The sequence below is a fragment of the Sorex fumeus genome, unplaced genomic scaffold, assembly GCF_029834395.1.
Source record: "Sorex fumeus unplaced genomic scaffold, SorFum_2.1 ptg000240l, whole genome shotgun sequence".
Taxonomy (NCBI): Eukaryota; Metazoa; Chordata; class Mammalia; order Eulipotyphla; family Soricidae; genus Sorex; species Sorex fumeus.
The window spans coordinates 3,886,301-4,030,479 of record NW_026606297.1 but is presented as its reverse complement, the minus strand read 5'-3'; the positions used below and the strand labels follow the sequence as shown (position 1 = coordinate 4,030,479).

The 144,179-nt window shown below is 38.9% G+C and overlaps 1 non-coding gene across 1 annotated transcript; it reads left to right on the top strand.

The window, feature by feature from the left end:
* The first annotated feature begins 122,154 nt into the window (after positions 1–122,154).
* Positions 122,155–122,261, top strand: LOC130018190 (U6 spliceosomal RNA). The gene has a single exon (XR_008791495.1). It is a non-coding gene; the product is annotated as a U6 spliceosomal RNA (small nuclear RNA).
* The last annotated feature ends 21,918 nt before the right edge of the window (positions 122,262–144,179 follow it).

Here is a 144,179-nt window from a genome sequence, read left to right as displayed (position 1 = left end):
GTGACCCAGCAATATGTTACATCCTCTTATTTTGAATCTGATTAATAGAGTGGAGAATTTTAATGAGCATGTGCTGTCTTTAAATTAACTCCAAGCAAATTGCTCTACTGGTCTTCGTAGTTGGCACGTTCCCATCTGCTATTGCCTATGGTAATTGAGATATATTTGCAAAATGACTTTGTCTTATAACATCATATCATTGCTTTTGATTTTCTTTATTTTTCACTCTAGAACACTGACTCAATCAATGTATTGTCTTGCTCTGTCAAAATTGTGATACATACACAAAACATTGGTATTGAGTGAAAACAGTTTGATCTACTGATTAGGATGAACACAACGACTTACAAAAATTTTGCAATCAGGCTGAATGAACTCACAATTAGTAAGGAAAGAAGAGATGCAGATAACCACCTCAAATATACAAACCTAGGGCCTTTTCACTTAGATGCCATTCTTGGATATCCCCTGTTTTGATTGCTTGGAAATATTTTAGTTGTTGATATTTTTTCTGGGCTGAAGCAATAGCATAGGGGGTAGGAAGTTTGCTTTGCATGGGGCTGACCAGGGTTCTATTTCTCCGCTCCTCTTGGAGAGCCTAGCAAGCTACCAAGAGTATTCTGCACTCACAGCAAAGTCTGGCAAGCTCCCTGTGATGTATTCAATATGCCAAACACAGTAACAACAAGTCTCACAATGGAGATGTTACTGGTGCTTGCTCTAGCAAATCGATGAACAACGGGAGGACAGTGACAGATATTTTTCTGATTTCAATTTCAGAGTCAATTAGTCTACTGATAACACTGATTTAATATATTTCATTCTTTGTTGTTTATATGTACATGCATCTATATTTAAATTTTACATACATAAAACATATGTATACATATATAAGCATATATTTATATGATCAGAGAAATATATTGCAATTTGAGCATCTACTAGCATGCAGATACCTCATGTTCAATCTAATCTAACTCATCCCATATGGTCCCCGTAGAATACTGCCAATAGTAATCTCTGAGTGCAGAGCCAAGAGTAAGCCCAATGCACCACGGGTGTGGCCTTAACATAAATATGTACATATATTTTCCACAGTATTTATATACTTATAAATATCCATATAACTATCTTCTTGAAAGTTCATACTGCAAGGGTTATTTTAATTTGTTGACAAAACTCTTCAATGCATCTTTATACAACCTTCTGATGAAAGGAATGGAGAATGAAATTCTCCTAGAAACTATTAAATTACACTAAGAAAATTATTTCAGTGCACCTAATTTCTATTTGAATGCTATTATTTTTTAAAGCATAACCATAAGCCAAATGAACTGAACTGATGTTTCAAATGAGAAACTGTTTATATGTATATATGCCTAATAATGTCTCCAACTTTGGGTGAAAATATCCACTTGGGAAAACTCATTTCCATCGCTGCCTCCTCATTGCAAGTTAATTATGTAACCAGGATGAGACCTTGCCAGCTGAGAATATTTACCTTTGTAAACACTGCATTTTATAAATATCTACACTTCTCTAATTTTATGTCATTTATGAGATACTATAAACTGCACACTACTTAGTGTTTCACTTGTGCTATTTAAAAATTGCATTCAAATACTCTTTGCTGCATTGGACAAAATCTGTAACTGCTTTTAAATGCATTTCTTACTCTTTGAATTTTAAAATCTTGCATAATTGTTAAGAATTTTCAAAATTCAGAATTTGTTGGAAATAAAATAGACAGCTTACTGTCTGTCACAGAAGTTATGATTTTATCATTATTGCCTGTGTAATCATGGATCAGTGATTTTCACTGTGATACTGTCTTGTAATGGATTCACTCAATCGATCATATGGAAAGTATCAGTAAAAAAACAATGAGATTAAATTATTTCATTTCCAGATGGACTGCAACTAGTGAATCACCTGAAATTGCAGAATTGGACTTCAGATCACTTTTATGGGAGCTTTTTCTGGCAGTCTTGGGTAAACAGAAAGAAGAAGAGAGCAAAAATGGAGAGTTTCCATTGGTTACTTTACCATAATTCACTGGGGTACACTGAGGCCAAAGGGTCACTACCCAGAAGTTAGAATGGTGTCCTTTTTGCTGGAAAGTTGTGATGGCTACAGCTTGCTTATTGTCCTGTCTAAACATTCTTGATGTCTTTGTTTCTTTGGTGACCCTTCTCCACTGCCCACCTAGGTGACAGTTGGTTTTCGGTCCTTCTGCCAGTTCTTGTCAGCTTTATGACGTAGATCCCATTCAAGTCTACACAGCTCCCAGAATGGACCATTCAGAACTCCGGCCTTCGGATCCTCTATGTACTTAGCGATCTGCTTATGTTTCTAACAGTCGCAATACCATAACAGGATGTCAAGATGAGACTTTTTTTAATTCCAATGGTACAGGCAGAGCAAGAACTGCAATCAAAACTTACACATCACAGTCTAGTCCTGCTCTCTCCCTTTTCCCTTCTCTTTTCCCCTTTTCTTTCTCTCACGGTATATAGATACTTTGATTTTTTTTCATTTGTTGTTTTTTTTCATTTGTTGTTTTTATTTTATTTATATATTTTTTATTTTTTATAAAATCCAACTCCCGGAACCACGGGGCCGCATTCGCGGCCATGCGACATCTTATCAGGACATCTTTTTATGACATCTTATTATCTCATTCCTACTTTGGATAAACTTGCAGGCTAACGAATGTAGCCTGCCCACAGGGCAGAGTCTGGCAAACTCCCCGTGGCGCACCAAATATGCCAAATACCAGTAACAATGATGGGTCTCATTCGCCTTGAATATAATCTCAGGGTTAGGATGAAAGAGACGTTACTGGGGCCTGATCGAGGCAATCGATGAATAACAGGATGATGAAATGAAATGAAATGAAAATTTTTTTTTTTATTTTTTGGTTTGGGGGCCATATCAGGTGGTATTCAGGGGTTACTCCTGGCTCTGCACTCAAGGATCACTTCTGGTGGTACTTGGCGGAACATCAGGGGTGCTGGTGATCTAATCCAGGTGGTCATGTACAAGGCAAGTGCACAAGCCCTGTATTAGTTCTTCTTAGGTGCTGCATTAAAAAACAAACAAACAAAAATGTCAATCAGTATAATAAATTCAGTGTTACCCATTTTGCGGGGGGGGGGGCCGCAAAACCACTCCCTGGCCGGCGGAGGTGGCCTTAGGATCCGTAGGTGCAGGGAAGGACCAACTGAATGAACACAAGACACAAGAGACAGAGTGCAGTTTAGAAACATAGAGAAAAAGGGACAGGACAGGATAGGACAGGACAGGCTTTATTCAGGGCAGCAGGGGTATTATACACTTTGCGACGCAGGAAACTACACTTACATCACAGAAGGCAATTACATCACTGCTCGAGCGGGCCCAGTAACGTCTCCATTGGAGACTTTGTTGTTACTGTGTCTGGCATATCGAATACTCTCGGTAGCTTGCCGGGCTCTCCGAGAGGGGCAGAGGAATCGAACTCCGGTCGGCCATGTTGGCCGCGTGCAAGGCAAATGCCCTACCCGCTATGCTATTGCTCCAGCCCTAGGTCATATCATATATTGTTAGGAAAGTTACAAAAACTACATGTTTCATGTGCTTGATTAGTCAGTGTCAGATACTTCTTATTCTTGGGCTAGATGTGACAAATGTTTTCTTTTAGATAACCATACATAGCTCATAGGCTGCGGTCAGAGCAGATGCAGTACCAGATTTGCGCTAGTCGGGACCCACTTGTTCAGGGTCATGTAGGCCAAGATAACCATGCATAGCACAGGCACATAGACCCTTGCTCAGTTAAAGGGCCAGCTTCCCACACCATTTGGATTTTTTTTGAGGGTTATTGGACCACAATTGGCAACACTTAGGTCTCACTCTTAGTTTTGTGCTGAGGGATCACCCCTGGTGGTGCTTAGGGGCCCATACACAGTGTCAAGGGTAGAAAAGGGCCACCAAGAGCCATAGTCACTATACTAGATGGCCAGCCTACTGTTTTCTTTATTAAAAATACAATAGATGCATGTGTGTGTGTTTGCTTAATATGTTTGTTTAACATATATAAACACATATAAATGCACCAATTAAAATGCTACTCATGAAAAACTATCTTGTTGTTTGAAGTCATAAATCAATTTGCTTGAGCGGGTTCAGTAACGTCTCCATCATGAGACTTCTTGTTACTGTGTCTGGCATATCGAATACGTCACGGGGAGCTTGCCAGGCTTTGCCGTGAGGGCGAGATACTCTCTGTAGCTTGCCGGGCTCTCCGAGAGGGGCGGAGGAATCGAACTCGGATCGGCCATGTTGGTTGCATGCAAGGCAAACGCCCTACCCGCTGTGCTATTGCTCTAGCCCAAAGTCATTAATTAGATGCTAAAATATAAATCTAAATGCGTTAACTACTAATAAATTTGATTTAAAAATAGAAATATCACACTAAAAATCCAGAAAAATAAGATGGCAAATAAAAATGTCCCACCCAAACTATAATGCTTCTCATCTTAGAGATATGCCATCACCATTTCCTTCAAAACTGAAAAGAGGTTTCTACAAACTCGCATTCACAACCTAGACCTGTGTTTGCTCATTCCCAAGGAAGGCTCACCTCCTGGCTGATATAGTCAAGGATTTTTTGGAAGCAGAAGTTAATTCCTGTCCCTTACCTTCTGCTGCTTAGTGGCTACACAGCTGCTCCCCTCAGCATACCTCACAATGTACACACTTTTTAAAAAAAATGTCCTTTGGGGTTTTGGGCACACCTGGCAATGCACAGGGGTTATTCCTGGTTCTGCACTGAGGAATAACTCCTGGCGGTGCTCAGGGGACCATATAGGGTGTCCTGGGGTTGATCCCAGGTCAACTGTGTGTAATGAAAGTGCTCTCCTGGTGTACTATTGCTCCACCCCCTCACCCTGTCACTTTGATAGCCCCTGCAACTGAGTGAGGACAAGCGACAAACAACAAACATAGTAGGAAATATTAACACTCATTCTCAACCCTCAGAGTCAAGGATAATGATCACCCTTAGAGCATAGCAGAAACAAGAGACTGTTAGAAGCTCTCCAGACTCAATGAGTAAGGATATTGGAAAGATCAGAAGATACCAGTGATCTAATTCTGGCTTCCTATCCCTTAGAACTATCTCTCCAGTTCTTAAAAATAATTTTTATCTTTTAATCTTTTTTTAACAGATTTTGTTTTTTCTCTTTCCTTGAAATGTATTAAATTTATCAGGTATCCTTTGTTTTGAATCACTATGAAATCATGCATTCTATCATTATACGAGCTGCAATTCTATTAATATGTGATAAGATTTCTACATTACCCAAGATCTATCTCTGCATTAAATTAAGGAAACTATCTACCGTTACCATATCCACTGTAACATCTCTCCACTCCTTCATCATTACTTTTAAAACCTATGTCTATTTGTTTGGGGCACATACCTGGCACTATTCAGGGGTTATTCCTGGCTCTGCACTCGGGAATCACTGCTGGCAGTGTTCCGGTGACCATTTGGGATGCCTAGATCCAAACTCAAACTTGAGTTGTCCAAATGTAAAGCAAGTGCCCTGCCCATTATACTATTGCTCTTACCCTACCATTACTTTCTTTAACTATTTTCTTTTTTCATACTTATCCTTACCGTTGGTTCTTTCCATGTAAATGAAAGAATTTTCAAGATAAATGTTAAATTAAAAACAACAACAACAACAACAACGGCACTATTTCTGGGTGATTTTAAGGGCTTACTCCTAATTCAGCACTCAAAGATAACTCCTGTGGCTCAAGGAGTCAGTTGGAATACCAAGGATTGAACCCAGCTTGGCCAGACGCAAACCAAGAGTCCTACATGCTCCACTGTTGCTCCAGCACTCACATGCTAATTTTTTTTTAATTTAAAACTCAGTATCAGAAGTGTAAGTAGGTTTCTTTCTTTTTTTCTTTTCTTTTTTGGTCACACCCAGCGATGCTCAGGAGTTACTCCTGACTCTGCACTCAGGAATTACTCCTGGCGGTGCTTGGGGGACCATATGGGATGCTGGGAATCGAACTCCTGTCGGCTGCATATGTGAGGCAAATGCCCTACCCGCTGTACTATAGTTCCAGAAGTAGTTCATTTTTCAAACTCGGTTTCAGAAGTGGCAGCAGTTCATAATCATTACGGTATACATCATTCTTTACACATTAGATTATTTGAGACCACGCACAACATGTTGAACATTACACAAGATGTGAATCAAGTCATAGGAGACACTGGGGATCATTGCAGAGGTTATCAGAAGACTATGAAACGATGTAAAATTTTCTCTGAAATCCATAACTCAGTCTCAGTTTCCATATGCAATAACAGTGGTTATTTTTCCAATATCTCATCAGAGCTTATAATATTATTATAGAAGAAAAATTATACTTCAAGTTGTACTACAAAATTTTATAGGTAGCAAGCAAATGCTGTTAGATAAATAATTCCTGTCATGTTTTTATTTGTTTTAAACAGATGCCATCTCTCAAAGGCTGAGGAAACTTTATTATTCTTTGTAAATATCAGATATTCACCAAGGTACTCTTGCATTCCTAAAAGTATTTGATTTTCTTAACATGATACCGTGCATTTTACTTGTGGTAGAATAATTTATTTAAATATCAAATATCTGTTCATCAAGTCTCAAGCCGCCACCTTCCATGTCCCCATTCACAGGAAGAAATCAAGGCACGGTGCTGAAGCTGCTTGAAGGTTACAGTTTTGACTTGAAAGAAACTGAATACATTGACTCAGGAAAGAGGTTTTATTTGAATTGAGGTAGTGCTATATTTCCAACAAAAAGAAATACATAAAGACTAAAGATAATGAATTTTGTTGGAGGGCTGATTCTAATGTAATCCGTTGAAGAAACAATAAATGAAAAATCATATAGAAGTAATTCTCATGAGGGCAAGGGGAGAGAAAAAAAACATGACCACGGATAGAGTAAATTCGTACCGTTGATCTTTGAGTGTGGACACGGAGTCTCTTCAACACGGTCATATTAGCAATAACATTGTTCTTTGTTTCAGCTATAATTTATAACAGTTTTATTTGAATAAAACAATGTGGAAATAAAGCCCTATAGTACATGCCATTAAAACTTCTGTTACAATGCTTGAGAATGCAGATAGACTGTAATTTAAATTTGGTTTTGTTATATGTTGTCTTTTTGACTGCAAAGAATTACAAGTAGTAATTTACCCATAAGTCATCTCAAATTATCTATGCAGAGATAAAGGCCATTATCTTCGTAAACTTTTAATAAAGTTGTCATTGTGATAAAATATCTGAAATAGCAAATATGCCATTTAAGTATAATTCCATCTTATGTTTATTCTTTTTTTTTTAATGTAGGAGTACTGATATTCAGCCACTGATTAGCTGATTGAATTGTGCATGAACTCCACCTTACTTTTTTTTTCATTTTTTATAATTTTACTTATTGAATCACTGTGAGACCAGTTACAAAGCTTTTGGGTTAATTCTCAATCATACAATGAAACACCCGTACCTTCACCAGTGCCCATTCTCCATCCCCAACAACCCCAGTATACCCCCATCCCTCACCCTCCCCCTACCTGTGGGGCAGATGATTTCCACATTACTCTCTCTCTACTTTGGTCACATTCAATATTTTGACACCAGACCCCCATTATTATTTGAGATTTTACCCCAATACTCAGATCTGCTGAAAAGGCAACAGTAGACAATTTGTTTTCTATTGTTGGTTATGAATAATATATGATGTCACGTGGCTGCAGTAGTGGCCGCATAATTTTGAAATTCCGAAATTTTAACACTTAAATCTAGAGGATCTGGATTTTATAGTCTCTGAGTCTTGGCCGCTGATGGGATTACACGGCGCCAGGGGGCCAGGTGGTGGGTGTGGTGGCGGGTTACGGCAGCCGGAGACCTCCAGGACCAGCCACCACCATGCTGAGACCACTCTCCGCACACCTGAAGGTACTGGCAGAGGGACAAAGCCACGCGGGTTCCGGGGCCGAGACCTCCAAGCCTACTCGAATTGGAGTCGAGCATCTTCCACCCAGATCCTCCAAATTCCAGTAGGCGGGGGTCACACCCACCACCTGGCCCCCTGGCGCCGTGTAATCCCATCAGCGGCCAAGACTCAGAGACTATAAAATCCAGATCCCGGACGAGAGCAGTGCAGTCTCTGCCCCCGCGTCTCGGTGTTCCTTCCCAGAGTCCCTTGGAGGGGAGCGGGTTGAGCTTTCCTCCCCGCCCCGGCCAGGGCTACGGCAGCCGGAGACCTCCAGGACCAGCCACCACCATGCTGAGACCACTCTCCGCACACCTGAAGGTACTGGCAGAGGGACAAAGCCACGCGGGTTCCGGGGCCGAGACCTCCAAGCCTACTCGAATTGGAGTCGAGCATCTTCCACCCAGATCCTCCAAATTCCAGTAGGCGGGGGTCACACCCACCACCTGGCCCCCTGGCGCCGTGTAATTCCATCAACGGCCAAGACTCAGAGACTATAAAATCCAGATCCCGGACGAGAGCAGTGCAGTCTCTGCCCCCGCGCATTCGCGGCCGCGCGACATCTTATCAGAACTTTTCTTTATGACATCTTATTATCTCATTCCTACTTTGGACAAACTTGCAGGCTTTCGAATGTAGCCTGCCCACAGGGCAGAGTCTGGTAAACTCCCCGTGGCCTACCAAATATGCCAAATACCAGTAACAATGATGGGTCTCATTCTCCTAAAGAGCCGTGAATATAATCTCAGGGCTAGGATGAAAGAGACGTTACTGGGGCCTGCTCGAGGCAATCGACGATTAACAGGATGATGAAATGAAAAAAAAAATGAAATCTAGAGGAATTTTTGCTAAAACCTGCTGGGTTCTGAGATTTGCTCCTGAGTCTCTGGGATCATGACTGTTAAGCAGCTTGATCAGGAGCCAGAAAGGCCATTCGTGGGTGATGACTTGGGGTCTCGTTGGGGTGGGGAGGACAGGACCGGCTCCACCCCCATCTCGTGAGGCCCAACAAGTCTCATCACTGCGGGCCCAAACCTGACTGTCCAATGGCCTCTGGAGGATGACGGCCACCAAGCTGCCAGGGGGAAGCAGGCAGAGGGACAACACCCTTTCTCCCCTGGGGTAGCCTGGTGACAGTAACCTATTGTGTAGTCCAGATGCATTTCTGCCAAAAGCCACTGGGTTTCGAGCTTTGTTTCTGAGTCTCTGGGATCATGGCCGTTAAGCAGCTTGATCAGGAGCCTGAGAGGCCATTTGTGGGCGATGTCTTGGGGTCTCGTTGGGGTGGGGAGGACAGGACCGGCTCCACCCCCATCTCGTGAGGCCCAACATGTCTCATCACTGCGGGCCCAAACCTGACTGTCCAGTGGCCTCTGAAGGATGATGGCCACCAAGCCACCAAGGGGGAGCAGCGGAGGGACAGCACTCTTACCCCCCTTGTGTGGCCTGGCAACAGTAACCTACTGCGGGATCTGGACACATTTCTGCCAAAAGCCACTGGGTTTTGAGATTTGTTTCTGAGTCTCTGGGATCATGACCATTAAGCAGTTTGATCAGGAGCCAGAGAGGAAGTTCATGTGCGATGACTTGGGGTCTCATTGGGGTGGGGAGGACAGGACCGGCTCCACCCTTATCCCTTGAGGCCTAACAAGTTTCGTCACTGCAGGCCCAAGCCTGACTGTCCAAAGGCCTCTGGAGGATAATGGCCACCGAGCTGCAAGGGGGAACAGGCCAAGGCATGAAACCTATTCCCACCTGGGTTGGCCCAGCACCGGTAACCTACTGCAGGGACCGAAAGCATTTCTGCCAAAAGCCGCTGGGTTTCGAAATTTGTTTCTGAGTCTCTGAGATCATGGCCGCTAAGCAGTTCAATCAGGAACCAGAGAGGCCATGCCTCCAATTATATAGCTGACCTGGAGGTGGTTTGTGGGTGTGTTTCCCACATACCTAGCTTTTGGCCATTTACTTTCTTGGTAAACTTTGCCCCAAGTTTTTGGGATCTGGCCAAAGACACAGCAGCAATTTTGGGGTATCTGGAAGTCTGAAGGTGCCATCAGGCTGCTGATGCACTGGTCTCACAGGTACAGATTGATCTGCTGGCAGCACCATACCCCCATCTTATGTTTATTCTTAACTGTGGGTATAATGAATACAAAATTATGAAGTAAATAATTCCAAAAATATTCTTCTAAAATGTTCTATTACCCAAATTTGATTAAGAAATCATTGTAATTTAAGTTTCCATTGCACGCAATCAGGAAAAAAACAGATGAGCAATTTGTACACATTGGAATACTACTCACCCATAAAAAGAATTCAACCATTTTTGGCATCATAGGTGAAGCTAGAAAATATTATGCTAAGTGAAATAATTTAAAGGGAGAAAGATGAAGGACGTATGGTTCAGCACATATGATATGAATAAAAAGTAAAAGAATAACTAATATAAAACAAGATGAACTATTTTGACTATAAAAACCAAACAGCACTTACTAAATGGGATGAAGAAAAGAGGCAAGGGAAAGCAGGTATAAAGCATCAATGTCCTGGAGCATTAGTAGTGAACTCACTAGAGTTTAAGCACATGATGATTTTTAATCTGCTCGCCTGCAATTACATAATGTTATAAAGTAATGCTACTTTTATAAACGGACAAGATAAATAGATAAGTCTGATGGATGACTGAAATCATAAGGAGTTGGATTACTTCCCTGCTGCTGTTGGAATTAACAACTAACTACCCATTTAGTGCTAGAGCCTGCATATCTCGCTGGGAAGAATTGCTCCTGTTTTCCTTTTTTTTTTTGAAGACTTTGGGACAGAAACTCTTCCCTGCCTTCAGTTTTGGAGTGTCACTATAGACCTAAAGCCTTTCTCCATTTCCCAGGAAGGTGAACTTTCTCCTCATGACACTCTGTTCTTTGTTTCCTATGGTCATCACTTGCCTGACTTCAACACATCAGCTTCCCTTCTCACTTTTTTTTTTCTTTTTGAGTCACACCCAGCAATGCACAGGAGTTACTGCTGGCTCTGCACTCAGGAATTACTTCTGACAGTGCTCGGGGAACCACATGGAATGCTGGGAATCGAAGCTGGGTTGGCCACATGCAAAGTAAATGCCCTAACTGCTGTGCTATCACTCCAGTCTCCCTCTTTACTCTTAAACATAACTTTGTTTGCAATAGGTCTTCTGGAAGAACCTATAATAATATCCTATCTTATTTAATTTTGTAATGACAAATAGAGTGTTATTAGTTAATATGCTAAATGACATAAAGCACTGAATCTTAGGACAGGACTACCTTATAAACATGAGTGAGCATACACTTAGGAAGTTTCTCCACTCACCCACATTACCTATAACTACTTAATTTAATCCTGAAGACCAAGGGACATATTCACCCCTTTTTTTTGTATATGCTTTTTTAATTTTTTTAAAATTTTATTGAATCACTATGAGATAGTTACACATTTTCATGTTTGGGTTACACACAATGATCAAACACTCATCCCTCCACTAGTGCACATTCCCCACCATCAAAATCTCTGGTATACACCCCCTTTCCCACCCTCCGCCTGCCTCCATGGCAGACATTATTCCCTATAATCTCTCTCTACTATTTGGGCATTATGGTTTGCAATACAGACACCGAGAGGTCATCATGGTTGGTCCTTTATCTACTACCTGCACACATCTTCCATCCTGACTGATTCCTCTAGCCATCATTTTCTTAGTGATCCCTTCTCTATTCCATCTGCCTTCTCCCCTTTGCTCATGAGGCAGGCTTCCAGCTATGGAGCAATCTACGTGTCCCGTGTATCTATTATCCTTAGGTGTCAGCCTCATGTTATGTTATTTTATACTCCACAAATGAGTGCAGTCCTCCTATGTACGTCCCTCTCTTTCTGACTCATTTCTTGTGATAGCCCATTGAATGCTCACTTCAGCTTATTGTTGATGCTCGCACCTTTCTCATCCGGCGGGAGATATATTTCATCAGAAAACCTAAAACAAGGAGTTTGGAACATGTCTGAGAGCTTGTTAGTAAAGGTGCTGACCTCACAGCTGTCTATCCAAGATGCAGATTCACTAATGACTCAGGGATAGACCAGTTTGGATGTGCAGGAAAAAGATTCCCAATGAAGGTTCTGCACTCAAGCAACCTGCCAGCATGGAGACCTGAGAGGAAGGAAGGGATAGAGTTTCCACAACAGAGAGAAAATTAGAGACATTGAATCTAAACTCATCACCTGGATAACCCAAGGTTGCCTTATCCCATCTTTTTAGGGGAGGTCTCAAGACTCTTGGGTTCTTTTCTCTGGGAGTCTCACCCACCAGATGCACTACCCTCAGTGGCCTAATATAAGGAAAAAAGAAGAGCAATGAATAATAGCAGCTAACATAATACCCCCAGAATTTCATTATATGACTTCTCCATGTTGCAAGCTAGGTGTTGTTATCACCCTCCCCATTTACAGTTAAAGTGGTTCAATACTTTGTCAAGGAGGATAAAGTTAACAAGCTCTAAATGCAGGACTTGAATCCCAATTAATCGGTTCCTGGATTTCTGCTCAATCAGCCTTGGGATTCAACGTGGTCAGCAGTTGAATCAATATGACGAAGTTTTGTCCAACCAGGAGCAAGAACTAGTTCTTGACCCACTTCCTCCTCATATATCCTAGGTTCTCGTTCTGAGTTGTGAAGGGACTGATCTTCCCGGAGCTACTCTCCTACCTGGGTCACCCTAAATATAAAGGCAGACTTTCTTTCACTCTCCCTACTTTGCCTGCCTTCTCCTGGAATCTACTTGTTCTTACTTTATATCAGCACTGAGCAGCACCAGAATTTGAAGTCCACAGATCAGGAGGCATGAACTGCCTCTTTCTGGAGGAGGTTTGCTTTTCCATTCCACCCATGCCTAGTCTTTTCTGCATTCTCACCTCCTATTTGCACTCTCACCTCCTATTGTGCATTCTCACCTCCCATTGACCCCAGGCAAACACAACAACTTTGTTCCTTGGCAGTTCCAACAGATCAACTTGCACTGTCTTTGTCCATCTCCTCCTGACTCCAGAACTCTAAGAGTGGGGTCCATTCTTTGCATCTGTAGGCCTGGCTCCAGCTACTGTGTGCAGTAGATGGTTCTGAGCCCACTTTCCTAGCTGTGCAGGCTGAGGGAAAGTGGTTGTACCCCTTTTTATTGCTTTTGCTTCGCAAATTCAGTAACATGAAATCTCCATGTTTTCATGTCAGCTGATGAAAAAACTCTGTGCGGCAACTTAACATAATGGCAGGATCTGAGCCTAACATTACCATTACCTTTGGTAATGGAAAAGGAGAATAACATTACCTACGCATGGAAAAAGAGGCAGTATTCCACCTGCCATCCAAATTTTAAGACAACTTGAAATCATCAGGTAAGCACTCACCAGATAGTCCAGTTTTTTCAAAATATATATACATCAATACTTAATTTATTTTGTTTTTAGATACATTTTTGACATTAACTATAAGACTTGAAAAGTGTGATAACTTTTTAAGGAATTCTGGAGGAAAGATAGGAATACATTGCATGTGACCCATTGTGCAAGTTCCAATTCACAGCAAAGTGAAAAATGAAGGGAAGGGGTTCACAGCAGCTAGGGTTAAGGCACTGGCCTTGCCCTGAAAAAACAGGAGTAAACCCTGAGCACCTCACGGTGTGGCCCCCAAACAAAACAAACAAGAAAGAGGTAATCAATCAGTCATGGTCACGGTCACGGTCCTCCCGTTGATCATCGATTTGCTCGAGTGGGCCCAGTAACGTCTCCAATGGAGACTTTGTTGTTACTGTGTCTGGCATATCGAATACGTCATGGGAGCTTGCTAGGCTCTGTCGGGTGGGCGAGATCCTCATGGTAGCTTGCCAGGTCTCCGAGAGGGACGGAGGAATCGAACTTGGGTCAACAGGAAATGATTATCAATTAATTAAAATTAAAAAGGAAGGCAGGATGGTGAATAATAAAAAAGTTAAAAAAATTCATGAACGATGTTACAAGGACTTTAGTAAATTATGATAAAAAATTGAATTTTGTGTATATGCCTAAGAGAGTGTGTGCCTGAATGTGTGGATGCGATGAGGGGGAAAAATCATGAGAAAGAGAGAAATTAGGAACAAGGTTAACATAGATAAAAGGGGGTGTGTGGAATAAAACAAATGATATTTGGCAAGATCTTTTTTATTTTGAAAAATGGTTTTTGTTTAAGATATTTATTTCTTTGAAATCTCTCTGAGCTTTCTTCGGGAGATATTTGTTTAGACATGCTATCTTTACACTATTCTTTAATGGGTAGTTTCTTTTTTATTTTTTTAAAAAGCCCCCTTAGAAAATTTCTAACTCAAGATAGTGGTGGCACTAAAAATACGATTCCCTTCTTTCTGATTGCATTTTATCCTCCAGTCTGAAACACCACCACACCATTGAACTAAAACCTATAATGTTCCTTTCTGAAAGTGCTTTTATTTTCCAAAGAAAATCAACAAGAACAAATTTCAAGTTCTCAAATTTCTCTTCAAAAATATTAAGTGTGAATTAATATCTTCCCCATAAATTAGGCAGATATATTTATATATGTAATAACATGCGTTACCACTATATTTCTAGCACGTGTTTGTAGTGGGTTCTGGCTTCAGAATACTGCTTTGCAGTAATCATAACAATCCTTTAAATGGAAAATCCAAGATTTAAGTCATTGTTAAAATTTTATAATGTTGACCTTTCTTATAAGACACTCCATCCACATATTTGTTCACCATGCCCTGACTTTTATCTCTTCACATCCCTTTCCTCTGTTTCATAAAAGTTGGTCTATTATTCATGGTCTCCTTCGAGCTGTAACTGGTGGCAATTCTTCTCTGAACTTAACCTGACACGACAGCTTTAATCATCCCTTGCCCTTTGTGTACATATACCCTCGACTTTCATGCTAAAGGAACTTGGTATGCTCTAAAATCTCTACATTATTAATAAATTCCCAGGGTCACTATTAATCAATGTCATTTTGATACTACTTCCAACTCCACAGTCTATGAACTCATATTTACTGTTTTCACCCTCGATGTGACAAGATTGAGCATTTCCTCGTGGAAAATCTTCTAGAGTCATTCAAGTTAGTTCTGATTCATTGCCTTGCTCTTGCATTTTATACAGGACTTACTAGGAGTTCAAGATGTGGGTACACGATGCGTGCAATTGTGGCCAAGAGCTGTCTCCCCAGTCCTCCCTAGCAGGGGAAAAAAGAGAGAGGGCGTCACAAATAGTTAGTAAAAATGACCCATTTAATATAGAGCTGTTAGCATCCTTATAGAACATCCTAGGGGGGTTGAAATATATGATTGCACATAGGTGTGATTGATCATTTACAGAGGTCAAGCGTTTCCATGAAGGCAATTCTCTAGGGGGTGATTAACTCAAGGAGACACTTGGTCTCCCAGGGACATCTATATTGCTGTCTTTTCCCTTTAGTTGTATTACATATTAAACAATTAAATTTACTTCTAATTAATGCTTTCAGTGTTTTGGATAAAAACGGTAAGAGAAAAAGATTCCAAAACTTATTTCTCTGGGCTTTGAGGGCAAGGGTGCTGGGCTTCTACCACAAATCCCAAACTAAATCCTCAGGTCAGTTCAGCTCTTCCTTCCCCATGGGGGGGGTCTTGTCTATTAAATCATAATGACTTGCATCAAGACTGTGTTGATGCCAGCATAGCTTTGTGACTTGTGCCAGGTCTCACGGAGGGACCCACTCCCCCTTTGTGGTGTGTTAGGAACTATGACAACCAAAGCCTGAGTCAAGTAATTATGACGGATGCCCCGGAGTAGATATGTTTCAGTCAAGCAACTTAAAAGTATTAGGGGAATAAGATTAACAGTCTTTCTGTGTTTAAATAAAGAACATTGCTCTATAGTAAAATATAAAAAGGCTAAGGAGAAATAGAAAAGCAAGGAATTCACTACAAATACAAAGTCCAGAATCACCAGGAGGTTCTGACTAATAACTAATATAAAGGAAGGTTAAAGATAAACTCAGGGGGGTAGGGGTGCTCACAGAGCACTGTAAGTTTCTCTAGAAGGAGGAAAAGGGGCAATTCACTGATGAAGTCTTTAGAATATTAACACTTTGGATTAATATCCAACACTTACCACGTTTAAAATTCTGTTTTTACAAAATGTTTATTAGCATATTTTCTTCCAAACCAGCTCACAGGAAGCCTATGTCTAGATTAACCTTGGAGTCAGATACTTACTCTAGCTGGTTGAAGTACAGAAAAGTTCAAAACACTTTCTTTTAAGGTTAAAAAAATGTATGACTGCTATTTCTTTTTGCATGGTAAATCAGGTTTTGAATAGGTACTTTGGAAGTAAAATCATAAAAAACCTTTCTGCGTTTATTGTTTATTTTCTGCACTCTGTTAGCCAGTGTTTCCACAAAAGGTATGTTGAAATAACACATACAAAAGTTCCAGTCCTATAAATTCAACATTATTTTATGCCACAGGAAGGTCAGGACGCTGAAAATCGTACCAGTCTTGAGCTCTGTAACATCTAAATTAGAATCCGTTTTCTCTATTAGGTGACATTCATTCACGTATACTTTTCATAGAATAATAATAATACTGTACGATTGAAAGTAAGAAGAAATTTCAAGTGGAGATGATAATTGTAGTAGATAGAAAATGGTGCTGCTACTAATACCTCAGAATTGTTTGATAACCTCATTCTTCTACTGAAGTCAGATAGATGGACAGTTTGATGTTTATATAAACACATCAGTTGCTCATAAAAATTATGGTGGCTAGACATAAGAACTTTATATTTTTATAATAGAAACTTTATAATAGAAACTTACTGAGTTTAGATATAATGTAATGTAGTAAAATCAAATGATGTTTGCAAAGATATAAGAAAATGTTGGCTTACATTTTTCTGAAAATTTATAAATTTGCTGTATATCCACAAAAGTAAGTAATGATTTTATTGGAGTCCTATTATCAGTTTATTATACCTGATTAACAGGAACGATTCTTCATGTTTCTAATCAATACTTATATCAAGTTTGTATAATTGCATTCTTCATGCTCTGTGCAAGATGTGTAAAATTATTTTCATTAATAAAGTGATATTATTTATTAAAAAAACTCAAATTTGTCCTATCCAGTTTTGTGATGCTTAATTTGATACTCAAACTTCTATGCCCGCAAATAAGATTCTGTTAAGCAAAAGGGTTATATTTTGTGGCAAATTTAGCAAAATATTATAGCGCATAGGTCACACTTCTAAACACTAGTATTTAAACCATTTAAACTTTTGTGTTTGATTGGATCCATAGATTGTGCTATTTAACTTACCAATTATATTTTTTCATACTAGCATCCTCTCATGTCCTTATTAGTACTTGTCATTTACCTCTTCACTAACGCATTTATTAAATGAGAAAAGTTACCTTATTTTTTCATTTGGGAGTCTATTTTGTGATGTAATGATAAAATAATTATGGGCAAATTTCATGAGTTATGTTATTTTTATATTTTTCGTCTTATGAATCCCTCCATAATCGTCTCTTTTACTTATTTATTTATTTATTGAATCACCATGAGAACAGTCACAAAGCCTTTCAGTTCAAGTCTCGGTCGGTCATACAATGATCAAACACCCGTCCCTTCACAAATGCACATTTTCCACCACAAAGAACCCCAGTATAACCCCCTCCTACCCACCCCCGCCTGTGTAGCAGATTTCCACTTTACTCTCTCTCTCTCTCTCTCTCTCTCTCTATTGATCACATTCAATATTATGACAAAAGACCCAAATTATTATTTGAAATTTTCCCCAACATTCAGACCTGCCACAAAGACATCATTAGAATTTTTTTTCTATTGCTCCATAATCATCTCTTAAACACTATTTTATATTGAAATATCTTGCTGTTACTATTCCTAAAACTTATCACAGGACTACTGCAACAGTGCTCCTAGGAGATCCTGCAGTCACCACATAGGTATGAAAGCCTGGCATGCGGAACCGCAGATATGGGGGATGTTCTTGTCAATTGTCTGTCTCTTTCCAATGATTCGCTCAGGAACTGCTTTAATCTGTCAAGTCAGATTTATCCTCTCAAACCTGTAACCCTCTGAGTTTCTCAATGACTAAGCATACAAAATTCAGCATTTAGTTTCTGGATTCAGATGTTAAAAAGTTGTAGGAGATGCCACTGCTCTTCACTGGTTTCATCATATTTAATCTCTGGGAAAATTTCTAATATTTAAATGCGTTTCCTATTCTTATCCTGTGTTTGTTGTGACAATAGCTGGTTGTGGTAGCAGGATACAGCATAATGATTGAATAAACAAGTCATTAAATATTTATTAGAACAATTTTTCCCCTAGCAATGTAGTACACAAAACAGATAAACTCATACTTGATCAAAAACACAAAAATAAAGAATACATTTCCCACCAAATAAATATATGTGTATATATATGTATATACACATATATATGTGTATGTGTCTGTGTGTGTGTCTCTGTGTGTATATGTGTGTGTCTGTGTGTGTATATGTGTGTGTGTATAACCTTATATATCAAAGAGTCTCGGTCCTTTAAATTTACCATACATCATTTCTTTCTGCAAAAACAGCAAGTCAATTCAGAAGACCATTACTCTATAATGGTCTTTATATCAAACTCTTCATATCTATTATTACTGCTGAGCACAAGCTCTCTTTTTGTCTTGGTGAACATGTTTGTACAAAGGTAAGGAAATATGTAAACATAACATAGATATCTCAAAGTAAGTAGACCATGGGGATCTACTAAATTGTTTTAAGGAAAAAAATATTGGTCAAATCTCATCATTTTGGGATACTGTGAAAAATAAGCTGGTTATTCTGTTAATATTTATGATTCCTTCTGGTGCCCACCTGTTTTGATGTATATAAAGGTTGATTTTCAGCATTAGCAGGGTAAAGCTGCACTCAAAGTCAGGGTCCTGATAGACTCTCAAACTGGAACAAAGTGGTTTATAAATCAGAACTGCCACTACTACGCTTGCCCGTTATAAAAATGGCATATGTAGCTTCTCTTGTGGCAATAAGAAAGGATGCATTTACAAATGCTCTAAGTTCAAAAGGGTGAGGAATGCTGAAGAATCTTCAAATGGTTTTGTTTAATTTTTTTCCTAATAAGAAATAAAATGCTGCACTTTGTTAGGCTTTTTGCAGAAGATATAGATATATAAAGATATAATAAAGATTATAGGTTTCTCCAAAATTGAAACTATAGCACTTAGTACTGCTTGATTGTCCTTCCAAAACACCATAACTCATAGCTAAAGTATTTGAAATGTTATTTCTATATTTATGTGTATTTATATATGTTTTGGTTTTGGGAGAAGAAAAAGAGTAACTGGCTATTTTTCTTTAGATAACAAGAATTACTATTTTAAGTATTCTAAAGACTATATTTCTTCATGGTTAGGAAATTACTTTTAAGAGGTGAGACAAACTCAAAATTAATTATTACACCTACACTGTTGAAAATCACATGCAAATCCTACCTGAATTTTTAAATAAACAACCATACTACATTCACGTGATGAAGACGTTCAGGAGTTTATTTGAAGGAAAAAAAAACTTGGAAAGGTTAAAATTTTAATTATGTGATAACCTATTAAGATGGTCTCAGAATTCCCTGTATTATTATTCAATTGATATTTATTAAGAAACGGTTATAAGCTAACTCCTGTGGCTGCACTTTAAATTATATGTTAGATTTTAATTGCAAAAAGGGATAGTTCAGAGATCTGCTCCCATATAAGTTTTCTTAATTGAGAATTAAAAATAACCAATAGAAGTTATTATGTCAGTTACACACTGATATAATAGTTTTCTTTTTTTCAGCATCCAAAATAAAGGGTTTTAAATTTAAAAGCGGCACCTGGGGCAGATTTGTTCATCCCTCCAGGCTTGTGTACTCAGTGATGGAGGTTGGGACCCTTCTCAGCATGGTCTGGGGCCAGCAAGACACCATCATAACTGAAAGGCAGGATGCCAGCTGTTTTCTCCATCATTTTTTTGGGGGGTCACACCCGGCGATGCACAGGTGTCACTCCTGGCTCATGCACTCAGGAATTACTCCTGGTGGTGCTTGGGGAAACATTTAGGATGCTGGGAATCGAACCTGGGTAGGCCGCATGCAAGGCAAACACCCTATCCACTGTGCTATCACTCCAGCCCCCTGTTTTCTCCAGCTTTATATAAAACCAAAAGGCTGGAGAACAGTTGACAGAGGCTTTCTAGGTGACTCTGTGTCCCTTGGCCTGACACTCAGCACTTTGCCAGTTTGATATGCATAAATTTTGATGGAATAAGAAAAGTAGTGGAGTCAGGGACAGAGTGATAGTACAATGGGGAGGGCGTTTGCCCTGCACACGGGCGACCCGGGTTCAATCTCTGCCATCCATATGATTCCACAAGCACCATCAAGAGTAATTTCTGAGTGAAGAGCCAGGAATAATCCCCTGAATGTCACTGGATGTGACCCCAAAAAGCAAAAAAAAAAAAAAACCAACAACAACAACAACCAAACCAGTAGTGAAGAAAACAGAAGTAGGAGACAGTGGGTTTTGCAGAAGAAAGATTTATTTTGTGTAGTCAAGGGATATTCAATAAGGTAACATGAGGACTGGAACATGAGTGTCAATAAAAAAAGTTAAAAAAAAAGAAGAAAATTTTTCTCCAGACAAAGGAAAATTTAACTAGAAGTCTTCAAATTAATAAACAAGTTAAGCCAGCATCAGAGGCAATGAGGATTATCTGAGGTTCGATTATTGCTAATTGGAAACTTTTCCCAATTAAACATTAGTTAATTTATGTGTTGCCTTGCTAGCACAGCCATAATCAGAAACCACAAACTGGGCAGCTTCCTTAATAGGCATTTATTATTCCAATGTTCTGGGGGGGGGGGGGGGGCTAAAAGCCTAAGAACAAGTCATGCCTGTTACTTCTTTCTAAAAAGATAAAGTAGATCCATTTTAATCTCTCTCCTGGCCTCTGGTATTTTTCTAGTGATCTTTTGAATTCTGTGGCTTGTAGAAAAATCAGAAATATTGTTGTCACTTTTACTTTCTTAATTTGCTCTTCTGTATGTAGATCTAGTATACCCTTTATAAAATAAAAATATAGAGAGATTTCCCTTGTCAAAGGATACTGTGGTATAGGAATCCACCTACAGCACTAAGAACTCAGCTTAAGAAAAGGTTCTATGAATACTTTATTTCCACATAATGTCATATTTTGAATGTTTGGGAATGGGGCCTCAATCTACATATTTTGTAATAAACTCTTCAACCCATCATAGATTTAATAGTATGCTATCACTGTAAAAGAATGCCCTCAAAATATAGTGCCCTGAAATCTGAAAGTTGAGTTCTACTGAACTACTAATCTATTTCAACTGACTACTTGCTAAGTCTCAAGGTTTCAATTTTGTTCCCCAGAGAGTAAACCCTTTCTGTTTACCAAATACTCAGTATTATCTTCTCATCACTAAAAGTAGACTGACTTGCTAATATGGAATTAAGTGCTATTTGAGTACATTTTTAGTTCCTTCACATAAATAAGAATGACTTAAATTTGATTAACCAAACTCATTCCCCTAGGATTTTCAATGGGAAATGCAAGATTCAATCCTAAAATAAGGAAATCACTTGATCACTTGACATTCCGTTAATCATCTATTTGCTTGAACGGGCGCCAGTAAATTCTCCATCTGTTCCTGTTGGATGCTAGTGTAGCCCAATGGCTTCTGCTCATTCTAGAAACACAAAGAGCCTCAAACTGATCATTCAGGGTCTTGATGAAATAGTCTGACCATCTCATAGGTGGGTGGCCACACGATCTTTTGACATCCGGTGGAATACAGCCAGTAACTGCTCTAGTCCAGTAGTCATCTCTAAATATCATTATGTGTCCAGCCCATCTAATTTTCGATGCCTTGGCAAACGAGACAGCATCCCTGATCCTTGACTGTTGACGGAGGTTGGAACTCCGGATTCTTTCTCTCATTTGAGTGAAACGTGATACTCCAAGCATAGCTTTTGATTCCTCTTTGGGAGACCCGAATATCGTTTTCATCCTATTTTAATAGGGCCCAGGTTTCTGAGGCGTATGTTAATGCAGGAAGAACAGTGGAATTGAAGAGATGTGCCTGGAGCCGGGGGTTCTTTGTCCTCTTAGCTATTTCTTCGATGCTCTTGAAGGCATTCCAAGCCTCTCTCTTCCTCCTGTGCAAATCAAATACCAGGTAATTGGTCATGTTGACTTCTCGACGCATGTACATATAAGAGTTGCATTTGGAGATGGTCATTCCTTTGAGAGCAAATGGAACGTCAGGAACAAGACCGTTTTTCATAAACATTGTCTTTATGAGATTTAGCAGTAATCTGACCTTACCTTACCACACTCATGGTCGAAGTCGGCCAGCATTTGTGCTGCATGGTTTATGTTTGGTGTTATTAGAACAACGTCATCAGCAAAGTAGGGGCGGTGTAGTTGCCGACCGTCTATCTTCACTCCCATTTCTTCCCATTCCAGTCATTACATGATGTTCTTGAGGGTGGCATTGAAGAGTTTCAGTGAAATGGTATCACCCTGCCAAACACCTCTCTTGACATGGATGATCACATCTTTATAGAATGGTGAGATCCTGGTAGTGAATCCATAATACAGCTCACAGAGGATCCTGATGTATTGAGTTTGAACACTCTGTTTGGCTAGTGCTTCAATGACCGCTTCTGTCTCAACAGAATCAAAGGCCTTCTTTAAATCAATGAACGTTAGACAGAGCAGCATCTTGAACTCCCTAGAAACCTCAATGAGTTTGATTATCATGTGGATATGGTCCATTGTGCTCAATACCTTGCTGAACACGGCTTGCTCGCATGGTTGTCCTTCATCTAGTGTTCCGCCAATCCTATTCGGGATGACTTGAGTGAACAGCTTGTAGATAACAGAAAATACGCAGATTGGGTGATAGTTGCCAATGTGGTGGATGACTCTCTTCTTATACAGTAGTACAGTCCTGCTGGTTTTTCCATTGGGATGGATCCTTGCATTAAGAAGGGTGGTGTGTGAAGAGCTGAGCCAGTGTATTGACAAGTAAGGACGGCAGATTCTTCAGGTATTTGGGTCTGACCTTGTCTGGGCCAGATGCTGTTCACTTCTTTACAGACAAAATGGCATGTTGGTTTTTGGAAGGGAGAACGTTGGGAAAGACATATTCATCCTGTGAAATTTGGTATGTGGGCAGGTGGACGTGGCTATCAAAGAGATCTGAGTAGAAGTCAAGTATGATAGTCTCCATTGCCCTTCTGGAAGATGTGATAGATCCATCATGACATCGGAGAGCAGTCATCTCTGTCTTGTAGTTGGCGAAGGACAGGCGGGTGTTGCGAATGCTTTTCCCAGCTTCTGCTTCATCTGCCAGCACTGCTGCTCGTCTCTCTTTGAGGTCTTCCTTTATTTCTTCTCCGCACTGCTTTGCGAGCTCAGACGTTCACTTGCGTTTGCCTGATGCTTGTGCAAGCAACGTTGGCGAATAAGCTTAAGAGTTTTCAAAGACAGGCATTTTTTTGTGGCTATCTATCTCTTGGCATTCCTCTTACAATCATGGATGTGCTGAACCAGTCGATCTTATTCCTCATCAATGTTGTCAATGACGGCATCTTCCCATGTTGCAGCAATAGTGCCAAAATCTCCCAGTTGGTGGTCGTTCTGGGAGTTCTCTTCTTTAACTTTGCAGCCCTTTCTCCCAGCTCCATGAAGTAGAAATTTGCACAAAGTAGATGGTGGTCTCATCCCGTTTGGCATTTTGGGACAATAGTGACATTGGTCAGGCAAGACTGTCGATTGAATATGATATGATGTGGTAAATTTCATTGTGGGACCATCCAGCGGGAGACTTCCAAGTCCAGTGTTTAGTTTCAGGCTTCTGCAACTGTGAGTTACCATGTATGGTCTTGGTCGACATGATGAACTCAGACAGTCTGTCACCCTGTTCTTTCGATTCTAGGCCCTGGGACCTGCTGTGGAGTTCTTTGACTGATCTTCTCGGTCCTATCTTTGCATTGAAATCACCAACAATGATCTTGTGGAAGATGTGGTCCTCTTTATAGAACTTCTCCAGCTCCATGTAGAACTTCTCAATTTCTCCTTCATATAATTGGATGTTGGTGCGTAGACAACAAAGATAGAAACTGCTGGCAGTGAGTCACATCTATTCAAGTATAGTCATACAAAACAAGGAAATAGAAGTTAATTATGCATGGGCCAGTTTTTGTTGTTGTTTTTGTTAGAAACTTGAGTAATATTTTTATGCATAATCCCCAAAACTGCCTAATGATGCCTTTTGATGATCTTGGCATTCCAGACCTCTATAATCCTGTTAAATACCAATTTTTACTTTTTATTTCTTTTTTGATTCAACACTGATTTGAGTCAAACCACCAGCATCCCCTTTCTTCCACCAATATCTCCAGGTTCCCTCCCTCTACCTGGCTAACCCTCAACCCCTCAACAGGCATATAGCAAATTTATTTAATATTACTTATGAATAAAATTTAAAGTAATGACAAATATAATGATCAACAAAAGTCAATTTCTGTGTTTAATTGCCATATGTTTTTAACTTTCCTTAATCTATTAACTAACAACCATGTGCACTTTTACTGTGCACCATACTCCAAAATGTTGCATGCTTGGAAGTTTCTCCTGCCCTTTTGAGGACCTCTTTAAATGCTCCTTGCAAAACTGGGATCAAGGTTATGAATCTGTTCCCTTGCCATGAAACTCTGAATAGTTCTTTCTTTCAAATCTAAACTATAACCTAGATGGATTAAAAATTCCTGTTGATAAACAAATAAACAAATTTAATTGTATATAGTATATCCTTTAATATTCCTCAGGATTATAGTGTCTCATTGGATAGACAGGTCTACCTCTATCATTTGTGTGTAAATTCCTTCTTTGGTCTTGCCACTTTCAATATTCTCTATCTTTAAACTTTGTAATTTTGAGTATAATCTCTGTTGAAGTATGAAAATTGGGTCTATTTTCATTGGGACCCTTTGGGTCTCTTGAGATCAGTGTTTATAATTCTCAACTCTGGAAAGTAGTTGTGAATGATTTCTCTAACTATTATTTCTTCATCATATTTGCCTTTCTGCTCTTCAGTGACTCCGGTGATTCTTATTTTGTTCCCCTTGAACTCATCCCTTAGTGCTCTTGTATGATGTTCATATCTTTTCAGACTATCTTCCACTTTCTGCTATTTTCTAGTAGTTTCCTCCTCATCTCAGTGTTCCTTAATCTTTTGATCACCTGCTATTATTATGTTGTTCAGATTTTCTATTGATTTCCTAATATCAACTATCATGCACTTCATTTGTCATTTCTGGCTGTTGTAGTTTTCATTTCTATTCTCATACTTGCTTTGGTGACTACCTGTACTATCATTATCTTGAACTCCTCGAATATCCCCATCACAGTGTCACTAAAGACATTGTCTGAGAAATTCTTAATGTTGTTTCTGTTGTTTATGTCTTCCATTGTATTGTTTTTCCTCACTGAGCTTGGTCGGCTTCTACGTGTTTTCCCCATTGGTTTTCTAGTATTCCTGCTATGCTGTAAATGAGTCTTTGTAGATAAATACTGGAAAATGCTGAAGAATTTAACTGGAGTTTGTTCTCTGACTTCTCTGTCCATACTCACAGAATGAAAGAAAGAATATATATGATCAGCATGTGATTTGTTTATGTCTGTCACAAAGCTGCATAAATGGCAATAAAGTTCAGGAGCTGTGGTGTGGGCCCTTAGTATGGCAAAAGTTGGATATAGAGGCAGCTAGGACCCCATAATAGGGAGGGCTCCTGCCTCCTTTCTGGAATTGGCCTAGTGACATCAGCTGAGACAAGCCTTATCGCTCACAGTGGAGCAGCAAGCAGAGGCTAGGAAGGAGTGTGGTGTGGAATCTTAATATAATGCTGATAGTTTTCTATCCACCCATTTTTCTATTCAAATTGGGCAAAGTGATGTTTCATTGTTCACAACTAAAAACCTGAAAATACAAAACACTCTATGAAACCAACGTCTCACCTAGGTTATGTTTCAGGTTTCCTGGATGCGCTTAGGGAATTTGCAAGCTTGAAACTGCTTTCATAAGCCGAAAAGTAAAGTTAAAGGGTGATTTTTATTTTTATTCATTTATTTATTCATTTTATTTTATTTGGGTCACATCTGGTGATGCACAGGGATTCCTCCTGGATCTGCACTCAAGAATTACTCCTGGCGATGCTCAGGGGACCATATGCGATGGGAATCGAACCTGGGTCAGCTGCATGCAAGGCAAATGCCCTACCCACGGTACTATCACTCCAGCCCCTAAAGGGGGCGTTTTTTAAAAGACAAGGCAGATCACCTCCACTGCTATGCAAATTCACTAACTGGCCTTGCTCATAAATAAATCTTCAGAGAAATCAAGTAGGTGCAAAATCTCTCAGATACCTGTTCCTAGCTGAGATCTTGGTGGTGCTGGGAATAGATCAGTGCCCAACCAAATAGAGCCTCAGGCAGCTCCAAGTTGCCACCATGCCTGTAGCCAGGCCCCAATGTCTTGGTACTGAACTCCAGAGAGAAATTAACCTGCTGAGAATGCAAGTATGTGAAGAGTCCCTGTGACTGAAATCTCCAGGCTTTCTCGGAGCCAGGGTATACTACCTTCACCAACTTACCTGTACTTCTGGAAGCCTCAGTAGTATTATCCCTATCCCAAAGCCACTGCCCAGTGAGAAATTTAATTCCCACTGTACTACACAATTAAATATAATGGATTTGCTCAAGCACATGGCTGCATTTCCTGCTTTATGAGATCTCCAAACTGCAACACTGATAATCCATAGGACCCACACAAGGTGTAAAATAGGTACCAACCAATCTGGAGTAACAAATTACTTTAAGATAGAAAATTTAATTTGTAACAGGATGTTAGTATTCCCTCATACACAGATTTAATGGTAGGATGTAACAATTTACACTAATTTTCTTCTACAGAAATATTTTTTGGTATTCCATTAGCAATTTATTGGTAGCAAACAAAATCAAATAAATTGTGGGCCTGCGATGGGGGCAGGTTAGAGGGGTGTTTGAGAAAACTGGAAAAAATTTTGGAGGGAAGGTGAGAGTGGTGGTGGTATTGCTGTTGAAATACTGAATATCTATAACAAATCATCATGAACAATTTTGCAGACTATGGTGTTTAAATTAGACATAGAGAGAAAAAATTACATATTTTATGTGAATACGTAGTTTATTTGCAAACAATTTGTAAACTCCAAAATATATTAGTACAGATTTTTTTCTGACTGTTAAGACGTAATTATTACCATAATGAGATTCATGTATAAAATAAAAACTAAAGAATATACTTTAGATTCCACACTTGAAAACTTAATTAGATAAATGAGAATGGGGATGTTATTATATTGAATGGCTCTAAGTTTCTTATTTACGAAGTAGAAAATCATACAGCAATCACAAATTGGCTTTAACTGATTTGTTTTCTGATTATTTTACCTGAAAGTTCTTTAAGTTTTGTTGGAGCAAGCAATATAAAGTAAATTTGTTATGTTACTAAGGAGGCAGATTGGGATTTGGGGAAAAAAACGGGTACATTGGTATAGGGAAGGTCTCACTGGTAGTGTTGGAACACTAAATGCATGACACAATTATATTATGAACAGCTTTATAAATCACAGTGTTTTAATAAAAGTTTTTTTTATTAAAGAAAAGGCAAGGCAATGTTCTGAGCACTTTGCCATCCATTATGACATTCAGGAACAAAAGATAGTCCAATGGATAACATATATGCTTTTCATGTGGAGACCTAGGTTCAGTCCCAGCAAAATGGGCATAAAATGAAAATCTGTTTAAGCTTGCTCTCCAAGCCTATGTTCTTCCTTAAGCATATATCTCACTTGCTTTTCTCTATTAACTTTGTTTTTTAAGTTAATGAACTATCTAGAACATGCATTCTTTTTTTTCTCTCCTTCTCCACATCTTTCTAAATTGAATTTACTAATATATATGTATATATATATACATATATATATTGCTTTATAAAAGTCTGTTTATTCTTAGCTGGATAAGGAATTGTATACCTTTTCAAAGTGAGTTAATATTTCATTTGTATTGAATGCTCTGTATTCAAGTGATTTTTACATCTATGTAAATGTTTATTATATTTTACTTATTAATGCAGATACTTAAGCAGTATAGATAATATAATATTGACTAACATAAAGTTAATATTCACTTTTAAAGATTAAACATACTTTTGTATTCTTATCAGCCTATTAAGATTGTCCCTTAAAATTTTCTTAATTATCCTCTTCTCTCACTAAATTGTTTATTTCTAGAATTTCATGTAAAATTTAAAATGTATCACTGGAGAAAGAATCATGCAATTGAATTTTAATTTTTATAGCCATGACAAAAATATAAATATATACTTTTTGGATTTTAAAAAATGTTGATTGACAATTTTGCAGAAATTCAGGTGCTTTGTTTGATTTGTGTAAGTGCCACCTGCCACCTAAAATTTAAAACAATCCTCTCATATGTGGATATAAAGATCCACAGTAAAAGAACGGCGAGTTGTCAAGGTTATCATAATTGTAGGTTTTGTCTATAGAACTGAGTGTGCATGTGAGTGGGAAGGTTGGGAAGGGCCCTTGGGACACTGATGAAGAACAAGATCTTTCTGGTAATAGATGTTGAAATATCGTATGCATAGAAAGCATAATTAAAATATTGTAAATTCCACTATCTCAATAAAAATTGATTAAAAATAAAATAGAATATTTATTTATTTATTCTGAATAATTATCCAAATTCAGTGTAGCATTCTCCCACCTGCATATGTTTTTTTAACTTGGGTGGCTTATATTGATATGAATATAAGCTTATATTGATATGAATATAATTCTCTTTTCCGTGCATCCCCAAAATTTGGGTTATCTTTTAAAACTTTCTTAAAACAGAAAAAAGTTACTCTACACATTTCCCAATACTTACACAATGTGAGAATTTAATGTAATAACCATTAGTCGAGTTCAGGTTAAGGATAAGATAAAACTCCTATTTTTATTTTATCTGTCAGATTTCACATCATTTATTTCAAGTAATTTAAAGTAAGTCAGTTCTGCATTCCTGGGCTCAGTTTTGAAGTTTTATTCTGAAAACATTAGTTTGAATATTGTTAATTTATTCTCTCTCTCATGTACTATGTTCCCGTAGGATTTTTACCTCTTCCTTATCATTTATATGATGCTATTATAAATATTAAATTACATATGGCTAATACCCAGCAGGCAAATTCTTTTTTAAAGAATGACGATCTTAAAAAGTGCAAAAAGTATAAAGCTAAACTTTATATGCAAAACATGTATTACTTGCATTATTGATTCTAGAAACAATTTGCAGTATATATTCATAAAAAATTAAAAGATTGAAGAATATGTAGTTTGAAAGTTTGTAGTAAAATTCAGAATGTTGGCTCTCATTTTCATATAATTCTAAAAGTACAACCTCTGGGTACTATGCCATATCTTAATGCAAGCTTAATTACTATCAATCTTTAGGTGTGCTTCAAGTATTTTGCTGTTTTATATCTACTATTAATTATTTATAATATGTAAATCCTTGATAAATATGCACAACCCAGATAGCTCTATATAGTAAGGTATATTTTTATTGTATTCAAGAATTACTCCAATTGTTATCTTTTCTCTTTTGTGTCACACTGGCAATGCTCAGGGTCTACTCCTAGCTCTGCACTGAGAAATTATCCTGGAGGTGCTCAGGGAATCATCTGGGATGGTGGAGATTGAGTCCAGGTCAGCCATGTGCAAAGCAAATGCCCCCTGTACTATTGATTCACTTGTGAAATGTTGTTGTTTTATTTTTTAAATAAGCATTCCAAAACTCAATTACAAAAGTATCTTTAAATGAGTTAAAAATGAGAGCAGTTTAAACAGCGATATATATCAGGGCTGGAGAGATAGTAGAGGGTAAGACACTTGCATTGCATGTGGCCAATTCTGGCATATTATATGATCTCTTGAGTACCACTATGAATGACTCCTGTGCACAGAACCAGGAGTAATTCATGAACACAGCTGTATGTAGGCAAAACAAAAACTAACAACAACAATTGTGATATATCTAAAAGAACCAACAGTTCAAATTTTTCCCATATTCATGGATGCATATCAAATTACACAGGGTGATAAATATGGTCATATATACTAGCAATATAGCAATATACTATTCATAGCTAACAATTTCTAGAGTACAAAATACACCCATTTTCCTTGTAGATGAAAAGATTTATATATAATCCTAGTATATTATGATTTTCATCAATATTTAACAAAAATATCATCTAAAAAATGTAGAAGAGGAGATACTCGTGCCAATTCAAGAACAAAACATAAATTTCTCACTGAATAAAATATTTCTCCCTTGTCATTTTGATTTTTTTCACTACTTATTTAATAATGCACGGAATATTTTACAATACATATTCAGATACTTATATATATTGTGACATCTTTCATTATTTCATGAAGAGGCGTATATCATGAGATAGACTCAATATAACCCTATGTGTACTAATAGAAGCAGAAAATTGTGTCCTATAATCCAAAAAAGTTATATTTCTCAAATCAAATCAATGCCTCTTTTTCTTTGTCCTCTGCCCTACCCTGGCACTCTAATTCTAGCAAATTTTTGGCTGGAAAATGCACCATATGGATTTTTAGATATTATTAAATAAATTTTGAATTTTTTAGAATGGATCCAAGGTGCTTAGGTGCTTGTCATTAATTTAGTGACACTATTCAAACACTCTGAGCCATGTAATAGCCCCATCCTACAGAAAATAGTTTTCCAAGAAAAAATATAAAATATAATTGATACTTGGAAAATTAGACCACTTATCCAGGTGGTTACGTGCATCTTAATATCTGAACATAGCGCTAATATAAATAAGAGTATCTTCCATCCTAAGTGGATTAGTAAGACTTCATATGGCCCATGTCTGAAACAGAAACTTTTTCAATGCACTCAAGTATATAATTTTTTTTATTCCCTTAATAATAAAAGAACACTTATTTTTTAAAAAATCTAATTAAAGGGCACAAGTAAAATGGATGAACAGAAGTCTTTCTCAATGAAGTTTAGGAATAAGCTAACTTTCTATGAAAAAATTTTAAAGAGGTTGGGATGTATTTCCATTCATGATAACAGTAGAGAAATATGCAGAACTACAAGGTCTTAGCCTATGAAGAAGAAAAATAAGTTCTCAACTGTGAATAAAGGTTTTGTTTATATTGTCTAACATTGTCTAACATTTTCAGCAGACAAATATACAATTTTTTACTTTAAATTAAAGAGAAACAGTAATATAAAAAAATGGAAGCATTATTTAACCAAAGTCTAAGATGATCATTTTAAGGACCAGCAGAAGTAAATGAGTATATCAGAGTAAGACTGTCATGAAAATTTGGGTCATTACTCCTTCCAAAACTTCAGGTTATCTATAATAATAATAAAATTAATAATAATAAATAATAATGAAATCACCTTGAATCAAAAACAATGTTAATTATATTATACTCAAGAAAATGGGTTTTTAGATATTATTAAATAAATTTTGAATTTTTTAGACACAGGTGTGAGAGGTAGTACAAAGGATATGGCGGTTGCCTTTTGAATGGTCAACCCAGATTTGATATCAATATCCCATAAGCCCCACTCCCAGCATTTCCAAGAGTAATTCCTAAATGCAGAGTCGGGAGATACCCCTGAGCATCATCAGCTGTTGCCCCCAAACAAAGAACAACAACTACAGAAGAATATATAACAAGTTTTCTATTTAAGATGTCATTAATGATATAGAAAACTCTCAGGGAAATATTTTCTGATTTTAGTTTATTACTTTCGAATGCCTAACAGCCCAAATCAGATAATTACACTTGAATAGATGTGGCTCACTGCCGGCAGTTTCTATCTTCGTTGTCTAAGCACCAACATCCAATTATGATGAAGGAGAAACTGAGAAGTTCTACATGGAGCTAGAGAAGTTCTATAAAGAAGACCACACCTTCTACAAGATCATTGTGGGTGATTTTAATGCCAAGATAGGACCGAGAAGATCAGCTGAAGAACTTCACATCGGGACCCATGGCCTAGAATGGAACGAACATGGTGACAGACTGTCTAAGTACATCATGTCGAGCAAGACCATCCATGGTAACTCACAGTTCCAGAAGGCCAAATCTAAATGTTGAGCATAGGAGTCTCCCGGTGGATGGTTCCACAATGAAATAGACCACATTGTATTCAATCGATGGTTTTGCCTGACGATGTCGCTGTTGTCCCAAAATTGCAAACGGGATCGGACCACCTTCTCCTTCGTGCAAAATTTTAATTCACAGAGCGGGGAGAAAGGGATGCAAAGTTTAAGAAGAGAACTCCCAGAACGACCACCAACTGGGAACTTTTGGCACTATTGCAGCAACATGGGAAGATGCCATTGTTGACAACATTGACGAGGGATATGATCGACTGGTTCAGAACCTCCATGATTGTGCGAGGAACACCAAGAGAGAGATAGCCACAAAAAAAAAAAAGCCTGTCTTCAAAAACTCTTGAGCTTACTCACCAACATGGTTTGGAGCATGCCTCAGGCAACCGCAAGTGAACATCCGAGCTCACAAAGCAGTACAGAGGTGCGATCAAGGAAGACCTCAAGAGAGAAGAGCAGAGGTGCTGGTAGATGTGGCAGAAGCCAGGAAAAGTATTTGTAACGCCCGCCTGTCCTTCGCCAACTACAAGACCAAGATGACTGCCCTCCGACGTCCTGATGAATCTATCACATCTTCCAGAAGGGCAATGACTTCTACTCAATATCCATGACTTCTACTCAAATCTCTTTGATATCCATGTCCACCTGCAGACATACCAAATTCCACAGGATGGATATGTCATTCCCAATGTTCTCTCTTCCAAAATCCAACATGCCATTTCTTCGGTAAAGAAACAATCAGCATCTGGCCCAGGCAAGGTCAGACCTGAACACTTGAAAAACCTGCCACCAGTACTCATCAATATGCTGGCTCAGCTTTTCACATGCTACCTGTCTGAATGCAAGGTTCCGTCCCAATGGAAAACCAACAGGACTGTACTACTGTACAAGAAGGGAGACCTCCACGACATTGACAACTATCGCCCATTATGTCTATTGTCTGTCATGTACAAGTTGTTCACTAGAGTCATCCTGAATAGGATTGGCAGAACACTAGATAAAGGACAACCATGCAAGCAAGCCAGGTTGCACAAACGATTCAGCACCATTGACCATGTCCACATGATAATCAAGCTCATTGAGGTTTCTCAGGAGTTCAAGATGCTGCTCTGTCTAACGTTCATTGATTTAAAAAAGACCTTTGATTCTGTTGAGAAAGAAGCAGTCACTGAAGCCCTAGCCAATCAGGGAATTCAAACTCAATACATCAGGATCCTCCGTGAGCTGTATTGCAGATTCACAACCAGGATCTCACCTTTCTACAAAGAAATAGTCATTGATGTCAAGAGAGGCGTTCGGCAGGGTGATACCATTTCACCAAAACTCTTCAGTTCCACTCTTGAGAACATCATGGGATGACTGGAATGGGAAGGAATGGGAGTGAAGATAGACAGTCGGCAACCACACCACCTCCGCTTTGCAGATGACATTGTTTTAATAACACCAAACATTAGCCAAGTGGCACAAATGCTGGCCGACTTTGACCGTGAGTGTGGAAAGGTCGGACTACAGCTGAATCATACGAAAACAATGTTTATGAGAAACAGCCTCATTCCTGATGCCCCATTCGCTCTCAACAGAATGAACATCTACGAACAGTTATGTGTACTTAGGTCGAGAAGTCAACATGACAAATGTCCTGGCACCTGAGCTGCGCAGGAGGAAGAGAGTGGCTTGGAACGCCTTCAAGAACATCGAAGAAATAGCTAAGAGGATGAAGAACCTCTGGCTCCGGGCATATCTCTTTGATTCCACTGTACTTCCTGCATTAACATATGCGTCAGAGACCTGGGCCCCACACAAATAGGAGGAGAACATTATTCGGGTCTCCCAAAGAGGAATTGAAAGAGCTATTCTTGGAGTATCACGTTTCAGTCAAATGAGAGAAAGAATCCGTAGTTTCGACCTCTATCAGCGATCAAAAATCAGGGACGCTGTCTCATTTGCCAAGGCATCAAAAATCAGATGGGCTGGTCACGTAATGAGATTTAGAGATGATCGCTGGACTAGAGCCGTTACCAACTGGATTCCACGGGATGTCAAAAGACTACATGGTCGCCTACCTTCCAGGTGGTGAGATTTCTTCATCAACATCATGAACGATCAGTTTGAGACTCTTCGTGTTCCTAGAGTGAACAGATGCCATTGGGCTACACTAGCACATGACAGGGACAAATAGAGACGCTACTGGCTCCTGCTCGAGCAAATCGAGGATTAACGGGAAGTCAAGTGATCAAGTGATCAAGTTTATTACTTGTTTGATTGTTCATTTAGTTTATTTATTTATTTAGTTAGTCAGTTTATTACTTAGTTTATTACTTGATTGCTGGAGCAATAGCACAGCAGTAGGGCGTTTGCCTTGCACGCAGCCAACATGGCCGACCCGACTTCGATTCCTCCGCCCCTCTCAGAGAGCCCGGCAAGCTACTGAGAGTATCTCGCCCGCATGGCAGAGCCTGGCAAGCTCCCCGTGACGTATTCGATATGCCAGACACAGTAACAACAAAGTCTCCAATGGAGATGTTACTGGGCCCGCTCGAGCAAATCGATGATCAAGGGGAGGGCCTTTACTTTACTTACTTTACTATAATATTGTGTTTTAATATTAAAACTGTACTTAATAATACAACATTGTTCACATGTTTATTTGTGATTTATATTCAGTCTATAACTCAGTCCAAAGTTGCTTTAGGTTATAGATAATTTAAGATACATAAAATTATGAAAAAAATCCCATACGTTTGCTTTCTAACATTCACAGAATATCAGCTTCAAAACTTTTCTCCAGGAATTAAAGTTATTTTACAATTATTTCTCACTTAGATTATTATATGATCATGTGGTAACATTCAAGAAACTTAATATTTCTTGTTGTTGGACTGGAGCAATAGCACTGGGTAGGGTGTTTGCCTGCATGTGGCCAACCTGGGTTCGATTCCTCCATCTTTCTCGAGAGCCCAACAAGCTACTAAGAGTATCCCACCCACATGGTAGAGCCTGGCAAGCTCCCCATGGCATATTCAATATGCAAAAACAGTAACAAAAAGTCTCACAATGGAGACGTTACTGGTGCCCACTTGAGCAAATGGATGAATAACAGAAAGACATGTTACAATGCTAATATTTCAGTGATCAGGTGACTGTCACTGTCACTGTCTTCCTGTTTTTCATCCATTTGCTCAAGTGGGCCCAGTAACGTCTCCATTGTGAGACTTGTTGTTACTGTGTTTGGCATATGAAATATGTCACAGGTAGCTTGCCAGGCTTTGCCATGTGGGTGAGGTAGCTTTCCGGGCTCTCTGAGAGGGGTGGAGGAATTGAACATGGCTCGGCCGGGCTGGCCTCACACAAGGCAAATGCCCTACCGCTGTGCTATCACTCCAGCCCTAGTGATCAGGTATATGGTAAAATGTGATTAGACCATTGAATATAAATACAAAATAAATTTGTCTAGATTCTCAAAAACATTGCTAACATTTTAACTGCATGATAACTCAGCATGATAAAGAAGAAATTGAAATGTGAGTTTTTCATTATTTTGAAGATATACTTTATGTGTAGACACATTATATATTCAATGTCTTTCCTAAATGTCCTCCACAGGAAATGAGAGTTCATTACATTTTATCTTGGTAGTTAATATTAATTCATAATTAGAGGGAGGGGAGAAACCTCTTAAATAGACATTTGAAAGGCTATAGATTGTACTTGTAGCAATTCTGCTGCAAAATATCTCTTCTGGTGTTAAAATCAATAAAACAGGCCCAAAATGCAGTTGTTTAAGATAAGCTCCATGTCACTAAACTGAGACTTCAGTTACTTCCAGCTTTGTGTGTCTGTGAAGTCAAATCTTAAAGCAGTCAATCAACAGGATTTAGTGCACTTGACTATTGACTCCAGACTTCTCCCAAAGGAAACTCTCTTTCCAAGAAAACGTTCCTCTTCCTCTTTCCTTCTCACTGCAACAGTTTTTTATTTGGTACCAAATCTATTAGGTAGGATTCTGACAGATTCCATGTATTTTTCTCAAATACTCTTAAACTTTTAATTGACCTCCATTTAACTTTCAGAACCATTTAAATAGGATTGCCCTAATTGCTATGATATCTTTCCATTGTTTATAGGAAGAAACATAACAAATCCATCAAACAGGAAGTGAAATGGAGGGGAATGGGGATAGAGAGGAAGGGCTTTTGATACATTGCTGTTACAGTTGCACAGAAAAATTAAAAAATTAAACACTCCTCTAACCAAGTTACCTAAATCCAAATTGTAGGATAACAATTGATTTGTCCTTTCTCCCTTACCACAAGGATCTTAGATTTATTAGTTTGTACCCATCACAGAACTCCTGAGTCACTCCCATTATTTTGTTTATCTGTAACCACTTCTCTATGCTCTCCTCCCCAACCAGTTAATCAGTTTTTTCCCCTAATTAGAATCTGTTAATTTGTAAGATCAGATCCTTCTAGGACACTGAACTTGTACTGTAAGTTAATATTGCCTTTCTCCTCTCCTTATGTCTTTTGAATAGTTTATTTTAATGCAATGTCCTTTTTGTATAGATACAGGAAGACCGTTAATATTATGCTTTGTAACTTAGGATTTAATTGGCTTTGAATGTCATTCATTCCCAGGCATCTGCTTTCTCAACTTAAGCCTTAGTTACCCTCACTTCATAGCGCCCCCAAAAGCATGGTCCTGATGAGGGACTGGATGGAACCAGGCAAGCAGGTAAGCTATGTGCTACCCTGGCATCGAGATGGGCCAGGTCAAGGTGCCATGATTCTTAACTATAAGTTAGGAGTTTGATCATAGACAAATGCTGTCATGATCCAAAAGTAACAGTGAGACTAGGACCCTGCTAGGGATAGAAAAGACTATCTGGCCTGAGCACTGTAGTCTGAGATCAAGATGGCCCTAGGAGAGCAAGTCTACAAGCTTAAAATATTTCTTACTGTGTCCATACAAAATGATTTATATTATGTATGCTTGTATGTTTGCTGGACAAGGAGAGAAGAAACACACCAAGGGGGTTTCATTCTAGGGTGGGTTGATCTGCTAAATGAGAATCTGTCCTAGAAGTGGCTTTCCTGTGTGCCCTGACTAATTTGGATCAAGCTGAACGTTTCTCCCCTTCAAACTGCCTTCAGTTCATAATTTCAGTTATTGTAAGAGGCAGTTTTCCTTTTCTCACAGAAACCTAGCTGGTCTTAGATACGCAGATCTCAGGTGCTAGCCAGCCCTGATCTTTGGGATGTAGATTCCAGGCCCTAGCAGACTAGTCTTTGGGATGCAAATCCATGTGCTCATAGATCAAGAAAGGTTTCAGTTTTGATTTTGTATCATCTTTATGGAGGCCAAAATTACTGGCCTGCAGATGTAAAGAAACAATGTATGTTTTGCTGCCTCAGTGTTCTTTCTGTAACTCCTTTTGATGACATCACTGCATTGTATACCCTTTAGAGGTACCATGATCTATATAAGGAGATTTCAGGGCTCTCTACAGGGGGACGGTCTGAGAGAATCTGGGAGACAGGTCTGAGAGAAGAGGAAAACACGTGCTTGAGAGAACTTGGAGGTGACGGTCTGAGAGAACCTGGGCCCTCCATAACATAAATTTCTTTTATGGTATAGACTTCCTTGTAATAAACTGCTACTTATACCAACCAGTCTGGCCCTTCTTTCACCTGCCCCTCACTATCGACCTCCCCGGGGTGAGGGAAACGGCCTGAGAGTACCGAACATGGGTGGCGGGAGAGATAGACCGCTGCCATCCTTTTGTGTTTGCACATCTGCCGTTCCTGTGCTTACACACCAAATTAAAAAAAAGATGATAAATTTAAAAATAAGCACATAAAGGGGTCAGAGAGACAGTACAGTGGGGTAAGGTGCTTGCTTGCATGCAATGGACACTGATTTAATCCCTGACACCATATGTAGTCCCCAAAACAGCCTCTGGTGTGATCCAATTCCAGAGAGCTGGAAATGAACCCTGAGTAATGCCAGGAAATAAAACAAAGACATCAATAAGCAAGAGCCACAACTTATTCAATATGAAATAATTTTTATTTTCTGTATATTTAGTTTTGAAGACAATGCAAATTTTACACAGCCTAAAATGAAGATATATTGCCAATGTATTTAATCAACACCACAATTACCACTACTGGGACAATTACTAGATATTTATTTTTTTAAAATATATGTTTAATTGCCGGAGGGAATTCTAGTGAATTTGAAAGTAAAACATTGAAATTAGAAACTCCAATAGAAATTAAAAGATAGTATTCTCTAAAGGGTGGCAGACAATCATTTTGAAATGCTTGGTTGAAGAGATATATATTCATTGAAATAATTAGGAAGGATCTCATGAGAAATTTATATTCAAGTGGGGCTTTTAAAAATCGACAATAGTAACATACAGACGAAAATAAAGTGAAAGAAATTCTGTGAATTTTGAGTTCCCCAATTGCAGGAATGAAACATTTTCTTTCCAAAGGATGAAAATGCCTCACAAAGGTGAATTACTTATTTTTCCTCCATTCACATCATCAATGACACCTACAGTCAGATTTAACTGTCACCAGAGGCTAGAAGCTATTAACATATTTTTATAAGGGAACACTCAATCAATGATTTAAAAATTCCTTTAAACCAATCACAGAAATACTGATTTTAACTCAATTCAATGTAAGAGTCTGACTTTCTCCACCAGGGCCCAACAGCTGAAGACCTTCGGGGCCCAGCCAAGGCCATGCTGGGACCACTCTCCACACACTTGGATGAGCCTCACGCATAAAAGAACTGGCAGAGGAACCCAGGTGTGTGGGACCCGGGTTTGAGAGCTCCAAGCCTGCACGGTTTGGGACTGGACCTGCCAGTAACTAGACAGTTACACCCACCAACTGCCGTGAAACTCCAACAACGGCCAGGATCCAGAGATCATCACACTCAGCTCCCGGGAGAGAACAAGGCAGAGTCTCCTACCCTGTGCCTGACTGTCTCCACCAGGGTCCAACAGCTGAAGACCTTCGGGGCCCAGCCAAGGCCATGCTGGGACCATTCTCCACACACTTGGATGAGCCTCACGCATAAAAGAACTGGCAGAGGAACCCAGGTGTGTGGGACCCGGGTTTGAGAGCTCCAAGCCTGCACGGTTTGGGACTGGACCTGCCAGTAACTAGACAGTTACACCCACCAACTGCCGTGTAACTCCAACAATGGCCAGGATCCAGAGAGTATCACACTCAGCTCCCGGGAGAGAACAAGGCAGAGTCTCCTACCCTGTGCCTGACTGTCTCCACCAGGGTCCAACAGCTGAAGACCTTCGGGGCCCAGCCAAGGCCATGCTGGGACCATTCTCCACACACTTGGATGAGCCTCACGCATAAAAGAACTGGCAGAGGAACCCAGGTGTGTGGGACCCGGGGCTGAGAGCTCCAAGCCTGCACGGTTTGAGACTGGACCTGCCAGTAACTAGACAGTTACACCCACCAACTGCCGTGTAACTCCAACAATGGCCAGGATTCAGAGATTATCACACTCAGCGTTCGCGGCCGTGTGACATCTTATCATCTCATTCCTAATTTGGTCAAACTGGCAGGCTACCAAATGTAACCTGCCCACACGGCAGAGTCTGGCAAATTCCCCGTGGTATACCGAATATGCCAAATACCAGTAACAATGATGGGTCTCATTCTCCTAACCCTGAAAAAGCCTTGAATATGGCACTTTTAAAAAAAATCTCAGGGCTAGATCGAAGAAGACGTTACTGGCACCTGCTCGAGGTAATCGACGAACAACAGGGTGGTCGTGATCGTGATCGTGATCAATGAAAGAGTAACCTCCAAAGGAGAGGTTGAGAATAGTAAAATAAATAGTAAAATATGATTTAGATGAACTGTACTTAACACCTTAAACATGAAACAGAGATAATCAATATAACTACCTTAAATTAGTTGAGAAATTTATAAACTTTTAAAATTAAAAGAAAATTATTGTGGGGCTGGAGCAAGAGCACAGTGGGTAGGGCGTTTGCCTTGAATGCAGCCGGCCCAGGTTCGATTCCCAACATCCAATATGGCCCCCCATGCACTGCCAGGAGTGATTTCTGAGTGCAGAGGCAGGAGTAACCCCCGAGTATCGGCTGAGTGTGACCCAAAAAGAAAAAAAAAGAAAGAAAATTATTGAGAGGCAAAATGACTATATTTGTTCGGTGTTTTCTTGTGTTAGGGTCACATCTGGAGGTTTTCAGGGTTTATTCCTGGCTCTGCACTTGGGGATCAGTCTGGTGGTGCTTGGGATTATACCCGGATTGGGAGTACATGCAAGCAGGTACCCTACCTGTTGTAATATCTATCTTCCCCATGGCAAAGTGTTTTTCAACAATATATACCGAAAGAGTAAGTCCATGAGTTGGCAAAAGACAAAGACAAAAATCCATGAAATATGAAAAGCAGCAATTTAGCAAACAATTTGGCCTCATATTGCAAAACTGAAAGTGCATATTACACATAAATTCTAGATACCTAAATCCCATAGCCATTCTATTTATAAGAGTTAGGAGCATTGCTGCTTGTAATTTAAATAAATTTTATAAAGCAAGTGTACTGAGCATATCAATAAAAATATTCACTTGAAAATATAGGAAAAGCAAGGAAATATGAAGTTACCAATACAACACTGCCTATTATATTACCCGCAACTAAATGTGGAAGTATATTTAATTAAAACTAAAAATGAAAATCAGGGGCTAATCAATAGAGAATAATTTTTATGGAGGTTTGACCAATGCAATCACACGGTGTGAAAACTGCGAATTTCAAATTAATAGTAACATTTATTTTGTTATACTAGAAATGAACGTTAGAAACAAATGCTGGCCAACTTCGACCATGAGTATGGAAAGGTCGGACTACAGCTGAATCTCACAAAGACAATATTTATGAGAAACAGACTTGTTCCTGACGCTCCATTAATTCTCTCTCAATGGAATGAACATCTCCGAATGCAATAGCTATGTGTACCTAGGTCGAGACCTCAATATAACGAAAGACCTGGCACCTGAGTTGCACAGGAGGAAGAGAGTGGCTTGGAACACCTTCAAGACTGTTGAAGAAATAGCTAAGAGGACAAAGAACCTCTGGCTTCAGGCACATCTTTTCAATTCCACCATTCTTCCTACACTAATGTACGCCTCAGAGACCTGGACGCTACAAAAACAGGATGAGAACGCTATTCAGTCTCCCAAAGAGGAATTGAAAGAACTATGCTTGGAGTATCACACTTCACTGAAGTGAGAGAAAGAATCCAGAATTCCGACCTCCGTCGATGATCAAGATTTAGGGATGCTGCCTTGTTTTCCAAGATGTCAAAAGCCAGATGGGCTGGATACGTAATACGATTTGGAGACAACTGCTGGACCACAGCCATTACCGACTAGATTCCATAGGACATCAAAAGATCGCGTGGCCACCCACCTACGAGATGGTCCGACTTCTTCGTCAAGACCCTGAATGACCGTTTTGAGGCTTTTCATTTCCCTGGAGCAAGCAGACACAACTGGGCTACACTAGCACACGACAGGGAGAAATGGAGACATTACTGGCACCTGCTCGAGCAAATCCATGAGTAACAGGATGTCAAGAGATCAAGTGATACTAGAAATGATAGGGTGAAGACAGTAAATTTATGAGCAGGAAAGATGAGGGTCCAGAGCACAAGAACAAGAGCTACCCTTGGCCAGCCTAGATTCAATCCCTACCACCACGTAGAGCCCCCTCAGCCCCACCAGGAGACAGACATTTTATTATATAATTATTGCATGTACACAGATTGCTGGTCTGGAGTGATAGTACAGCAGGTAGGGCGTATGCCTTTTATGAGGCCTACCCAGGTTCGATTCCTCCTCCCCTATCAAAGAACCAAGCAGGCTACCAAGAGTATCCACATGGCAAAGCATGACAAGCTACCCGTGATGTATTGATATGCCAAAACAGTAACAATAAGTCTCACAATGGAGATGTTACTGGTGCCTGCTCGAGCAAATCAATGAACAATGGGAGGACAGTGCTACAGAGATAGCTAAAGCAAATTGGAAAAATATGAACTAAAAATGTTACTTATGAATTATATTAAAGTGGACAGTATTAAGATATACAAACTTATTTAGGAGTATATAAAAGGAAAACATGGCATACATGAGATACCTAGGGATGAAGAGAAAATTGTCTGTTCTCCTAAATTAAGAAACATCAATGGGAATAATGAGATGGACTTTTTAATCAGGTCATCTTCAGGGCATTTAATTGAGAATTATATGCAAACAACTATTTTATCAGTGATTAGTTATGTAGAAATATACTTAACATTGCTGGCTAAGACTTAATTTGCTTTGATATACTTAGAGATATGTTTGATGAGTAAGTTTGAAAGCTACAGAATAGGTGACCAGAGTGATGGTACAGCAAGCAAGGTGCTTATCTTGCATATGCTGACCCGGGTTTAATCCCTGGAACTCCAAATGGTCCCTGGAACACCTTCAGGGTTAATTTGAATATGAAGTCAGAAGTAAGCCCTGAGCATTGCCAGGTGTGGTCCCCAAACAAATAACTAAAACCATCCTCCCCACCCTACATATACAATAAAGACAAACAAAAATGGCGACAGGATATAATTTTCTTATCTAGTGTCTTGTGATTCTTTTCTTAATATTTGAAACTTTATTAAAGTACCATGATTTACAAAGTTGCTCACAATATAGTTGTTTCAGGTGTTCAGCATTCCAACACCAATCTTACCACGTAGTGTGACATTCCCTCCACCAATGCCCCACCCTCCTAAACCTGCCCCTTAACAGACACATAATAATTTATCTTTTATTGCTTGTAACAACATATCACTGTATCACTGTCCTCCCGTTGGTCATCGATTTGCTCAAGCGGACCCAGTAACGTCTCCATTGTGAGACTTCTTGTTACTGTGTTTGACATATCGAATACGTCACGGGGAGCTTGCCAGGCTTTGCTGTGTGGGTGAGAGTGACAACATATATCTCACAATAATGATACTAAAGTCATTGAGGATAGACCCAACTATTAGGTGATCATTGAACATTCTTTGTCACTGTTTTTGCTCAATGTGCTTAGAGGGTTCCCATACAACTTTCTAGTTTTCTGTGTTCTTACTAGGATGACTTGATCACTTGATCACTTGACATCCCATTACTCATTAATTTGCTCAAGCAGATGCCAGTAATATCTCCATTCATTCCTGTCACGTGCTAGTGTAGCCCAATGGTGTCTGCTCATTCTAGGAACACAAAGAGCCTCAAACTGATCGTTCAGGGTCTTGACAAAGAAGTCGGACCATCTCGTAGGTGGGTGGCCAAACGATCTTTTGATGTCCCATGGAATCCAGCCGGTAATGGCTCTAGTCCAGTAGTCGTCTCCAAATATCATTACGTGTCCAGCCCATCTGATTTTCGACAGCTTGCCTGTCTTTCACGAACTACAAACGAGACAGCATCCCGGATTTGTGACCATCCACAGAGGTCAGAACTCAGGATTCTTTCTCTCATTTGAGTAGCATGGCTCTTTCGATTCCTCTTTTGGAGACCCGAATAGCATTCTCATCCTGTTTTCATAAGGCCCAGGTCTCTAAAGCTTATGTCAATGCAGGAAGAACAGTGGAATTAAAGAGCTGTGCCTGGAGCTGGATATTCCTTGTCCTCTTAGCTATTTCTTCGATGCTCTTGAAGGCAATCCAAGCCGCTCTCTTCCTCCTGCGCAACTCAGGTTCCAGGTCATTCGTCATATTGACTTCTCAACTTAGGTAGACAACTGTTGCATTCAGAGATGTTCATTCTATTGAGAGCAAATGGAACATCAGGAATGAGATTGTTTCTCAGAAACATTGTCTTCATGAGATTCAGCTGTAGTCGGACCTTTCCACACTCATTGTCAAAGTCGGCCAGCATTTGTGCTACTTGGTTAATGTTTGGTGTTATTAGAACAATGTCATCAGCAAAGCGGAGGTGATATAGTTGCCGACTGTCTATCTTCACTCCCTATCTTTCCCTTTCCTTTGAGGGTGGCACTGAAGAATTTCGGTGAGATGGTATCACCCTGCCAAACCCCTCTATTGACATGGATGATCACTTCTTTGTAGGATGGTGAGATCCTGGTAGTGAATCCACAATACAGCTCACAGAGGATCCTGATGTATTGAGGATTTGAACACCCTGTTTGGCTAGGGCTTCAATGACTGCTTCAGCCTCAACAGAATCAAAGGCCTTCCCCTTCATCATAATTGGATGTCGGTGCGTAGACAACGGGGATAGAACCTGCTGGCAGTGAGCCACATCTATGCAAGTGTAATCATCTGATTCGGGTTGTTAGGCATTAGAATGAATCAATGATCATGGCCAAATTCGTGCTGATAAGAACACTGACACTTCCGACGCCTCTTTTGTCACAAGTTCTGAGGAACAATTCTTCTCCAGTGTCGAAAATGGCGTGATGTGATTGACGCCTTCTTGTCTCCGTCAGACCAGTGATGTCGTACTTGATCTTCTGCGCTTGTACCATCAGGTCCTCGATGGATACATCTGATGCCAGCATACGTGTATCGACAGTTCAGACAGTCATTTTGTCTTTGTTTTGCAGCCTAGTTCGGCCTTGAGATTTTATCATTCTCTCCTTCCTCATCCTTCTCAACGCTGCCGTATTGGTGGCTCTTTCAGGGTCAGGGGAATGAGACCCATTGTATTTACTGGTTTTAGAATATTGAATATGCCACAGATAGCTTGCCACGCTCTGCCATGCAGACTGGATACTCTCGGTAGCTTACCAGACTCTCCGAGAGTGATAGAGGCTTTTAGGGCAGCCTCTAATCACCCTTTCGGGTATTCCCATAGTTCAAACCATATTTGAACCTTATCGAATATGGTGTGGCAATCCTGGAAGATGGGTATTAAGTGTTTTATGTTGTGTATTTGGATGACGTTACTCTGATATTTGGAGATGCAGCATGGCTTCGTGGAGCTATGAAACTAGGATGATTCAAGAGCATGAGGTCTCTTCAAGATTAATCATGGAGCTGGGACATTTAAGTGCCAAACTAGGATTTGAGTGGGACATCAGGCATTCCACCAGGGTGGAGACTTAACCATTCCACAAAGGTTCCAGAGATGTCAGCCCGGACATCATATCTACGTATGACAATTCAGTAACCATTTCTTTTTGATGCCATGATTTTGCAAATGATCAGTTCTATATTTTATATTGGTATAAAAATAAGTTTAACATGTCAGAAAAAATTAAATTAAATTTGAAAATGAAGATAAAAGAAAAATAGTAAAAAAAATTAAAACTAAATAAAGCTCCTAACATCCTTACATTAATTGGAAGTATTAATATTTTTAGAGATATTGGAGAATCCAGTGTCCAAAGTTTAAATTATTCTCACACAATTCTTAATTCACTAATGATCTTTGGTTTCAAGTTTAAAATACTTAGCTTGCTCTTTAAAGCATGAATTGGTCCTGAATTTAAAAAATGTCCTTATGTTTGATTTATTTATTTTTATTTTGTTCTTTTAATCATCTGGTCTTTGAGACAACTGAGTTTATTAAGATTGTAATAACAATTATAGGATTATGTAATAAGGAAGAATCATTATAATTGAGTACAATCATGTAGAATAGTTATTTTTACATCCTAAATATTTTATATATTAAATATAGCCAAGGATTCATCTAATGGCAAAGATATTCAAACACAGATAATCTTCACTAAATTAAAAATAAGATTATGGCAATTATCATAGTTTATGAATATGACATTTATTCTTTGAAACATTTTAATGTGACTCACAAATGGAATGGTTTCCCACATTACCCATTTAAATTATTTCTCATTTGTTTTACTTTTGTCACTTTGGAATTTTATAACGTTAATGCAGGAAAAAAATATTTATGAAATGATATTTTATATTAGTACTGTTTGCTCAACATTGAGGAACATCTATAATCAGACAAAATTTAACCAAGTATGTTTTCTAATTAAAATTTTCATAGAGGCCTAAGCAATAAGAAAATGTGCAGGGTGATTGCCTTGCACATAGCCAATGCAGGTTCTATCCCTGCATCCTAGATGTCACCCAAGCCATGCCAGGAGTGATCCCTGGGTCCAAAATCAGGATGTGATTTGCCTGAGTGACCAAACCAAACCAACTTTTTTTTTTAAATAAAAGGTTACTGGGACTGGAGCAATAGCACAGCGGGTAGGGCATTTGCCTTGCATGCGGCCGATCCAGGTTCGATTCCCAGCATCCCATATGGTCCTCTGAGCACCCCAGGGGTAATTCCTGAGTGCAGAACCAGGAGTAACCCCTGTGCTTCCCCGGGTGTGACCCAAAAAGCAAAAATAAATAAATAAATAAATAAATAAAAGGTTACTCATAAAAGAAAACTACAAAGTCAGAAATCATCTTGAGAAATTACCTGAGTACTTTTGTTCTTAATTTTTTACATTCCCTTTGACTCAGTTCACTTTTCTGAGACATTCTACTGACTATGGTGAAATTTGGTCCACATTTTTCATTGAAATCGCAGTTTCTGAATTTAATTGCCCTAACTCCGATCAGAGCTAGTTCTTCATATATGTTCTCCCAGGGAGCTACATCTCCGTCACCAATTGTTCTTTTAATCATAGTCAATATTTCTTCCAAACTATTATCTCCACTAAGCTGTAGTGGCTGTTCTGTCTTCGTGATCATTCTAGACCTGTCAGTGCATTTCTCACTGTCAGGATATGCCCCCTTTGTATCATAGACCAAATTCAAGGGGAAAAGAAATTAAATTTATTTTTAATTTATTATTATTAAAAACACTGTGATCTACAAGGTCGTTTATTACAGTCATTTCAGGCACTTAGTGTTCCAACACCACCAGTGTGAACTTCCCTCAAAATTTATTTAGTCTTACATAGTCAACCTTGCCACTTTGCAGTCTACTTTGATCTGAATAATTGCTGTTAGAAGGTTATGTAATTCTGGGAGGTAATATATGCATTCATAATGCAGTATGAAGCATAAAATATTAAGCTTTCTCATTTTAGGAATATAAGAAACTCCAAAATATATATAGGACTTTAAAATATACATGTTTTCTAAAACATGCTTTCTTATATTTATACATTTCTACAGGACATTTCTATCTTGGTCAGTGGATTTTTAATTTGGAATATGCTAAAAGATCTACTCATCAAGGAATCCAAAAGAATAAAATAGAGGCAGGGGGTGGGGGCGGGGTGCTTACCTTGCATGTAGCTGACCCAGGTTTGATTGCTGACAACTCACATGGTCAACTGAGCACTGCCAGGAGTTAACCCAGATCACAAAGCTATGATTGAGTCCTGAGCACACACCCCCAGTGTAGCTCCCTCCCTCTCTAACCAGCAAAGAAACATAATAAATTATTAAGCAAGTGTATATATTCCTTCCGCTGGTTTAGAGAGTTTTGGAGAATATAAAGAAGGGTCAAAGATAGATAGCAATTAAAGTTATTGTGATCATTTCACAATGTTTATAAATAATTTCTATGTTGTGCTGTCAAAATATGTCATACACCAATTATGTCTCAAGAAAATATTAATGTTTCCTTAATGGCATGTTATCTACATAGAGGTAGATATGAACATATATCTCTGGATTTTATATTTTACTCTACTCTGGAAAAGTTGCTTTGAAATATGGAGTCTTTTCTAGAACTAAGTTAAAAAAATAATGACACTGTTAAACTCAGTAATCTGTCATATATAATTCTTAGACAATTTACCTGAAAGATCCTCTTTCTTGTCAAGGACAGATTAGCTTGACACCAGTTCGTGTCTCTCCAATTCAGAAAAGGCATCCCTGCATTCCAACTCTATTACATACCATAGACTGTGCACTTCATATGACCTGTGCAGCGTCCACATCAAGGCCATATCTACAGTGCAGTCGCCATCCCTGTAGGGTGGTCATGTGAACAACTTTGAAAACCAGGTAAAAGAGGACAATTACGATTACATTTTCAGTGGATCCTAGATTCTGTGGCCCTGCTACTGGAATGGAACTAGAGTTAACCACCGTTCTGCTTCTGGATTTAGAACTTCAGACCTAAATTTTATCATAGATTTGCACAAATTGAAGGACCAAAGTAAACCATAAAAATCCAGTATACTACGAATGCTTTATGGGAAAAATGTATGGGGTTCAGTTAACTCCCTGCAAAAGCCTTGCAAGGGATGTGTGCAAGTCTCTTTCAATTTTTTTCTCCTAGGGAAAAGATAAAACCTCTCATCACACTAAAACGTTTGTGTGTGGGGTGGGGGAGTGGGGCAGGGGTAGGATACACGCGCAGGAGTATGCACCTGCATGCACATGTGTAAGAGGAACTGCATACAGCATGGATTAACGTAGAACTTCTATTAGTCCCCAGTGAGTCCCCAGACTTAAAGTCCAAAGTGTTTATCAGAGGCATTGTTGTAAGGGAAGAAGGTCAAGATTGAAATAAGAAAATAATTCTCACTTCACAAATACTAATAAACTCTTGCTGGAATTAAGGTTATTGCACTTGGTATTTGTGCAATTTAATCTAATCTTGTGTGATTTTCTTTTTTCAAGAACATATGTTTTTTCCCTATGAAGGGAATATCTGTACAACAGAAAGTTAATCTCTTAGTCACAAAAGACTCATGAATATTTACTCTTCCATGCTCATATTGAATCATGATTTAATAATGATGTTTGCATTTTCAGAATTCTCTAGCCTCCTGTCAAGAAAACCATGTGTATCATGTTGGTTTCCTCTAAATATCCACAGGTTAATGATCAGAAGCACCACAGGCCATAAAAACTCTCATAACTCATAATGCAACTGTTTTCATTGAGGGTCTCCTATTTGTGTTAATCTGAGTTTTCTGTTAATATATATAACTCACTATTCTTTTATTGACTGAACTTATTTGGGAAAATTTGCAAAGATAAATAATGCTCAGCAAATTGATTGATTAGTTTTTTTAATAAAGAAATGTTCATGAATTCCATGAACAGAAGGTATACATATTTTATAAAGAATATTTGTAATTCAGTAATATATTTTTTGTTTCCTTCATGATACAAATCTATATTTCACTTAATCAATTAACTTCCAGTTAGTCGTCGATTTGCTCGAGCGGGTGCCAGTAACGTCTCCATTTGTCCCTGTCGCGTGCTAGTGTAGCCCAATGGCATCTGTTCGCTCTGGGATCATGAAGAGCCTCAAACCGATGGTTCATGATCTTGACGAAGAAGTCTGACCATCTGGTAGGTGGGTGGCCACGCGGTCTTTTGACATCCCGTGGAATCCAGTCAGTAACAGCTCTAGTCCAGCGGTCGTCTTTAAATCTCATTACGTGACCAGCCCATCTGATTTTCGACACCTTGGCAAATGAGACAGTGTCCCTGATTCTTGATCGTCGATGGATGTCAGAACTCCGGATTCTTTCTCTCATGTGAGTGACACGTGATATTCCAAGCATAGCTCTTTCTATTAAATCTATATTTAAATCTATATTTAAATCTATATTTCTATTTAAATCTATATTTAATTAACAAATATTAATAGCCACTCAAATCTTAAAAATTAATTCATGCATCCAAAGTTTATAACACTTTCATCTAAACAGATACTTTGAGAGTTTGATTTTAAGGATTTTATATTTTAAAGTAAGTTTAATTTCAAATAGTTTTATATAAGTGTTTCACCAAAGTATATTTCATTGAGTAGTTTTTATAAGTATAATATCTTACTTTAGTTAAAATTTGGATGCTGATTTTTTTTTCAAAATTTATAAGCAACAAACTAGGGAAATGTTTATGAAAATGCATTTGACTTACACTTTACAAGAATTCTTAAAGTGTCATTTGGTTATTTTACACGCTACTATTATTTTTATATGCTTCTATAGTTCCTTTTTAATCCTTAAATAAAAATTGTATCACAATATTAGTTGCTATTCATTATCAGAAGTTAACATTAAGATCATTAGTAAAATTCTCATCCTGTTCAATACCAAAGAATCCCAGTGAACCTAGTGCACACACCCTCTCTCCTCTCCTTTAACTGTGTGACCACTAATTGATATTATGTCCCAAATATTTATTTTTGCTTATTCATGTATCTATTGAATTAGCATACCTGTGCTCTACCATTTCAAATATCTGTATATATTTCTCAAAAGTTGACTTTTATTATGTATACAATGTCAGATACTACTCTAAGCTACTACTATAGACGGAAGTAAGAAATCTAATCTAATTTAAAATAATGTAAATTAAGTTTTATTACTATATGTTCTGAGCATTATACCATAAGTCCAGGTTAGAAAATAAATATGAGGTATAATTTCTGTTCAAAGTTGGTACATCCCACTTTACAATGGCATGTTCATTTGAGATGTAGATCTTAAACATTCATTTCTCCTTTCTTTTAAAAAATAAGATTTCTGTTAGTCTTGATTGCCTGAGGGTTTTTAATTTCTTAATTTCATACTGAAGAACTCTTCAAATTAGTGGTCAGAGGTGGCAGATTATGACACTTCAAAACACTTTACTTTGGCATGTTAGAACTAAGAGCAGTCAAGACCCCAAACTTTTGGAAAATGTTTCTCACTTGTTCGTTACTGGTTAAAGAAAATCGAAAAAGGAGAAATTAGGAGAAATAACTTTGCTTTTTCGAAAGGATTATCTGGATGGCATGACAAGGATTTTCTTTGCTTGTTTTTTTTTTTTGTAAATAATTTTCCTCTTTGAAGCTCTCAACTAGTAGTTAACATCAGAGATGTTGGTAAGATTGGTTATGAAAAATTCTGAATTGTATGACTTTCATATGTTTCTATTATATTTGTTTCAATTGAATTATTAGGCAATTCAAAGATGCTGAAAGGGGAAATATGGGGGCGGGGGACAATAGTTTGCCCATAAGGTATTTTTAAATTTGAAAAGCTGACAGTATAGATTGTGTATTTCCTTTGAAGGTTAGTTGGTGACTAGCAAACTGAGCCACTGAAATATCTGTTTCAAGGTTAATGGGTAAACACAGGGAAGTGTTTACCAAGTGAGTTGGGTGGTTTCAGCATGGGAAAGAATCTGGCAGCACCTAATGACCTAGGAGTGGACCTTCAGACTGATCAGGATTCAGGATTCCTCTTCACACAACCAGAATCCTCTTCACCTAGGAATAAAAGGTAAAGGTAAAGGCCCTCCCGTTGTTCGTCGATTTGCTCGAGCGGGCCCAGTAACGTCTCCATTGAAGACTTTGTTGTTACTGTGTTTGGCATATCAAATATGACACGGGGAGCTTGCCAGGCTAGTCTTCAGACTTTCCAGAACCTTCTCTATAGAGATGAAAGTCACAGATCAGCCAAACTCTGAAGTCTATCAGAAGGCACCTGGGATTGTTAGTCCTAGGTGACCCTCTGTGGCACTCTGTGGTACTACTGTCTGGAAGTGAAAAGAGAGATAAAGAATGTAGAACAGAAGAACATCTCCCTCAGAACCCCATGTTTGGGACAACAAAATGTAGAGAGAGGAGACTCAGGGCCACTGTATCTAGGTCACGGGGTGGTAAATGAATTTACCTGGAGAACTAAATGGCCAGTGTAGAATAACATGGTTTTGTCCTTCCTGCATAGCCTCAGGTAGTTTAGGTTTATTGGGTTGCTCCCATCACAGTGCTCTCATCTCTCTGTGTTTATTTGTAACTTCTTTCTTTGTGCTCTGTTGACTTGTAAATATTTTTTTCTTTTCTCCCTAAGTCCTTTGCATAGTTTATTCAGAGCAATGTTCTTTTTTTATGGACACAAGAAGACAGTATATGCCATGCTTTCATAACATGACTCTCATTGATGTTATTTTCCTCCTGGGCATCTGTGCTCTTCACCTAAGCCTCAGCTGCCCAACCCATGTACTTGTTCATAAGTCACCTTCTCCAAATTGGTATATTGTACCACCATTGGTAACTGTATTGGCTAAAACAAAACACATTATGAGAGCAGGGGTGAATACATTTATCTTAAGAAAATCTATTCTTTCTTCCTGTAATAGAAAGGCAGCCTGTTTAGAATTGAAAGTACCTTAATACATTGAGGAATTTTTTAAGATGGCTTTTATTTCTCCACTGCATTGTCGCACTGCAGCACTGTCCTCCTGTTGTTCATCAGTTTGCTCCAGCAGGCACCAGTAATGTCTCTATTGTGAGACTTTTTGTTCCTGTTTTTGTCATATCAAATATGTCACGGGTAGCCTGCCAGGCTTTGCCGAACAGGCTCGATACTCTCAGTGGCTTGCCAGGCTCTCTGAGAAGGGTGGAGGAATCAAAATGGGGTGGGCCCTGGGTCAGCCTCGTGCAAGGTAAACGCCCTACCCTCTGTGCTATCGCTCCAGCTCATTTCTCCACTAATTAAAAATATTAAATCAAAGAATATCACAAATATGTTTTTTAATAATGAAAAACACAATTAGCCTACAAAGAGAACTTCTTAGAAAGTAATGAATTCCACATGCAGCTCCTTGTTTTACGTCATGATATTCACATGGTTAGGAAACCAAACTTAAATTCTATAACTCTTTCTTCAGTTATATCCACAATGGTACCATATGCATCTTTCTCATCAAGTTGCTGAAAAGAGTTCAGTCTCCTGCCCCTGCGCCTGGCTGTTCCTCGCCGGGGTCCCTTGGAGGGGAGCAGGTTGAGCTTTTCTCCCTGCCCCGACCAGGGCTCCGGTAGCCGAAGACCTCCAGGACCAGCCACCACCATGCTGAGACCACTCTCCGCACACATGAAGGTACTGGCAGAGGGACAAAGCCACGTGGGTTCCGGGGCCGAGATCTCCAAGCCTACTCGAATTGGAGTCGAGCATCCTCCACCCAGATCCTCCAAATTCCAGTTGGCGGGGTCAAACCCACCACCTGGCCCCCTGGCGCCGTGTAATCCCATCAACGGCCAAGACTCAGAGACTATAAAATTCAGCCCCTGGAACCGCGCGGCCGCAAATGCAGCCGCGCGACATCTTATCAGGACATCTTTTTATGACATCTTATTATCTCATTCCTACTTTGGACAAACTTGCAGGCTATCAAATGTAGCCTGCCCACAGGGCAGAGTCTGGCAAACTCCCCATGGCGTACCAAATATGCCAAATACCAGTAACAATGATGGGTCTCATTCTCCTAAAGAGCCTTGAATATAATCTCAGGGCTAGGATGAAAGAGACTTTACTGGGGCCTGCTCGAGGCAATCAACGATAACAGGATGATAAATGAATGAATGAATCAATCAATATATGAAAATATATAAATATTGAAGACAGGCACATATTAGGAATCTTTATATATTTTTATTATTCCAATAATATATAAGAATGTATTCATATATATATACATATATATACACACAGATACATATCTATGAATAAAAAATTACCTCTCTAATACAAGAAATATCAGTCCTATTTGGGAAAAGTATCTGTGTGTCCTACTCTAGCTGAGATGCATGAAAGAAAAATAGCTTATTTGATCTACAACTGGACATGGTGTGGTTATAAATGATTGCTTGATATTGTAGTAAAGCATAACCAGCCATTATTCTGCCAGCTTACTTCTCTACAGGGACTAAAATGGTACTGGAAGGAGTATCCTGAATTCCATAATGGAATGATTGGAAGCTCAAAAAACATAGGATGACACTGAATGATAAAGAACAAAGAAACACCGAAGCAATGAAGAAAGTGCTTCAGAGAATAGACGTAATATTTCTTCATGTCAGTTGGTAATCACTTCAGTGAGATGTATTGCTTTCATACCAGTGGAAATTCGAGGGATGATAACCAGAAAAAAAAAAGTAAAAATATTTTCAGACACATCATATCAGAAGGTCTCTCCACCTTCACTTTCAGAGTGAACATAATTCTTGATTGTTGAGCTCTTTAAGTCGAGGAATGCAAATAATAGACACAAGAGAAATGATTGATGCCATGAACGTCTTGACTTTCATTGCTGAAATGAGATCTGAACATATCTCAGCTGAAATAAGCAGCAACTAACCTCATGCTGGTGTTTTAGTAGATCTCTAACTTTCTTTGAGTTCTGTATATTAGTGATACATTTCTGAGTACAGAAGTATCACCACTTAGGAGGTGAAGCACAGCAGGGAAAGCACTTTCCTTGTATATGGCCCACCCGGGCTCAATCCCCAGCATCCCATATAATCCCTCAAGCACCACCAGAAGTAATAACTAGGTGCAGAACTAGTCGTAATCCCTGAACATCACTAGGTATGACCCACAAAAATAAAATTCATTCTGATGAGAAAAAAAATATTTAACCACATCAAAATATATATATATATATATATTAGAGGCTGGTTACAGTGCATGTACTGGCATGAGCAGAACCGAGGTTTGATTGTTGCCAAAACAGGGTCTCCCCAGAATCTCTCAGTGCCACCCTGGAGTTCCCTAGTTTCAGTGGCATAGTCCAAGTACCCCTGACAGCACAGAGTCCATTCATTGAACAATGAGATTCCCACTGACTGAGAAACACCATAAGGCTATCAGGTCATACCAGGAACTGTTCTAGACTCTAGATCCTAGTGGAACAAATCAAATGTGTTTTAATTTAACAAACAACCTACTCCATGATGCAATGGAATGAGGACCACACAAATGAGTATAATTAGCATCTAGCTGGGTTAGAAATAGATTTCAAACAAGCAGACATGATTCAGAGCAATGGGAAAGCAGAAAATAGATTAGAGCAAGGGTATAGAATAGATTCCAGATTCAATATTTTCTTACAGTTAGAGACACCCCTCTCAGTAATCTGCACATTTGTGGATTGAGGTAACTTGAAACTGGTTCTTTTCCTGAGATCCCGCACTCTGGATTTCAGACAGAATAAACTCTCCTCTGCTAGTAGAAGGCAAGACATAAGGATTAGACGAATGTAGAAGCAAGTTAAGTGTTAGACAAGAATACGATTCATAACTCTTTTCCCCAAGATCGCTCCTGCTGGTGCTCAGGGGACTAGCGGACATACTGCGGATCAAAACTTGGTGTGCAAGGCACATTTTTCACCGGTTATACCCTCTCGAGCCCATTTCCTGCGTTTTTATCAGAATCTTGGTTTTTGCAGATTATAGCATTTTTTTAAAATGTGCTCCCTTAATATTCAAGATTATATTTATTTTTTCAGTCTTTCAAGCTCTAGAACTCTCAAATCTCTATTTTTCACTTAATTTCTTCTTGAAAATAGGCCAAGTATATATACATATGTACATCATGCATCACTGTCAGCCATTGATCGTCAAATTACTCGAGCAAGCGCCAATAGCATCTCTATTCCTCCCAGCCCTGAGATTTTAGCAGCCTTTTCTTACTTGTCTTTTCCCAATAATTGGAGGCTCTTTCAAGGTCAGGGAATGAGACCAGGCTGTGGGGCAGGTGAGAGCCCTCCCCACCCCAAGAGACCCAGCACTGTCTCAGCCCACCATCACAGCCCAACCACCACCATGCTCTAGGCTGCTTTCGGATGCTCAGGCAGAGCTTCGCACATGAATGAAGTCCCACAGAACCCAGGTAATGTGGAACTTTGTGACCTTGGACTCTGGACTCAACGGGACCCAGAACAGAAATCCTCTGCCTGCTTCCCCCAGTCTCTAGTGACTCAGGGATCACACCCAGAAGTCACACCTTGTCAGCACCAGATAATCTCCTCATCAGCCACCCTCCAGAACTCACGGATGCTTCTCCCACATGGGAGTATAAAAGGAAGCTCCCAGAATCATGCCACTGGACTCTGCACAAGGCTGTGGGGCAGGTGAGAGCCTTCACTACACCAAAGGACCCAGCCTGGGAAGCCGACCTCCACTGCTCAACCACAACCACGCTTCAGGCCGCTTTCTGGATGCTGAGGCCGAGCCTCACACATGAATGAAGTCCCACTGAACCCAGATACATACATAAATATAAATATATATGTATAAATATAAATATATATATGTATTTACATATACATAGTAGAATTTCATCACATACTGGTAATCAACTAATACTCATATCTAACAAACTTTTAAAGTAAAAACATGCTTATTTAAAACTTCTGAGAAAGGGGAGAAGAGAAAGAAAGAGAGAGAGAGAGAGAGAGAGAGAGAGAGCAATGTGCTCAAGAGAGAAGGTGGGCTTCTCTAAAGTCCAGAGAGAGTCCCAATACACATCCCTCCATTAAAATTTGACGGTATGAAAGCACACAGCTCAAGAGAGGAGATGTAGGCAACAAAAGTGCTTGAGCACCACACACACACTAGGCAGTAACACATATGCTCTGGCAGCATATGATTGCAGGAAACACATGCACGCAGGAAACACGTCCTCACGCAGCACGTGCACCCCAGCGCTTAACTAATTTCCAAACTTATTAGATCCAGTAGGTTTGAGCATTACAGCTATGTCTGACTGAGATAGAAACTCCTGCTCAGACAGGTTCAATCCAGAGATAACATAAAGCATGGCACATACAAAAATCTGAAAAGTCAAATGAAATTTCAGTTTTTCAGTCAGCTGTTCCCAGGATATCCGACACTGCCAGAATATTCCAGGTTTTGCTGTGCTCTGGTGAACTCTGCATGCCATTTTATTCTGTGGCTTTTTTTTCCCCTTTTAGTCTGTGACACTTTCTATGGCAGACTAAATGTTATGGCAGGTATTTTTAGAATTAGAATCTTTTATGGCAGAAAACAGGGAAAAAAGCTGATCCAATTATCTGTGCATATTTAAAGCTTGTTTTCATTCAAGCAGGTGTCAGGTCTACTCACATTTCCTCACATACACTGAAGCACATAGTCTACACTAATGATGAGTGTAGAATTATGTTCTGCCTGAAGGAAGGCATGGGAAGATGGAAATGAATGAATATATTTCCAGAGATCAAAGGAATAGATTAGAAACACAAACACCATTTAACGTAGAAATACTTTAGAGATAGTATGACATGTGGGATTAAGAGACATAAAAGAATAACACAGTTCGCAGACCTTGTGATTAAGAAGGATTTAAGGAGTCTAAATATCCTGAAAAACACCAATATTGCTGAAATATACCAGAAATTTTTGACTGATGGGCAAATATTAAGGGAAGCTATTAAAGCCATAGCCAGATGATCTAGGTATCAAGGAAAGAAGGGAGAATTTAATCTTTAGTCTATGTGCCATAGGAAACCATAAATTTAATAAAAAAAAAGGAAACCAATAAATTTAATCAATAATAACAATAATATAATAATAATATAATAATAATAATTTTTTCCCAAAAAAAGGAAACCAATAAATTTAATCAATCCAGTGTTTGAATTAAGATACAGAACTATCCTTCTTCAAGACATGGAGACTGAGAATCATATACCGCCATCAGTTGATGATGAGGGTAAATTCTCCTTCTGAGCAGTTATCTAGTCTCAAAGTTCACTAACTATAGGCTATTAGTTCTGTAACCTAAATGTGATCATCTTATAATAGTTACAGGCACTGCTTATGGGTGAGAGGAGAACTATAGTCCCAGGCAAGCCCAGGTCAGGCTAGCATGTCAGATTAAGTCATGGTCACGGTCCTCCTGTTGTTCATCGATTTGTTCCAGCGGGCCCAGTAACGTCTCCATCGTGATACTTGTTGTTACTGTGTTTGGCATATTGAATACATCACGGGGACCTGGCCGTGAGGGTGAGATACTCTCGGTAGCTTGCCAGGCTCTCCGAGAGTTCAAGCCCCTCTCAGAAGTGTGAAGGAATTGAACACGGCTCAGCTGGTCCGGCTGTGTGCAAGGCAAACGCCCTACCACTGTGCTGTCGCTCCAGCGGTAGGCCGTTTGCCTTGCAAGCAGCCAACATGGCTGACCCAAGTTCGATTCTTCCACCCCTCTTGGAGAGCCCGGCCAGCTACCGAGAGTATCTCGCCCACCTGGCAAAGTCATATTATGTAGAACTATGAAACCCACATCATTTATGGAAGACAACCAGATTTCAAAAGTGCTCATAGGGTATACATCTTATTGTTATTGCTAATGTTTGCATAAGCCACTCTTACATTGCCATAGAAGACTTATTTCAAAATAAAACACAGATTAGAATCACATCATTTTATAAAAAATAATTGAAATGATATGGAATTAACTAAATATTAAACATTGACTGCCATTAGGTCAAAGAAATCCCCAATTAATATCCCCCTCTCTCTCTTTCATTATATATATATATATATATATATATATATATATATATGTAGCATTGTAGCACTGCCCTCCTGTTGTTCATCAATTTGCTTGAGTGAGCACCAGTAACGTCTCCATTGTGAGACTTGTTACTATTTTTGACATGTCGTATACACCACGGGGAGCTTGCCAGGCTCTGCCGTGCAGGCAGGATACTCTCGGTAGGGCTCTCCGAGTGGGACGGAGGAATTGAACCAGGGTCGGCAGCATGCACGGCAAACACCCTACCTGCTGTGATATCACTCCAGCCTATATATATACATGTAACAAAATGTATTTTATATAAAATATAACTGTTGGATATCTAAATTATTAATATGATTGATTATATTTTTGTAATACTAGCAAAATTTAAAAATGTAAGTTTAGTTTCAATAAATAAAATCATAATTCCTAGCAATTTATTTGGACATGGATAACAACAATATTCAGCACAATTTTTAAGTGACAGATACAATAGAAAAAATGAAAAACATTGGAGTTTAAGACAGAGACAAAAGGTTTATGTAAGCATATACTATTTTATTTTATTGTTTTATTTTTTTGCTTTTTGCGTCTCACCAGGCAATGCACAGGGGTTATTCCTGGTTCTCCACTCAGGAATTATTTCTGGTGGTGCTTGGGGGACTATAGGGGATGCTGGATATTGAAACTGGCTTGGCTGCATGAAGTGAAAACACCCTACCCCCTGTGCTATCACTCCAGCCCCCAAATACTATTTTAATATTATAAAGCTAATGGGAGAATAGATCTGTAGATTCTCAGGGAAATGGTACAACTTCCATCTTAGAAGTTATGAGTAGTTTGGCACTTAAGGGGGGGGGAGGGTTGTTCTATCGTCATGTGTACACACACACACATACACACATATTTAAGTCACTGGAGCGATAGCACAGCGGCTAGGGCGTTTGCCTTGCACGCAGCCAACATGGCCAACCCGAGTTCGATTCCTCCGCCCCTCTCGGAGAGCCCGGCAAGCTGCCGAGAGTATCTCGCCTGCACGGCAGAGCCTGGCAAGCTCCCCGTGACGTATTCGATATGCCAGACACAGTAACAACAAAGTCTCCAATGGAGACGTTACTGGGCCCGCTCGAGCAAATCGATGATCAACGGGAGGGCCTTTACCTTTACCTTTTACCTAATGTTTGGCACATAATGTAAAGGCAATGCCAGTTTCTTAGTCTGATTCTTCTTCCGAACTTTTGTTTTAGAAAAGATTATTTGGGTAGGGCATAAAGAATCTCGAGAGAGTTGTGTAATCTAATCATATACAGTAGGAAACTCACCCATGCGTGTGATATATGTTTCTCACTAACCAAAGAATTGTGATAGGAAAAATTATATGATGGCCAAATAAGATAAAAATAAACTAGGGGGGCTGGAGCAATAGCACAGCGGGTAGGGCGCTTGCCTTGCATGTGCCTGACCCAGGTTTGATTCCCAGCATCCCAAATGGTCCTCCAAGCACTGCCAGGAGTAATTCCTGAGTGCATTGAACCAGGAGTAACTCCTGTGCATCCCGGGTGATACCCAAAAAAATAATAAATAAATAAATAAAAATAAACTAGGAAATACATCATAGAAACTGTATTTCTGAATCTCTTGGTATGTAAAATATTTTTTGACTTTGCTTAGTATAATATCTCTCTCCATATAAGGTAAATGACATCCGTATGTTGCAGAATTTTTTTATATTCCTCTCAATTGAATATTTTCGTACTATGCATTCTAAAACATATGTTAAAGAACTATGTGCCATTTTGTATTATCTTATTTAAAATTGAATATAATTTAAGATGAATAAATTTTAGAAGTGGATAAAAGAAACTGATTGAGACAGTAATAGAGAGATTGTGAATAAAACAATGAATTAACATTCAAAGTTCAATTTTGCTTTGATAACATTATCTTCACATTAAAAGTCAACCTAATTTCCTTGGATGAGAAGACAGCCAAAAGGCAACTAAGCCACAAACTTCTTAATGTGATTGTCTTAATCATTGTTTTTAATTTAGATTAAACTGAATGTCTAAAATGGAAATTTGGAATGAAATTTATCTGACCGTGGGCACCTCCATTTCTAATCCTATAAAGAGAAAGAATGAGACTTAATTTCTCCTAATGTAGCTAACAAATAAAGACTTATACTTCCTATTAGCTGTATTACTGCACAGAAAGCATTCAAAATTTGACTTAAAACGTGTCTATCTCATATCATTAATTAGAGCTTAATGTGCAGGTTCATTAAGGACATGCAACTGCAAGACTTATTTTGGCTTTTATTTTAACTGCAGTAGCTATGCCACAAAATCTATTATCCTACATTTTATTATAATATATACTTATTAGTTTGACTTTTAAGACTACCAAGAATGCGTTACAGTTTCCTATTTGCCATGATTAGTTATGCGAATCCATTATTTTTCCCAAAGATTCTTAAAGATAGGCTCATATTTTAATTCTCATTAAATTAAAAATAGAAAAGTACAAAACTATCAATCAAGAATAATGATTTTTATTCTTCAATTTTATCTTGATAATAGACATTTACTGCTCCCTTTCTGGCTTAAATTATAGTGTGCCGACTGAATATGACAATAGACTCCACTTAATGTGGTTATGAGTTACAGAGGTAACTTTAGGTACATTGTTTAAGACCCTGACAGTTTCTCAATTGTTGAAACTCAATCCTTGATTGCTACATATTCAAGCAGGTACTGATGCAAAGGTCTTAAATATGGAAATAAAATAAAACCTTGTTTAAATTCAGGCAAAACCATCTCTCCCAATTCTAGCAGACTACAAACAGGCACAATTATAAATGCAACATAATTATAGCAAAATGGGATAATTATAACAAGAAAGAAATCTCTCCTGTTGCATTGATTCCCATCAAATTTCTCACTGGATGTTTAACTTCAATTAAAGAGTGATTGTTGTCAGTCACTTTATTTCCCAGTTTTAAATAAGTGGCTGCATGACCGTTTTCAATTCTGTTGACATTATTCATGGTCTGTAGCGTCTCTGAAGAAAATAAACCTGAATTTCTAATATTCCCTGACTGGGAGCTGGGAGATGAAGTCAGGTATGGGCAATGTTTAATCAGTGCCACAATGAACAGGGCAGAAATCCGGGTAATACTGAATGCTGGAACACATTTCAAGCTCTACATAGGGTTAATAATATTCCAGTCTTTTGCCATTTAATCAATTTTTATTTTATTCCTCAATCTCAAAATAATGATACATATGCCAGCTAAACACTGTGTTGTCATTTGTCCGGGTCACATAAAGGGAAAGTATTAAAAATATTAATATGCATAATACTAAATGTAGGATATGGTGATAACTGGTTATTTTAAAAGGTGTTAATGGAAATCAATATTTGAAAACAGTTCTTAAGGAACTCCAAAACCTGAAAAAAAAAGAAAAGTTAAACCTGGGCCCTGTAGTAAGCAGGTAGGGCATTTGCCTTTTATGCAGCTAATCCAGGTTCAATCTACAACTTGTCATATGATCTCCCAAGCACTGCCAGGGGAAATTCCTGAGTGCAGTGCCAGGGGGAACCCCTGAACATTGTCAGTTGTGACAAGACTGCAGCAGTGTAGGACTGTTTTCCCATTGTTCATGGATTTGCTCGAACAGGCACAGGTAATGTCTCCATTGTGAGACTTATTGTTACTGTGTTTGGCATATCAAATATGCCACGGGGAGCTTGCCAGGCTTTGCCATGTGGGCGGGATACTCTCGGTAGTTTGCCAGGCTCTCCGAGAGGGACAAAGAAATCAAACCCAGGTCGGCCACATGCAAGGCAAATGCCCTACCAGCTGTGCTATTGCTCCAGTCCATGACCAAAGACAAAAACAAAAAGTTCAACTGTCTTATTTTCTAGTTGGTAAAGCTACAACCCAGAATTTAGGGCATATTGTGTGTCTTTTATCTACCACATAAGATCAACATATTGGGGCTGGAGCGATAGCACAGCGGTAGGGCGTTTGCCTTGCACGCAGCCAACATGGCTGACCCGGGTTTGATTCCTCCTCCCCTCTCGGAGAGCCCGGCAAGCTACCGAGAGTATCTCGCCCACACGGCAGAGCCTGGCAAGCTACCCGTGACGTATTCGATATGCCAAACAAAGTAACAACAAAAGTCTCCAATGGAGACATTACTGGGCCCCCTCGAGCAAATCGATGAACAACGGGAGGACAGTGACAGTGACAGTGTGTGTCTTTTATCTACCACTTAAGATCAACATATTAGGGCTGGAGCGATGGCACAGAAGGTAGGGCGTTTGCCTTGCATGCGGCCAACCCGAGTTCAATTCCCAGAATCCCATATGGTCCCCTGAGCACCTCCAGGAGTAATTCCTGAGTACAGAGTCAGGAGTAACCCCTGCACATTGCCAAGTGTGACCCAAAAAGAGACAAAAATAATCAACATATTAGAAGGGACATTAGACTGGAATATACTAAAGCTACATTTTACATTTCCAAATATTTTGTAAATAAATGATATTTGCCTTAATATTTTCTTTGAAAGCAGAGAGTTCTGATCACATTTAGGTAAGGCAAGAAAGAAATGTTTATATTTATATAAAGGCTCCAAATCAAGACTCTGCCTTTAATTTTGCCATTAAATTCTAGTATTGTTGATAATCTTTCTCTGTTGATTCTTGAATTTGGTATTGAAACCACTTTTAACTGGAATGCACATAGAAATTTTAAATAGATTGACTTAGACAAAAATTAGACTATGCTTAAAGCTAAAATTGACTAATTCCATGTTACAGATTAGTATAAGAAAACAGCACAAATGTTGGGCTGGAGAGACAGCATAGGAGCAAGACTATAGAATTGCACGCTATCTCATTTCCTGACCCTGCTTTGATGTCCGGTACTGCACATGGTCCCCTGAACCCTTCCAGGAGTGACCCCTGAGCCTAGAGACAGGATTAAGCCCCGAGCATAGCTCAATGTGGCCTCAAAAACAGAGCAAAGCAACATAAATTATGTACATTTGGGAAAACTACATTGCAATAAAGTCTCCAAAGTCGTTGAGGGGAGACAGTGTTCCGGAACCAGTTCTAAGAAGTCGGATAAGCCCAGAATATCACTGTGGGAAGTGGGGAGGAGACCATCCTGATGAGGACTGGATGGAACATTTTAGAAAGAACAGAAATTCTAGCCTTAAGTGTTGGTTAAGACCTACATCTGGACTTCTCTGAATAAAAAAGGAGATACTTGGTAAAAATCACAGTCCTGTCACTGTCCTCCAGTTGTTCATTGATTTGCTCGAGTGGGCCCAGTAACATTGTGAGACTTGTTACTATGTTTGGCATATCGAATATGCCATGGGGAGCTTGCCAGGCTTTGCCATGTGAGCGAGATACGCCTTGTAGCTTGCCAGGCTCTCTGAGATGGGCAGAGGAATCAAACTCTGGTTGGCCATGTCGGCTGCATGCAACGCAAACACCCTACCCACTGTGCTATTGCTCCTGACCTTTGACAAAAATAAAAAAAAAAATTCTAATTCTAGGGTCTAGAGAAGCGGTAAGGTAAAGTTAGATGTCTGGCACCCATAGGGTCCCATGAGTGGTACCTAATCACAGAGCCAGTATTAAGCCCTGAATACAGCTGGGACACCCCATACGCACACACTTACATGCGTATACACACACACACGCACACACACACATACACAACACACACACCAAAGAAAAGTCCTAATTTTGGGGAAATACACCAAGTTTTATTAAGGTTGCCAAGGAAATTACACATAGATAGAGAGATATATAGGTAGCTTAGATAGAAAAATAGAAAGATAGATAGATAGATAGGTAGATTTTTTTCCCTCTGTCAACTCTCAGGTCTTTGATTGAACTAAATTTAAAATATTTTTGTGTGGAGCAGAAGAGGTAATGTAGAAGGTAAGACATGTGCTTTGCCTTTGCTGGGTCGAGATGAATTTTTCAATATTTAAATCACTGTATCACTGTATCACTGTCATCCTGTTGATCATCTAATTACTTGAGCAGGTGCCAGTAACGCCTCTATTCCTCCCAGTACTGAGATTATTAGGAGCCTCTTCTTACTCATCTTTTCCCAATGATTGGAGGCTCTTTCAGGGGACTAAGACCTGTTGTCATTACTGTATTTGGATATCAAATATACCACGGGGTGCTTGCCAGTCTCTGCCCGTGCGGGCGGGATACTCTCATTAGCTTGCCGGGATCTCTGAGTGGCATATATTCATATATTTCTTTTTATGATTTGTTGCCTACTATAAGACACTGCCTACCCATTTTCCACAATTAGTACACCATATCTTATGGGGTTCATAGAGTAGACAGACAATATTTAAATATGATACAATAAAAATTATTCCAGAATCATAATAATTATTCAAAGTTTCTCTGACAAATTATTTTATGTTTCAATGTATTCATCTATTAAATATTGAAATGTTCTTCCCAATCATCTTTATTTCTTTACATTTTGACTCATAGATTTACCTTGAATCACTTGTATCACTTGTCATCCCATTGTTTATCAATTTGCTTGAGCGGGTGCCAGTAATGTCTCCATTCATCCCTGTCGCATGCTAGCACAGCCCAGTGGCATATTGGGGGCTTTTTCAGGATCAGGGGAATGAGACCCAATATTGTTACTGTTTTTTGCATATTGAATGTGTCACGAGTAACTTGCCAGGCTCTGCATGCAGGCAGGATACTCTCTGTAGCTTGCCGAGCTCTCTGAGAGGGAGAAAATGCCTGATTTACCTTAACAATACAATATCCCAATAAACATTAAACCATGAGTTTTACAATGTCTATTATAATTCTTCCTTATTAATGTATTTTAAAAAATAAACTTGAACAAAAACTATTTTTCAAGCTATATCAGTGTCTACAATGCTCTCTTCGCTTCTATTTTGAATTTCCTTACTCATTTTTTCTTTGCTTACCTAGGAATGTGTTAGCATAATCAATGTTCCTTTCTCAATTGAATTTACTCCGCAAATCAGTGTCATACTCATTTCCCCATTGTTTCACTCTCTGTTGAACATGGTTTAACTTGATGTCTGAAAATCTTGAGTTAATATTTAATATCACCTTCCTCACTTGGTATTGTACTGCTCATCCCAATTAAAATAGACAACCTATTACTTTAGTTAGTGAGATGGGCAAGGTTTCCATGAAATTTGAAATAGTACACTGTCCCAGATAAAAGCTCTCCACTCTGAGTGAAATGACAATTTTTTTCACCTGGTTCTACTTAAAAGCATAGTCCCATATATTAAGTAATGACAACTCCACAATTACTGGAATCTCGACAGCATGACCTGTCTTCTTAGTGTTTTAACATCCTCTGTATGTAACAAAGACCAAATTCAATACTTTTTCTTATAATAAATTTAGCAAAGTGCTACATTTACACTGAGAAATTAAGATATTAAGTGACTGCCCTTAGCTTACACTTAAGAAAAAAAAAAAAACAAGGCATTGAGGACAATTTGCCTCATAAAATTATAATCAAATCTGTGAAGTATAAAAGATTAATTTTAAGTTGAAGATTAACATAGGAGTTTTCTTGAATAATTTTTATGATTACTTTTAGTATACCTAGTGACCTTAAAATACTAAGAGCATTCATAGCATTAGGTAAAAAATAAATTTCTGCATTATTCAGGAAATCATTTTATTTTGTACCACTGTAGCACTGTCCTCCCATTGTTCATCTATTTGCTTGAGCGGGCACCAGTAACGTCTCACAACAAATTGTGAGACTTGTTGCTGTATTTGGGATAGCCAACACATCACGGGTAGCTTTCCAGGCTTTGCCGTGCTGAGAGTATCTTGCGTTCGGGTTTTCCAAGAGGGGCGGAGGAATTGAACCCAGGTCGACTGAGTGTTAGGCAAACGCCCTAGCCGTATACTGTATGTTTATGGAGGAGAATCTTTATATTAGAATGTATGTTTGTTATAACTGTGTATGTTATAAATACTTGAGGTAGAGAGCAGGATGTTATGTATGTATCTTAAGTTTTAAAGTCTGATGATTAAAAATGTGTGTATATTTTTCAAACGTATATATGTGGCACTCAGAGCTTACAATTTGCTCTGTGCTCAGGGATCACTCCTGAGAGTAATTAGGAGACTTACAGTACTGGGGACCAAATGGTTATTTGGTCAAACTCCTTAGTCCCTGTATGATCTCTTCGGTTCTGAAAAACAACATTTAAAGACTGAAGAGATAGCTCAAAGAGCTAAATTCATAATTTGCATGAAAGTGAACCTATTTCAATCCCCAATATGGTCCTCTGAGTAACACCAGGAGGAATCTTGAATCACAGGCCTGAGAAAAGTCCCAGGGCACTTCCAACATTGATCTTACACCCCTTCCCCATTATAAAATAAATTTTTTAATAGTCTAAAAAAACTTTACATTCATATGTTACATTTATAGAAAAACAATCAAAAATTTAAAAGAAATGCACTGTTTTGTGTGGAAACTGTCATGAATGTTTTGAGAAGTCAAAGAACATTTTTCCAGGATAATAGTTTATGAATATTGCTATGTCATCATACATTCATGCTTTTTTCCCATCAACGTGAAATTTTTTGCCATATGATTGATTACCTGAAAACCAATGGGATTTCCCTCTGTATGGTATTTTAGTGCACTGACTTTAGAATTGACGTTTTATGGAAAATGAAGCAAGAACTTGTTATGAAACACATCACACAATTAAATAAAAATGGTGCAGCTGGGTATTGCCTGATTTTTTTTTTTTATGAAAATCACAGCAAACATTGATTAACTTGATGGAATCAGATTGTCAATGGATTTATTTTCTGCTGTGGAAGATTCACAATGGCAACTCAATTACTCCCACACAGAGGGAACTTGAGACTCTATAGAACTATTCTCTGCTCGCCTCGATTGCAATAAAGCAGTGGAACCAAATTACATCATTTTAAAAAGGAGAATATTACAAACATTTTGTGCACATTTAAAAACCTGCTCATTGCTGTCTATTGGATTTTAAACAGTTCATTATCTATAATTTTAAGATTTAAAAATATAAGTTCATTGTTAAAATAATATAGAAATTTCAACATTTTAAGATGTATTGGCTGAACTGTACCTAATATACACCTAATGTATTTGCATATGTAAGTGATCACACATATAATCGGATGACTATATGTTTGATAGATTTTTGACTTGAAATATTCCATATTGTAACCATGAAGTTCGGCTCTGCTTCCACCTTTTCCCATTCTGCTTTTCCCCAGTCCAATCCCAATTAGGGTTAGATGCTGCAGTTCGGAATGACTTGCTAAGCGTAGGTGACAATTCTTGGGGGGTTGTGTGAGACACAAGGCTGGATACATGGTGCTTGTAAAATGTGCCGAGACATTCCCTACTGGGTCGCTATGCAGGAACAGGTCTTATCTGCTCTGGCACCTGTTTCCTTGCTCCAAAATTCCTTAAATTTGTCCCCAAAGTTGACATAATTTATGTGGGCATAATTATATGCCACTCAACCTGGAATTTTCTGGCCAGCACTAGGTAATCTGCAAGAAAGTCCTCTCATTAATTCCTCCAAGGAGAGATGACTTTTACTCATCAGTGTTGTAGTCTTTGCTGAAAGCAAACTTCCTGATTCGTGACTCATTTACTAAAGTAAATTGTGCCTCTAAAATTCTGGCATTAGTTTTGTTTTTTTGTAATTGTTCAAACATTCTGAAATGATAAATGATGACTTTACTTAAATCTGCTTGAAATAACTAAAGTTAAAGGGAAAATGCATACTAGAAAGGAAAGAAACATAGCTAATAATAATGCTAATGAGAAAATTAAATATAAAATATGAGAAATATAGCTAATGAAAATAATACTTTAAAGAAGGAATAGATGAAAGATGCAAATATAATGTTATGAAGGAAAGAAGTAATTGCTGGAAAGGAAAGAGACCAAAGACTTCTTCAGATTGAGTTTTACCAGTCCTATATCCCTAAAAGAAATTTTCAATCTTATCTCACAGACTTTAATGGGTCTAGAGAGGCAATGATTCCAGCCTCATAAGGCCATCTATCTTTAGAAACTATTTTCTTCAATTTTGGCTCAAAAGCTAGCTAACTCTTGTCTGTGCTCATCTCTCTCATGTAATAACCAATATTAGTCATTGTACACTATTAGTTCTAGGTTTAGAAATCACTTCACCAGTTACTAGAGGTATGGGAGACCTCAGTTTTAATATTTTTCAATACTCTAAAATGAATTTCTAATTTTTCAAAAATTTGGTATATTTTTTCACTCTTATGTCATATATCTATGCTGTATTTTATCAATTATCTCTTATCTCTGTATCACATATTTGGTTTGTGTTGATAGCTAAGCCTGGCAGTATGCTGGTAACAATTTAATAAAGAGATATACAAAAATAAAAAAATATATATTAATGGGGTCAGAGCAATAGTAGAGTAGAGAAGGCGCTTAACTTCCATGCAACAAACCTGGGCTTAATCCCAGTGACCCATACATTTTCCTGAGGACCCAGGAGGTAGCCCTGAACACCTCCAGATCTGGTTTAAAAAAAAAAACGCAAACATAAAAAAATGAAAATAATGACAGCAAAAGCTTCTTGAGGTGTGTTCCTGGATTATTACTTGACTGCAAATATGTATTTATAAATAATTTAATTTAAGGCACTAACTTTCTCCCAAAAAGTCAGACTTGAGGGTGACATATGGTCAATGATAAAGCATGTATCTATTGATTTTCTTTCCTGTTATCTTAACGTAACTTTTTGTTCTGCTTATTTCCAGCAATGATCCAGCCTTCTGTGACTCAATTTTTGCATCTCCGTGGTACCTCTAGGCTTTTGGGTTGCCACAGGACTGGTGACTTGGCAAAGTCTTCGAATCTCACCGTGATATTATTTCTTTCTAAAATTCTCATTTTGGGAGCCCCTCCCTGCTCTCCTTGCAGCAAAACCTTATGGCCCTGTGAAAACTATAGAAAAATGAAGGCAGTGTTAGTGTCTGAAGCAAAGAACATTGTGTTTAGATGTGTTTACCTTTTTGCCAAACAAGACAAGCTGAAATAGAGAAGTGAGGGTGTGTAATCTAGTAATTTTAGAGATCTACATGTCCCTTCGAATCGAATATGCCAAACACAGTAACAACAAAGTCTCCAATGGAGACGTTACTGGGCCCGCTTGAGCAAATCAATGAACAACGGGAGGACAGTGACAGTGACAGTGACATGTCCCTTAGCTAGAAAAGTTCTACCCACTCTATGAACCCCTGCATCCTTACCCAATGTCTTTGACAAAGACTGGATGGATGCTCTATTTATGCTCCTTCCTTTCTTTGTTTTATATATTAAATGCTGTGGTTTTAATATTTGTCTAAAGATAAATTTAGGAAATCTTTTCCCTTTCCTGTTTGTCTTTATTTATGTGTTACTGGATATAGGCTCTCCTCCTTTTCTGTTATAGAGAAGGAAAGCCAAAACATACAAATAGCCATAGGTCTAGTGGTTGTATTTTTAGACTGCAAGATTTAACTAAAACTGTTACTATTCATATTCTTTATGCTGTCTTTTGGTGAGGACTTTAGAATCTGTTAGAAAAATAGATACTGGTTTGTTAGATCAAAATGAAGCTGGGTTTCTTTTTGTAGACTTACAGAAAAAGAAATGAAATTTTCAAACTAAATTTCTTGTGGGAGAAATTTAAATGAATTTATAAGCGGTAAAAATGGCTGGTAGAATAGTACAGCAATTAGGGAACTTACCTTGTACCCTATCTAGATTTAATCCCTGACACAACATATGGTTCCCTGAACCCCACAAGAAGTGACGACAAAGCCAGGAATAAGTCCTGAGCACAATTGGGTGTGGCATCAATATTTAAATTAAAAAAAAATGGTGCCAGTGACATAGAAAGTTTGATTAGGGAAGGACCCCCTACATCATGTCAACAAAATTACTGAGAAGTAATAAAACCACTAGTCTTAAGACTGACTCACATTGAAGATACAGAATGCAAGACCTGATAAGACCCTCTCAAGCAGCAGACCCTGAGGAGACTGGACTTCTCTGAACCAAAAGGGCCTAAGGAAATTTCTTGAGAATCTTCATTTCCTTCTTTCAATCTGATTAACCCTCAAGGCTAGCCCAGACCAGAGAAGACTAGATCCACCCTCACAGAGAAGATCTAACAGGTGAGGAAAAGGTTTCAAAGAGGATCATCGACCATTCCCAACTCAATCCCTTTGGCAACAGAAAGCCCATGTGGGGCCACTTGGGAAAAATCCTATGAAAGCCACCTTGAACAAAAGAAGGGTGCACATATGCCCATGTTCTATTTGCGCTCACCTGGCTGAGCACATATGCCATCTGCATCTCCCCTCTTGAGATAAGTATTTTCATGTGTTCATAACTTGATCACTTGACTTCTTGTTAATCGTCGATTTGCTAGAGCGGACGCCAATAACGTCTCCATTTGTCCCTGTTGCATGCTACTGTAGCCCAATGGCATCTGTTCGCTCTGGGAACATGAAGAGCCTCAAACTGATTGTTCATGATCTTCACAAAGAAGTCTGACCATCTGGTAGGTGGGCGGCCACGTGGTCTTTTGACGTCCCGTGGAATCCAATCAGTAACAGCTCTAGTCCAGCGGTCGTCTTTAAATCTCATTATGTGACCACCTCATCTGATTTTTGATACCTTGGCAAACGAGACAGCGTCCCTGATTCTTGATCTTCGATGGATGTCGGAACTCCGGATTCTTTCTTTCATTTGAGTGAAACGTGATATTCCAAGCATTGCTTTCAATTCCTCTTTGGGAGACCCGAATAGCATTCTCATCCTGTTTGCGTAGGGCCCAGGTCTCTGAGGCATATGTTAATGCAGAAAGAACAGTGGAATCAAAGAGATGTGCCCAGAGCCGGAGGTTCTTCTTCTTCTTAGCTATTTCTTCGATGCTCTTGAAGGCGTTCCAAGCCGCTCTCTTCCTCCTACACAGCTCAGGTGCCAGGTCATTTGTCATGTTGACTTCTCGACCTAGGTACACATAGCTGTTGCATTCGGAGATGGTTGGTCCGTTGAGAGTGAATGGGGCGTCAGGAACAAGGCTGTTTCTCATAAACATTGTCTTCGTAAGATTCAGCTGTAGTCCTACCTTTCCACACTCACAGTCAAAGTCGGCCAGCATTTGTGCCGCTTGGCTGATGTTTGGTGTTATTAGAACAATGTCATCACCAAAGTGGAGGTGGTGTAGTTGCCGACCATCTATTTTCACTCCCATGCCTTCCCATTCCAGTCGTCGCATGATGTTCTCGAGGGTGGCACTGAAGAGTTTCGGTGAAATGGTATCACTCTGCTGAACCTCTCTATTGACATCCATGATTACTTCTTTGTAGAAAGGTGAGATCCTGGTAGTGAATCCGCAATACAGCTCACGGAGGATCTTGATGTATTGAGCTTGAATGCCCTGATTGGCTAGGGCTTCAATGACCGCTTCCGTCTCAACAGGATCAAAGGCTTTCTTTAAATCAATGAACGTTAAACAGAGCGGCATCTTGAACTCCCGAGCAACCTCAATGAGCTTGGTTATCGTGTGGATATGGTCGATGGTGCTGAATCCTTTGCAGAACCCGGCTTGCTCCCATAGTTGTCCTTCATCTAGTGTTCTGCCAATCCTATTTAGGATGACTCGAGTGAACAACTTGTAGATGACAGACAATAGGCAGATCAGGCGATAGTTGCCAATGTCATGGATGTCTCCCTTCTTGAACAGTAGTACAGTCCTGCTGATTTTTTATTGGGACAGAACCTTGCATTCAGACAGGTAGCGTGTGAAGAGCCGAGCCAGTGTATTGATGAGTACTGAAGGCAGGTTCTTCAGGTGTTCAGTTCTGATCTTGTTTGGGCCGGGTGCCGTTCGTTTCTTTACTGACAAAATAGCGTGTCGGATTTCGGAAGGGAGAACGTTGGGAACGACATATCCATCCTGTGGAATTTGGTATATCGGCAAGTGGACATGGCTATCAAAGAGATTTGAGTAGAAGTCATGGATAATCTTCTCCATTGCCATTCTGGAGGATGTGATAGATCAATCAGGACGTCGGAGGGCAGTCATCTTGGTCTTGTAGTTGGCGAAAGACAAGGGGCCTTATGAATACTTTTCCTGGCTTCTGACGCATCTACCAGCACGGCTGCTCTTCTCTCTGAGGTCTTCCTTGATCGCATCTCTGCACTGCTTTGCTAGCTCGGATGTTCGCTTGTGGTTGCCTGAGGCATGAGCCAAACCACGTTGGCAAATAAGCTCACGAGTTTTCGAAGACAGGCGTTTTTTTATGGCTATCTCTCTTGGCGTTCCTCGCACAATCATGGAGTTGCTGAACCAGTTGATCCTATTCCTCGTCAATGTTGTCAACAATGGCAGCTCCCAGTTGGTGGTCGTTATGGGAGTTCATGTTTTCATACCTAGCGCTAAGATGTGTAGAGGGTTACCTCCGCCTCTGGAGAAACCCTCATTTTCTTTTGAGTGCACTAGTCTCTCTTGCTCTCTCACTTTTTTCTCCCTACTTCTGCTTAAAAACTCTCCAAATAAAATCTGCTTTGTTTCATAGCTTATCTACTCCTGGAATTCTTTTCTGTGAGTAGAAGTAATTCTTGAGTTCATGAGCCAGGAGCAACCCCTGTGCATAACCGGGTGTGAGATACAAAAAGGAAATACATACATACATAAACAAACAAATAAATAAAAAAAATAAATAATAAAAAACACAGTTCCTTCCTCCAACTGAGACCAGATCCTAGGTCGATATCGGGTTGGGCGGGAAACTGTACTGCCCCTAGGAACTCAACAGCTTCAGCTGCAGCTTGACAGATGCCTTGTGGGGTGGCACAAAACATGTGGCTATATCCTGGAGGTGCTTGGAGCCATTTTACCACTCATGACCCAAGCCAGGTGTGTGCTTGGTTGGCAGAGGGGTGTCAGGCAAAAAGGTAAAAGCACTCTTTTCTCAAGACTACTTCTGTCACTCCCCACATGACCAAGCCACCTGCAACAAGAGTTCTTATGTTTCCCCTTTGTTTGTTTATTAAAGTATATTAGCAGTTCAGATATTTTTTATAAGAATCTGAAATTTTAATAAAAATAGAGACACTCATTTTTCTGACTCAGTGTTTGCTTTTCTCACCTACTTTTATATGAAAGTGTTAGAATATCTGGTTCCAAATGCTTATCAACTGAGTAATTTGGGTGAACTAAAGTTAGTTGAAAATTTTGGGAACATGTGGAAACATATTGGCCTCTACATTTATAAAAAGGCATACAAAGTTGTTATCCTACCCGTTTTTTAATCAGAATTAATTCCACATATCAAAACAGGAAAAGTAATTGATTGAATCTTCGCAATGTTTGTGACTAGTATGGAGACAAAATAGGGTCACTTGCACTAACAACAAGAGGATTTTCAAATCAGGCAACCTTCCTTAAACAGTAATGTTTTGTTGCTGTAGCACTGAACTGTAGCACTGTCCTTCCACTGTTCATTGATTTGCTCCAGCAGGTCCAGTAATGTCTCCATTGTGAGACTTGTTGTTACTGTGTTTGGCATATCAAATGCATCATGGATAGCTTGTCAGGCTTTGCTGTGAGGGTGAGATACTCTCGGTAGCTTGTCGGGCTCTTGGAGAGGAGTGGAGGAATTGAACCCGGGATGGCCATGTTGGTCGCATGCAAGGCAAATGCCTTACCTGCTGTGCTATCGCTCCAGCTTGTAGGGTGACATTGCTTTGTCCTTCCACAAGAAGCTTAGGTTTATCTGGTTACACCCATCACAGTGCTCCTGAGGCACTTCCACTCCATTGTGTTTATCTGTAAACAGTCTTCCCTATGCTCTCCTCCTCACCCAGTTAATCAGCTTTCCCCTTAATCAGACTCTGTTAATTTGTAAGGTCAGTTTCCCAGAAATCTATGATTTTATATGTATGAGTGAAATATTGCCTTTTCCTCTCCTTATGCCTTATGAACATTTTACCTTAAAGTAATATCCTTTTTGTATAGATACAGGAAGACCGTTAACATTATGCTTTGTAACTTAGGATTTCATTGACCTTTAATATTATTCACTCCCGGGCATCTGCTTTCTCGACTTAAGCCTCAGTTGCCCTTAGTTCCTAACACCCCAAAAGCAGGGTCCCGACGAGGGACTGAATGGACCCAGGGCAAGCGGTGAGCTACCCTGGCATCGAAATGGCCCAGGCCAAAGTGCCATGATTCTTAACTATAAGTTAAGAGTTTGATCATAGACAAATGCTGTTATGATCCAAAGGTAACAACGAAACTAGGATCCTCCTAAGCGTGGGAAGGACTATCTGGCCTGAGCACTGTAGTCTGAGATCGAGATGGCCCTAGGAGAGCAATTCTATAAGTTTAAGATATTTCTTACTGTATCCATACAAAATGATTTATATTATATATGCTTATATGCTTGTGGACAAGGAGAGGAGAGACACACCCATGGGATCCTGAACTAGGGTGCGTCATCCTGCTGAGAAAGGATCTGTCCTAGGAGTGCTTTCCATGAGGCTAAGAATTCTACCCCTATTGATTGTGACCACACCTATGTGTAATTATTCCCCCAACCCCTCATGCTTTGGGATTTAACTAGTCTGTAAGAGTGGGCTGGGGGAGGAGAAGGAAGGAGAAGGGGATCAGAAAGAAGAAGCAGAGGATCAGAAGGAAAAAAAGGATGAAGGGGGATGGAGAAGGAGAATGAAGTAGCATGGGGGAGGAAGAAGCGAGAGCAGAGGCAGAGGAGGACTGATGTAGATGGAGAGAGAATCAGAATAAACTGCGACTAATACCAACCAGCCTGGTCCTCGTTTCCTTCCTCCGCTTGACCATCACCGTCGACCTCCCCCGGGGTGGGAGAAGGGTGAGACTACCGGACGTGGGCAGCGGGAGAGAGAGAGAGCCACTGTCGCTGTGTGCCGTGCCCTCTTTGTGTGAGTTTACACACAGCTGAGTGGTCTAAGTGCCAAAACATATAATAGATTAACATATTTTTATTGAGGGAAAAGAAGGAACTGTTTTACAGTAAAACTGGAGAGTAGAATGAATAAAACTTAGAGAAAAGAAAGAATATAAAGGAATATGTGAAGATATGAGGACTGGTTCAGGGTAAGCTGAAACAGGGATCTTAAACAGGGATCTTAAATTTATTTATTTATTATTTTTAGTTTTAGGAGAGGGGGCTAAACCCAGCAGTGCTCAAGAGCTATTCCTGGTTTATTATGACCAGGATATTTTAGGAAATAATGTTACAAACTTGAGCGAACATCTTTGCCAGTTCTGTTATAACATCTTGTATTGTGAGTATTCTAAAATCTCTGACAATTTGCAGAATTTTTCCAATACCTATTTCAGTGACGTCTGTGGGATTTTTGTCTGGAATATCAGAAATTATACAATTTAGAATTCAAAGTTTGCCTTGCAAAGATGAGTACTTAATGCTTTATTCAAAAGACTTCAGATCTACTAGGGTAGCAAAGTAGTTCCTTAGATACTGTGCAACCTCAAGGATTGAAAAATGAACCCTAAAATTCGAGAGATCAAGTATCAAATCATATTTATATATGAGCCTTTGTCATCCTCCCTTAATCTAAGCCCTCAGTTGCTCTAAAATTTTAATCTTAATAACTAGAATACTACATGGTTCTAAATGGTTTCTGACCAGCTTGCTGTCATTCTAGCTATGATTTAATTTCTCAATATCACCTTAGAACTGTAGCACTATCCTCCCATTGTTCATCAATTTGCTCGAGCGGGCACCAGTAACGTCTCCATTGTGAGACTTGTTACTGCTTTTGGCATATCAAATACACCACGGGGATCTTGCCAGGCTCTGCCAAGCGGGCAGGATACTCTCGGTAGCTTGCCAGGTTCTTCAAGAGGGGCGGAGGAATCAAACCCGGTCGGCCGCATGCAAGGCAAACGCCCTACCCGCTGTGCTATTGCTACAGCCCATCTGCCACTGACCTTCGTTTAACTCTCCTTAACTTTCAGCGTGCCCTGGCCTCCTGCTTCCCAGGTCCAGCCTTCACATTCCAGCACATTCTCCAGTCTTTCTTCGTGCCTCTCGCCTCTGAGAAAGCGCACTTGCCTCCCAGCTCACGTCCCTGTCTCTGTCTGCACACCCTGCGTGGTTTTGTCTTATCCTATCTTGATGTATTGTTTCATTTGGGTTGTAAATCTTGTTTTAGCTTAGAATGTGAGTGTTATTTTTTTTTTTAAATCTTCCATGAGACACTTTGAGAATTTGTAGACAATCAAGAGTTTCAAGATAAGTTAAGATTCCTTTGCAATTCAAAATGATGAAATAATTATATGAGCTGACCAGGGCTCCGGCAGCCGAAGAACTCCAGGACCAGCCACCACCATGCTGAGACCACTCTCCGCACACCTGAAGGTACCGGCAGAGGGACAAAGTCACACGGGTTCCTGGGCCGAGATCTCCAAGCCTACTCGGATTGGAGTCGAGCATCCTCCACCCAGATCCTCCAAATTCCAGTAGGCGAGGTCACACCCACCACCTGGCCCCCTGGCGCCGTGTAATCCCATCAACGGCCAAGACTCAGAGACTATAAAATCCAGCTCCCAGAAGAGAACAGTGCAGTCTCGGGGGCAGGAGACTGCACTGTTCTCTTCTGGGAGCTGGTTTTTATAGTCTCTGAGTCTTGGCCGTTTATGGGATTACACGGCGCCAGGGGGCCAGTTGGTGGGTGTGACCCCCCCCCTACTGGAATTTGGAGGATCTGGGTGGAGGATGCTCAGCCCCAATCCGAGTAGGCTGGGAGATCTAGGCCCCGGAACCCGCATGACGTTGTCCCTCTGCTGGTACCTTCATGTGTGCCGAGAGTGGTCTCAGCATGGTGGTGGCTGGTCCTGGAGGTCTTTGGCTGCCGGAGCCCTGGTCAGGGCGGGGAGGAAAGCTCAACCCGTTCCCCTCCAAGGGGCCCTGGCGGCGAGGACAGTCAGGCGCGGGGGCAGGAGACTGCATTTAAGCGATATCATTATTTAAAGTAGAGCTTCTGGGATAGCAGCAATAGCACAGCAGGGAGGGCACTCCCCTTGAGGTTCCCATGGGGTCCCCGGAGCCCACCAGGAGCAATCCCTAAGCGCAGAGCCAGGGGTAAGCCCTGAACATCGCTGGGTGTGGCCAAAAAACCAAAACAAATCTTTAAAAATTTTAAGAAGAAATCCTGAAAGAAAAGGTTTCAAAGTGTCACCTACAGACACAAAAGCTGTGATCACTCTTGGAGTAAATTTCTCTGTGAGGGTCAGCCTTGACGATGTCTCAGACTCCCCCATGTCTACTTGGCTAATGTTCTTCCTCAGCTTCATTCCTGTTTCACGTTCATTTCTGCCAGGAGCCCAGTGCTGGAATTGGCGATGAGGCAGCTGCCCCCAGGAGGGCATGCAAGGTCATAAAGGGACCAGGCCTAGGGTGGGCGCCCGTGTACAGATGTCCCCTGCCTGGGCTGTGAGAAGTCAAGCTGAGAAGGAAATGAAAGACAGATGTTCTCGAACAGCCAGTGTCCCAGTGCCTCTTCATCTGTCCACTGTCCTCTGTTGTCTCGGCTGCACATGTGGAACATGACAGTTAGGGCACTGCAGGGTGATGGAGGCTGAAAGGCAACAGACCTGAGAGCTGACACAACAAAACAGGTTTCATTTCATATATATTTATCTCAATTTAAAAAAAAGTGAATGGTGATCGGTTGGCTAGATCCAGGCAGCAGCCCAGGGCCTCCTGGCAGGCTGCAGACCCTCCACGTCCAGGAGTGAGCCCTGAACCTGGCCAGCCAGAGACCTCAGCCCCCCTTGCTGTCATTCAAAACAAAGTAAAAACCAAAGAACAAAAAGTGAATGTCAAACCGAGGAGGTCGCGATGGGGTCAGGCCTTTCTGCTAGGTGTGCTTCACCGAAGCCGCAGCCTGACTTCCCGTCAGTACATCCTGGCATTTCTGAAATATAAGTCTGAAGCAAACTGAGGTAGGCATGGAGAAGTGGGACCTGTTCTCCAAAGCAACGTTAGGAAGTGAAAGAAAACCAAGGGGCAGATGGGCCGGGCTGTTCTGATCCCTATGAAGCTCATAACTCATCCACTAACCAGTACTTCAGTGTCTGAAAAAAAATTAGTTTCTCAAATCTAAGATTTGACTAATTATGTACCTTTAAAATGTTAGGAATCTTTTTAAATCGAGATAAATGCATAATATCACCTTAGATCCTTTATTTGCATTGGCCTCAATTCATTAATCAATGTTTTTTCCTGTTACAGTGAAGAGGTTGGAGTTCCAGATAATCAAGTAAACACAATTTGTCATTTTTAAACCTTGCCAATATGAAGGATAGCCATTCCGATGGATAATGGAAATAGCTAAGGGGTAGGGCTAATAATACTTCAAAGGGTCGAAAAACTTTCTCTCTGATCTCCACCTCACCTATACCTGATGTGGTGTCAGGAAAAACAAGCGTTCTCACCCAGAGAGAAATTCAAGGGATGAAGAGCAACGGGGTTGTGACTGGAGAAATAGTATACAGCTTAGGGCACCAGCTACTTTGGTATATCCTGGTATCCCATACAGTTCCCTGAATACCAACAGGAGCAATTTCTGAGTGCAGAGTCAAGAGTAATCCCCTGAAGTATTGCTGGATGTGACCCAAAAATCAACACCAAAACACACAAAGAGCGAAGACGCTGTGGGTAAGGGCAGAGCCCCAGTCAGAGATAACTGAGCAGCTGACTTTAGATCAGGAGGAAGTGACTCACACAAAATATTGCAGAATAGAGACTGGCAAAGTGATATCATCCATTGGATAGTCAGTGCGGGACAGGACAAGGGACATCATAGCTAAGAAACAGACAGATCTTTATAATAGAGAGGGAGCTAGAATTATCTAATTATACTACAATAAAGAAACTTTAATATCATATATGTATCAGAATTATTTGAGTCTACTTTTACATGCAGAACTCAAGGACCCACTCTCAGAAATTAATCACTTTTGTAATAATGCTATTTTTGCGAAATAAATCAGCCTGTACCTGTCCACGAATTCTGTATACATCTTAAAAAGTTAGAAACAGAGACATGATTTGTTTATCAGAAGTGAAGATCAGGAGTAGCAATATAAAACCAGCTTGTGTCAAATGATATGCAGTGATGGCCCAGTTGTATTTTCAAAATCATTTTACTATAAATTGTGTTCTGTTTCATTTTGAGTCCAGCAGTGTTCAGAACTTACTCCCGGTTCTGTGTTCAGGAATCACTCCCAGGGGATTCGGAGGACCATATGGGGTACCAGTGTTCAAAAACTTGCATGCAAGGCAAGGTATGAGGTCACTGAACTATAAAATATTTCATTATCAATACTTTGGTAAGTAGCAAACACATGAAAAGAAAGGGCATTTTCTAAATTCTAGCTCAATTTTCTCATTAGAGACTGAAATGTAAACAACAATATATAGTCAAATTTTATATTGTTTGTTCTTTATTAATATAACTTTACACAGTTATTTGATCATCCATGAAATATTATTATGCAAGTTTTGAAACCAGATCAATGATCAATGATAGACAATTTTCAAAATCATTTTGCTATAAATTTTGTTTTGTTTTGGGCCATGCTCAGCTTTGCTTAGGGTTTACTCCTGGCTCTTTGCCCCAAAGCAGAGGATTAGGACAGTCAATCCTCAGTTTACATTTCCCCATAAAGGTCTAAAGAACAGGAGAGTCTTCCAAATTTTGTCCCTTTCGAAACTCTCTACTTTGTTTAGGCTATCAGATAATAAGGACAAAAGGGAAAGAGGCAGGGAGAGATTATGATCCTAAGTGAAGGAGCTATCGGTAAGGAACGTGACAAGGTGATCTGGGTAGCACTGTAGCACTCACTGCCCTCCTGTTGTCCATCGATTTGCTCGAGCAGGCACCAGTAACGTCTCCATTGTGATACTTGTTACTTTTTTTGGCATATCGAATATGCCATGGGGAGCTTGCTAGGCTCTGCCTAGCGGGCAGGATACTCTCAGCAGCTTGTTGTGCTCTCTGAGAGGAACAGAGAAATTGAACCTGGGTCGGCTGCATGCAAGGCAAACACCTTACCCACTGTGCTATTGCTCCAGCAATATGGGTATTACCTGATAATATGGGTATTACTATACTGCTGACCAGGATGACCAAGGAACCAGAGACAATCATCTTTCCCTTATTTTAATGGGCAACATACTTGGAACAAGAAATGCTTTCTTCTCCACTTTTGTTAAAAACATACGTGGGGAAAGATTTCTGCCTTTTCTCTGGAATATTTTCTCTGGAATTTTACTTCCTGGAGACCTTTCCCATAATCTGGGATCTTCTCTACCTCCTTTTTCAGTCCTTTCCCTAATTTTAAATAAAATATTTCCTGAATTTGTCCAATCCAGCTCTACTCCCTAGCTTTCAATTTTGACTGCTTGAGAACAAGAGCCTGATATCCTGCACCCACTCAGACAAAACCAGAGTACTTTATGTAATGAATCTTCAGGGTATTTCAGTGGGCAATCTTGGAGCCCTTTAGCCTGCAACTTACCCATTCTATAAACAACCATGTTCTCTTTTTCGTATGAAAGCCATTTCTTGTGATCCTGTAGATAAGACAGTAACTTTGAGGACAAAAATCCAAATCCACCATCATCCAACCAGCTGGTTTAAAAGTCTTCTTCTACTTCTTGTCATTTCTTTGATTGGTCATCTAGAGACAGAGGGCCTGGCCTTACACTGTTGTATGCAGAAATTAGAACTAGACTGAATTTAAGTAAGTCTAATGCTGCAATTGAATATCTTAGGTAATAATGATGTTAAACTACCATTGTATCTATATTATTTACACGGATATAATAGTAATGTTATCTATTAATATTAATTAAATTTGAATTTAATGTTTCTAGGGGACACATAATGGTGACGATTCAATTAAATATTGTTATTGAAAACTATAATGTTTAACTACTGTGCTAACTTTTAACATTATGCTGTCCATAAAGAGGAGTAGAAAAGATTATTATTTTCACTCTTGCAAAATTTAACCTTGTATAAGAATGGAAGACTCATTCATCAAATAATAAATCTATGAAACATTTTAAAATTGGAACATAAAAACTGTAGGGAAAATCTTAATTAATTGGAAAGCTATGCATTGTTTAGCAGACATTCTTCTAAGTTGTCTGATTTTAATTCGCTGAGTACTTTGGGCTTTCTTTTTTCTTTGTCTTTGAGCTACTTTACAATTCTATAATTTGTAGACAACCCAGGGGTATGCAAATATGTGTCCAGAGACATGCAAATATATTCTGCAGCAAGGTAAAAAAAAAATAGTCCAGGTTTGTCCGATTCCTCTGTTCTAGCTCCTCTTTCTAAGGAAAAAAGCCAGTTTTGCAACCAGTCATTTATCAAGTTTTTAGTACCCTTGAAATCAGAAACCCTAGAAATATATTTGGAAACCTGTGACTGACCAAGTCCTCCTGGTAATTGTGATGAACCATTTTATAGGTAATGGAAGCTGCTGGTGAGTGTAACACCAATTTTCTTGGTAGAAATTGTGAATTGGACCCAGATTATATTGAGCAGAAAAGTTAATGGGAAGTGATAGCATGACTTTCAGGAATAAAGGCAATTTGAACAATCTTGAAAGGAGAGGAGATAACAATGATAGCTATAGGGGAAATCTATAGACAGGGACTACCTGCTTGGTGATTTTTGCTGCAGATTTAATGAGCTCTTTGAGGCTGGTATGGTTTCTGCATCCCCTAAAGGGCTAGATGAGTTTCATGGTCACAGAAGATCTCTTTCAACAAGCCTTGCCTTGGTAAGAGGAAATAAGTGTCATGGAAGTACTAGAGCATGCTAAGGATGCAGATGATGCCAGAGCAGTCACGGCTCCTCTCTGTTCTGTCACGATTCCCAGCTTCTGCAATGTTTTCAAGAATGAAAATATTGAATATACAGATGCTCAGACTCAGAGTTGGAAAGTAGAAAAGTTTATGGCAAAGTAGAAGAGAAAGGAAAAGGAACTCCCCATGTGGGGAAGAAGCCAGTATTGGACTATACTCAGAGTTTTCTGTAACTCTTTCAGTAAGGCTTTTGTAATTTCTTATCAATCGCATGTATTACAGAGATGCGGATGGATCAATAGGGTGGTCTGACTGGTTTGAGTCTTCCTGCAGATAACCACTTACCTCAGGTATTGTCCATTTCCTTAGCCTCCCTGTGAGCCTAAGCTCTAGAGCAGAATTTTATGATAATTCCCTGTTTATCAGACAAGCCAAGAAATTTGCAGGAGGTCAACAGTATAGGATGGACCAGCAAAAATCAGGACTGCTCACAACAGCTGGCAGAGGTGAACTGAGTCCTCCTCTTTCCCTAAGCCACTTAAAGTTCCTCTCACCTTGTTTTCTGAATTCATTGATTAAATGATCCACTATCACAATTTTCCTGAGAAACTAGTCCCTAGATTGTCCCTTCATCTTCAGAGTTCTTGTAGTGCTGTCTTTAACTCTGGAACCATGGAGAGGAAAATGGGAGCATGAATCATCAACCACTTTTTTGATATCGCTGGTATGGTGAAACCATATCCTGGACCACAACTAGCCATCAATACCCCCTTCTCTCAGCCGCTCATGAGCACAACTGTGTTTCCTGTGTTTAATTTTAGAAATATAGCTCAAAAATTTGGGACAGCCTAAGGTTGAGCTCTCGCTCCTCCTTTTTCTCTGTTCTCCTGAGCATTTTTTTTTTAAACCCCAAACTTGTGTTCAGTTGATTGCCTTCAGGAATCAAATCAATACCAGAGGTTCTGTATCAGAAGCACAATTTCAGGACTGAAGGGTTGAAAATCTGGGTGAGTGAGAATGGCCAGTGGATTCTCTCCTGGCTGGTCCCCTCAAGCAGACCCTCTTCTTCTCTGCTAGGGAAGCACATTAATGAGTAAGATTTTAATCTGGTTTAGGCGTTGGTGGGTAGAATAGAAGGACTGCCTTCCTGTCCCTGCCATGAGCAGCTTCTTGACCTTTCATTCAAAATTTAGCGCCAATTAGCTTTGAGACCAATTTTACACCATCTATTTCTCTCTCTTTTTTTAAATTTATTTATTGAATCACTGTGGGAAAAGTTACAAAGCTTTCAGGTTTAAGTCTCAGTGATCCAATGACCAAACACATTTCCCTTCACCAGTACTTATTTTTCACCACCAAGAACCCCAACATACCCCCCTCCTGCCCCTCCCAATGCCTGTGAGGCAGATGAATTCTAATTAACACTGTATCTACTTTGATTAGATTAATTGTTTTGACAAAAGACACACCATTATTGTTTAGAGTTTACACCCCAAAATCAGACCTGCTGAAAAGGCATTGTGAAATAATTTGTTTCCTACAGCTGGTTAAAAGAACCAAATGATATCACGTGGCCGCTATCGTGGCCACGTGATTTTGGATTTCTGATATTTTACTTATTAAGCCTGGAAGTATTTCTGCCGAGAGCCAAATAATTATGAGATTGATTTCTGTGGCTCTGGAGCCACTGCTGTGCCGGAGAGCAGCTCGTGGGAGGCAGCTTGTGACCTTGGTAGGGCGTGAAGGATGAGCCGGGAAAACCCCCGTTCCCATGAGGTTTCAGTTGCCCCGTCACCACTGGCTCATTCCTGGCTTTCCAAAAAGCTCTGAGGCGGCGGCCGTCACCTTGCTGTCCAGGGGCTAAAAGGCAGAAAAGAGCAACACCCTTTCCCCCCTGGGCAGGTGCCGTGGATTAATGCATAGTCTGCATATCCATTCACTTTTCTGCCGCAAGCTGCCGGGCTCTGCATTAAGTCCTTGTCCTTCTGGAGCCATGGCTGTGCCAGAGATCCTCTCCCATTTATTTCTCTCTAAATCAAGATGGACTCTCTGGCGTTGTAAAAGCAAAGCAAGAACCTTGATGTGAAGGTTGGAGGATGTGCCGACCTCTGTGATTAGATCAGTACAGACTCTTATCTTGTGTTTTGGACTTTGGTTCCAGGGCAATCAAAATGGATGAATCTATTGAGAGGCAAGAGGGCCAGTGGAACAGGAGCCTTATTAAGCAATGAGGCAGCAGGTTGGAAGATAAAGAACTCATGGTCTAAACAACCATTTTGCTAGGAATAGTACAAGGATTAACTTATATAAGAAAGCAGCAATACTCACTTTTCCAAAGGACAGTGTTGGGGTCTTCTCCTGGCCTGGGCCAATCGACCCTTCCATAAAGAGAGGGGTCTAAGTTAAAGCATATCTTTATGCCACCACCTCCACTGAGAAATGAGCCATGAGCACAGCGGGGTCCTGTCAAGCAATTCCACTTTATGCAAACAGCATAATTTATATAGGCTAGGAAATGGGGGAGATATGCAAATGGCCAGTACTCATAGTGGTTAGAACAGACATAGGTTTCTTCACAGTTCTATAGCTAGGGTTACATTTCTGTCACCTGCACATCCACCAGATGCATCCTGTCCCCACGGTAGCATTGAGCTGTGATATACATCGTAACAGTCTTCACTTCAAAGCAGACCAAAAGGGTTTTTCTCCCAACAGGACAGTTTGTAATAGACTGGGATGCACTAGGGTGGCCAGTAAATTCCCACTGGACTATTCCTCTGAAACACAAACCAACACATCTGCAAATTCAACGGCTGGGGAAGGAAAGGGCAAGATAAGGAAAACATTCCTGAGCTGGCAAGATAGTATAGCATGTAAGGCAGAAGATCTTGCAGGCAAATTGGTGAGTGATGCTGGATCAACTCCTTGGCACCATTGGAGTCCCCTGAGCACTTACAAATTATTCTCGAGCCCAGAGGAAGTAATAGTCCCTGAGTACCACTGGATGTTGCCCCCAAACAAAGACAAAAAAAAGTGAAACAAAAAAACAGCAAAATTTTTAAATTTTTATTTATTTTTTTTTTTTCGTCCCCTCTCGGAGAGCCCGGCAAGCTACCGAGAGTATCTCGCCCGCACGGCAGAGCCTGGCAAGCCACCCGTGATGTATTCGATATGCCAAACACAGTAACAACAAAATCTCCAATGGAGACGTTACTGGGCCCGCTCGAGTAAATCGATGAACAACAGGAGGGCCTTTACTTTATTTTTTGTTGAGGCAATTGCCAAGAGGCCATTCTTGGCTCTGTCAGCTTGCTGGTGCCCATGGACTACATGTGATAGCAGAGATAGAATTGGGACATGAAAAGTGAATGTTTTATCTTTGATTTGGTAGCTCCAATCTCTCCAGTCCAAAGAAGAAATCTTAACATTGTTATCAGTCCCAACTCAGAGGAGTTAAATACTCTTAATTTCCCCCTCTTTTATTCTTTTTTGTTTTTTGAAGACTAGAACTTTCATTCCTTTATACAATTCACTCATTCCTTTAATCAATATATAAATAAATATGTTCCTTTAATCAATATATGCTCCTAATTTTGATTCCACCTTCTTGTTCATTTCCTTTGGGCCAGTTTGAAGTTTGCACTCTCAATTGTTCATATGCACAAACTTGTAAAAAGTGTTGTCATAGACCTGGCATTTGTGAGGGATGACGAATAGAAGAAATCTTTCATGGGGAAAACTAGTCGTTTAGGGATAATCTCCATTCTGCTCTCAGATGCCCTTACCTAAAATGCATCTCTTATTCAAGACTTAGAGTGGTAGAAAATGTCCATTCTGCTCCCTGGCCACCACTGATCCCCACAACAATGCATAATAGAAGTCTTGTTCTAAACAGGACACTTAGACGAAACAAAAAAAGAAATTCCGAGACATAACTCCAAAATTCCAATGTATAGTTCCATGATCAACCTGTATTCAGACATCAGTGTGAAGTGTGATCTAAGCTCCTAGAAAGAGAGAGGTTTGGGCTGTAGAGAATCACTGGCACCGCATATGCACCCCTTCCTCATAAGTCCCACCAGGAATCTCCCCTGAACAGAATAAATCCTAAATATAATCTGGTATAACCCCACAACACATACAAAATGAAGCTTAATTCAGATGAAAAGGCGCTTTGTTAGTGCAAAGGTGGGCTAGTACCGAGAAAGACGAATGTTATCTGCGGATACAGACATGGAAAATGGCAAGAATAGATGAATACAGGCTATATGAAAGCCAACCATTGCAAACTAATAGAATACCCTGACACTAGGCCTCTGAAATATGTTATACATTTGGATATCAGTTTCAGTCATATTTCAAATATCTCCTGGACATGGTCCTGAAGGCATTCCAGTGAAGACTATAGATACTCACCTCAAGAGATGAGAGCCCTCATCTTTGATAACCTAGAGCTATAAGCAAATGCTCTAAATCTCTGGTGCTGAGTACCAATTGCCTGAGCTTCCATCTTAATTATATTATACCTTCCCCCTCCCTCCTATACCACTAATTAGTCATATGCTATTGTGTTACAATGTGGACTCATGCTGATGAAATCATATTATAATAATATGCAATTGGCATGTGTTGGAATACAAAGAAAACACTTTGAGATCTGAACATGATATTGCAAATAGTATAGACTTTAAGGAATGTCTCTTTTAAACCTACCCAATTTTTTTTTAATTAGTGAGACATCATGAGGTACAGTTGCAGACTTACAAATTTTTGTTGTTGGGTTTCAATTATACAATGATCAAATTCCCATCCCTCCACCAGTGCCCATTTCCCACCACCACGGATCCCAGTATCCCTCCTACCCGCTATTCCCCTCATCCCACCCTGCCTCTGTGGAAGGGCATTCCCTTTTGTTCTCTCTCTCTCTTATTGGGTGTTGGGTGTTGTGGTTTGCAAGAGAGGCAATAGGTAACAATCATATTTGGTCTATAGTCTACTTTCAGCATGCTTCTCCCATCCTGGGAGGATCCTCCCAACACTGTATTTGGTGTTCCCTTCTTTATATGAGCTCCCTTTCCCCCTAGAATGTGTGGTTAGCCTCCAAGCCATGGAGTAAAATTCCTGGTACTAATCTCGGCCATTCTTGGGTGTTAGTCTCCTATTTTGTTACTTTATTTTCCCCAGATGAATGCAATATTTCTATGTCTATCCCTTTCTTTCTGAGTCATTACGCTTTACATGATACTTTTCATGTAGTATCACTTGTATGTAAATTTCGTGACTTTGTCTTTTCTAACAGCTGCATAGTACTCCATTGTATAAATGTATCAAAGTTTCTTTAACCAATCATCTGTTCTTGGGCACTCAGGTTTTTTCCAGATTCTGGCTATTGTAAAGAGTGCTACAATTAACAAACAATTGCAGATGTCTCTTCGACTATACTTTTTTGCCTCTCTGGGATATATTCCCAGGAGTGGTATTGCTGGATCAAATGGGAGCTCAATTTCTAGTTTTTTGAGAATCGTCCATACTGTTTTCCAAAAGGGCTGAACCAGTCGACATTCCCACCAGCAGTGAAGGAGGGTCCCTTTCTCGCCATATCCGCGCCAGCACCGGTTCCTTTTTTTAGTTGTGGATATGGGCCAGTCTCTGTGGTGTGAAATGGTATATCATTGTGTTTTTGATCTGCATCTCCCTGATGATCAATGATGTGGAGCATTTTCTCATGTGCCTTTTAGCCATTCGGGTTTCTTCTTTGTGAAAGTTTCTATTCATTTCATCTCACCATTTTTTGATGGGGTTGGATGTTTTCCTTTTGTGGAGTTCAACCAGTACTTTGTATATCCTTGATATCAACCCCTTGTCGGATGTGTATTTGGCGAATATCCTTTCCCATTCTGTCGACTGTCTTTGTATTTTGGTCACTGTTTCTTTTGAGGTACAGAAGCTTCTTAGTTTAAGATAGTCCCATTTGTCTATCTCTGTTTTCACTTGCTTGGACAGTGTTGTGACATCTTTGAAGACACCATTAGCTTCTATGTCATGGTGGGTTTTGCCAACTTTTTCCTCAATGTACCTTATGGATTCCGGTCTGATATTGAGGTCTTTAATCCACTTTGATCTTACTTTTGTACATGGAGTTAGGCAGAGATCTGATCCCACTTTTTCATATGTAGCCGTCCAGTTATTTCCAGCACAATTTGCTAAATAGGCTTTCCCTTAGGAAAGCCCCCTTTCCTTGACCCCTTATCGAAGATTAGATGCCCGTATGCTTGGGGGGGGGGAGATGTCAGTATATTCAACCCTGTTCCATTGGTCTACAGATCTGTCTTTGTTCCAGTACCATGCTGTTTTAATTATTACTGCTTTGTAGTAGAGTTTGAAGTTAGGGAGGTTGGTTCCTCCCATTTTCTTTTTCCCAAGAATTACTTTAGCTATTCGTGGGGACTTATTGTTCCATATAAATTTCAGGAGTGTTTGCTCCATTTCTTTGAAGAATGTCATGGGTATCCTAATAGGGATTGTGTTGAATTTATACAGTGCTTTGAGAAGTATTACATTTTGACAATGTTAGTTCTCCCGATCCATGAACAGGGGATATTTTTCCATTTTCTCGTATCCTCTTTTATTTCCTGAAGTAGCATTTTGTTCATCAGGGATATCGGTCTGTAGTTTTCTTTTCTTGTGGTGTCTTTGTTTCCTTTTGGTATTAGAGAGATATGGACCTCATAGAAACTGTTTGGGAGAGTTTCTGTTTTTTCAATTTCCTGGAAAAGCTTGAGAAGGACTGGCAGTAAGTCCTCTTTAAATGTTTGGAAAAATTCACTGGTTAATCCATCTGGACCTGGGCTTTTTTGGGGGGGAAGACTTTTGATTACAGTTTCGATTTTGTTGATGTTAATAGGTCTATTCAGATACTCCAAATCTTCTTGATTCAGATTTGGGAGATTATAGGAGTCCAGGCATTTGTCCATTTCTTCTAGGTTCTCTTTTTTCATGGCATACAGACTTTCAAAGTAGTCTCTGATGATCTTTTGGATTTTTTTGGTTTCTGTTGTGATATCCCCCTTCTCATTTCTGATTCTGTTTATTAGGGTTCTCTCTCTCTGTTTCTTTGTGAGTGTTGCTGGTGTTTTATCTATCTTGTTTATTTTCTCATAGAACCAGCTCTTGGTTTCGTTTGTCTTTTGGATTGTTTCTTTGGTTTCCATGTCATTGATTTCTGCTCTAAGTTTTATGATCTCTTTCCTTCTGCCTGATTTAGGCTCTTTCTGTTGATCCTTTTCTAAGGTCTTGAGCTGTGCGGCCAAGTTGTTTATGTGCATCCTTTCTAAAGACCTAAGATAAGCTTGCAGAGCTATAAAATTTCCCCTTAATATGGCTATCGCTACATCCCATAGGTTCTGGTAGCTCGTGTCTTCATTCTCAGTTGTTTCCAGGTATCTTTTGATTTCGTCCTTGACTTCGTTCCTGACCCACTCATTGTTCAGCATTGAGTTGTTTAATTTCCAGGTTTTTTTATTTGGTTCTCCGTGTCTGTGTGTGGTTCACTTCTATTCTCAGTGCATCATGGTCTGAAAAGATAGTTGAAACTATTTCTATCTTCCTGATTCTGTTGAGGTATGTTTTGTGTCCTACCACATGGTCTATTTTTGAAAATGTTCCATGTGCACTGGAGAAGAATGTGTATTCTTTCTTTTGGGGGCATAAAGCCCTGTATAGGTCTATAAGCCCTTTCTCTTCTATTTCTTCTTTCAAAGCCAATGATTCCTTGCTGGGTTTTGTTCTTGTTGATTTATCCAGAGGTGATAAGGCGATGTTGAAGTCTCCATGTACTATTGTGTTGCTAGCAATGTCCTCCTTAAAATCTGTTAGCAGTTGTTTTAAATATTTAGCTGTTCCCTCATTAGGTGCATATACATTTAAGAGTGTGATGAAGAGGAAATAGCCTTCACTGTCCCTTCTAATCTTTTTCAAGTTGAGATTAATATTGTCGGATACTAGTATGGCCACTCCAGCTTTTTTGAAGGAGCTGTTTGCTTTCAGGATTGTTTTCCATCCTTTGATTTTGAGTCTGTGTTTGCTTTGATCGTTAAGAAGAGTTTCTTGTAGGCAGCAGAATGTTGGGTTCTGTCTCTGTATCCATTTTGCCACTCTGTGTCTCTTAAATGGTGAATTTAGACTGTTGACATTGAGAGAGAGTATTGTTATGGGGTTTTGTGCCATCTTTCTGTAAGGGTGTGTTGTAGTTGCAGGGTTTGTCTTGTCTTATAGTAGCCCCTTTAGCCCTTGTATTAGGTTTGGTTTTTAGTCTATGGAGTTCCTGAGCTGCTGTTTATCTAGAAAATAGTGTACTGTTCCTTCGATTTTGAGGGAGAGTTTAGCTGGATAGAGTATTCTTGGGGAAGCATTCATTTCCGTGAGTTTTTTGACTATATCTCGCCACTGCCTTCGGGCTTGGAGGGTTCCCTCTGATAGGTCTGCTGTGAATCTAAGGGGTGCTCCTTTGTATGTGATTTCCTTCTTTGCCCTTGCTGCTTGCAGTATTGTGTCTCTATTGGCAGCATCGATCATTCTAACTATGATATGTCTTGGAGTGTTTTTGTTCGGGTCTCTTGTAGCTAGCACCCTTCGGGCTTCTTGAATCTGAATGGCTGCATTGTGGAGCTCTGGGAATTTTTTGGTGATGATTTGTTTAACCATGGCTTTTTCATTGGGATTGTTTCCCTGAGCTTCTGGTAGTCCAATGATTCTCATGTTGTTTCTTTTGGAATCGTCTCCTAGGACTCTGATTCTCTGTAGAGCTATTTTGAGGTGTTTTGCCACTGTTTGTTGTTGTCCATTGGCTTGGTGCAGCTGATCTTCCAGCTCACTGATTCTTTCCTCAACCGAGGTCATTCTATTTTTGAGGGCACAGACTGAGTTTTTGATTTCATCTATGGAATCTCTGATTCGTGCCATTTCTGTGCGAAGCTTTCCAGTTTCCAATCTCATTTCTTCCTGTATTTTGTCAATTGTGCGATCGATTGTTTCTTTCATGTCCTCTTTTAATTTACTGGATATCTGCCTGACTGTTTCATTGAGTTGATTGAACATCTTGATGACTTCATATCTGAATTCTTTGTCAGAGAGGTCCCTTAGGTGTCTAGCACCTACTGAGGCTTCTGTATTTGTTTCCTCGTCCTCTCCCTGTGGCAGGAATTTGCGTTGTTTCTTCATGTTTGTGTGTAGGTGTAGGGGTTAGATTTCTTGGTATGAGTAAACTATTTGTGGCCGCATAAGCCTCCACCAACCGAAAATTAGGCCACGTCCACTTCTTAAAAGCCACGCCCACTTCTAAAGTGGCCACACCCCCACAGTTACCTGGTGTGTGTCTGGGGGAGTAAAGACTGGATGGGGAGGAGAGACCAGCTTAGCTTGGGCGACGGAAAGGGAGAGGCACAGACGCTTGGAGCTGCTTTGTCTCCCAGCATCCGGGGGATGCCTGGGTATTGCTGGGTGAACTCCAAGTCCCGGGTTCGAGAAGCGATGGGAAAACTGACCTGGGTGGGGAGAAGAGACCAGCTCAGCTTGGGTGACGGAAAGGGAGAGGTACAGACGCTCGGAGCTCCTTTGTCTCCGTCTCCCGGTGTCCTGGGGACACCTGGGGGCTTGCCAACCTACCCAATTTTTAAATTTCATCATAACAGTAATCACCAATAATGGACTTTTTAAAGTGAGAATTGTAGTGTTTCAATCACAGTCTATTTACCAAAATTGCCAGCAAGGCTACTTGTTCCCTGAATGACGTTTGCCATCCCTTGCTTAGTAGAACAAAAACGAAGGGTGTTAAAACTATAGAGGTACGTCTATTGTAATAAAAGGTAAAACCCCAGAATGTCTTTTTTCTGATAGTGTCACTATAGTTATCTGTAGTGTAACTGACAGAATAACGTGTTGATTTTGTGTTTGAGAGAATTGATCAGAAGTAGACTTTTTTTTAGTTTGAAAAGTTGACATAGTAATAGTTATTTTGAAATATAGCCAGTTCAAGTCACTATACAAAAATAATTTCTGCTGTATCATTTCAATAGGACTATCATTTTGAACTGTCTCAAGTGATCAACGTTTTAAGAAATCAGCAAAAATGAGAAGATTGTTTCTTAAAGATTGGAGCCCAAGAGATAGCACAGCAAACAGCCAACTCAGGTTCAAACACCAGCATCGCATTTGGTTTCTGCAAGACTGGACTCTTGAGTGGTGAGCCAAAAGTTAACCCTGAAAACAGCTCATGTGGTTCAAATATCTAATTAAATAAAATACTGGTATAAGAAAAACCACCAATTTGGGGTTGTAGTTTGTTTGTTTGTTTGTCTGTTTCTGCTTTTGGTTTGAAGGGGGCTACACCAGGCATGTTCATGAATAATTCCTAGCTATGCACTCAGGAATTACTCCTGGCATTGCTTGGGTGGCCATATGGTGAGCTGGGTGTTGAATCCAAGCCAGCGGCATACCAGGCAGGCACCCTACATACTATACTATCTCTTGGCCTGTCATTTATTTTCACATTGTAATTTTCACCTGTTACCTCATCCAACTTTCCCTTTCTAAAAGGGAAAAAGAAAACAAATCTTGTTCTCCTCTTCAGGACAAGTATTAGGTTTCTATTTAAATTTGAATATAACAAATTTTCGATATTTCTAATATAATTTTCTAATATTCCCAAATAAAATTTGACATGTCTGCAAATCTTGCAATTGTGTCACCAAAGAGTAATTACTTTTATTAATTGGTTATTAAATACTCTTATTAATAAGAATAAAAGAATCTTTCCTAGGTCTATCAGTCTTGTGATCAGATTTTTGCCTGATTTTATGACAATTTATTTAAAATCTCAGCTACAGAAAATAGAAATTCGAATTTAAGCAAAGTTAAGACATTGGCAATCAAGTGAAAGTAAAAATAGTGAATAGGAGCTTCTAGTATTTTAGTATTGGTATTAATTAATTTCTGTTAATATAGATCCTACTTTGGACAAACTTGCAGGCTATCGAATGTAGCCTGCCCACAGGGCAGAGTCTGGCAAACTCCCCGTGGTGTACCAAATATGCCAAATACCAGTAACAATGATGGGTCTCATTCTCCTTAAGAGCCGTGAATATAATCTCAGGGCTAGGATGAAAGAGACGTTACTGGGACCTGCTCGAGGCAATCGACGATTAACAGGATGATGAAATGAAATGAAATGAAAATATAGATCAATATTAATATGAAATTATTGTTATGTGAGCTATGAATTCTTAGATACTACTTGATTAAGAAAGATAAAGACTTTTAGAGGGCTTTATGTACCACTAAAGTAGGAAAGTACTCTTAATTATAAAACCTGATAGAAGCGAGGCCAGAGTGATAGTTTAGCAGTTAATGTGCTTGCCTTTCAAGGAACTGACCTGGGTTTGATCTCTGCCACTTCATTTAACCCCCAAGCCCTGTCAGGAGTGACGCTTTGGTGCAGAGTCAGGAGTAAACCCTGAATACTGCCAGGTGTAGCCCCCAAACAAAACAAAACACAAAATGAAAAAATAGCAAATGAACCCCCCCAAAACAAACAAACAAAAAAACTTAATAGAAGATAATAAGCTTGTGATGTAGAAAATTTGGGGGATTAAGGACAATCTATATTTTTAATTGAATTTATTTTTATTCAGAGATCTATTTAAACTTTATTTTGAGTAATTTTTATATGGTCTAGGTAACAACCTTTTAATCAAATGTTGTCAAGTTATCTCAATTTCTCTTAATGCATATTTTAGGTTATGTTGTCATCTTCAGATATTTAATGCTTCTAGGACAAACTACTGGACTATTTTTGGATAATGCTTTAGCAAAGACTCAAGTACCTCTGTTATGGAGTATGTTTACTATGTTAGTAAAATTTCACATAGTTTTATTAAAGAAGTAGAAAATTGGAAAAAATCACATAGTAGACTAAACTAAATCATCAAAATAATCTGAAACTTAACACTGATTTTCTTTAAATAATTAGTATAAAGCATAATCTCTGATTGTGATTTTAATTTAAAATCAGTTACTTTTGGAGTGATATCGATGGAGGGAGTACCCCATCCCAGTGATTTAAAAAGGATTTTCTGTTTTATATTAAAAAATAAATAATAAAATAAAATATTAAAATATTAGTATTGCAAACCATCAAACCTCAATAAAAATTTAAAAAATAAAACAAGAATTTAGAATTTTTTAGTCTCAGTTTAATATGACTAAGAATATCAGTTAAAAAGGTTATACAAGGTTATACAAATGGTACTATTATTTTGCTTGCTATTATATATAAAATGGTACTACTTTTAAAATATACAAGGTTAAAAATGGTACTATTATTTTGCTTGCACGTATTTCAGTGCTCTAGTTAGTGTAACTTACCTAGAAGAAGGGAAAAGATATAAAAAATAAAAATTACAGGTGATGGGGACATTTTGGACAACAAAAATATAGTAAATAATAATTTATATGATTATTTGGGTCAAATAAAACGATGCCCATTTTTATCTGAATTAGAAAAAAAAACACAAATCTTTGAAATAATCCAACCCAGCTTTGTTTGGTATATTTCACCACCCTAGGCTACATTTAAATCTCTTTGGAATGCAAAAAAGCCCTAACTAAGGCTATGATTAACTAGTTACATTTTCATAACTGAGGTCTAATTATAAGTTTAGACATTTTCTTGACTAACAAAGGGAAAGCCATTGCTGCTGACAGCTGCTCAGGCTATAAAAGCTAGAATCTGAGTAAGTCAGGGAATTTGAAACAGCTGTGACATTATCTGGCTAAAATCCTGCTTTTTCTCTTATTTGAGGTGAGAGAAGAGATGTATCATTAAGCATACAACAAAACGCATCTTTCTGTGAAAATTCACCAGTCCTCATAGGTTGTAAAATTATATCTGCCAATTTTTTTAAACAATGCCTACCAACTATTGGAGGTTTAAAATAGAACAGAATGAATCACAATCACAAAACATGCACCAAACTTTTCTAGGAAAATAAAATTGTTTTTATACTAGGTTGGGTTCTGTGATGCAAGGATGCTGAAAGTTCTCGAACTTAAAAAGACAGTTATTTTTAAAGAACAAAAGGTAGAGAAGTGGCCACATTAGTTTGATGAGAGTAAAACATTAAATAGTATAAAACATTAGCCATTAACTCATCAAACTTTTAAAGGAAAGTATGAGGTGAAATTTAAAAGGATTACATAGCAGTCAGAGGTGTTTATAGCTGTGCATTTATATCTATACTATGATTTAGGGAAGGAAAGAAAACTTGTATTTACCCTTCTAATTTCTTCTTGGACTATACTAGCATTTGGTAGACTGTACAGAAAGAGAAAGAAGAAAGAATTTTAACCTTGTATTCAGGGACTATACCCCCCCCCCCATCTCCCTCAAATGAATATTCTAAGAAATGTAAAAATAAATGGCTTCTGTAGATCCTAAACTAAGGATTGAGATAATGAGGCAGGTGAGGCAGAAGCAGAGGTGGTGGGTCTCTTGTTTGTTATGATTCCCAGGTTCTTCAATACTTCCAAGAATGAAAATATTAAATAACAAAGATGTTCAGACTCAGAGTTTGAAAGTAGAAAATTTATTGGAAAGTAGACGAGAAAAGAAAAGGAGCTCCCCAAGTGAGGAGGAACTTAGTATAGGAATAAGTTGACTATGGCTTTTTATTTGTGAGGTTTTTATAAGAAAAGTGTCTTTCTGTTTCAGAGTATGTGGGGAAACTACAGGGTGGTAGGACCAGTTAGTCCTTCTGGTCACTTGCCTCGGGTATTGTTCATTATCTTGGTTCTCGTGACTCCTGGTTCTGGGACAGAAGAATTTGGTCCTGGGGAACTCCAGGAATGTTCAAGATAGGGCCTCGGGGACGGACGGGATAAATGGAAATGCTGGTGAGGGGAATCTGGGGCTTCCTCTTTCTATTGGAGTCTGGGGCATCAAGGAAAGAGAAGATATAATAATATGAACATTACAATAAACATAACCGAAATAATAAACACAAGGAGGAATGAGTGACTCATCTGATGAAGCACAGATGCTCTACAAATGTATTATTCTTACTTAAATTTTTTTGATGGAAACACTGTTATGGGTAAAATCCCCATTTTGCATTTTTCTAGATAGTTAAAGGCATGCGGTTTATTTTGAGCCTGTTGGTCTGCGTGGAACATCACAATGAAAGCACATGAATCTCAATAAGAAATATCTTGAGAAAACTTATTTTGATTTGTTTTTGTAGGAATTTTGGCTGGGAGGAGGAAGAGGTTAGAATTTACCACGCTGTGCTCAGGGCTTATACCCTACTGGATCTGTGCTCAGGGATCACTTCTGGTGGTACTTCCAGGACTGTACTCAATACTGGAGATCAAATAATCTCTCTTTGTCTCTTTGTGCCTGTCTCCGTGTCTGTCTGTCTCTCTGTCTGTCTCTCTCTCTCTCTCTCTCTCTCTCTCTCTCTCTCTCTCTCTCTTGTTGTGAAAGCTGGATATCAAACCCAGAGCCCTGTGTATACAAGGCAATGGCTTGGTCTACTCCTGTGTGAAATACAACTTGGAACTTGGGAATAAGATTCCCGTGTGTGAATCCAGCCTGTAGAGCCCTTCAGTGCATGCTGTTGTACTGGGGTTTTAAAGCACTTCATGATTGCTGGGCAAACACTTGAAGCCATTAACCACTGTTTCATGATTTTTTTTTTAGATTGGAAATAATTTCTATTGAAATTAAAGAAGTATCATTCATCTAACTTAAAAACCATTTAGTGAGGAATATCGGAAACAATGGTAGTGTGTGTGTGTGTGTGTGTGTGTGTGTGTGTCCATGTGTCCATGTGTCGGTGTGTCAGTTGTGTCTGTGTGTCTGTGTGTCTATGCTGGGTGGGGTGAGGTATTTCTATCCTACATTTGTCAGTTCTTGGAACCACACTCAGGGAAGTCCTGCATTAAAAAAGATAAATAATAAATATAAATTGAAGAACAGATTTGGGAAAGTTCAACTTGAAATTCAAGAAGGATGTATGGATATTTCCACCACATTTTTTTTTTTTTTGCTTAAAATTAGCTTTTTAAAAAAATTTACAGGATTAATGTTGAATGAATGTTTGGATCTTATTGAATGAAGAAGATCCATAGTGTTCTTTTAGAATTGCTTAAAATGAATATTAGGAATCATAGTAAACAGTAAGTCTGTAGTGTTTTTTCCAAATTGCTTTCCTACTAGTACATAAAACAACCCTGGTTCTTCTAGTCTGATATAAACTCTAAAAGAATGGTGATCAAACCATCATCTTAAATAAAACTGGATAAATCTTGCAAATGAATAATTTACAAAAGAGGGTGAGTCATGTATTCTGATGAAGTGACACTTATCTATGACTCGCGAAACAAGAAACTTTAAACACTATAGTTTACAAAGTTGTTCATAATATGCATGTTTTACCAGTTTAATGTTGCAACACCACCAGCGTGAATTTTACTTATCAACATCTTGTTCCCCAACCATACATAAGCCTGCCACTTTAGCATGCACAAAATGATTTATTTTATATTGCTTGTTACAACAAAATGGCAAATAAAATTGTCAAAAAATAGCAGTCAGTAAAAGAAGCTTTTGAAGATTGTTATATTTGATAATGATGTTATTGAAGTCATTGAGTTTACTGGCTGTTTGATGTTAGTTGATGCTTCTGTGTTTTTGCTCATTGAACTACCTCTATGCGACTTTCCCACCTAATTTGCTAGGCCGTCAGTATTGTAAAATTTGGAGTTACTGCACAGCCACATGCTCCAGGAGACTTAGATTTGAGCTGATTCAGTAGCTTGGTGTCTCTCATGATTATTTCTGGAGCTGTAAATCTGGCCATTTATATGCCAGTGGCTGTTGGTTGGGCTGGAGCGATAGCACAGTGGTAGGGCGTTTGCCTTGCATGCGGCCAATATGGCCAACCCGAGTTCGATTCCTCTGCCCCTCTCAGAGAGCCCAGCAAGCTACCGAGAGTATCTCGCCCACACGGCAGAGCCTGGTAAGCTACCCATGGTGTATTCGATATGCCAGACACAGTAACAACAAAGTCTCCAATGGAGACGTTTCTGGGCCCGCTCGAGCAAATCGATGAACAACGGGAGGACAGTGACAGTGACATTGGCAGTTGGGTGTAGATGGGGCTATGAGCCTTTGGCAGGGCAGAGACTCCTTCTCAAGAAATCCCCAGAATTCTCAACCTGGAGACCAGTCTACTTCGGGTCGGCCACATGCAAGGCAAACGCCCTACCCACTGCCCTATTGCTCCAGCCCCTACTTTGGAGCTTTATTGATGACATCTCTTCAAGATTAGCTGTAAGAAACATTTGTTTTGTAAAAACAAATTTACTATAGACTTCTTCCCATCCAACTCATTTGTGCTTGTGTGTGTGTGAGTGTGTGTGTGTGTGTGTGTGTGTGTGTGTGTGTAAAGAGAACACTCAATAGTTATGTTGGGGGTCGTATAACCTTGTGATGTTGGTCACATGAAATTAACAATATGCAATTTTAGGAGGCAGAAGGAAAGGTGAAAATATTGAGAAAAATATTGGTATATGAGAACTTTAGATGGTGTGTCTGTGGACTGTAATAGAATAGAAGAGAGGTGTTACTGAGATGAGGTGCAAACCGTAAATGCACCAAGATTCAGACATTACAAATTTAAGGTAGAGGCCATATTATATTCTAAACACAATGAATGAGCACTTAAATTGGAAATAACTATCGGATTCTTGATGTGAAACTTATTGTTATGCGACGGAGAATGAATTAGTAGGATCAAGATGGCATCAAGTTCTAGGTTTAGAAGTTTCTGCAATAACCCATACAAAAGAATAACCAAGGTGGTGACAACGGAGATTTAAAAAACTAGATATAAAATCAAATTAACGTTTTTTAAAACTGCATAGGAAGTACTGAGGCTCAACTGCAATTCCTTGGAAGTAAAAGGAATACAAAGTGACTTCAGCTACTGTCGCCTCCATAATAGGCTGAATTCCTATACAATATTTGATATAAGGAAGAAAAAAGGTCGACAGAAGTTAACCTTATAAACACATTTATACGGTGTCTGAATACAAGAATTCAAGAACTTAGATAAATGAGAATGAGGTCAAAGGAAGTAATAGTCTATATAGGTAAATTAGAAAGTCTCAGCATAATACCGATTAAAGCAGTGTGATGTGCATTTCACTTGTTTCAGGAGCAGATATAACAATTCAAAGATCTGAAGATTATGAGACGTAAGTGAGGAAATTCGTCGATTATTTGTCGATTGCCTCGAGCAGGCCCCAGTAACATCTCTTTCATCCTAGCCCTGAGATTATATTCAAGGCTCTTTAGGAGAATGAGACCCATCATTGTTACTGGTATTTGGCATATTGGGTACACCACGGGGAGTTTGCCAGACTCTGCCCTGTGGGCAGGCTATATTCGATAGCCTGCAAGTTTGTCCAAAGTAGGAATGAGATAAGATGTTATAAAAAGATGTCCTGATAAGATGTCGCAGCCGCGCGGTTCCGGGAGCTGAATTTTATAGTCTCAGAGTCTTGGCCGCTGATGGGATTTCACGGCGCCAGGGGGCCAGGTGGTGGATGTGACCCCCGCCTACTGGAATTTGGAGGATCTGGGTGGAAGTGAGGAAATGGCTTGACAAAATACAATGAAACACATATGTAAGTGCAAAAGGAAGCATTCATAGTCGGGAATCTAAGAGAGGATAGCAGAAAGACAAAGTGACTGGACCAGTCATTCGCTATTGAAACACTAAATAACATAATGTGAAAGACATTGGTAACTAACTTGGCAATAAGATGATGAAAAAATACATGGAAGAAGCCAAAGAAAGTACATGATAGATTAGTAAAAAGCAGCCTTAAAACTTGAGGAAAGTTAGAGGACAGTATTTTCAAAATGTAAGCCAGTGAAGAGAAACAAAAATTAGGTACAAGGTGGAAATAATTAAATAACAGTAGAAAGAATTATATTTGTGTTTGGTATTTTAATGATAATATCCTAGGTGCATCTACAGAGTATGCTGTTGCGAGGTAAACAGTATGTTTTAGGGATTGAGTACTTTATTTCCCACATGATAGTGATCAAAGACAGAAATTATAAAAACAGCTTGTGGAAGGAAAGTGAATATGCACCCCTCAGATCTCCAACTGCAGAGAAAATAACTGAACAACTGGTGGAACAATTATTGCATCCCAACATCTCATGACTCTTAAAGTCTTTTGATAAATCTGCTATAAATCTAGGGATTTCCTTTCTATGTAGGTTCCATTTTTTATTTTATTTTTTTTATCTTTCTGCATTTTGCATTCTGTCTCTATGCTTGGATTTTGTCAACACTGAGTGCAATATATCTATTTTCTATTTTGATCTATTTTGACGGGAACACTTCAAGCCTGTTTGGTTTGGGGGCCAGTGGTCTTGAACTCCGGGAAATTCTTACCTGTGGTTTCTTTAGCAAGTGATTCTTCATCAAATTCTCCTTTGCGCAGCCTGATGGTGCCTTTAGACTTCCAGGTACCCCAAAATTGCTGCTGTGCCTTTGGCCGGATCCCAAAAACTTGGGGCAATGTTTACCAAGAAAGTAAACAGCCAAAATTTAGATATGTGGGAAACACACTCACAAACCACCTCCGGCTCAGCTATATAATTGTAGGCATGGCCTCTCTGGTTCCTGATTGAACTGCTTAATGGCTATGATCTTAGAGACTCAGAAACAAATCTCAAAACCCAGCAGCTTTTGGCAGAAATGAGTCTGGTCCCTGCAGTAGGTTACCGGTGCTGGACCAACTCAGGTGGGAATAGGTGTCGTGCCTTGGCCTGTTCCCCCCAGCAGCCCAGTGGCCGCCATCCTTCAGAGGCCACTGGACAGTCAGATTTGAGCCCCCAGTGAAGAGACACACCTCACTGGATGGGGGTGGAGCCGTTCCTGTCCTACTCACCCCAACAAGACCCTAAGTCATCGCCCACGAACGGCCTCTCTGGCTCCTGATCAAGCTGCTTAACGGCAATGATCCCAGAGACTCAGAAACAAATCTTGAAACCCAGAGGCTTTTGGCAGAAATGCATCTGGACCCCGCAGAAGGTTACTGTCACTGGGCCACCCCAGGGGGGAAAGGGTGTTGTCCTTCCACCTGCTTCCCCTGGCAGCTTGGTGGCCGTCATCCTCCAGAGGCCATTGGACAGTCAGGTCTGGGCCCACAGTGACAAAACTGTTGGGCCTCACAGGATGGGGGTGGAGTCGGTCCTGGTCTCCCCATCCCAATGAGACCCCAAGTCATTGCCCATGAATGGCCTCTCTGGCTCCTGATCAAGCTGCTCAAAGGCCATGATTTCAGAGACTCAGGAGCCAATATAAAAACCCAGTGGCTTTGGCAGAAATCCCTCCAGATTTAAGTATTAAAAATTTCAGAATTTCAAAATCACATGGCCCTACTGCAGGCACATGACATCATATGTTATTCATAACCAGCAATAGAACACAAATTGTCGACTGTTACCTTTTCAGCAGATCTGAGTGTTGGGTAAAATCTCAAATAATAATGGTGGGTCTAGTGTTGAAATATTGAATGTGATCAAAGTAGAGAGAGAGTAATGTGGAAATCATCTGCCCCACAGGTAGGGGGAGGGTGTGGGATGGGGGTATACTAGGGTTTTTGGTGGTGGAGAATGGGCACTGGTGAAGGTACGGGTGTTTCATTATATGACCGAGACTTGGACCCGAAAGCTTTGTAACTGCTCTCACAGTGATTCAATAAATAAAATTGTAAAAAATAAAACAAAAGTAAGGTGGAGTTCATGCACAATTCAATCAGCTAATCAGTGGCTGAATAAATAGCATTACTCCTACATATAAAAAAAAATTCTCCTTTGCGTTCAGGGATTCTGATGATTTTTAAATTGTTCCTCTTGAAATTGTTCCATAGTTCTCTGGTGTGGTACTCATTTTTTTTCCCAGATCTTTTCCATATTATATTGTTTTATAGAGATTTCCTACATCTTATCTTGAAGCTCACTGATCTTTTCCTCAGCTGATCTTATTCTCCTGTTGAGACGTATTGAGATAGACTTTTTTTAAATACCTACTCTTCATTTGTGTCACCTTTTTTGGTTTGATTTTATATTTTTATGGGCCACAAATGTCTGTTCTAGAGAAACAGTCCTGGCAGTGTTCAGGAAATCTCATGTGAAGGTGGGGGTCAAAACCAGGTCAGCAAGTGAGGGGCCTTACCTACTTTGCTATCTTGCTGGCCTTTTCAATCACTTCTTATTGTAATTTTCTCATGAATGCTAAGATGATTTATTGTTCTTTGTCAAATACATATGCTTTCATTTCTTTGAGTTCATATATCTTCAACATAGTGTCATTAAAATCATTCTTTTAAAGTTTACAGTGCTGGATGGTATTGGTAGAGTCTTCTGCGTTTTCATCTTCACTCATTCAGTTTGCTGGACTTCTATGTGTTTTTCCCACTGGATTTGCCATGCTCCTGATGTGCTTACAGTAAATATTTTTATTTATCCCCTGTGGAAGAATGTGAGGGGTTAGGCTGGGTGTCACTTTTCCTTCCCTGATGATTTTTGTCAAGTGCCAGAAGGCATGTGCAATATTATGAGTGAGAGAAGTAGAAGTATCAGTGGCTGTACAATTCATGGTACAAGTAAAGGCTGAGGGAGTGAAGGGTGCAAGATGTCGATATTTGAGTAAGCGTGTGGAGAGCTTGCAATGTAATCAGAGACCTGCATGATGGCAGAAGTTGGGAATGAAGGCAGTTGGAACCCAGCCAGGAAGGATAGAGATTTAGTCCTGGTCCCAAAAGATCCTAGGCATGGCAGCCAAAATTTTAGCCTCACCTGGAAGAATAAATAAACAAGCAGAAGGTCTGACTTGTGGAGGTGGCCTTGTGAGCAGGTGGAGGTCAGGCTTGATAAGGAAATAATTAGAGAAAAATAAAAGGAACTAATGTAAATTTAATCTTTTCCCCCATTTCTATACATAGTATTTATCATCCATGCTAGATATGTACAAACATCTCCACAATGACAGATTGGTCTTTTCAGGAAGCTGTGTGCAGAGGACCTTTTATATCCTGGGCAGCTTGTCCAGGCCAGATAAGCTCTGGATTGGAGGATGCTGGTTCATCTTGTGTGTTATGGGCAAGAGGATAATGGTCCTGCCCTTTGAACTGTGACACCTAGTGAAGGATATGTTTGTGCCATTAGCAGTAACAAGATGTGTTTGTCTACAAAGCTGCAGCTACAGATAGGGAATGATCTAGCCCTGGCTCAGATGCAAGTTGAGGGTAGTGACTGGTGCTGCCCTCCAGGCTCAGTACCGCATAAAGCTGTATGCTCTTGGCAGGTCAGGGTAAGGCATCCTACACTGCTTTCAAAAAGGAGGCCTTCTCTGGAGCCCTGAGAAGCAGAGTAGGACCCCGTGATGTCACTGGATATCCTATCCACCTCAGCTCCTTCACACAACTAGGGAGAAGAGCTGCAGTTCCTGTGACAGGGAGTTTCTCCTCCTCCCCAAAAGAAGTGGCATCATCTTTGAATGATAAGGAAGAATGAAGAGTCCAAATTATTAAAGCCTTAACACTTTGTAAGTCTTCTTAAAATATTTTAAGAAAACGACGAGTGAAATTAAATTTATTGATGCAAATGGAAAGATCTGCTGATACCAGAGAGAGAGAAACGTCATGATCTCAAGGATGCTAGTCTGATGGTCTACCACTGAAATACATTCTTAATAGCCTTAAAAGATATTCTGGGGGCTGGAACAATAACACAGCAGGTAGGGCGTTGCACACAGCCAACCCGGGTTCAATTCCCAGCATCCCATATGGCCCCCTGAGCACCGTCAGGGGTGATTCCTGAGTGCAGAGCCAGGAGTAACCCCTGTGCATCACTGGGTGTGACCTAAAAAGAAAAAAAAAGATGCTCTGCATGGCCAAGTATTGGGAAAAAGATTATCAATAGGCGGCATGCAAGTGTTTCTGTGTGTACGGTAGTGATGCTAGATGGAAGGGAACGGAAGAAAATATCACAGATTATGCCTAAGGTCAACATTTCCATCGATGACTGCCATAGAAATCTATTAACAAAGATTTTGAATCTACTTATCTTACAACTCATAGCCCCTCTCACATCTCAGTAAATTAGAACCCAGAAATTTATCATGTCTTCACAGATTGAAGGGGAGTGTTTCTCTGTAAAGTATCAGACTCATGTAGGAGACAATGAATGTAAGAACAAATGTAAGAAAAGTGTGTCTAAAATAATTCATAGACAATGCTATAATATGCCTGGGGGAAACCATCAAATAAGCAAGAAAAGAAATAAAATAATCAAAAATTCTTTGTAAGAAATTGTGTTATATCTTAACTCTTAATTTCTGCACAAAAGCACATTTTTTGCAGTTTTTTTTAAGAGGTCATTGCAAGGACATGGCTGCTATCTACCCCTTGAGCTATATCCTTACTTTTGGAAGTTCCTCTATCCCTTCCCTGCCATTAAAATCCATGTCTTCCTTCAGATATGGCTGACATTTTTAGAGTAATGTGTTACTGAGAAAATCTTGATGGAACATATGACTGAACCCAGTAAGGTCTCTAAGATTCTCATGGAGAGGAGCAGAGTATACTCATTTGTTTTTAGTGCTCAAATAGACAAGCTGTGCAAGTACCTTTTTAAAAATTTAAATTAGCACCTGCTAGTCTACAATGTTCCATCTCTGTTTTTTTAATATCCTTCTTCTCTCCTCTCTCTCTCTCTCTCTCTCTCTCTCTCTCCTTTGCCCCCCCCAGGGTTCCAGTCTCTCTCTCTCTCTCTCTCTCTCTCTCTCTCTCTCTCTCTCTCTCTCTCTCTCTCTCTCTCTCTCTCCTTTGCCCCCCCCAGGGTTCCAGTTTCACATTTCTCCTGGGAAATTTCCAGGGTTGTGATATCTGTTCATTTTGTTTGTTTCTTTGTTTTTGGACCACCCCTGGTAATGCTTAAGTTCGGCACTCAAGGATCACTTCTGACAGTACCCTGAGGACCATATAAGATGCTAGGGTTGGAAACTGGGACAACTGCATGAAAAGCAAGAGCTCTACCTGCTGTGTTATAGCTCTGGACCCATGTGATATATATCCTAATTTATCTGTTTTATGTGATGGAGAACAATAAAGCTTTATTCATTTTTTAACAAAATATCCCTTACAATTACTCTCAAATATTATACTCAAACTGGCAAATAGTATAGTTGGAATAGTTTTACTCTTTATGGGGGGGTGGGGGGAAAAGTCATTCTATGTTTATATTTTATAGTAGTATCAGAGAAATCAAGTAGATTATCTAAAACTAGTTTACTAAAACATTTATAAATAATCAAAATAAGCCTTCCTTCAAAGCACAATGAATTTTTTTTTACAATGAATTTTTTGTTTGCTATAGTAATAGTCACTTTTCACAAATAGATTGTGTTAAAACGGATTGGATTCAGTTCAATGTTTAATATTAATCAGAAAATTGCAAAATCATTTCAAATGTTTTAACAATTTTAATTATTAAATTGAACCGTGCTAACTTAATATATAAACTATTTCAAATAAATTTTTATCATTTTTGTATGAGATGGAGTTTAGTCATTTGTGGAAACTCAATACATAGTCTTTAAGAACTGAATTCACACTGTGCAAAATTAATTATTGATTTTTCTCTGATTTATAATGTGCAATGTGATAGGTAAAAAAGCATGGCATTTTAGAGATATTCTATCAATTTTCTTAGGGTTAGCAGGAAATATTCAGAGAATTTGGTTATGTAGAAAGTTTCTCAGAGCTTGTCTAGAAATAATAATGCAATGAAGAAAGATTCCCTGCTGTTTTCAATCAGCTCCTTTGAGTATTATAATAAAAATCATTGAGTAGTATAAAAATAAAAATCAAACAGCAATGATTATTATATATTATAGTAAAACTCTATAATAATATAATCATGGGACTCAATATTGACTTCTCAATCTATGGTTATGCAATCATATGTTATAGAAGATTATTATAAAATTTATAATGCTCCATGACACAGTGTAACTTATTTTAAATGAAGTATTAGTACATTTAATTATATTTTGAAAATATTTTGAACTGATAATGATAAGATATTTTGACCTCACTAGAATTAAGTTGTAACATCTGTGATACTTCAGTCCCAAGCCCTGACAAATAAACCCAACACTTAAAACATCTGTTCTGCAATAAAAGAAGGGTAATTGCTGCAAGCTCAGTAACATTCACCTAGAAAAGCCAGATTCCAACAGAGAGGAAAGAAAAAAATCAAGTTGAAAAAACTTAGTATTCTCTAATGTAAGGTTATTTACTTTCTAACAGAAAAATATTTAAAGCACCCATTTTAAAGTCACCCACATCCCACCTTACAGTTTAGTTATCTTATGTTTTATAGTCTATAGTAATTACATAAAACTACTTGTTTGAAAAAAATAAAGACATTTAAGAATTTTTCAGTAAACTACTTTATTGAGCTAAGATTTTTATACGTAACTGGTATTATATTGTATGTGCATTATATATGCTATACATTATTCATATATGCAAATTTAAATAGATAAGATAAAAAGCTTTTAGAATTCTTCAAATTAGAATCAGAAGTTTACAAATGTTTTTGAATATATTATAAAAGCTATTAGAATTTCTTGAGTGGGAAATAACATAGAATTAGAAGAAACTTGTATTTTCATGTACCTAGTGAGAAGATGTCTCTCCTAAGTTTTTTTCTTCCTGTTTTATTAGTAAGAAACATGACAAAGGGAAATAATACTATAATGAGTAAATTCATTTAGGTATTATTTACAAAAATTGTGTAATTGCAATTGAGCCAAAAACAGAGAAAATGGTTTTACCAACGAAAGTGGAACATAACTTATGTGCAACTCTCAGGCAAGTAAAAATCCATCATAAACTACATATATCACAAACATTACGCAATGTCTGTTTTTAATATAGTGTATAGCAATCTGGATTCATGTGATTAGATATTGGTGCTTTATATTCTAATGCAAATAATAAATGTTGGTAAATATGATATATTGCGACATTGGAATAAAGAGGCCTGAGGTTAGTGAATATTTCATGACAGAGACCAAAAAAAAAAAATCTGCACTATTCACGAATAATGTGAAAAAGCAAGAAACATTTAAGAAAGTTTTTTTTGGGGGGGGGGCTGGAGCTATAGCACAGCGGGTAGGGCGTTTGCCTTGCACGCAGCCAACATGGCCAACCCAGGCTCGATTCCCAGCACCCCATATGGTCCCCCGAGCACCGCCAGGAGCGATTCCTGAGTGCATGAGCCAGGAGTAACCCCTGAGCATCGCCGGGTGTGACCCAAAAAGCAAAAAAAAAAAAAAAAAAAAAAAAAGCTTTTTTTTAACATTTAAGCAATGATTTTTTTCAGGAATAGATAATACTTAGTCTATAAATAATATATGGGACTGGAAGAATAGTCCAGTGGGTAGCGTGCTTGCTTTGCACATGGCCAACTCAATTTTTATCCTCAGCATCTCCTATGGTTTGTGAGCACCACCAGGAGTAACTCTTGAGGGCAAAACCAGGAGAAATCCCCGAGCATTTCTGGGTGTGACCTCTAAACAACCAGATGATAATAAAGAAATAATATCTAAAAATTTTTGTTTTTGATAAAAATAAACAACTTTTACTATAATATTATGGGTATAGATCACGATCACAATCATCCTGTTGTTCATGGATTGCCTCGAGCAGACCCCAGTAACATCTCCATCGTCCTAACCCTGAGATTTTAAAAAGTGCCATATTCAAGGATCTTTCAGGGTTAGGAGAATGAGACCCATCATTGTTACTGGTATTTGGCATATTGGGTACACCATGGGGGAGTTTTCCAGACTCTGCCTTGTGGGCAGGTTACATTACATTACAGGTAGCCTGCCAGGTTGTCCAAAGTAAGAATGAGATAGTAAGATGTCATGTGGCTGCAAATGCAGCCACGCACTTCTAGGAGCTGGGTTTTATAGTCTCTCGGTCTTGGCCGTTGATGGGATTACACGGCACCAGGGGACCAGTTGGTGGGTGTGATCCCTGCCTACTGGAAGATGAAGGATCTGAGTAGAGGATGCTCAGCCCCCATCCGAGCAGGCTTGGAGATCTCATCCCCGGGACCCGCATGCCTTTGTTCCTCTGCCAGAACCTTCATGCATGTGGAGAGTGGTCTTAGCATGGTTCTGGCTGGTTCTGGAGGTCTTTGGCTGCCGGAGCTCTGCTCGGGGCGGGGAGGGAAACTCAGTCCGCCCCCCACAAGGGGCCTCGGTGAGGACAGCCAGGCGTGGGGAAGACTCTGGGTATAGAAAATATACTCTGGGTATAGAAAAACTTTTGAATATTTAATGTATATTGGCCTGATAAGTTTGAAGCTCAGTAGGGGTTGTTTATACAGTAAAACCATAGTGATAAATTAGATGAGGCACTGGGTTCTGGGGATTTCCTCTTCTTCCTCTCTGAATGCCTTCTTTATATTGGCTGGATTCTGTGTTATTTGGGATATTGACCCTCCACAATTTGATCAAGTGTATTTTTGTTATTGATAGAGCTTTCAGAGGTGGTCTTAACCAAGTTTTAAGTTTTTGGCCCAAATTTCAGTGACTTTTGAGTCGTTTCCTCAATTTTGTTCATTTATCTCTCATTTGAAAAGGTATAATTTTTAGATCTATGTTAGTAGTGTGGATTCCAAATAAATCATGTTTTATCTAAACAAAATATATGAATATAGGACAAATTATCTTTTCAAACTTTTGCATCAAATTGCTGTCTTTGACTTATAGTCTTTTACCAGATTACGCTTTTCCTTTTCACTTAGAGAAATCACTGGTCCTACAGAAAAGGCAAGTCCTGAGTTTCCAATATCACAGACTTTATGAAGTAACCTAGGGTGGCTGGACCATACAGTTCTTTGTATCATATGAAGTTTCAGTGTTTGTGGTTCTTGGATTCTGAAACATTGTTTATTTTGATTAAAAGCATTGATTTATACAAATGGTATTGTTTCTTTAATCCCTCTTTCCCTGGAGTTCCTAAATATAATGATTTACAACCTCTCATTCACAGACTTATATAGATCTGTGTTATATAAAGGGTTAAAATCATTGCTTTATACAATTATGTATGGTTATGAGGACATAGTTTATACTAAAAGAAGACCTGCTCAACCTTTTTCCCCCAGTGACTAGTTGTAACTGAGGACATCTGTCATATATATTTGTATATATACTTCAAAATTAGAATTACCTACATTTTATTTAAATGTCTGGCAACAATTATGTCTCTCTTGGTTTATTATCATCTCCTTGTGAGCAGAAACTATAGTATTCCATCTTGATACCTTAGAACTTATCAAAAGATCATGCATTTGATACACAAATCTGTTGTTCCTTACCTAAATAAATTTAGGTGAATTAAATCTTTGTGTATTAGTGGTAAGAAAAGACCTAAATACTGTACTGTCATTTCAATCTGCATTAAACTTCAATTTTTATTAGTTAGCAATTATTATTGGTTGCATCATCAGATAAGAAACAAAAACTCTGGTTTCCAAGTATCTTTCTGTAAAAATGGATTAATAGTGAATATAACTTTTATAACGTTGGTACTGAGAATCAGATCAGTATGTTTTAACGTGACAAATAATAACTGAAACATGGGGAAACATATGCTAATGCTCTTTCTTCTTTACTGGTCACAAATAAAATTTTGACTCAAGAATAAAATTTTTTGACTAAAAGAAAAAATAATTAAAGATAATTAATTTTCAAAACTGAATTCATAGCATTGGGTCATCAATGTCACTCTCTCTAGGAACTATCATTTGTGGTTATTCAATATTGTATAGAATCTGGTGGAAGAACAGTTATACTTCCTCATCTAATTGAAATGGATGTTCTTTGAAAGTAAAAAGGGTTTGTATTTGTATTGTTTGGAGGCAACACATAGCAGTGTTCAGACTTAGTCCTGCTTTGTGCTCAGAGGTTATTTCTGGTGGTGCTTTAAAGATCACTGTCAGTTTTGGATATTGATCTGGGGTCTTAATATTTTATTTTATTTTATTATTTTTTGGTGTATTCAGGCTGTTCTCTGGGTCTGGACTTTGTAATCACTCCTGTTAGGACTTTGAGGATTACATGTGGTAGTAGTGGAAATCAAACTAGGTTAAACCCATTAGAAGCAATCATCTCGCCCACTGTACACACACAAAATTAGAAGAATTTTAAATCCAAAATATTGGCTTTAAAATATCTTTAAATTTATGAACATTAAAAAAATGTGGTGTTTTTCTTCTTGTATTACTTCAAAAATATTAATACCAACACCAACTATAATAAAATAGAGTACAATAAAATTGATATTAATAGAAATTAGCTAACTTTTAAATAATGTTTAGTAAAACTTGACCAATAATTTAAAATTTCTGTCATACAAACATTTTTGAGTACATAAAGTTTGAGGCAATATAGAACTTTGTTCTAGAATATGCTGTGACTGTTTATAAATAATTTTCCTCACTGTTGGGTGCCAATAGACTCTGGGCCACTCAGCCAAAAAATTACAAAATTACTACCTTATGTGATCATTTTTGTCATTTAGGTTTTCAGAGTACCTGCCACATGTACAAAAGCTATTTTGACAAAAATGTATTTGGCAGAAACCACTATCTTACATTTGAAACTTAAAGTTTATGAATTTATTGATTCCTGAATTTTCTTGCTGTATCTTTTTTTTAAAATTTCAAAGTAAATTATTATTGCTATGGATGAATAACCAAGTTCTATAAAGAATTTTAATCACTGTCACTGTCACTGTCCTCCTGTTATTCATCAATTTGCTCTAGTGGGCTCAGCAATGTCTCCATTATGACACTTGTTATTGTGTTTGGCATATTGAATACGTCACGGGTAGCTTGCCAGGCTTTGCCACGTGAGCAAGATACTCTCCTTAGCTTCCCGGGCTCTCTGAGAGGGGTGGAGGAATCAAACCTGGGTCAGCCGGTCAGCTGCGTGCAAGGCAAATGCCCTACCCGCGGTGCTATTGGTTAACACTCCAGCTCAAAGACTTTTAATTTGTGGTAAAATAGAAACAGCTTACACTTATAATTTATGAGAAAGGGGGAGGAAAAAAGAGAGAGGAGAAGAAGGAGAGAGAGAAAAATAACACAGTTAAGAGACAACATGGACTTCTCCAAAGTCTGAGATAACCCTAGTACACATCCCAATGTTAAAGTCTACATCTCAGGAAGGAGACACGGGTCGTATGTGCATGTGAGAACATGTACATGGCCTGGCAAACACAATTCCTCATGCAATACATGCACTAGGAAAAAATTATTCTGTAACATTTTATTTTTATTTATTTTGTGTGGATAGGGAACTGCACACCCAGTGATGCTCAGGGGTTGCTCCTGGCTTCGCATTCAAGAATTACATCTGGTAGTGCTTGTGGAACCATATGGGATACTGAAGATATATAACCCAAGTTGGCTGAATGAAAAGCAAATGCCCAAACCACTATTCTATCGCCCCTGCCCCATCTGCAACTTTTTAATGTAGTTTCATTTTTCTCTAATTTTAGAGAGAAAAATTTACTCATTGAAACATTTCTGTGTTGAATATACATCTAGCTTGGTAGACAGTGATATGCCCATGCAAATTTGTACACAAATATTCATTGTAGTATTATAACAGTCATGTTTAAATTATAATTGTGAAGAAATTGAAACAACACAAACAACTCTCTATCAATGTGTAAGTAAATAAAATATATATGTACATGTAAGTGTATTATCTGGCAATAAAAGGAATGAAGTTATATTACAGATATTAATAGTATTCCAATTGAAAAAAGACTATACAAATGACCTTTCATTTATTAATAAATTTTTCAAATTTTTAACATAAAAATATAAATCTATCAGATTAGAAGTAAATAAAATTGATACACCTTAAACAAACTATAAAGTTCTGGAGACAACAGTTGGTCTTCTGTTATCTCTTCTTTTTTCTTATTCTCTTTGATTAGGGTCTTAAGACCTTATTTAAACATAGAGTGAATAAACATAAAGGCTCTTACTTTCAACCATATTCACAGTTGACTTAGGGACTTAATATGTAATGAAGTAGAAAACATCATACATGGCATACATATAATTGATATTAGTGAATAATATTCTTTTATGCATATATATTCTTTTATACATTTATTCTTTCCATATTGTGGTATATGAAGGCGCAGAGACAGAAAATATTTAAAAACCAAAAATAGAGATCTGGAAAAGATGTTAGCAGCTGTTTTTGGAGATTTATTACTTCTAGCTAAATGACAAAAACTTGTCATTCAAGTCATCCAGAATTTGATACTTTGTTAAGGAACTCCTAATAATACAGTACCAAAGCCTCATAATGTACTCTGCCTCAGCCATAGTTCTTTAGTTATTTTTATGTCTTTATTCACAGACAAGATGTTGTCCGTGCAGAATCCAATTCAAATTAGAATTAGTATATTTGAATATATAACTTCTAAATATAGGTTACTCCAGCAATATTTATCTATCACTTTTATTACACTGCTCCTGTTTTCTAATTTTGGAAGACCCCTTGAATTCTTTACAGTGCATATAAAACATTTATTTCTTGTGTGTTAACATATTTCTTAATTCAACACATTACTTTCATGAAATAATAATGCCAATGAGAGGAAATATTCAGTTTCTCCCTTCTTGTTCCACTGATTCTGGTATTCATATTAAAATTATTTGAAATAATTCTTAGTTTCATAACAGCATGTTATCAGCTTGAGGAGTACTAAATTTATTTGAATGAAAGTAAATGTTTAAAAGAATTTTTATATTATGTAAGAAGTAGAACGCTATCTGTTTCAGAGCAAAGTTAAACTATAGTCAAATGAACAAGAATTGTCATGTGTTCCCTATTTACACTTAATCACCTTCTCTTAATATTAGTTTTTTCTTTGCCTTATTAAACTTAACCGGAATTCACTAAACTCAAGTGTTTCTAATGTCGTGGTAGCCCATTTAAGCAATTCAAACTCTTAAGTACTAAATTCTTCAAGGCTGTAAGGTGTAAAAAGAAGTGCATTGTATCATGAATAGTCAAATGGAGTACAGCCAAGGAATAATTTTCTAAATCAGTTACATGGTTTCTATCTTATCTCTAGGTCTAACAACTTCTGTCGTGATGCTTTTTATTTTGAAATTATTTGTGGTCAAATAACCTTTTGCTGTTGCAATTCTTAGGTCATACCTAGAAGTGGCTCTCTGCTCTTGGATCACTCCTGGCAGGCTCCGGGTGAAACGTGAGTTATGGGGATTGAACCTGGGTCAGCTGCAAGGAAGGCAAACACCTGTCCATTATGCCTTATCTCTAGTCCTCAAATGAAATCTTAAAACATGAATCTGAACCAGAGGGATAAAGGTAAAGGTAAAGGCCCTCCCGTTGATCATCGATTTGCTCGAGCGGGCCCAGTAACGTCTCCATTGGAGACTTTGTTGTTACTGTGTCTGGCATATCGAATACTCTCGGTAGCTTGCTGGGCTCTCCGAGAGGGGCGGAGGAATCGAACTCGGGTCGGCCATGTCGGCTGCGTGTAAGGCTAATGCCCTACCCGCTGTGCCATCGCTCGAACCAGAGAGATAGTGCAGGAAATAAGGTGCTCTCCTTGCATATGACCAAACCCAGTTCAGTATCTAAACATATGAGTAAGATTTGTCATATGTTTCCCATTTGCCTTCTAAATTATCTTCTCTTAATATTTGTTTTCTGCTGATTAAACTAAGAAAACAAGAAAGTCACTAAACTGAGGACACTCTATTTTGGCAAAAGGTCATTAAAGAGTATAGTTTGGGGCGAATATAATTTCAAATATACTTGTGTCTCAACACAGAACATTTTCTAACAAAGGCAGGAGAGGAATAAAAAATTTTATCATTGACCAAAACTTATACTAGAATTTAATACACAGAAAATACAACAGAAAGTTTCAAAATAAAATAAACTCATACCCTGTTTTATAGCTAAGCAGATACAAGTTATTACAGACCAGTTAGAAATAGTTTTACAGAACTTTGTGTCACACACAGTTTATATTAGATTCACAAAATAATTGGACTGATCAGCTGAGTTAATTGACTCACTCAACGTCAAAATAAAATTCTGTTCCCATGGCAAAAAAGTACCTTTACAATTTGGAGTAGTTTGCTTATGGATATTAGACTCCTACGTTTCCACAGAACCTGGTACTTTTCTTTTCTACCACCCTTGATCTTATTTGAGAGAAATGTTTTTCAGGTCTTGGAGAAAGAGCTTTTTGAGTCATAAAGTTGAAAAGAGGTTTTTAAGCTTTAAAAATGATATCTACACATTTCAAAGAAACAGAGGAAAATCTTCTAGTTATAAGGATCCTAGATACTTCTCCAAGAAAATGGAGAAGTATCTCTTCCCTTATTTTTAATAGAACTTATTTTTTTTTAAATTTTACATTTTCATTTTAGAACACTTCTCATTTAATTAATTCTGTTTTTAATCATTTAGTTACCTCAGTTAATAGAGGTATGGATCTTTTAGGAAAAACTATACATATTTGAGGGAGAGAAAGAGCCTTCATATAACTTTTTAACATAGTATATTGTCATAATTGTTCTATTTTATTAGCAAATGTTAACTTCTTGCTGTACCTAATTTATATGTTACATTTACCACTTCGTAGGTTTATGCAGAACAAAATTGCACATATGGATTTTGATATCATTCAAAAATTTAGGCATTGACTGGGGTTCTTAGAGTGCATCACATGAATAAGAGATCATTGTTTTGCAGAATAAGTCAGGTCAGAATAACTGTCTTGACCTTGTTCTGAGAGTCAAGGCTCCTGATCACCACAGGAAATAATTCAAGAACAAGTCAGAGAAATCAGGTATGGTAAGCAGTTAACTAAAACAGAGTATATATTTATTATATGTTGTCCCAAACAGAACCTGGGCATCCCAAACACAAAGCATGATCACAATTGGTCGCGGTATGTCTCCTGTTCTTTTCATGCCACTTAAGAAAATTTTTTATAGTTTTTTTTTAATAAATAGATTACATTTGGAGGGTTTTATAAGGTGTGGAGGGGAAGAGAGTGACAGAGAGAGTAGCATACTCAAGAGAAAATGTGGGCTTCTCCAAGGGCAGAGAGAGACTACACACATACCAGCATTAGACACAAAAGCATGAAAGTACACATCGCGAGAGGGTAGATGCGAGGGACACATGTGTTCAGGTGCCACATGTGCTTGACCACGTGGGCGTGGGCGCAAGCAGAACAGGGCTCTGGCAGCATATGCGCCCAGTTTTTTTTTTTTAAAGAAAGTTGACGCATGTAATTTCTTTGTTATAGTCAAAATATTGTTTGTGGAAATTAGTATTGCAAAGCACAGACACAAAACATTGAATCTCTGTCTGAAAATTCTGCATTGTTCTCATTGGTTTTGTGATCTGATGGGCAGTCCTCAGTATTCACCTGCGTTTACTTTATGACTCAGAGCGTCAGGATCTTAAAGTCGAAATTCCCATCTTTTTAAAGCTTTTTCAGAATCTTTTCATGTTGTATGTGGCCCCCAACTCTTAACTAAGCACAGCAACCACAGTTCCAAGGACAGGAGCCAAATCCTTCCAGCAGGCAGGAAGAGTCACCTGCCCCATCTACTTTCCTTCGTCTTCCTCTTCTTTTTTGTTGGCTTCTGTGCCAGCCTCAGCAGTCCTCTGGGCTTTCCCCCGGCTCTGTGGTCCTGCTTCAATCCTGGAAGGGCTCCGGGAACCATGTCTAGTGGCAGGATTGACACAGGTTCAACTGCATTCAAAGCAAGGAAGTCATTTTTCCGCCTCTCCTTATCTCTCCCTGGATCTGATTTTCCCAGAGAAGTCGCTTCACTTCTTTCTGGGTGTTGTTAACAGCAGCTATTTCTCTGGTACTCTGGGTAAGAACTCCCCAGCTGTTAGCCAGATATTTTACAAAGTAAAAAGGCTAAAATGGCTTTTGGGTCCTTGGGGGCTGCAAGGAAGAACAGGACTCTGATCACCTGATGTCTTCAGTGTCCCAGATGTTTACAGCTCACACAAGAGCTGCCTCTACTTGAAAGAGGAGTTTACAGTGACCCTCTCCCCACACTCTGTCCCCCTGCATCTATCTGCATCTGTCTTCCAGTCACTTCCAGTCACTTCCAGTAACTCCCTGGACCTTCACCATCTCCAGCAATCCCTTCGGACAGTATCTTGTTTCTCTTCCTGGTCATTAATGCCATCAACTCATAACCTACATGTGCTCATATACTTTACATAGCCCTGCCCCTTTTGTTTGATTGGTTATACCAATATAGACAAGGATTTGAAAACCTTTGTTACAAGAAAAGGACCAATCAGATGGCCTAGATGATGACCCGTTGGGAAGCCAGCTAATGATCCATAAGATTGCTTGTTACAAGCACCATCTATTACGTGGTTTATATAGTCTCTCACTTTCACTCTTACAATGTTACCAATGTTTTGTTGTTGTTATTGTTGTTTTTATCTAAAACACGCATTTCCGGCTATTTTCAATATATCACTGGCAGATGAACAGTACATTTTAGCTATGATAGGAAAATGCAAGTCTTGCTACCTCATTCGACTTACTCATGTCAACTTCACATTCTCTCCAGTTCCACTGGTGTTCCTCTTTTGGTTGTGCCATTAGTCCCACAGGGAACTCTCTAAACTACTGGCCAGCTTTCAAATATACTGACGATGCATCTATCTGGAGAATTCCCGTTTCTGGTTTCCGTATGCCACTGAGGAATACATTGACGCTCTCTTTACCCTTTAAGAGATATAATGAACAAGTTTTACTGTGCAACGATTAGGTAATGAAAAATTATATATAATGCTGTATTTGAACTAAACAAAAATAGAATGTGATGAGGTGCTTGTCTTGTGATTGGCTGACCTGGCTCAACACCCAGTACCTCCTACAGTTATCTCTGAGCATAGAGCCAGAAGAAAGCCCTGAAATCCAGGTATGCCCCCAGCAACCATAAATGAAACAAAACAAATAAACAAAAAAAAAGCAATACAATCATACTCCTCTGAGACAAAAACACAGACAGATGACTTGGTTGTACTGTAAAACCATGGTTATCAGTAAGAAGAAACTGATCTTTAGACTCTCAAAAATACATTTCAAACCTAAGATACATACTGGTGGCTGTGATCAAAAATAAAATGCTTTCCTATTTTCCTGTTTCCTTGTGTTAGAAGAAGTTGTTAACAAAGTTAAACAAAGGTTAAGAGAGAAAAAGGAAAAAAATACATATCTCTACCTCTGTCTTGACTCCATTATAAAATGTTCATTTAAAATACGATTTTGAGTTTCTATTTTTAGCACAGCTTAGCCCTAAACTTTAGGATAAAAAGCTTAATTCACCTATCTTATTCCTATTTGCACCTTTTGATTATGTTGGCTCTCTTAGACATTCTGTATTCCAATTGCATCTGTAGCAATAATAGTTCTGCATGAAACAGGTGCCTCAGGAATGGAACAATACTTAAACACAATCTGTTTAAATTGCTAAGGTATCTCTTCAACCAAAGACAATTTTATTTGCATGAGAATGTCTGGAGTTATAAGGAATGATAGCAATCGCTTACTTCCATCACTTCTATAATGCAGTTCTAAACTTTTGCTTGTTTGTTGCTAATGCAAGAATCATCTTCGATATTCTCAGACTTTTTGACTTAAAAATTATTAAGCTTAAGTATAGAGATTAGTTTGGAAGCATTTCTTGACTCCTCAAGGTTAACCTGCTGGGGTATGAGCCTCTCAATACTGAGTCAGCTATATTCTATGCACTAGTCCTTACGTATTTTCTATGTACTAGTACTTCATTGGAATTTAGTTATTTATTTGTGATGATTCAGATCTGCTGTTGAGGCATTGGAACTCTAGTTGTTGGCAAGCAAGACAAGCACTTATCTCCTATATGGTCTTTCTGTAATTTAGTAGATATGCGAGATTACCTGATATTAGGCTATATAATTTTTTGTTTATGTGCAGTAATATATTGAAATAAAATTAATGTAATAAAATAAAATAGTTATAATAATTACATAATAGAGATGAATACAAATATATGTAATATATACATATATAAAATTAATATAATAAAATAATATAATAAAATAAAAATCAAATTTAAAAATGACTACTTGCATTTGGGTTTTGAGAATTTTTCTGTGTGCTAGACATTAACTACAACTTTAAATTATTAGTTGACTGGAGAAAATTATTAGTTTATTAAAACATGTACATGTATGAATATTCCCTAACAATCTACTCAAAGAAATAAAAAACAATACATATGCAGCAATTGTTCAATGATGAGCTAGAATAGAAAATTTCTTATTTATTTAACTTAAAAATTAGTTTATATAATGAAGCAGTTTTAATATTCTACTGGTTTATAGATTTTAGTGCTGTTATGAATATAGGCCTTTAAAATGCAAAAAAATTAAATCTAACCTCCCCTACCCGCCTCCCCCCCAAAAAACCCTCTCAGAAATAGTCACCTGAAACTTAACTTCACGACTGACGATACAGTATGTCTTGATAATACTACATTTGACTTTAATATTTGGTTTTAATAAGGTAAGGTAAAGGCCCTCCCGTTGATCGTCGATTTGCTCGAGCGGGCCCAGTAACGTCTCCATTGGAGACTTTGTTGTTACTGTGTCTGGCATATCGAATACTCTCGGTAGCTTGCCGGGCTCTCCGAGAGGGGCGGAGGAATCGAACTCGGGTTGGCCATGTTGGCTGCGTGCAAGGCAAACGCCCTACCGCTGTGCTGTCGCTCCAGCCCCTTGGTTTTAATAATCACAAAGAAAAGAACTTATGTTCATGCTGTTCTCTTTTTTTTTTTTTTGCTTGCTTTCATATGTTTGTCTCCTTTATTGAGATGTTTGGAAAACTGTTTTCTGTGAAAATATTCGCACCGACACAAACTAGTCTTTGTAATTCTAGCTTGAATGAGTAGCCCAAATTTTAACATAAAAAATATAATGCCTTATTATTCTGTAGAGTTTTTCAACAGGCATTCTGTTTATAGTGTATATAAGTTTCTGTGGAATTAAAGAGCAGGGTTTAGAGGATGATAAAATGTCTTTAGAGGTCTTCCAGGCAGGATGGGTCTCATTCTTTAAGACAAAAGAAAGAGCAATGAATGATAAGTCATCACCTAATTACTATGAACAACAAAATATCAATAATTTGATAAAATAGCACCATTTGGAATGCATTTATGGAATGCAGATTGCTCCTTCAAATGAGATATCTGAAAACATTAGAGCAATTTGAACATATAATTAATTTCATTGTTTTGAATGATTGGTACAAATTAAATGCATGACATTTACATTAGCATGAGTATATCTCATGTCCAGATTTTGGTATAATACCATTCTCCAGTAAAAGGAAATTGCAGTACTTTTGGAACAAAGATGTTTCTAAATCTGGGACAGAAAATCTTAAAAATGAGTTGAGAATATATTACCATAATAGGAAATAAACATTCCTTAAGGTACAGACACACAAATGCACACACATTAGGGCAGTTATATCTGAGAGACATAGGCTAATTAATATTTTTCCCATTAGATAAAAGAACAATTTAAACAAGAAAATTAATAAAATCTTACCAAATTAACCCCCACAATATATACTCATCAGTATATACACATCAGTATGTTTTTAATTTTTTCATTTCATCATCCTGTTATTCGTCGATTGCCTCGAGCAGGCCCCAGTAACGTCTCTTTCATCCTAGCCCTGAGATTATATTCAAGGTTCTTTAGGAGAATGAGACCCATCATTGTTACTGGTATTTGGCATATTTGGTATGCCACGGGGAGTTTGCCAGACTCTGCCCTGTGGGCAGGCTACATTCGATAGCCTGCAAGTTTGTCCAAAGTAGGAATGAGATAATAAGATGTCATAAAAAAAACATTCTGATAAGATGTCGCGCGGCCGCAAATGCGGCCGCACGGTTCCGGTATCTGGATTTTATAGTCTCTGAGTCTTGGCCGCTGATGGGATTACACGGCGCCAGGGGGCCAGGTGGTGGGTGTGACCCCCGCCTACTGGAATTTGGAGGATCTGGATGGAAGATGCTCGACTCCAATCCGAGTAGGCTTGGAGGTCTCGGCCCCGGAACCCGCGTGGCTTTGTCCCAAATTAACCCCCACAATATGTACTCATCAGTATATACACATCAGTATGTATTGTTATAAATGTCTAAAAAAGTAAAGTGGAAGAATAGACAAATTTCTCTTGCAGGCAATTTCAATTTATTTAGACAAAGCATCCACATGAAGCAGAACCTAGCTTTTGTCTCTTGAGTTGTGGCATCACAGTAGCTCGCCGTGATAGTTTAACATAAAAAGCAGTTTTTATAATGAAGCAATTTTAATATCCTGCTGGTTTGTGGATTTTAGTGTTATGGATTTTGTAGATGTTTATGCTTTCCTTCCAAAAATGCATTGTAGAAATAGGTTCCAAGGTATAACTTTACCATAGAGAAACTTGAGAAAATACAAATACAAATAAAGGGATACTTCATAAGATAAACTGCCCAATAGTCTTGAAAACGCTCAGTCATCAAAATCAAATAATGTTGTAAAAATTTTCACAGTCAAGATAAGACTAGGATATATGAGGATTAAGTGTATTTTTGATATTGTGGATGGGATTCTATAACAGTAAAAAAATACTAGGTTAAACACAGCAAGTATGTATATAGTAAGGATTTTGCCTAATAAAATATATAAATATTTGTTATAAAATCAAACCACACTATATAACGTTATTAAAATGATGTATGGCATCTTTTGGATTATTACTGAAATTTTTCTCTAATTCCAAAACTCTAATAAAAGCTTATAAAAATTTAAGTATAAGATGACATTTAGAATTAAACATTGATGTTGAGTCCATTAAATTGGTTGCTGAGAGTCTAAAAACAATGTACTTTCAACGTCACAAGATATTTTGTTTTTATTCAGAGGTAAAATTATTGAGTCGTCAAAAACATTCAAATTTATCTATAATAGAGATAACATTTGTAACAAAAGCAAATTTTTAATAAAATAAATTTTGATAGTGTTCGCTCTGACAGCACATATACTAAAATTGGAACGATACAGAGAAGATTAGCATGCCCCCTGCGCAAGGATGATATGCAAATTCATGAAGCGTTTTATATTTTAAATGGTCACTGGTGGAGGGATGGGTATTCAAAATAAATAAATAAATAAAAATTTAAAATATATGCAATAAATAAACAAATTTTGATAAGTATTTGAAAATTGGCATTAAAGAGAAATAGACATAGCACTTTAGTGAAAAAAAAATAACATAAACAAACACCCCAAACCATATTTGATGACACTGCTTCATTTAAAATAATATTTTATCTACTATAGATGAGACTTAGGAACTATTTTATATATAAAGGTTTTACAGAATTAGAAAATATAAATTGTTGCATGGAATCCATAAGAAATACATCTACATATTGGATTGTCAGTTTTATAATGATACTTTATACTATTCTAAAAGTAATTTTCTAGAAATAAATTTTAGTTGTTCCTGAAATCCTATTTTTAAAATTCAAATATGAAGAACAATGTTCTTCCATAAGATTTGAATTTTTTATGTATTCATTTTTTTAAATAAAAAATAATTTAATTTTAGGGGCCACAAATTTACGTTTAATGATATGATTTCATGCATATAATGTTCCAACACCCCACCTTCTAGCTGAATGACATCTCCCAGCTCTTTTTCTTCACTCCCTGAGCATTTGAAATTCATTCCAAAGTAGAAAACTACAATCTTTCCTAAATCAAATTGTTGGGTTTATATTTGCTCTTTTATGAAAGCAATCATATGCTAGCACGCAACTGGGATGAATGGAGACGTTACTGGCACCCGCTCGAGTAAATTGATGAATAACGGGGATTAAGTGATTAAGTGATTAAGTGATGAAAGCAATCATATATTTGTAAGAAAACATTATTATCCTAAGAGCTTAGAAATAAACATTCGCAATGTAGTTATATCTTGTGTTATTGCTATAGAAATAAATAATATATATTAAAATTTTAAACTAAGGCTATGTCCTTTATTTACAAGTCCTGCATAAAGGGAGAAGAAAATGAACACTTCAGTAACTCAGCTTGTTTTAATGTCTTGCTCTTTCAGAACCACTTCATCTACTTTATTAAGAACATGTGCAGCCAACAAACTTACAGAAACTGAGAAAAATCTCACAGGCCTATTTGAGTATACGAGGATTTTTGTCTTAACATTCAAAATAAATTTGTATTGTATTATTTTGTGGTAATGGGGAATTCTTCTCAAGAGAGCCATTTCCACTATTTGCAGAGTATTTCATATGAAGGAGATACGCTTAAATGTATAGGCACTGATACAGTTGGAGTTTTGAATAAGAGCCATGAAGTTTTTCTCCTAATCTTTCTCTACCTCAAACCACAAATTTTAAGTGATTACCTTGAAGTGAATGCTAAATAATTCTTGTCTCCTTTATGGTCTAAGAAATCTTATTAGGATACTAGTACTTATGCCTTCTGTGCATACTGAAAGAACATTCTTTTTGATATAGTTATTTTAATTATATGAAAATATTGTCATTTGCAAACTTGACCTAAAAATCAACAACCACATGTAGTCAAGCTAAGATTTCTAATGACTCAAGTGTTCATACTTAGTAGATAATTAAGTAGTACTCCATACATTCTGAGTGCATTACTTTAGATTTTTATCAAGACAGCCTCCAGTGTCCAGACTTCTACTTGAGAAAAGTGTTTCTTCTCAAAAAGGAAGGCACTTCCCTTCCCCACCCTTCATTCCTGCCTAGCCTTTGACTGGAGAGAGATACCTGTGTTTGAGAATCCATTCAATATCTCACATCTCTTGTCTATTTTGTCTATTTTTCCAATAAACTATTTCAGCACAGTAACAGAGCAGAAGCTGAGTAGGCAAGGCACACTCCAATCTTTCCCAATCCTGGAAAGCAAAGAATGTTTATTAATTTTGCTCTAACCTGGAAACAAATAGGCAAAGAAACAAATTCCAACACAAGTATTTGTTCACAAAATATAAATGACAAAAGGAGAGGAGAGGAGACAGACCTACTCCACAATTCAGCTTAGGATTCCCTGAGGGACCATACAGCCTTTTGGAAGGACAACAGAGATAAGTCTAATAGATTCGCATAAAGGGAAGTGAGATGTAGAAAGAGAACTTCAGATAAGTCTGGAAACATCCCTTGTCATTCTCCTTGTGAAGTTCTTTCTATTCTGCTTTTAATCTTTCCTGCCCCCAAGACTTCAGGAGCAAGCTTAAGAAATTGAAACTACAGCAGTAACATTTAAAACCATAGTCATCTTTTCTAGAACTTTACATACAGAGTGGTTCTGACTGTGGAGATTTCTGCCTGAGGACTATTGGCATGCTTTTTTGTTTGTTTTTCTTTTTTGGTGTTTTTGTTTTCTTTTCTTTTTCTATTTCTTCTCTTCTGTGCTCACTGTCAGGAGGAAGCTAACAACAAAATCTTTTCAATTTAGTCTGAGAATTTATTGCTATGACATAATGGAGCATCAGAGTCTAATCCAGGTGAAGAAGGGAGAGTGGCCAGTGTAAGGTCCCCTGGGACTCTAAGGGAAATTCCAGAGCTAAACTCTGCTAATTAGTAACTCTTCTTCACCTGCCCCCTCCCTAGTAAAACATGGAGATGTAAATCTTGCCCCCCTTCCTAGTAGATCCCTGAGCTGTAAATCCTGCCTCCACTGTTGACTCTACTTAATTGAGCTGTAAATCCTGCCTTCACTGCTGACTCTTCCTTATCTGCCCCTCCACTAGTAACTCTCCCCTCATACCCCTCCACCAGAATGCAGGTGTCCTAAGCTGTAAATCACAGGCATCTGGGTAGACATAGAAGATAACAAGATGCCTGAGTTATGAGATACCCGCTAGCCACAATGTCCATGTAAGTAAATGCTTACCTTTGAATCTACAGGCTAAGGAGTGATGTGCTTTTAAATGGATTGGTTTAAAAAGTATACGTTGTTACAAATCTTTTGGCCATGAAATGTGCGGGCTCTGCTGTAACGGCCAGTGAAGGCCCATATAAGATCTCCTTTGAAGAAGCTCAGGGTCTTGCCTAACCTACTGGACGTGCATGTCTGTGGGACAGCTCGACCCTGGCTAGCCAGCTTAATAAACTACCTGTTTGCTGATTGCATTCCTGCATGGCCCTTGCTTGTGGTCGGAGATCCAGAGTCATGCCCTAACATCCAGTAATGGTTGAATAATTTGGGAGAGAGAGAGAGAGGAGGCACATAGCTCTATTAATTTTAAGATGAAGACTGGAAAGTATAGAAGTTAAAGATAGATTAGTTATTTAAAATCTTTTTGAAATCAACAAGATTTTAAAGGTTATCTTATAAAGATAGAAACAGACTGGATATTTTCTAAAGATTTTCTCGTTCTTTTTTAAAATGTCAGAGAGAAGGAAGAATTAGAAACCTGACAGACTAGAGAAAGAACTGCATTGAAGGCATTGGCTATATTAGATTTATTTACTTGATAGTCCCACCAAAAACAATTTAAAATTGAGTTTTGTGCTTCTTTGAAATATGTTAAATGTAACTGGTCCTTGTTATACTTTTCTTATTTTTATTTCTAGAATGCTGTCTCTAAATAACATGTAGATTATTGATACTTAATACAATGCTGATATCAATTATTGTAAGAAGTTCACTTTATCCTATTGATAACTAGTTACTAGCTTCTTTAAAAAAATGAAGTAACGTTGTGGAGTGCTCTTCAAAGGACTTGAATGCTAGTAAGAACAATTAGCAAGATTTTTGGAATTCTGATGCTTTTCCATATCATTTATCCTCATTCTAATCCATGCAAATTATGCATCAAGATGATTATAGGTACTAGAGGCAATTACATGTGTCTAACCTATTAAGAGTACTCTAAATTTCACATAAATTAAGCGTGTTTTCCTGTGTTAATTAACTGAATGTATGAAAACTTGATTATAATTTGGCCTCTGTCATTTGGAAAACCATTAATCCCCATAAATTATTTCCCAATTGCTTCCCTTTTACTGAGATTCTCTAAATACAGTAATGTCACAAATCAGATCACCAAAAAAAGAAGGAGTTTCTCTCTTCAGAATTTGGAAATTACACAGTTGCTTTCAATGAGTGGTGCTTATCAGGCAAGGAAATCAGTTAATATCCAGAAGCAAAACTGGAGGAAAACAGTAAATAAAACCAAGGGTATTTTAAGGAAATTCTTTCAGGCAAAAACCTTATAATTTATAATTATCACTTGTGGTCACACATCCTGGTAGAGAAAAATGTCTAAGGCAGAACGAGGTAATCTCCATAAATGCCAACTTGGAAGAAAGTCATCTGGGGCTGAGGACACAGCTCTGAGGGCTCGAGTGCATGAGACTCAAACGTTCATCTTTGGTAGCTCATGAACTCTTAAGAGTAGCTCTGTTATTCCCTCACATCACTGCTGGCCTGAGAAAAATCACATTGCTGGCCCTAAGAACCAAACAGTCAGGACACACTTCAAAGCAAAGTATTAGTTGGGAATATAGCACAGCGGGTAGGGCGTTCGCCTTCCAAGCGGCCAACATGGCCGACCCGAGTTCGATTCCTCCGCCCCTCTCGGAGAGCCCGGCAAGCTACCGAGAGTATTCGATATGCCAGACACAGTAACAACAAAGTCTCCAATGGAGACGTTACTGGGCCCGCTCGAGCAAATCGATGATCAACGGGAGGGCCTTTACCTTTACCTTTTATGGTGCCGCCAGCAGGTCAATCTGTACCTGTGAGGCAAGTGCATCAGCAGCCTGATGGTGCCTTCAGACTTCCAGATAATTCAAAATTGCTGCTGTGCCTTTGGCCAGACCCCAAAAACTTGGGGCAAAGTTTACCAAGAAAGTAAACGGCCAAAAGTTAGGTATGTAGGAAACATACCCACAAACCACGTCTGGCTCAGCTATATAATTGGAGGCAAGGTCTCTTTGGTTCCTGATTGAACTGCTTAATGGCCATGATCCCAGAGACTCAGAAACAAATTTCGAAACCCAGTGGCTTTTGGCAGAAATGCATCCGGTCCCTGCAGTAGGTTACCAGTGCTGGGCTAACCCAGGTGGGAATAGGTTTCATGTCTTGGCCTATTCCCCCTGGCGGCCCAGTGGCTGCCATCCTCCAGAGGCCACTGGACAGTCAGGATTAGACCTGTGGTGATGAGAAATGCAGGGCCTCATGGAATGGAAATGGAGCCGGTCCTTTTCTGCCTGTCTCAAAGAGACCCCAAGTCATCGTCCACAAACGGCCTCTCTGGCTCCTGGTCAAGCTGCTTAATGGCCATAATCCCAGAGTCTCAGAAACAAATCTTGAAACCCAGTGGCTTTAGGCAGAAATGCGTCTGGACTCTGAATAGGTTACTGTTGTGGGGCCACCCCAGGTGGGGAAAGGGTGTTGTCACTTCACCTGCTCCCCCTTGGTGGCTAGGTGGCTGTCATCTTTCAGAGGCCATTGGACAATCAGGCTTGGGCCCGCAGTGACAAAACATGTTGGGCCTCACGGGACGGGAGGAGGGGGGATCTGGGCCTGTCCTCCCCACCCCAAAGAGACCCCAAGACATCACCTACGAACGGCCTCTCTGGCTCCTGATCAAGCTGCTCAATGGCCATGATCCCAGAGACTCAGGAGCAAATCTCGAAACCCAGCGGCTTTTGGCAGAAATCCCTCCAGATTTAAGTGGTAAAATTTCAGAATATCAAAATCACACGGCCCTACTGCAGCCATGCGACATCATATATTATTCATAACCAGCAATAGGACACAAATTGTCTACTGTTGCCTTTTCAACAGATCTGAATGTTGGGATAAAATTTCAAATAATAATGGTGGGTCTGGTGTCGAAATATTGAACGAGATCAAAGTAGAGAGGAATCGAACTCGGGTCGGCCATGTTGGCTGCATGCAAGGCAAACGCCCTACCGCTGTGCTATCGATAGTCTCCTGCCCCCGCGCCTGACTGTCCTCGCCGCCGGGGCCCATTGGAGGAAAGCGGGTTGAGCTTTCCTCCCCGCCCCGACCAGGGATCCGGCAGCCAAAGACCTCCAGGACCAGCCACCACCATGCCAAGACCACTCTCCACACACATGAAGGTACTGGCAGAGGGACAAAGTCACGCGGGTTCTGGGGCCGAGATCTCCAAGCGTACTCGGATTTGGGCCGAGCATCCTCCACCCAGATCCTCCAGATTCCAGTAGGCGGGGGTCACACCCACCAACTGGCCCCCTGGCGCCATGTAATCCCATCAACGGCCAAGACTGAGAGACTATAAAAACCAGTTCCTGGAACCGCGCGACATCTTATTATGACATCTTATTATCTCATTCCTATTTTGGACAAACTGGCAGGCTACCGAATGTAGCCTGCCCACACAGTAGAGTCTGGCAAACTCCCTGTGTCGTACCCAATATGCCAAATACTAGTAACAATGATGGGTTTCATTCTCCTAAAGAGCCTTGAATATAATCTCAGGGCTAGGCTGAAGGAGATGTTACTGGGGCCTGTTCGAGGCAATCGACGATTAACAGGATGATTTGTGATTTGTTAAAGTAGAGAGAGAGTAATGTGGAAATCATCTGCCCCACAGGTAGGGAGAGGGTGTGGGATGGGGGGATACTGGGGTTTTTGGTGGTGGAGAATGGGCACTGGTGAAGGTATGGGTGTTTCGTTGTATGAGCGAGACTTACACCAAAAGCTTTGTAAACCTCTCACGGTGATTCAGTAAATGAAATTATATAAAATTAAAGAAAAGTAAGGTGGACTTCATGCCCAATTCAATCATCTAATCAGTGGCTGAATAAATAGCAGTACTCCTACATAAAAAAAAAAGCAAAGTATTTGTGGGTGACATCAACCACTGAGCTTGGCTAGGTTTAGCAAAGAACGACTTTCAAAACTTAGGCGAAATCATTTCAGTAAATTTAAGTCTCCCTGTTTATGATATTTGGCTCTTGCAGCCTAGGAACCTAATGTTTTGATCAATTAGAGACATACATTAACTTTACTTTGTAAGTTCCTCATTTGTACAACGTGATACACAGAAAACGTCTGTATAGACGTTTTCAAAGTCACGCGTTGAAACCGAATCTACAATGCTGTGGGTTTTGAAATTCAAGTAGGTGGGAGCACCGAGAATGAGATTTGTGTTCCTAAAAATGAGACCCTAAGAGACCCCCTCCCGCTTACCAGTAGACAAGTCTCAGCAGAGGCTAACACTACTGTTGTCTTATCTTAAGAAGTGTGAAAAATAGGGCTGGAGTGATAGCACAGTGGGTAGGGCGTTTACCTTGCAGGCGGCCCACCTGGATTCGACTCCCATCATCCCATATGGTCTCCTGAGCAATGCCAGGAGTCATTCTTGAGTGCAGAGCCAGGAGTCAGCCCTGAGCATCGCCGGGTGTGACCCAAAAAAACAAAAATGAATAAATAAATAAATAAATAACAAAATCTCAAAATAAAAAAAAGGAAGTGTGAAAAATAAATGCCCTTGGTATACATAGTAAATCTTCATCTAAAATTGTCAATAGGTCTAAGGAATCTGTGACTTTATAATAGATATGGAAATTGATCATATTGTGCATTCACTGATAAAAATCAAAAATAAAATTTTTATAGCCTACTTTATTGTTGTTGTTGTTGTTGTTTATTAATTTTTGTGGGGCTTTTTTTGCCACATCTAGAAATTGTCAGCCCGGCAAGCTACTGAGAGTATCTCGCCCGCACAGCAGAGCCTGGCAAGCTCCCCATGGGGTATTCGATATGCCAAACACAGTAACAACAAGTCTCATGATGGAGATGTTACTGGGCCCGCTCGAGCAAATTGATGAATAACGGGAGGACCATGACCGTGACCATGACTCCTGCCTCTGCACTAGGAATCACTCCTGGAAATGCTCAGGGCACCATATTGGATGCCCATAAGGGCAACCGAAACTGGTTCAGCAATGTGCAAGGCAAATGCCTACCCACGGGACTATCGCTCCAAGCTAGTTATATAATCTATTTTCAATACACAAATATTTGCCTAGCATATAGATGTCAAATTACAGTGACAGAGCAGCGATAGTACAGCATGTAAAGTACCTGTCTTGCATACCGCCAACCTGTGTTTGATCCCTGAGTTCTCCAGAAGTGACTCCTGAATAAAGAGCCAGGAGCATCCCTAAGCACAGCTGGATGTGAACCCAAAACCAAATTAAATACAACAAGGATATCAAATACTTGTGAGATTAAAAAAGAATCTGCAGTTATTACTATTCATTCATTTTCCATTTGACCTATTTTGGTTCAGGGTCTTGCTCAGGGTGAATAAAAAGTCTGAACAAGATACCTCACATCACACTGAGCATTATTTGAACGAGGACAAATGGACTCAGCAATGAGCCTTGTGTTAAGAGTCTTTGGGGTGTAAGGAGAAACCAGAAATCCTGTAAATTGCAAGAAGATCATGGACCTTCTAAGAATTAGGAACCAATTTTTGTTTACCTATCATTATAAGAGAAAAGTGTTGAGAGAATTGTTATTTGGAAACTTATTAGTTATTGTGAGTTTTTTTTGCACCCAGAAGAGATTTAACCATGCAAATAACATAAATAGTCTTGGAGGTCATCACTCTTCTGTACTGGGATGATTATTCAAAATAGATTGTTTTACAAAAGGTCATTTTTTGGTTATATAAGCTTTGCACTTTCACAGAACTCTGAGACATTTTTCTTTTTCTAATTTTTTATGTACTTTTGATGTTAAAGAATGAGACTTAACATTTAGAAATATTTGGTTTGGGAGAAAAATCGTAATACAACAAATAATTGCATGGATGCTGATTATGTTTTTCCAAATGTATTTATCTTTGAAATTAAATTTAGTCATAGCACATGGTAAATTTTACTATAGATAAATAATTATGCCTTTTTTATTATTTTTCAAGGAAATCAAAACATATCTATCTTGGCCATGATTTTTATTTGTATGCTTTCTTTAGTACCTTATAAAAATATAAGCTCTTTTATATAATGTTTATTATTCATAGATATTTGGTAAAGGTCACTTAAATCAATCTCACATACATTATTTTGCTCTTATTTTATTTTTCACATTTAATTGATTTATTCTTATTTTACCACTATTATATCCCATAATTGTTGATTTTATAAACATGCTAGTCATTTTTAATCTCTATATTTAGTCTCAATAATTTTAGAAACTTCTTTTAAATGTCACACTTTCTTTTCCCAATATTCTCTCTGAAATACAGACCACTAAAGGCAAAGAAGGTATCTAATATCTAATTTGCTCTCCTTCACATACTCTAAAATAAAATTTATTATTCTAGAAAGGTTCAGGTGAAAACTATATAAATGAGAGTAGGGAGCCTGATGATAGGATACGGGCCACAGAAGAAAATAAGGACAGAGGGGTCATGGCTAGAAAAAAAGGTGGAGAAACGTTTCTCTAAATCACTATTTAAAGAAGCTATTTAAAATGTTTCTCTTGAAATCTAAATGCCAAAGGCATTGCTTGTTTCAGCATCTGGGGGTTTCACCCACTGTGACTATTCCAAGCTTCAGTGACTACTCACTTATTAGTGCTCAGGGAACCGCATGGTGCTGAATATCAAACCTAAAGTTCCCTCATGCAAAGCATGTGCTCCAGCATCTTTGAACTATCTTCCGAGCTCCCACCATGGCTCTGTTTAGTTTGTTTGGGGATCCCACCCCAGCAGTGTTCAGAACTTATCCCTGCCTCCAGCATAGGAAAAACCCCTGTCAGGGCTTGGAGGACATTTGGGGTACCAGGGACCAACCCCGGATTTGCTGTGTACAAGGCATGTACCCAACCAGCTGTACTATTATTCTGACCCTCCCACTATGACTTTTAAGCTCTTCCCCCCACCTTTTTTTTTTTTCATTATTGCATCCCCTAACTTGAATGGTTTGCTTGTCATTATTGGGCTTAACTTTAAAACATTTTAATGACTGGTAATTGCACAATTCTATTTGGTAGTTCTATTTCAATATTTCAATAATGTCTAATGATAATGATATTGATTGAATGTATGTGCCCCTCTATGCATGCACAGGCAGAGACCCTCATTCCTCAGCTTAGCTGTGTGTGAAGAGAACTCTCTGATAAGATGGGATCAAAGTGACACGGTTTTAAAGGTGAGACCTTATCTCTGATGGATTCGTGTTCTTAGAGGTCTCTATGAAGAGCTTTCTGTCTTTACCCGTGTGAGGATACAGCAGTTAGGAAAAAGAGGGGTCACTAGAAACTCATCCTTTCTACTGGACCTTTTGTGGATTATAACTCCAGAACTCTGAGCAAATACAATTCTGTAGTCTAAGTCACATATCTTGATTGTTTTCTTATGGCTGAAGTAGAATATTAATACATTTATACTATAGCTTTTGTTTGTATTGTTTTTATTTATTTATTTTATTTCAAGCAAAAGGCTTCCAACTGAGAAGAGGATTCCTGTTATTTAGTCCATTATTTTTGTATGTGGAAGCATATCTTTAAGACAGTAAGTATTTTCCTGAAATATTGGAGCTAACAATTTCTCTACTTTCTGAAAAATTTATATGAAGATCTCCAGATTCTCACCTCCAAATACAAGACTATTTGGTTTGCTCTCTGTATTCTCATGGCTAAGCTTTGATCATTTTATATTCATCTAATTTGGCAGTTGACAGTCTATGGATTAAGGTTGAAATCTAGCCCTCTGACTATTTGTGTATTTATTAGCATAATTGTACTTACTGGTTACTGGCCCCATTCGCTCTCAACGGAACGACCATCTCCGAATGCAACAGCTATGTGTACCTAGGTCGAGAGGTCAACATGACAAATGACCTGGCACCCGAGCTGCTCAGGAGGAAGAGAGCGGCTTGAAATGCCTTCAAGAGTGTCGAAGAAATAGCTAAGAGGACGAAGAACCTCCGGCTCCGGGCACATCTCTTTGATTCCACTGTTCTTCCTGCATTAACATATGCCTCAGAGACCTGGGCCCTACGTAAACAAGATGAGAACACTATTCAGGTCTCCCAAAGAAGAATAGAAAGAGCTATGCTTGGAATATCACATTTCACTCAAATGAGAGAAAAAATCCGGAGTTCTGACGTCCTTCGATGATCAAGAATCAGGGACGCTGTCTCTTTTGCCAAGGTGTCAAAAATCAGATGGGCTGGTCACGTAATGAGATTTAAAGACGGCCGCTGGACTAGAGCTGTTACCGACTGGATTCCACGGGATGTCAAAAGACCGCGTGGCTGCCCACCTACCAGTTGGTCAGACTTCTTCATCAAGATCGTGAACCATCAGTTTGAGGCTCTTCATGTTCCCGGAGCGAACAGATGCCATTGGATTACACTAGCACGCGGCAGGGACAAATGGAGACGTTACTGGCGCCCGCTTGAGCAAATCGACGACTAATGGGAAGTTAAGTGATTAAGTGTGAATTGTACTTACAATTTTGCATTGAACATCATTGTTTTCTGCAGAGTTCTATCACCCCATTATTTGGCTTTAGACTGAGAAATCTCTGATCCTAGATCTCAATCATTAAACAGGTTTTGTACTCAGGGTTTAAAAGATGGCACAGTTTGGAGAACTCAGATGTTTGCTTCCTACCTGGAGATGATCAGCAGGACCCTATAGCCTCCCAGGCATCGCTGGTTGTGTTTCTGGTGTCCCCCATGTGGCTTTAGTATGGAGCCATTACTGGAATTAGACTCCAAAAGCATCACTTAGGAAGCTTCTCTTTATACCACCCCTAGCAAAAAACAAATGGTACCTAGACCTTTATTGGTAGTGCAAACAGCTATCCTTCACTCTCTTATTTTTTCTTTCGTCTGTCCTTGTTCCCACTTAGCCTTAAAGTTCAGACAAACCTGATCAAGCATCTTTGCCAGCAGCAAGCATTGAAGCAAAAGGTGATTATACACAATAGTGGCTCGTGGTTCTGAAGAAAATATTCCCAAATCTTTATTATGTCTTCATAGAGTTTAACAGGCTAATTTATCAATAATTAATGGATTATTTATAAACTGCACTGAACACAGGAACTACGAAGGCAATGCTCAGTAGTATTAGTTCAATTATGTGCTGAAATAAAATAAGCATCATCATGTGTCTTCTAGAAAGGGAGAATTTATTTAATGTTGCATTAGTGAGGAAAACAGATCCTGTTTACTCTTTCAACCACATTAAGTTCTCATGTCTTGATTTGTGCAGAGTGATAGAAAAGAAAAGATGGAATTATTTTGATGGCTTTTATTGTGTATGCCTTGAAGGAATGAATCACTGAAAGTATTAGCTCAAAAAGAGAATTATTGAACATAGAATTGACAAAGAATAGACACAACAGGGCCATTGTTTCCATAAACTAGCAAATGATGCTCTTTTTAAATGTCCTAAAGTTCTTGGTGGTTTTAAAAAATAAAGTGAAAAGTAAATCATATTGACATCATAGCCTGCAGTGCAAACACGCTGAGCCTTAAATATTAACATTTGGTGCCATTTCTTGTCCTATTAACATTACAATGAATACCAACTTCTGCTAATCTGTCTTCACACAGTTCAATTTCACAGCATATTTCCAGACAAATGGAGTAAAATGAGCTAAATGTTTTGGACACTGACTTCTTATCAATGATTTATTTTTCTAATAAGAAACAACTGGTATTTCCCATATTGAACAAGCATGATATAAATAATATAAAGTACAGCACAAGAACAAAAGCAAAAAGGCCAACATACTCTATCCAGGCAAGACTTTGGCATCATAGGTATAAAAATCTGAGGACCAGAAGTTCATTTCAATCTAAACTTGGGTAAATTGGCCCAAGGACCCTGAGGGTAAAACAAAAAACTTATTATTGCTAGGAAATGGAATTGGCTGCACTATTTCATTCTAGTGAGACTTTGTTAGACATGATAAACTATATACCATAAGCAATTGTGCGATCCTGATTATCAAGACTGTAGTTTGAGTTGTTATTTAAAATGTTAGAGATACAAAATATTGCATTCCTTTCATTCAATATTATTTATGTGATAAAATTCAATACATTCTTTTTAAATAAGAATCCCTCATAGAAATTTTGCATTGTCATATATTTTTGTCATCACACATTTACATGCAAAATATAATGATCACCTATTGTGCCATTCAGCATTATGTTTAAATTATATCATTACCATTTTCTTTTCCTACCACTTAAATATTATATACATAGCATATTGCACGTACAAATAAACCAAATGTAGGTATATTAGCAATAAAATGCTGCCATAAGAAATTATTGCAAGCTGAATAGCTACAACAATGTTTGATAATTTTCTCATAGTCCTGATACAGTGTTAACTGACTAAAATCTAGGTCCTGGAAGAGTTCTCTTCCTTCTGTAAGCCCCTACGTAGAATACTTTTCTTAATTTAATTTTTTAAAATAATTTTGTTGAAGTAACATTGGTTTCTTAATTTATTTTTTTAAATAATTTTGTTGAAGTAACATTGGTTTCTATCATTGAGTATGCTCAATGTGTCTCAATTAAGATGAAACATCTGTATGTCTGCATATTCTCCATTATGTCCACCTCACCATCTTCCCAAATTTCTAGTAAACACTGTATTTGATTTTGCTCCCCAAATGAGGAGTTTTGGTTCTTCATTTGTTTTATTTTTTTCCAGAGATAAATAAAATGCTGTGATATCACTGGCTGTCTTGTGAGTGTTATTCTCAATTTCGAAACACATTCATGTTTCTCAGCTTGTAGGTGCCTTTCTTCAGAAGTTCAGTGGTATGTTGGTTCTTTCTCTCTTACCTCTTCTTCCAGCCTTGTACTTTTTACTGACTCTTCCTTCTTCATCCACTTCTTCCACTGTACGTGTGATTTCTTATATTGAATCTGTCTTAACAAACCAAAACAAATTATGGCTTTAAAAAACCCTGAAATCAGTTTGCAAAATTAAGGTGACCATTTTCTGCAAGTTTCATATCTACCTTTTAACATGGGTTTGAATATATTCCATGCTTGTTAAGTGCTACCAAGAGAAAAAAACAACAGTTTTGATTCATCATATCCAACGTCTTTAGTCTTTTCCTTTCCTATTCCATGGTCATGCTGTGACTAGAAAAATAAGCCTTCCTCTTATCTACTTCAAGTGAACAAATCTCTCTGCTGAAGTTCTTATTTCCAAAAATGAGCGAGACTTTGATATTTCCCACATGGGGTTCAATTCATGTTTCTAACCAACACATATTTATCTACAATCTTTCAACATCTGCCTGTACCTTGCATTAGATGCTGTGTCATTCACTATAAAAATCCAGGCTAACCCAGGATAATCAGTGATGTTCTTTTCCTCAATGACAAGCCTCAAATAGTCAGATGCTACAAAGAAAGTCTCTCAAGCCTATTGATGTAATTCATAAGATTGGCCTCAAAATTCAATATTCAATTCAATTATCAAAATTCAATATTTTTCACTAATCTGAATAAACTTAAATAATGTTATGCATGAACTGATTTGCTTTTTTATTCAGTATTCTTTGATATTTTTGATCACTGTATCTTACAGTCACTTACCTTCTGTGGCCAAGAATATTTTTTCTTGATTATGGAAAATTATAAATATATATGCATGACCATTGTTATATTTTATATTCAATACTTTGGCATAATCAATATAAATAATGTCGAATAATGAATTACACAATTTTAGTTTATTCAGAAATATTATCCTAAATCATAAAACTTGACTCAGCTTGTGCTTTGTTTTCAAATTTTATTTTCTTGAGAGTCTATATGTAGGTTTTATATTTCCTAGGTATGTTTAAAATTCCAGTGCCCTCAATTATTCATCTGCTATGTAATTTCATGCTAATAAACCATATAAAACAAATACATAAAATACATAATAAAATATATATCATACTTGTGTCTGAGTCTTATTTCTTATTATTTAAATTTTACATAAAATATAGTTTTTTTTTAAAAATATGTACTCTTTGAATAGACCATTTTATGGGTTAACATGTCTAGATTATCCTGAGTACTTGATCAAACATGTATACAAGTTGCTGTAATTTGAAATGCAATTAACATCGACAATTAGTTGACTTTGAGTAAATTATTTTCCAAGATATAATGGCCCTTATAGAAACCAAGTGATATTAAAAATCAGTTCTCTGTCCAGTGTGTCATAGAAATTCTATCCATAGTGAATATCTTTGTCTACTTTATCTACTCTTTTTTGGATAAAATTCAGATTTCATGCCTGTGCCTGACTCTTTAAAAGTGTAAAAATTTACACTTTTTCTATTTAAATAAAAATTTATCAGAGGGGCTTGAACAATAGCACAGCGGATAGGGCATTTGCCTTGCACATGGTCAAACCGGGTTCGATTTCAAGCATCCCATATGGTCCCCTGAGCACTGTCAGGAGTGATTCCTGAGTGAAGAGCCAGGAGTAACCCCTGTGCATTGCTGGATGTGACCCAAAAAGCAAAAAAAAAAAAATTATCATGAAAGGTATATCAGTGTGTCAGTGTTTCATTCTATTTATAATCCATTATTTCTTTTGACCCTTTTCATTAATTTATTAACATCAGTTTGCCTGAATTTTTCACACAAATGTGATTAAGATGCCATCCAATTTATTTGCAAATTTCTATAAATTATTCCATTTCTCTTTTTATTCCAGTCCAGAATGGGTGAAATCAAGCTTCAACTTGCTCTCATTTAAAGTACCTTGTTGAACCTAACACCACATACTAAAATCATTTATATATTTGTTCTCAAATATAACCATTGTCTTATCCATATAAACTCTAGCAACCTGATTTACATACATTCATGCCCACGTCTACCAATTATCCTCCTTGGAACATTCTTCTTCAATTACTTAACCTACTGAAATTTACATCCTTCTATGAACTTATTTCATGTCTTCAGAGTCATCTTTTGGTTATTCTGTCACACTGTGAGTATTTCAATGATATATGTATGTTATTGGCATTCTTGTTACTCTGTTTGGCATATGGAGCAATAGCACAGTGGCATGGCCAACCCGAGTTCGATTCCTTTGCCCCTCTCGGAGAGCCTGGCAAGCTACCTAAAGTATCTCGCCCATGCGGCAAAGCCTGGCAAGCTACCCATGATGTATTCAACATGCCAAACACAGTAACAAGTCTCACAACGTTACTGGGCCTGCTCGAGCAAATCCATGAACAACGGGAGGACTGTGACCATTAGCATTCATTTTCATTTCATCATCCTGTTATTCGTCGATTGCCTCGAGCAGGCCCCAGTAACGTCTCCTTCATCCTAGCCCTGAGATTATATTAAAGGCTCTTTAGGAGAATGAGACCCATCATTGTTACTGGTATTTGGCATATTTGGTACGCCACGGGGAGTTTGCCAGACTCTGCCCTGTGGGCAGGCTACATTCGATAGCCTGCAAGTTTGTCCAAAGTAGGAATGAGATAATAAGATGTCATAAAAAGATGTCCTGAAAAGATGTCGCGCGGCCGCAAATGCGGCCACGCGGTTCCGGGAGCTGGATTTTATAGTCTCTGAGTCTTGGCCGTTGATGGGATTACACGGCGCCAAGGAGCCAGGTGGTGGGTGTGACCCCCGCCTACTGGGATTTGGAGGATTTGGAGGATTTGGAGGATCTGGGTAGAAGATGCTCGACTTAGCATTCATTACAGTTTATTAAATTTTAGCATTTTTCTGCTCTTCTAAAATATAAATCTCAGAAGCTTAGTGATTAAGTTTTCCCTATTCATTCTTATAGATAACATGAATTATCACATATGTTCAGTGTTTGATATGTCTTTGTTCAATAATGAAAGAATGAATGCATGGATAAACTCTGTTTTCTTTCTGTAAATTCCCTTCAATTTCACTTTTGCTCTGTAGGTCAAATCATTTTCTAGAAAATAATGTTGAACATACCAATTCTCTTAAAATAATTCTATATGGCACTCCATAAATTTAAGAATAAAGGTCACCTATATTTTTATGACATATTTGCCCTTTCATTATTTACATAGGAAAAATCCGTATTAAAATAATGGAGAGTACCGGAGCTCTATTATCCCCTGAGATTCCAATAAAGGTAAAACAGAGAAAAGAGTTGAAGTGGAATAATAGAAGTAACAGATTGACCTGATGTCCTTCCTTTTTCTCTCCATTTGTTGTTATCATCATACCAGCATCAGGCAACCGCACGTATGCTTGATGACAGGTCTCACTCATTAGGCTGTGATGTTTATTGAGGGTTGCAAGCTGTTTGTGGTTCTAGTACTCTCAGCCAGAATCTTAGTGGGAGTTACACACTTTAGGTTAGTTCCTCCGCATAAGATCTTGAGAATCTACCCCTTTTCATAGTAGTACTTGGACACATATAGACCTTGGTGAGTGTCAACCTTTTTTGCCACATATATGCTTAGGGGTTGCCCACTGCTCACAAACATCTGACAGGTGTGCATTATAACTGAAGATTTAAGATGCCAAATTCCAACAGGAAAGAGCCTTGAGAAACATGCTAGACATATGTGGGTGTCACCAAGAAGGCATGATCATGGTTTTATATATGCAAGGCAGGTACTTTAGATCTGGGAGTCATCTATCATATTTCTTCATAGATTTTTTGAACTTAAAAAACTTACCCCAGACATGTCCTAGATATGGGAAATCATAGAGTAGAGGAATTTTTTTTATTTTTAATTTTATTTTCTTTATTTTTAACTTTGCATCTATTCTCTTTGATCAGTTGAGTCTTGTGTCCAATTCAAAGTAGGACTACTAATGAACACAGTTCTGGTCATACACTTGTCTTTTTATATACCATTTTTTTCTTCTTTCTTGTGTAGTGCTTTTGTCTAAATGCACCAGAACCAGGGGGTCAAAGTGATTTTACATCATCAAATAGGGTGATGGATCCACTTGTCTTTTTGTTTCTGGCTCTGCACTCAGGAATCACTCCTGTGGGGACTCAGTGGATCATATCAGGTGCCAGGGATGGAACCCAGGTTGGCTGCTTGCAAGGCAAATGCACTTTCACTTCACTATCTCTCCACCCTGTTGCCTTTTTATTTTATACTTAGTGATTTCTAGCCTCCTTTTATGTCAAAACTGCACTATAAGTTTAGATTCTAATGTAGATTTGCACATTAAGGTCAGATGTGGAGCTGAGTTCATTTATCTTTTTAGAATAAGAGACAGCTCTAATATTTTCCTTTATTATTCTCAAATTCCAATAAAACGGAATGTTTTAAATATTCCAAATACTTACTCAGACCCTGATTCAAAAGAAAGAATATTGCGTGGGGCCAGATAGATAGTACAGAAGGGAAGGTCTTACACATGTCTACCCAGATTCACTCCCTGGAACCCCATATGGTTCCCTGAATCACACCAGGAGTGATCCTTGGCCCAAGAGTAAGCCCAGAGCCAGCGGTAAGCCTTGAATACAGGTAGCCCCAAGATAAACACAAAAACAAAAGAGAAGTTTCACATTTATTTTTTAAAATTATTATTATGGCCCTCCTGTTGTTCGTCGATTTGCTCGAGTGGGTCCAGTAACGTCTTCATTGGAGACTTTGTTGTTACTGTGTTTGGCATATCGAATACGTCACGGGGAGCTTGCCAGGCTCTGCCGTGCGGGCGAGATACTCTCGGTAGCTTGCCGGGCTCTCCAAGAGGGGCGGAGGAATCGAACTCGGGTTGGCCATGTTGGCTGCATGCAACGCAAACGCCCTACTGCTGTGCTATCGCTCCAGTTTATGCAATATAGTATGACTATAGTATTAACATTTATCAAAGCTAATAAATGTTAACAAATGGCATTTCTTAACATTTATTGACCTAAATGATGTACATAGTTACCACACCTCAGCACCACCAAAGTATTCAAGACCTCCAGCAGTGTCCTAAAATCATTAGGTGTAGTACTGTAGTATTATTGTCTTTTTTACAGTTTTTTTTACAGTTTTTTACAGTTTTTTTACAGTTTTTTTCGAGGGTAGATGCCAAAATGATGTCGGTGGACCCCACGGGTGGCTCACACGAGTCAGGAGGATAGAAGGACGGTCACCCTCTCTCACTCCGTCTCTGCCAACCAGGAGTCACTGGGAAGACTAGGACCAGTAAAGTCTGCAATGAGCCCCTGCTTGGCACGGGCCTGAGCCCCGCCAGCACCACAAGGTGACCGTTAGGCCACATCTGAAGTCCGATTGGTCTTCTCGGCACGGGAGTTGATCCCCGCCCCCCGACTGCTCAATTGCTTGGGGAGCCATGGACTCAGGTTGGGGCGAGGATTTGTTCTTTGCGAAAAAGGAGAGGCCAGTCCCAGGTCTTGCCCCGGGTTTCTAGGGTTCTCCTCTCGCTCGCAGAAAAGAATTTCAGGAGTAGACAAGCAGTGAAGTAACAGATTTTTTTAAAATTAATTAATTAATTTATTTATTTATTAAAAAATTTTTAATAGTGAGACATCATGAGGTACAGTTGCAGACTTACACATTTTTGTGCTTGGGTTTCAATTATACAATGATCAAACACCCATCCCTCCACCAATGCCCATTTCCCACCACCACGGATCCCAGTATCCCTCCCAAGGTTTTTTGGGAGAAAAAGAGAACGGGATAAGCAGATAAGTGGGGGAATGGAGAGTAAGAGAGACAGAGTAACGCGCTCAGAGAGAATGCAGGTTTCTCCAAGGGTGGAGAGAGCCTCAAATGGGCTTTTGGGCTGGCTTTTATAGATCCTTTGAGGGTCGTTTCTGGTTAGGAATGTCCTGGAATCTCCTTGGGGCTGGGTCACTGAAGTTAATCAGATTAAAGAGAGGTCTGCGGATTTTTGAAAAGAGGAACTTCATGGGGAGGGGGCCTATATCTTCAGGGTCTGCGATGGTCTTACCAGGTCTTTGTTTTCTGTATCCACAAGGTGGATTAGTCCTAGAATTCTTCTTCCATGAAACTTTGTTAATTCAAGTTTCATTGCCAAGGGCCTTTATCTACTCGCCTACCTCAAAAACATGGGATCATTGGGCATTCTTCTTTTTTTTTTTTTTTTGAAGTAAATAGATTTTATTTGGAGGATTTTTACGGTGTGGAGGAGGAAGGAGAGAGTGAGAAAAAGAGAGCAATGCACTCAAGAGAGAGCACGGGCTTCTCCAAGGGCAGAGAGAGTCCCTACATAAATCCTAGCATTAGACACAAAAGCATGAAAGTACACATCTCAAGAGGGGAGATGCAGGCAACCCATGTGCTCTGGTGCCACATGTGCTCAGCCATGTGGGTGCAAGCAGCACATGGGCTCCAGAAGCATATGCGCCCCCTTCCTTTGTTGAAGGTGTCTTTTATAAGACTCTTCTTGGGGCTTTCATTCATTCATTCATCATCCTGTTATTCGTCGATTGCCTCGAGCAGGCCCCAGTAACGTCTCCTTCATCCTAGCCCTGAGATTATATTCAAGGCTCTTTAGGAGAATGAGACCCATCATTGTTACTGGTATTTGGCATATTGGGTGCACCACGGGGAGTTTGCCAGACTCTGCCGTGTGGGCAGGCTACATTCGATAGCCTGCAAGTTTGTCCAAAGTAGGAATGAGATAATAAGATGTCATAAAAAGATGGGACTTGATCACATTTTAATCAGATTAAGGGAGAGGTCCGAGGGTTTAAGGAACTTCATGGGGAGGGGTTCAACCTCCTCAGGTTCAACCTGCTGAAGGTCTTATTCGGTCTGTTTTCTGTATTCACAGGGTGAATCAGTCTTAGGATTGTCCTCCTAGAAGTTCTGTTGACCTACATTTTATTGCTAGGGACTTTCCTTATCTACCTGCCTACATGGGATTTCCCCCTAAAGATTGCACAATCTTTAAGGGAGAATGGTTGAAGGTCCAGTTTTCCGGAGCTACTTCATTCTCACAAAAGGACACTGACCCAGCCTGCACAGGGGGAAAATCTCATGCGACCTAGTTTTAGTGGATCCCAGGCAGTGAATCGGTTGGGTTCTTGAGGTTATAATGAGATGAAATACACCCATCTGTTGTGGGTCCTAGTCAAAAGAAGCTTAAATATCTACAGCAGATTTTCCACTAATTACCTCCTTCCTCGTGGATTTCTTTACTGCATGGTCCCATCTGGGTCGTCATCTGATGTCAATGGGCCCCACGGGTGACTTATGTGAAGCACAGAGGAGAAAGACGGTTACTTTCTCCCCATCCACCTCTGCCTCCCTGGACCCAGGGTGACTGGGTTCTTGTCTCACCTCACAGAAAGGAATTTCAGTTGTAGACAAGCAGTGAAGTAAATAGATTTTATTTGGAGGATTTTTAAGGTGTGGAGAGAGAGAGAGAGAGAGAGAGAGAAGAGGAGAGTGTAATGCACTAAAGAGAGGGCATGGGCTTCTCCAAGGGCAGAGAGAGAGATCTCCTACGTACATTCTAACATTAGACACGAAAGCATATGAAAGTACACATCTGAAGAGGGGAGATGCGACAGATGTGCTTGGCCGCCACATGTGCTCGGCCACAAGTGCTCAAGCAGCACATGGGCTAGGACAGTGTATGCACCTCATTGGGTATTCTTAATGCGCAACATTTGAAAATAATTTAACTTGAATCTATAATGAGGAAGAATTTCTTCTCGTAAAATATATTTGCGATCAGTATTTTAGTTCACTCCCCCTCTCCCCTAGGTCTGTACTGACGATTTATTTATTCATTTGTTTTTGCATTTTGCTTCTTGCAAAACACCCCAAGGTTCTCATGAGGTTACTCCTGGCTCTGCGCTAGGAATCACTCCTGGTGGTGCAACGGGGGACCATATGGGAATCCATGTCAGCCACGTGCAAAGCAAAACCCTACCCATTGTACTATAGCTCTGGGCCCTCTACTGGTATTTTGATTGCAAACTACTAGTCTGCATTGATTGGACTCTGAGGTATTTTCTTTTGAAGTGTTTGAAGGCAGAATG